Genomic DNA, 144179 nt, shown 5'->3' on the forward strand with positions numbered 1-144179 from the left:
GCCTTGGAGACAAGTCGGCTGGAGGTCGATGTATTGAATCTCGACGCAATTTGAGTGTTCCACCGTCATTAGGAGGCCCTGAACGTTTCAATTAACTATCAGTTATGCGTCGGATGCGAAAGTCTAGACTCACAGGAGAATGACCATAAGGTGCGCGAGGCAGCAATAGACCGTTGCAGAAAAGTCGGCTGGAGGCCGAAGTATTGAATCAAGACGCAATTTGAGTGTTCCATCGTCATTAGGAGGCCCTAATTGTTACAATTAACCATCTGTTTTGCGTCGGATACGAAAATCTAGACTCACAGGAGGACGACCATAAGGTGCCCGAGGCAGCAATAGACCCTTGGAGACAAGTCGGCTGAAGGTTATGAATTGAATCTCGACGCAATTTGAGTGTTCCAACGTCATTAGGAGGCCATGAACGTTACAATTAACAATCAGTTTCGCGGCGGAATCGAAAATCTAGACTCACAGGAGACGGAGCATATGGTGCCACAGGCAGGAATATCCCCTTGGAGACAAGTCGGCTGGATGCCGATGTATTGAATCTCGACGTAGATTGAGTTTTTCCATCGTCATTAGGAGGCCCTGAACGTTACAATTAACTATCAGTTTTGCGTCGGGTACTAAAATCTAGACTCACAGGAGAACGACCATAAGGTGCCCGAGTCAGCAATAGACGCTTGGAGACAAGTCGGCTGGAAGCCGATGTATTGAATCGCGACCCAATTTCAGTGTTCCATCGTTATTATGAGGCCCTGATCGTTACAATTAATAATCAGTTTTGCGTCGGATTCGAAAATCTAGACTCACAGGAGAACGACCATAAGGTGCCCGAGGCAGCAATAGACTCTTGGAGACAAGTCGGCTGATGGACGATGTATTGAATCTCGACGCAATTTGAGTGTTCCAACGTCATCAGGAGGCCCTCAACGTTGCAATTAACTATCAGTTTCCAGTCGGATTCGAAAATCTAGACTCACAGGAGAACGACCATAAGGTGCGCGAGGCAGCAATAGACCGTTGCAGACAAGTCGGCTGGAGGCCGATGTATTGAATCAAGACGCAATTTGAGTGTTCCATCGTCATTAGGAGGCCCTGAATGTTACAATTAACCATCACGTTTGCGTCGGATACGAAAATCTAGACTCACAGGAGGTGGACCATATGGTGCTCGAGGCAGCAATATCCCCTTGGAGACAGGTCGGCTGGTGGAACGGACCATATGGTGCCCGAGGCAGCGATATCCCCTTGGAGACAAGTCGGCTGGAGGACGATGTAAAGAATCGCAACGCAATTTGTGTGTTCCATCGTCGTTAGCATAGTCGTACCGTTATAATGAAATGTCAATTTTGCGTCGGATTCGAAAAACTAGACTCACAGGAGAACGACCATAAGGTGCCCGAGGCAGCAATAGACCCTTGGGGACAAGTCGGCTGAAGGCCGATGTATTGAATCTCGACGCAATTTGAGTTTTCCATCGTCATTAAGAGGCCCTGAACGTTACAATTAACAATCAGTTTTGCGTCGGATTCGAAAATCTAGACTCACAGGAGACGGACCACATGGTGCCCGAGACAGCAATATCCCCTTGTAGACAAGTCAGCTGCATTACGATTTATTGACTCTCGACGCAGTTTGAGTGTTCCATCGTCATTAGAAGGCCATGAAGGTTACAAGTAACTATCATTTCTGCGTCGGATTCGAAAATCTAGACTAGGAGACGGACCACATGGTGCCCGAGGCAGCAATATCCCCTTGCAGACAAGTCGGCTGGAGGACGATGCATTGAATCTCGACGCAATTTGAGTGTTCCAACGTCATTAGGAGGCGCTGAACGTTACAATTCACTAACATTTTTGCGTCGGATTCGAAAATCCACTCACAGGGGGACCATATGGTGCCCGAGAAAGCAATAGACAATTGGATATAAGTCACCTGGAGGACGATGTATTGAATCTCGATGCAATTTGAGTGTTCCATCGTCACTAGGACGCCCTGAACTTTCAATTAACTATCAGTTTTGCCTCTGATTTGAAAATCTAGACTCACAGGAGAACGACCATAAGGTGCCCATAGGCAGCAATAGAGCCTTGGAGACAAGTCGGCTGGAGGTCGATGTATTGAATCTCGACGCAATTTGAGTGTTCCACCGTCATTAGGAGGCCCTGAACGTTACAATTAACTATCAGTTTCGCGTCGGAATCGAAAATCTGGACTCACAGGAGAACGACCATAAGGTGCCCATAGGCAGCAATAGAGCCTTGGAGACAAGTCGGCTGGAGGTCGATGTACTGAATCTCGACGCAATTTGTGTGTTATATCGTCATTGCGAGGCCCTGAACGATACAATTAACTATCAGTTTCGCGTCGGATTCGAAAATCTAGACTCACAGGAGTCGGAGCATATGGTGCCCGAGGCAGCAATATCCCCTTGGAGACAAGTCGGCTGGTGGAACGGACCATATGGTGCCCGAGGCAGCAATATCCCCTTTGAGACAAGTCGGCTGGAGGACGATGTAAAAAATCGCAACGCAATTTGTGTGTTCCATCGTCGTTAGCATAGTCGTACCGTTATAATGAAATGTCAATTTTGCGTCGGATTCGAAAATCTAGACTCACAGGAGAACGACCATAAGGTGCCCGAGGCAGCAGTAGACCCTTGGGGACAAGTCGGCTGGAGGCCGATGTATTGAATCTCGACGCAATTTGAGTTTTCCATCGTCATTAAGAAGCCATGAACGTTACAATTAACAATCAGTTTTGCGTCGGATTCGAAAATCTAGTCTCACAGGAGACGGACCACATGGTGCCCGAGACAGCAATATCCCCTTGTAGACAAGTCGGCTGCAGGACGATGTATTGACTCTTGACGCAATTTGAGTGTTCCATCGTCATTAGGAGGCCCTGAACGTTACAATTAACAATCAGTTTTGCGTCGGATTCGAAAATCTAGACTCACAGGAAACGGACCACATGGTGCCCGAGACAGCAATATCCCCTTGTAGACAAGTCGGCTGCAGGACGATGTATTGATTCTCGACGCAATTTGAGTGTTCCATCGTCATTAGGAGGCCATGAACGTTACAATTAACTATCAGTTTCGCGTCGGAATCGAGAATCTAGTCTCACAGGAAACGGACCACATGGTGCCCGAGACAGCAATATCCCCTTGTAGACAAGTCGGCTGCAGGACGATGTATTGAATCTCGACGCAATTTGAGCGTTCCATCGTCATTAGGACGCCCTGAACGTCCAACTAACTATCAGTTTTGCCTCTGATTTGAAAATCTAGACTCACAGGAGAACGACCATAAGAAGCCCAAAGGCAGCAATAGAGCCTTGGAGACAAGTCGGCTGGAGGTCGATGTATTGAATCTCGACGCAATTTGAGTGTTCCACCGTCATTAGGAGGCCCTGAACGTTTCAATTAACTATCAGTTATGCGTCGGATGCGAAAGTCTAGACTCACAGGAGAATGACCATAAGGTGCGCGAGGCAGCAATAGACCGTTGCAGAAAAGTCGGCTGGAGGCCGAAGTATTGAATCAAGACGCAATTTGAGTGTTCCATCGTCATTAGGAGGCCCTAATTGTTACAATTAACCATCTGTTTTGCGTCGGATACGAAAATCTAGACTCACAGGAGGACGACCATAAGGTGCCCGAGGCAGCAATAGACCCTTGGAGACAAGTCGGCTGAAGGTTATGAATTGAATCTCGACGCAATTTGAGTGTTCCAACGTCATTAGGAGGCCATGAACGTTACAATTAACTATCAGTTTCGCGGCGGAATCGAAAATCTAGACTCACAGGAGACGGAGCATATGGTGCCACAGGCAGGAATATCCCCTTGGAGACAAGTCGGCTGGATGCCGATGTATTGAATCTCGACGTAGATTGAGTTTTTCCATCGTCATTAGGAGGCCCTGAACGTTACAATTAACTATCAGTTTTGCGTCGGGTACTAAAATCTAGACTCACAGGAGAACGACCATAAGGTGCCCGAGTCAGCAATAGACGCTTGGAGACAAGTCGGCTGGAAGCCGATGTATTGAATCGCGACCCAATTTCAGTGTTCCATCGTTATTATGAGGCCCTGATCGTTACAATTAATAATCAGTTTTGCGTCGGATTCGAAAATCTAGACTCACAGGAGAACGACCATAAGGTGCCCGAGGCAGCAATAGACTCTTGGAGACAAGTCGGCTGATGGACGATGTATTGAATCTCGACGCATTTTGAGTGTTCCAACGTCATCAGGAGGCCCTCAACGTTGCAATTAACTATCAGTTTCCAGTCGGATTCGAAAATCAAGACTCACAGGAGAACGACCATAAGGTGCGCGAGGCAGCAATAGACCGTTGCAGACAAGTCGGCTGGAGGCCGATGTATTGAATCAAGACGCAATTTGAGTGTTCCATCGTCATTAGGAGGCCCTGAATGTTACAATTAACCATCACGTTTGCGTCGGATACGAAAATCTAGACTCACAGGAGGTGGACCATATGGTGCTCGAGGCAGCAATATCCCCTTGGAGACAAGTCGGCTGGTGGAACGGACCATATGGTGCCCGAGGCAGCGATATCCCCTTGGAGACAAGTCGGCTGGAGGACGATGTAAAGAATCGCAACGCAATTTGTGTGTTCCATCGTCGTTAGCATAGTCGTACCGTTATAATGAAATGTTAATTTTGCGTCGGATTCGAAAAACTAGACTCACAGGAGAACGACCATAAGGTGCCCGAGGCAGCAATAGACCCTTGGGGACAAGTCGGCTGGAGGCCGATGTATTGAATCTCGACGCAATTTGAGTTTTCCATCGTCATTAAGAGGCCCTGAACGTTACAATTAACAATCAGTTTTGCGTCGGATTCGAAAATCTAGACTCACAGGAGACGGACCACATGGTGCCCGAGACAGCAATATCCCCTTGTAGACAAGTCAGCTGCATTACGATTTATTGACTCTCGACGCAGTTTGAGTGTTCCATCGTCATTAGAAGGCCATGAAGGTTACAAGTAACTATCATTTCTGCGTCGGATTCGAAAATCTAGACTAGGAGACGGACCACATGGTGCCCGAGGCAGCAATATCCCCTTGCAGACAAGTCGGCTGGAGGACGATGCATTGAATCTCGACGCAATTTGAGTGTTCCAACGTCATTAGGAGGCGCTGAACGTTACAATTCACTAACATTTTTGCGTCGGATTCGAAAATCCACTCACAGGGGGACCATATGGTGCCCGAGAAAGCAATAGACAATTGGATATAAGTCACCTGGAGGACGATGTATTGAATCTCGATGCAATTTGAGTGTTCCATCGTCACTAGGACGCCCTGAACTTTCAATTAACTATCAGTTTTGCCTCTGATTTGAAAATCTAGACTCACAGGAGAACGACCATAAGGTGCCCATAGGCAGCAATAGAGCCTTGGAGACAAGTCGGCTGGAGGTCGATGTATTGAATCTCGACGCAATTTGAGTGTTCCACCGTCATTAGGAGGCCCTGAACGTTACAATTAACTATCAGTTTCGCGTCGGAATCGAAAATCTGGACTCACAGGAGAACGACCATAAGGTGCCCATAGGCAGCAATAGAGCCTTGGAGACAAGTCGGCTGGAGGTCGATGTACTGAATCTCGACGCAATTTGTGTGTTATATCGTCATTGCGAGGCCCTGAACGATACAATTAACTATCAGTTTCGCGTCGGATTCGAAAATCTAGACTCACAGGAGTCGGAGCATATGGTGCCCGAGGCAGCAATATCCCCTTGGAGACAAGTCGGCTGGTGGAACGGACCATATGGTGCCCGAGGCAGCAATATCCCCTTTGAGACAAGTCGGCTGGAGGACGATGTAAAAAATCGCAACGCAATTTGTGTGTTCCATCGTCGTTAGCATAGTCGTACCGTTATAATGAAATGTCAATTTTGCGTCGGATTCGAAAATCTAGACTCACAGGAGAACGACCATAAGGTGCCCGAGGCAGCAGTAGACCCTTGGGGACAAGTCGGCTGGAGGCCGATGTATTGAATCTCGACGCAATTTGAGTTTTCCATCGTCATTAAGAAGCCATGAACGTTACAATTAACAATCAGTTTTGCGTCGGATTCGAAAATCTAGTCTCACAGGAGACGGACCACATGGTGCCCGAGACAGCAATATCCCCTTGTAGACAAGTCGGCTGCAGGACGATGTATTGACTCTTGACGCAATTTGAGTGTTCCATCGTCATTAGGAGGCCCTGAACGTTACAATTAACAATCAGTTTTGCGTCGGATTCGAAAATCTAGACTCACAGGAAACGGACCACATGGTGCCCGAGACAGCAATATCCCCTTGTAGACAAGTCGGCTGCAGGACGATGTATTGATTCTCGACGCAATTTGAGTGTTCCATCGTCATTAGGAGGCCATGAACGTTACAATTAACTATCAGTTTCGCGTCGGAATCGAGAATCTAGTCTCACAGGAAACGGACCACATGGTGCCCGAGACAGCAATATCCCCTTGTAGACAAGTCGGCTGCAGGACGATGTATTGAATCTCGACGCAATTTGAGCGTTCCATCGTCATTAGGACGCCCTGAACGTCCAACTAACTATCAGTTTTGCCTCTGATTTGAAAATCTAGACTCACAGGAGAACGACCATAAGAAGCCCAAAGGCAGCAATAGAGCCTTGGAGACAAGTCGGCTGGAGGTCGATGTATTGAATCTCGACGCAATTTGAGTGTTCCACCGTCATTAGGAGGCCCTGAACGTTTCAATTAACTATCAGTTATGCGTCGGATGCGAAAGTCTAGACTCACAGGAGAATGACCATAAGGTGCGCGAGGCAGCAATAGACCGTTGCAGAAAAGTCGGCTGGAGGCCGAAGTATTGAATCAAGACGCAATTTGAGTGTTCCATCGTCATTAGGAGGCCCTAATTGTTACAATTAACCATCTGTTTTGCGTCGGATACGAAAATCTAGACTCACAGGAGGACGACCATAAGGTGCCCGAGGCAGCAATAGACCCTTGGAGACAAGTCGGCTGAAGGTTATGAATTGAATCTCGACGCAATTTGAGTGTTCCAACGTCATTAGGAGGCCATGAACGTTACAATTAACTATCAGTTTCGCGGCGGAATCGAAAATCTAGACTCACAGGAGACGGAGCATATGGTGCCACAGGCAGGAATATCCCCTTGGAGACAAGTCGGCTGGATGCCGATGTATTGAATCTCGACGTAGATTGAGTTTTTCCATCGTCATTAGGAGGCCCTGAACGTTACAATTAACTATCAGTTTTGCGTCGGGTACTAAAATCTAGACTCACAGGAGAACGACCATAAGGTGCCCGAGTCAGCAATAGACGCTTGGAGACAAGTCGGCTGGAAGCCGATGTATTGAATCGCGACCCAATTTCAGTGTTCCATCGTTATTATGAGGCCCTGATCGTTACAATTAATAATCAGTTTTGCGTCGGATTCGAAAATCTAGACTCACAGGAGAACGACCATAAGGTGCCCGAGGCAGCAATAGACTCTTGGAGACAAGTCGGCTGATGGACGATGTATTGAATCTCGACGCATTTTGAGTGTTCCAACGTCATCAGGAGGCCCTCAACGTTGCAATTAACTATCAGTTTCCAGTCGGATTCGAAAATCAAGACTCACAGGAGAACGACCATAAGGTGCGCGAGGCAGCAATAGACCGTTGCAGACAAGTCGGCTGGAGGCCGATGTATTGAATCAAGACGCAATTTGAGTGTTCCATCGTCATTAGGAGGCCCTGAATGTTACAATTAACCATCACGTTTGCGTCGGATACGAAAATCTAGACTCACAGGAGGTGGACCATATGGTGCTCGAGGCAGCAATATCCCCTTGGAGACAAGTCGGCTGGTGGAACGGACCATATGGTGCCCGAGGCAGCGATATCCCCTTGGAGACAAGTCGGCTGGAGGACGATGTAAAGAATCGCAACGCAATTTGTGTGTTCCATCGTCGTTAGCATAGTCGTACCGTTATAATGAAATGTTAATTTTGCGTCGGATTCGAAAAACTAGACTCACAGGAGAACGACCATAAGGTGCCCGAGGCAGCAATAGACCCTTGGGGACAAGTCGGCTGGAGGCCGATGTATTGAATCTCGACGCAATTTGAGTTTTCCATCGTCATTAAGAGGCCCTGAACGTTACAATTAACAATCAGTTTTGCGTCGGATTCGAAAATCTAGACTCACAGGAGACGGACCACATGGTGCCCGAGACAGCAATATCCCCTTGTAGACAAGTCAGCTGCATTACGATTTATTGACTCTCGACGCAGTTTGAGTGTTCCATCGTCATTAGAAGGCCATGAAGGTTACAAGTAACTATCATTTCTGCGTCGGATTCGAAAATCTAGACTAGGAGACGGACCACATGGTGCCCGAGGCAGCAATATCCCCTTGCAGACAAGTCGGCTGGAGGACGATGCATTGAATCTCGACGCAATTTGAGTGTTCCAACGTCATTAGGAGGCGCTGAACGTTACAATTCACTAACATTTTTGCGTCGGATTCGAAAATCCACTCACAGGGGGACCATATGGTGCCCGAGAAAGCAATAGACAATTGGATATAAGTCACCTGGAGGACGATGTATTGAATCTCGATGCAATTTGAGTGTTCCATCGTCACTAGGACGCCCTGAACTTTCAATTAACTATCAGTTTTGCCTCTGATTTGAAAATCTAGACTCACAGGAGAACGACCATAAGGTGCCCATAGGCAGCAATAGAGCCTTGGAGACAAGTCGGCTGGAGGTCGATGTATTGAATCTCGACGCAATTTGAGTGTTCCACCGTCATTAGGAGGCCCTGAACGTTACAATTAACTATCAGTTTCGCGTCGGAATCGAAAATCTGGACTCACAGGAGAACGACCATAAGGTGCCCATAGGCAGCAATAGAGCCTTGGAGACAAGTCGGGTGGAGGTCGATGTACTGAATCTCGACGCAATTTGTGTGTTATATCGTCATTGCGAGGCCCTGAACGATACAATTAACTATCAGTTTCGCGTCGGATTCGAAAATCTAGACTCACAGGAGTCGGAGCATATGGTGCCCGAGGCAGCAATATCCCCTTGGAGACAAGTCGGCTGGTGGAACGGACCATATGGTGCCCGAGGCAGCAATATCCCCTTTGAGACAAGTCGGCTGGAGGACGATGTAAAAAATCGCAACGCAATTTGTGTGTTCCATCGTCGTTAGCATAGTCGTACCGTTATAATGAAATGTCAATTTTGCGTCGGATTCGAAAATCTAGACTCACAGGAGAACGACCATTAGGTGCCCGAGGCAGCAATAGACCCTTGGGGACAAGTCGGCTGGAGGCCGATGTATTGAATCTCGACGCAATTTGAGTTTTCCATCGTCATTAAGAAGCCATTAACGTTACAATTAACAATCAGTTTTGCGTCGGATTCGAAAATCTAGTCTCACAGGAGACGGACCACATGGTGCCCGAGACAGCAATATCCCCTTGTAGACAAGTCGGCTGCAGGACGATGTATTGATTCTCGACGCAATTTGAGTGTTCCATCGTCATTAGGAGGCCATGAACGTTACACTTAACTATCAGTTTCGCGTCGGAATCGAGAATCTAGTCTCACAGGAAACGGACCACATGGTGCCCGAGACAGCAATATCCCCTTGTAGACAAGTCGGCTGCAGGACGATGTATTGAATCTCGACGCAATTTGAGCGTTCCATCGTCATTAGGACGCCCTGAACGTCCAATTAACTATCAGTTTTGCCTCTGATTTGAAAATCTAGACTCACAGGAGAACGACCATAAGGTGCCCAAAGGCAGCAATAGAGCCTTGGAGACAAGTCGGCTGGAGGTCGATGTATTGAATCTCGACGCAATTTGAGTGTTCCACCGTCATTAGGAGGCCCTGAACGTTTCAATTAACTATCAGTTATGCGTCGGATGCGAAAGTCTAGACTCACAGGAGAATGACCATAAGGTGCGCGAGGCAGCAATAGACCGTTGCAGAAAAGTCGGCTGGAGGCCGAAGTATTGAATCAAGACGCAATTTGAGTGTTCCGTCGTCATTAGGAGGCCCTAATTGTTACAATTAACCATCTGTTTTGCGTCGGATACGAAAATCTAGACTCACAGGAGGACGACCATAAGGTGCCCGAGGCAGCAATAGACCCTTGGAGACAAGTCGGCTGAAGGTTATGAATTGAATCTCGACGCAATTTGAGTGTTCCAACGTCATTAGGAGGCCATGAACGTTACAATTAACTATCAGTTTCGCGGCGGAATCGAAAATCTAGACTCACAGGAGACGGAGCATATGGTGCCACAGGCAGGAATATCCCCTTGGAGACAAGTCGGCTGGATGCCGATGTATTGAATCTCGACGTAGATTGAGTTTTTCCATCGTCATTAGGAGGCCCTGAACGTTACAATTAACTATCAGTTTTGCGTCGGGTACTAAAATCTAGACTCACAGGAGAACGACCATAAGGTGCCCGAGTCAGCAATAGACGCTTGGAGACAAGTCGGCTGGAAGCCGATGTATTGAATCGCGACCCAATTTCAGTGTTCCATCGTTATTATGAGGCCCTGATCGTTACAATTAATAATCAGTTTTGCGTCGGATTCGAAAATCTAGACTCACAGGAGAACGACCATAAGGTGCCCGAGGCAGCAATAGACTCTTGGAGACAAGTCGGCTGATGGACGATGTATTGAATCTCGACGCATTTTGAGTGTTCCAACGTCATCAGGAGGCCCTCAACGTTGCAATTAACTATCAGTTTCCAGTCGGATTCGAAAATCAAGACTCACAGGAGAACGACCATAAGGTGCGCGAGGCAGCAATAGACCGTTGCAGACAAGTCGGCTGGAGGCCGATGTATTGAATCAAGACGCAATTTGAGTGTTCCATCGTCATTAGGAGGCCCTGAATGTTACAATTAACCATCACGTTTGCGTCGGATACGAAAATCTAGACTCACAGGAGGTGGACCATATGGTGCTCGAGGCAGCAATATCCCCTTGGAGACAAGTCGGCTGGTGGAACGGACCATATGGTGCCCGAGGCAGCGATATCCCCTTGGAGACAAGTCGGCTGGAGGACGATGTAAAGAATCGCAACGCAATTTGTGTGTTCCATCGTCGTTAGCATAGTCGTACCGTTATAATGAAATGTCAATTTTGCGTCGGATTCGAAAAACTAGACTCACAGGAGAACGACCATAAGGTGCCCGAGGCAGCAATAGACCCTTGGGGACAAGTCGGCTGGAGGCCGATGTATTGAATCTCGACGCAATTTGAGTTTTCCATCGTCATTAAGAGGCCCTGAACGTTACAATTAACAATCAGTTTTGCGTCGGATTCGAAAATCTAGACTCACAGGAGACGGACCACATGGTGCCCGAGACAGCAATATCCCCTTGTAGACAAGTCAGCTGCATTACGATTTATTGACTCTCGACGCAGTTTGAGTGTTCCATCGTCATTAGAAGGCCATGAAGGTTACAAGTAACTATCATTTCTGCGTCGGATTCGAAAATCTAGACTAGGAGACGGACCACATGGTGCCCGAGGCAGCAATATCCCCTTGCAGACAAGTCGGCTGGAGGACGATGCATTGAATCTCGACGCAATTTGAGTGTTCCAACGTCATTAGGAGGCGCTGAACGTTACAATTCACTAACATTTTTGCGTCGGATTCGAAAATCCACTCACAGGGGGACCATATGGTGCCCGAGAAAGCAATAGACAATTGGATATAAGTCACCTGGAGGACGATGTATTGAATCTCGATGCAATTTGAGTGTTCCATCGTCACTAGGACGCCCTGAACTTTCAATTAACTATCAGTTTTGCCTCTGATTTGAAAATCTAGACTCACAGGAGAACGACCATAAGGTGCCCATAGGCAGCAATAGAGCCTTGGAGACAAGTCGGCTGGAGGTCGATGTATTGAATCTCGACGCAATTTGAGTGTTCCACCGTCATTAGGAGGCCCTGAACGTTACAATTAACTATCAGTTTCGCGTCGGAATCGAAAATCTGGACTCACAGGAGAACGACCATAAGGTGCCCATAGGCAGCAATAGAGCCTTGGAGACAAGTCGGCTGGAGGTCGATGTACTGAATCTCGACGCAATTTGTGTGTTATATCGTCATTGCGAGGCCCTGAACGATACAATTAACTATCAGTTTCGCGTCGGATTCGAAAATCTAGACTCACAGGAGTCGGAGCATATGGTGCCCGAGGCAGCAATATCCCCTTGGAGACAAGTCGGCTGGTGGAACGGACCATATGGTGCCCGAGGCAGCAATATCCCCTTTGAGACAAGTCGGCTGGAGGACGATGTAAAAAATCGCAACGCAATTTGTGTGTTCCATCGTCGTTAGCATAGTCGTACCGTTATAATGAAATGTCAATTTTGCGTCGGATTCGAAAATCTAGACTCACAGGAGAACGACCATTAGGTGCCCGAGGCAGCAATAGACCCTTGGGGACAAGTCGGCTGGAGGCCGATGTATTGAATCTCGACGCAATTTGAGTTTTCCATCGTCATTAAGAAGCCATTAACGTTACAATTAACAATCAGTTTTGCGTCGGATTCGAAAATCTAGTCTCACAGGAGACGGACCACATGGTGCCCGAGACAGCAATATCCCCTTGTAGACAAGTCGGCTGCAGGACGATGTATTGACTCTTGACGCAATTTGAGTGTTCCATCGTCATTAGGAGGCCCTGAACGTTACAATTAACAATCAGTTTTGCGTCGGATTCGAAAATCTAGACTCACAGGAAACGGACCACATGGTGCCCGAGACAGCAATATCCCCTTGTAGACAAGTCGGCTGCAGGACGATGTATTGATTCTCGACGCAATTTGAGTGTTCCATCGTCATTAGGAGGCCATGAACGTTACAATTAACTATCAGTTTCGCGTCGGAATCGAGAATCTAGTCTCACAGGAAACGGACCACATGGTGCCCGAGACAGCAATATCCCCTTGTAGACAAGTCGGCTGCAGGACGATGTATTGAATCTCGACGCAATTTGAGCGTTCCATCGTCATTAGGACGCCCTGAACGTCCAATTAACTATCAGTTTTGCCTCTGATTTGAAAATCTAGACTCACAGGAGAACGACCATAAGGTGCCCAAAGGCAGCAATAGAGCCTTGGAGACAAGTCGGCTGGAGGTCGATGTGTTGAATCTCGACGCAATTTGAGTGTTCCACCGTCATTAGGAGGCCCTGAACGTTTCAATTAACTATCAGTTATGCGTCGGATGCGAAAGTCTAGACTCACAGGAGAATGACCATAAGGTGCGCGAGGCAGCAATAGACCGTTGCAGAAAAGTTGGCTGGAGGCCGAAGTATTGAATCAAGACGCAATTTGAGTGTTCCGTCGTCATTAGGAGGCCCTAATTGTTACAATTAACCATCTGTTTTGCGTCGGATACGAAAATCTAGACTCACAGGAGGACGACCATAAGGTGCCCGAGGCAGCAATAGACCCTTGGAGACAAGTCGGCTGAAGGTTATGAATTGAATCTCGACGCAATTTGAGTGTTCCAACGTCATTAGGAGGCCCTGAACGTTACAATTAACTATCAGTTTCGCGGCGGAATCGAAAATCTAGACTCACAGGAGACGGAGCATATGGTGCCACAGGCAGGAATATCCCCTTGGAGACAAGTCGGCTGGATGCCGATGTATTGAATCTCGACGTAGTTTGAGTTTTTCCATCGTCATTAGGAGGCCCTGAACGTTACAATTAACTATCAGTTTTGCGTCGGGTACTAAAATCTAGACTCACAGGAGAACGACCATAAGGTGCCCGAGTCAGCAATAGACGCTTGGAGACAAGTCGGCTGGAAGCCGATGTATTGAATCGCGACCCAATTTCAGTGTTCCATCGTTATTATGAGGCCCTGATCGTTACAATTAATAATCAGTTTTGCGTCGGATTCGAAAATCTAGACTCACAGGAGAACGACCATAAGGTGCCCGAGGCAGCAATAGACTCTTGGAGACAAGTCGGCTGATGGACGATGTATTGAATCTCGACGCAATTTGAGTGTTCCAACGTCATCAGGAGGCCCTCAACGTTGCAATTAACTATCAGTTTCCCGTCGGATTCGAAAATCTAGACTCACAGGAGAACGACCAGAAGGTGCGCGAGGCAGCAATAGACCGTTGCAGACAAGTCGGCTGGAGGCCGATGTATTGAATCAAGACGCAATTTGAGTGTTCCATCGTCATTAGGAGGCCCTGAATGTTACAATTAACCATCACGTTTGCGTCGGATACGAAAATCTAGACTCGCAGGAGGTGGACCATATGGTGCTCGAGGCAGCAATATCCCCTTGGAGACGAGTCGGCTGGTGGAACGGACCATATGGTGCCCGAGGCAGCGATATCCCCTTGGAGACAAGTCGGCTGGAGGACGATGTAAAGAATCGCAACGCAATTTGTGTGTTCCATCGTCGTTAGCGTAGTCGTACCGTTATAATGTAATGTCAATTTTGCGTCGGATTCGAAAAACTAGACTCACAGGAGAACGACCATAAGGTGCCCGAGGCAGCAATAGACCCTTGGGGACAAGTCGGCTGGAGGCCGATGTATTGAATCTCGACGCAATTTGAGTTTTCCATCGTCATTAAGAGGCCCTGAACGTTACAATTAACAATCAGTTTTGCGTCGGATTCGAAAATCTAGACTCACAGGAGACGGACCACATGGTGCCCGAGACAGCAATATCCCTTTGTAGACAAGTCGGCTGCAGGACGATGTATTGATTCTCGACGCAATTTGAGTGTTCCATCGTCTTTAGGAGGCCCTGAACGTTACAATTAACAATCTGTTTTGCGTCGGATTCGAAAATCTAGACTCACAGGAAACGGACCACATGGTGCCCGAGACAGCAATATCCCCTTGTAGACAAGTCGGCTGCAGGACGATGTATTGAATCTCGACGCAATTTGAGTGTTCCATCGTCATTAGGAGGCCATGAACGTTACAATTCACTATCAATTTAGCGTCGGATTCGAAAATCTACTCACAGGAGAAGGACCATATGGCGCCCGAGACAGCAATAGGCCCTTGGATACAAGTCGGCTGGAGGACGCTGTATTGGATCGCGACGCAATTTGAGTGTTCCATCGTCATCAGGACGCCCTGAATGTTACAAATAACTATCAGTTTTTCGTCGGATTCGAAAATCTAGACTCACAGGAGGACGACCATAAGGTGCCCGAGGCAACGATAGACCCTAGGAGACAAGTCCTCTGGAGGGCCATGTATTGAATCTCGACGCAATTTGAGTGTTTCAACGTCATTAGGAGGCCCTGATCGTTACAATTAACTATCAGTTTCGCGTCGGAATCGAAAAGCTAGATCCACAGGAGACGGACCACATGGTGCCCGAGGCAGCAATATCCCCTTATAGATAAGTCGGTTGGTGGTCGATGTATTGACACTCAACGCAATTTGAGTGTTCCTTCGTCATCAGGAGGCGCTGCACGTCACAATTAACTATCAGTTATGCGTCGGATTCGACAATCTAGACTCACAGGATAACGACCATAAGGTGCCCGAGACAGCAATTCGCCCTTGCATACTAGTCGGCTGGAGGACACTGAATTGGATCGCGACGCAATTTGAGTGTTCCATCGTCATCAGCACGCACTGAATGTTACAATTAACTATCAGTTTTTCGTCGGATTCGAGAATCTAGACTCACAGGTGGACGACCGTAAGGTGCCCGAGGCAGCAATAGACCCTTGGAGACAAGTCGGCTGAAGGGCCATGTATTGAATCTCGACGCAATTTGAGTGTTCCATCGTCATCAGGACGCCCTGAATGTTACAATTAACTATCAGTTTTTCGTCGGATTCGAAAATCTAGACTCACAGGAGGACGACCATAAGGTGCCACAGGCAGCTATAGACCCTTGGAGACAAGTCGGCTGGAGGACAATGTATTGAATCTCGAAGCAATTTGAGTGTTCCATCGTCATTAGGAGGCCCAGAACGTTACAATTAACAAACAGTTTTGCGTCGGATTGGAAAATGTGGACTCACAGGAAACGGACCACATGGTGCCCGAGACAGCAATTTCCCCATGTAGACAAGTCGGCTGCAGGACGATGTATTGAATCTCGGAGCAATTTGAGTGTTCCATCGTCATCAGGACGCCCTGAAAGTTACGACTAACTATCAGTTTTTCGTCGGATTCGAAAATCTAGACTCACAAGAGGACGACCATAAGGTGCCCGAGGCAACAATAGACCCTAGGAGACAAGTCGGCTGGAGGGCCATGTATTGAATCTCGAAGCAATTTGAGTGTTTCATCGTCATTAGGAGGCTCTGAACGTTACAATTAACTATCAGTTTTGCGTCGGGTACTAAAATCTAGACTCACAGGAGAACGACCATAAGGTGCCCGAGGCAGCAATAGACGCTTGGAGGCAAGTCGGCTGGAAGCCGATGTTTTGAATCGCGACCCAATTTCAGTAATCCATCGTCATTAGGAGGCCCTGAACGTTACAATTAACAATCATTTAAGCGTCGGATCGAAACTGTACTAACAGGAGGAGGACCATATGGTGCCCGAGGCAGCAGTATCCCCCTGGAGACAAGCCGGCTGGAGGACGATGTATTGAATCTCGACGCAATCTGAGTGTTCCATCGTCATTAGGACGCCCTGAACGTCCAATTAACTATCAGTTTTGCTTCTGATTTGAAAATCTAGACTCACAGGAGAACGAGTATAAGGTGCCCATAGGCAGCAATAGAGCCTTCGAGACAAGTCGGCTGGAGGTCGATGTATTGAATCTCGACGCAATTTGAGTGTTCCACCGTCATTAGGAGGCCCTGAACGTTTCATATAACTATCAGTTATGGGTCGGATTCGAAAGACTAGACTCACAGGAGAACGACCATAAGGTGCGCGAGGCAGCGATAGACCGTTGCAGACAAGTCGGCTGGAGGCCGAAGTATTGAATCATGACGCAATTTGAGTGTTCCATCGTCATTAGGAGGCCCTAAATGTTACAATTAACCATCAGTTTCGCGTCGGAATCGAAAATGTAGACTCACAGGAGAGGGAGCATATGGTGCCACAGGCAGCAATATCCCCCTAGATACAAGTCGGCTGAAGGACGATGTATTGAATCTCGACGCAATTTGAGTGTTCCAACGTCATCAGGAGGCCCTCAACGCTACAATTAACTATCAGTTTCGCGTCGGATTCGAAAATCTAGACTCACAGGAGACGGACCATATGGTGCCCAAGGCAGCAATATCCCCTTGGAGACAATTCGGCTGGAGAACGATGTATTGAATCTCGACGCAATTTGAGTGTTCCATCGTCAATACGAGGCCCTGAACGTTACAATTAACTATCAGTTTCCAGTCGGAATCGAAAATCTAGACTCACAGGAGACGGACCGTATCGTGACACAGGCAGCGATATCCCCTTGGAGACAAGTCGTCTGGATGCCGATGTGTTGATTCTTGACGTAATTTGAGTGTTCCATCGTCATTAGGAGGCATGGAACGTTGCAATTAACTATCAGTTTTCGCGTCGGAATCGAAAATCTAGGACTCACAGGAGGCGGACCATATCGTGCCACAGGCAGCGATATCCCCTTAGAGACAAGTCGGCTGAATGCCGATGTAATGAATCTCGACGTAATTTAAGTGTTCCATCGTCATTTGAAGGCTCTGATCGTTACAATTAACTATCAGTTTTGCGTCGGGTACTAAAATCTAGACTCACAGACGAACGACCATAAGGTGCCCAAGGCACCAGGAGACGCTTGGAGACAAGTCATCTGGAAGCCGATGTATTGAATCTTGACCCAATTTCAGCGTTCCATCGTCATTAGGAGGCGCTGAACGTTACATTTCACTATCATTTTAGCGTCGGATTCGAAAATCTACTCACAGTAGAAGGACCATGTGGTGCCCGAGACAGCAATAGGACCTTGGATACAAGTCGGCTGGAGGACGATGTATTGGATCGCGACGGAATTTGAGTGATCCATCGTCATCAGGACGCCCTGAATGTTACAATTAACTATCAATTTTCGTCGGATTCGATAATCTAGACTCACAGGAGGACGACCATAAGGTGCCCGAGGCAGCAATAGACCCTTGGAGACAAGTCGGCAGAAGGGCCATGTATTGAATCTCGACGAAATTTGAGTGTTCCATCGTCATTAGGAGGCCCGGAACGTTACAATTAACTATTAGTTTCGCGTCGGATTCGAAAATCTAGACTCTCTGGAGACGGACCATATCGTGCCACAGGCACCGACATCCCCTTGGAGACAAGTCGGCTGGATGCCGATGTATTGGAATCTCGACGTAATTTAAGTGTTCCATCGTCATTTGAAGGCTCTGAACGTTACAATTAACTATCAGTTTTGCGTGGGGTACTAAAATCTAGACTCACAGGCGAACGACCATAAGGTGCCCGAGGCACTAGTAGACGCTTGGAGACAAGTCATCTCGAAGCCGGTGAATTGAATCTCGACCCGATTTCAGTGTTCCATCGTCATTAGGAGGCCCTGAACGTTACAATTAACTATCCGTTTTGCGTCGGATTCTAAAATCTAGACTCACAGGAGAACGACCATTAGGTGCCCGAGGCAGCAATATCCCCTTGGAGACAAGTCGGCTGGAAGACAATGTATTGAATCTCGACCCAATTTGAGTGTTCCATCGTCAATAGGAGACCCTGAACGTTACAATTAACTATCAGTTTTGCCTCGGATTCGAAAACCTAGACTCACAGGTGAACGACAATAAGGTACCCGAAGCAGTAATAGACCGTTGGGAGACAAGTCGTCTGGAGGACGATGTACAGAAACGCAACGCAATTTGTGAGTTCTATCGTCGTTAGCATAGTCGTAAAGTTATAATTAAATGTCAGTTTTGCGTCGGATTCGAAAATCTAGACCCACAGGAGACGGACCATATGGCGCCCGAGGCAGCAATATCCCCTTGTAGATAAGTCGGCTGGTGGTCGATGTATTGACACTCGACGCAATTTGAATGTTCCATCGTCATTAGGAGGCGCTGAACGATACAATTAACTATCAGTTATGCGTCGGAATCGAAAACTAGACTCACAGGAGAGGGAGCATATGGTGCCACAGGCAGCAATATCCCCTTGGAGACAAGTCGGCTGGATGCCGATAAATTGAATCTCGACGTAATTTGAGTTTTCCATCGTCATTAGGAGGCGCTGAACGTTACATTTCACTATCATTTTAGCGTCGGATTCGAAACTCTACTCACAGTAGAAGGACCATCTGGTGCCTGAGACAGCAATAGGACCTTGGATCCAAGTCGGCTGGAGGACGATGTATTGGATCGCGACGGAATTTGAGTGATCCATCGTCATCAGGACGCCCTGAATGTTACAATTAACTATCAATTTTCGTCGGATTCGATAATCTAGACTCACAGGAGAACGACCATAAGGTGGCCCGGGGCAGCAATAGACACTTGGAGACAAGTCGGCTGAAGGGCCATGTATTGAATCTCGACGCAATTTGAGTGTTCCATCGTCATTAGGAGGCCCGGAACGTTACAATTAACTATTAGTTTCGCGTCGGAATCGAAAATCTAGTCTCTCTGGAGACGGACCATATCGTGCCACAGGCACCGATATCCCCTTGGAGACAAGTCGGCTGGATGCCGATGTATTGAATCTCGACGTAATTTAAGTGTTCCATCGTCATTTGAAGGCTCTGAACGTTACAATTAACTATCAGTTTTGCGTCGGGTACTAAAATCTAGACTCACAGGAGAACGACCATTAGGTGCCCGAGGCAGCAATATCCCCTTAGAGACAAGTCGGCTGGAAGACAATGTATTGAATATCGACCCAATTTGAGTGTTCCATCGTCAATAGGAGGCCCTGAACGTTACAATTAACTATCAGTTTTGCCTCGGGTTCGAAAACCTAGACTCACAGGTGAACAACCATAAGGTACCCGAAGCAGTAATAGACCGTTGGGAGACAAGTCGTCTGGAGGACGATGTACAGAAACGCAACGCAATTTGTGAGTTCCATCGTCGTTAGCATAGTCGTAAAGTTATAATTAAATGTCAGTTTTGCGTCGAATCGAAAATCTAGACTCACAGGAGAATGACCATAAGGTGCCCAAACAGCAATAGACTCTTGGAGACAAGTCGGGTGATGGACGATATAAAGAAACGCAACGCAATTAGTGTGTTCCATCGTCGTTAGCATAGTCGTAACGTTGTAATTAAATGTCAATTTTGCGTCGGATTTGAAAAACTATACTCACAGGAGAACGACCATAAGGTGACCGAGGCGGCAATACCTTGGAGACAAGTCGGCTTGAGGACGATGTATTGAATCTCGACGCAATTAGAGTGTCCATCGTCATTAGGAGGCTATGAACGTTACAATTAACTATCAGTTTGATTCGAAAATCTAGCCTCACAGGAGAACGACCATTAGGTGCCCGAGGCAGCAATATCCCCTTGGAGACAAGTCGGCTGGAGACCGATGTATTGAATCTCGACGCAATTTGAGTGTTCCATCGTCATTAGGAGGCCCTGAACGTTACAATTAACAATCAGTTTTGCGTCGTATTCGAAAATCTAGACTCACAGGAGACGGACCACATGGTGCCCGAGACAGCAATATCCCTTTGTAGACATGTCGGCTGCAAGACGATGTATTGACTCTCGACCCAGTTTGAGTGTTCCATCGTCATTAGAAGGCCATGAACGTTACAATTAACTATCATTTCTGCGTCGGATTCGAAAATCTAGACTCACAAGAGACGGACCACATGGTGCCCAAGGCAGCAATATCCCCTTGGAGACAAGTCGGCTGGAGGACGATGTATTGAATATCGACGCAATTTGAGTGTTCCATCGTCATTAGGAGGCCATGAACGTTACAATTAACTATTAGTGATGCGTCGTATTCGACAATCTAGACTCACAGGACAACGACCATAAGGTGCCCGAGGCAGCAATAGACCCTTGAAGACAAGTCGGCTGGAGGCCGATGTATTGAATCTCGACGCAATTTGAGTCTTCCATCGTCATTAGGAGGCCATAAAAGTTACAATTAACTATAATTTCTGCGTCGGATTCGACAATCTAGACTCACAGGACACGGACCACATGGTGCCCAAGGCAGCAATATCCCCTTGGAGACAACTCGGCTGGAGGACGATGTATTGAATATCGACGCAATTTGAGTGTTCCATCGTCAATAGGAGGCGCTGAACGTTACAATTAACTATCAGTTATTCGTCGGATTCGAAAATCTAGCCTCACAGGAGAACGACCATAAGGTGCCCGAGGCAGCAATAAACCCTTGGAGACAAGTCGGCTGAAGGGCCATGTATTGAATCTCGACGCAATTTAAGTGTTCCATCGTCATTAGGAGGCCCTGAACGTTACAATTAACTATCAGGTTCGCGTCGGATTCGAAAATCTACTCACAGGAGATGGACCATATGGTGCCTGAGGCAGCGATATCCCATTGGAGACAAGTCCGCTGGAGGACGATGTGTTGAATCTCGACGCAATTGAGTGCTCCATCGTCATTAGGAGGCCCTGAACGTTACAATTAACTATCATTTTTGCGTCGGATTCGAAAATCTAGACTCACAGGAGACGGACCATATGGTGCAAGAGGCAGCAACAACCCCTTCTAGAAAAGTCGGCTGGAGGACGATGTATTGACTCTCGGCGCAATTTGAGTGTTCCATCGTCATTAGGAGGCCCTGAACGTAACAATTAACTATCATTTTAGCGTCGGATCGAAAATCTGCTAACAGGAGAAGGACCATTTGGTGCCCGAAACAGTAATATCCCCTTGGAGACAAGTCGGCTGGAGGACGATGTATTGAATTTCGACGCAATTTGAGTGTTCCATCGTCATTAGGAGGCCCAGAACGTTACAATTAACTATCAGTTTTGCCTCTGATTTGAAAATCTAGCCTCACAGGAAAACGACTATTAGGTGCCCGAGGCAGCAATATCCCCTTGGAGACAATTCGGCTGGAGGCCGATGTATTGAATCTCGACGCAATTTGAGTGTTCCATCGTCATTAGGGGGCCCCGAACGTTACAATTAACAATCAGTTTTGCGTCGGATTCGAAAATCTAGACTCACAGGAGACGGACCACATGGTGCCCGAGACAGCAATATCCCCTTGGAGACAAGTCGGCTGGAGGACGATGTATTGAATATCGACCCAATTTGAGTGTTCCATCGTCATTAGGAGGCCATGAACGATACAATTAACTATCAGTTATTCGTCTGATTCGAAAATCTAGCCTCACAGGCGAACGACCATAAGGTGCCCGAGGCAGCAGTAGACCCTTGGAGACAAGTAGGCTGGAGGCCGATGTATTGAATCTCGATGCAATTTGAGTGTTCCATCTTCAATAGGGGGCGCTGAACGTTACAATTCACTATCATTTTAGCGTCGGATTCGAAAATCTACTCGCAGGAGAAGGACCATATGGTGCCCGAGAGAGCAATAGGCCCTTGGATACAAGTCGGCTGGAGGACGATGTATTGGATCGCGACGCGATTTGAGTGTTCCATCGTCATCATGACGCCTTGAATGTTTTTGTCGGATTCGACAACCTAGACTCACAGGTGGACGACCATAAGGTGCCCGACGCAGCAATAGTCCCTTGGAGACAAGTCGGCTGAAGGGCCATGTATTGAATCTCGACGCAATTTGAGTGTTCCATCGTCATTAGGAGGCCCTGAACGTTACATTTAGCTATCAGTTTCGCGTCGGAATCGAAAATCTAGACTCACAGGAGACGGACCATTTGGTGCCACAGGCAGCAATATCCCCTTGGAGACAAGTCGGCTGGATGCCGATGTATTTAATCTCGACGTAATTTGAGTGTTACATCGTCATTTGGAGGCTCTGAACGTTACAATTAACTATCATGTTTGCGTCGGATTCGAAAATCTAGACTCACAGGAGACGGACCATATGGTGCCCTGAGGCAGCAACAACCCCTTCTAGTAAAGTCGGCTGGAGGACGATGTATTGACTCTCGACGCAATTTGAGTGTCCCATCGTCATTAAGAGGCCCTGAACGTTACAATTATTTATCATTATAGCGTCGGATTCGAAAATCTACAAACAGGAGTAGGACCATATGGTGCCCGAGACAGCAATATCCCCTTGGAGACAATTCGGCTGGAGGACGATGTATTGAATCTCGACGCAATTTGAGTGTTCCATCGTCATTAGGAGGCCCTGAACGTTACAATTAGCTATCAGTTTTGCCTTGGATTCGAAAACCTAGACGCACAGGTGAACGACCATAAGGTACCCGAGGCATTAATAGACCGTTGGGAGACAAGTCGGCTGGAGGACGATGTATTGATTCGCGACGCAATTTGTGTGTGCCATCGTCGTTAGCAGGGTCGGAACTTTAAAATTAACGGTCCGTTTTGCGTCGGATTCGAAAATCTGGACCGCCGGGAGAAAGACCATTAGGTGACCGTTTCAGCAATATACCCATGGAGACAAGTCGTCTGGAGGACGATGTACAGAAACGCAACGCAATTTGTGAGTTCCATCGTCGTTAGCATATTCGTAAACTTATAGTTAATTGTCAGTTTTGCGTCGGAATCGAAAATCTAGACTCACAGGAGAATGACCATAAGGTGCCCAAGGCAGCTATAGACACTTGGAGACAAGTCGGCTGATGAACGATATAAAGAAACGCAACGCAATTTGTTTGTTCCATCGTCGTTAGCATAGTCGTAACGTTATAATTAAATGTCAATTTTGCGTCGGATTCGAAAAACTAGACTCACAGGAGAACGACCATAAGGTGAACGAGGCAGCAATACATTGGAGACAAGTCGGCTTGAGGACGATGTATTGACTCTCGACGCAGTTTAAGTGTTCCATCGTCATTAGAAGGCCATGAACGTTACAATTAACACTCATTTCTGCGTCGGATTCGAAATTCTAGACTCACAGGAGACGGACCACATGGTGCCCAAGGCAGCAATATCCATTTGGAGACAAGTCGGCTGGAGGACGATGTATTGAATATCGACGCAATTTGAGTGTTCCATCGTCATTAGTAGGCGCTGAACGTTACAATTAACTATCAGTTTTGCGTCGGACTCGAAAATCTAGACTCACAGGAGACGGACCATATTGTGCCCTAGGCAGCAATAGACCCTTGGAGACAAGTTGGCTGGAGGCCGATGTATTGAATCTCGATGCAATTTGAGTGTTCCATCGTCATTAGGGGGCGCTGAACGTTACAATTCACTATCATTTTAGCGTCGGATTCGAAAATTTACTCACAGGAGAAGGACCATATGGTGCCCGAGACAGCAATATCCCCTTGGAGACAAGTCGGCTGGTAGCCGATGTATTGAATCTCGACCCAATTTCAGTGTTCCATCGTCATTAGGAGGCCATGAACGTTACAATTGACTATCAGTTTTGCGTCGGATTCGAAAATGTAGACTCACCGGACACGGACCATATGGTGCCCGAGGCAGCAATATCCCATTGGAGACAAGTCGGCTGGATGCCGATGTATTTAATCTCGACGTAATTTGAGTGTTCCATCGTCATTTGGAGCCTCTGAACGTTACAATTATCTATCATTTTTGCGTCGGATTCGAAAATCTAGACTCACAGGAGACGGACCATATGGTGCCCGAGGCAGCAACAACCCCTTCTAGAAAAGTCGGCTGGAGGACGATGTACTGACTCTCGACGCAATTTGAGTGTTCCATCGTCATTAGGAGGCCCTGAACGTTACAATTATTTATCATTTTAGCGTCGGATTCGAAAATCTACTAACAGGAGAAGGACCATATGGTGCCCGAGACAGCAGTATCCCCTTAAAGTAAATTCGGCTGGAGGACGATGTATTGAATCTCGACGCAATTAGAGCGTTCCATCGTTATTAGGAGGCCCTGAACGTTACAATTAACTATCAGTTTTGCCTCTGATTTGAAAATCTAGCCTCACAGGAGAACGAAAATTAGGTGCCCGATGCAGCAATATCCCCTTGGAGACAAGTCGGCTGGAGGCCGATGTATTGAATCTCGACGCAATTTGACTGTTCCATCGTCATTAGGAGGCCCCTAACGTTACAATTAACAATCAGTTTTGCGTCGGCTTCGAAAATCTAGACTCACAGGAGACGGACCACATGGTGCCACAGGCAGCAATATCCCCTTGGAGACAAGTCGGCTGGATGCCGATGTATTTAATCTCGACGTAATTTGAGTGTTCCATCGTCATTTGGAGGCTCTGAACGTTACAATTAACTATCATTTTTGCGTCGGATTCGAAAATCTAGACTCACAGGAGACGGACCATATGGTGCCCGAGGCAGCAACAACCCCTTCTAGAAAAGTCGGCTGGAGGACGATGTATTGACTCTCGACGCAATTTGAGTGTTCCATCGTCATTAGGAGGCCCTGAACGTTACATTTAGCTATCAGTTTCGCGTCGGAATCGAAAATCTAGACTCACAGGAGACGGACCATTTGGTGCCACAGGCAGCAATATCCCCTTGGAGACAAGTCGGCTGGATGCCGATGTATTTAATCTCGACGTAATTTGAGTGTTACATCGTCATTTGGAGGCTCTGAACGTTACAATTAACTATCATGTTTGCGTCGGATTCGAAAATCTAGACTCACAGGAGACGGACCATATGGTGCCCTGAGGCAGCAACAACCCCTTCTAGTAAAGTCGGCTGGAGGACGATGTATTGACTCTCGACGCAATTTGAGTGTTCCATCGTCATTAAGAGGCCCTGAACGTTACAATTATTTATCATTATAGCGTCGGATTCGAAAATCTACAAACAGGAGTAGGACCATATGGTGCCCGAGACAGCAATATCCCCTTGGAGACAATTCGGCTGGAGGACGATGTATTGAATCTCGACGCAATTTGAGTGTTCCATCGTCATTAGGAGGCCCTGAACGTTACAATTAGCTATCAGTTTTGCCTCGGATTCGAAAACCTAGACGCACAGGTGAACGACCATAAGGTACCCGAGGCATTAATAGACCGTTGGGAGACAAGTCGGCTGGAGGACGATGTATTGATTCGCGACGCAATTTGTGTGTGCCATCGTCGTTAGCAGGGTCGGAACTTTAAAATTAACGGTCCGTTTTGCGTCGGATTCGAAAATCTGGACTGCCGGGAGAAAGACCATTAGGTGACCGTTTCAGCAATATACCCATGGAGACAAGTCGTCTGGAGGACGATGTACAGAAACGCAACGCAATTTGTGAGTTCCATCGTCGTTAGCATATTCGTAAACTTATAGTTAATTGTCAGTTTTGCGTCGGAATCGAAAATCTAGACTCACAGGAGAATGACCATAAGGTGCCCAAGGCAGCTATAGACACTTGGAGACAAGTCGGCTGATGAACGATATAAAGAAACGCAACGCAATTTGTTTGTTCCATCGTCGTTAGCATAGTCGTAACGCTATAATTAAATGTCAATTTTGCGTCGGATTCGAAAAACTAGACTCACAGGAGAACGACCATAAGGTGAACGAGGCAGCAATACATTGGAGACAAGTCGGCTTGAGGACGATGTATTGACTCTCGACGCAGTTTAAGTGTTCCATCGTCATTAGAAGGCCATGAACGTTACAATTAACACTCATTTCTGCGTCGGATTCGAAATTCTAGACTCACAGGAGACGGACCACATGGTGCCCAAGGCAGCAATATCCATTTGGAGACAAGTCGGCTGGAGGACGATGTATTGAATATCGACGCAATTTGAGTGTTCCATCGTCATTAGTAGGCGCTGAACGTTACAATTAACTATCAGTTTTGCGTCGGACTCGAAAATCTAGACTCACAGGAGACGGACCATATTGTGCCCTAGGCAGCAATAGACCCTTGGAGACAAGTTGGCTGGAGGCCGATGTATTGAATCTCGATGCAATTTGAGTGTTCCATCGTCATTAGGGGGCGCTGAACGTTACAATTCACTATCATTTTAGCGTCGGATTCGAAAATTTACTCACAGGAGAAGGACCATATGGTGCCCGAGACAGCAATATCCCCTTGGAGACAAGTCGGCTGGTAGCCGATGTATTGAATCTCGACCCAATTTCAGTGTTCCATCGTCATTAGGAGGCCATGAACGTTACAATTGACTATCAGTTTTGCGTCGGATTCGAAAATGTAGACTCACCGGACACGGACCATATGGTGCCCGAGGCAGCAATATCCCATTGGAGACAAGTCGGCTGGATGCCGATGTATTTAATCTCGACGTAATTTGAGTGTTCCATCGTCATTTGGAGCCTCTGAACGTTACAATTAACTATCATTTTTGCGTCGGATTCGAAAATCTAGACTCACAGGAGACGGACCATATGGTGCCCGAGGCAGCAACAACCCCTTCTAGAAAAGTCGGCTGGAGGACGATGTACTGACTCTCGACGCAATTTGAGTGTTCCATCGTCATTAGGAGGCCCTGAACGTTACAATTATTTATCATTTTAGCGTCGGATTCGAAAATCTACTAACAGGAGAAGGACCATATGGTGCCCGAGACAGCAGTATCCCCTTAAAGTAAATTCGGCTGGAGGACGATGTATTGAATCTCGACGCAATTAGAGCGTTCCATCGTTATTAGGAGGCCCTGAACGTTACAATTAACTATCAGTTTTGCCTCTGATTTGAAAATCTAGCCTCACAGGAGAACGAAAATTAGGTGCCCGATGCAGCAATATCCCCTTGGAGACAAGTCGGCTGGAGGCCGATGTATTGAATCTCGACGCAATTTGACTGTTCCATCGTCATTAGGAGGCCCCTAACGTTACAATTAACAATCAGTTTTGCGTCGGCTTCGAAAATCTAGACTCACAGGAGACGGACCACATGGTGCCACAGGCAGCAATATCCCCTTGGAGACAAGTCGGCTGGATGCCGATGTATTTAATCTCGACGTAATTTGAGTGTTCCATCGTCATTTGGAGGCTCTGAACGTTACAATTAACTATCATTTTTGCGTCGGATTCGAAAATCTAGACTCACAGGAGACGGACCATATGGTGCCCGAGGCAGCAACAACCCCTTCTAGAAAAGTCGGCTGGAGGACGATGTATTGACTCTCGACGCAATTTGAGTGTTCCATCGTCATTAGGAGGCCCTGAACGTTACAATTATTTATCATTTTAGCCTCGGATTCGAAAATCTACTAACAGGAGAATTACCATATGGTGCCCGAGACAGCAATATCCCCTTGGAGTTAATTCGGCTGGAGGACGATGTATTGAATCTCGACGCAATTTGAGTGTTCCATCGTCATTATGAGGCCCTGAACGTAACAATTAACTGTCAGTTTTGCCTCTGATTTGAAAATCTAGCCTCACAGGAGAACGACCATTAGGTGCCCGAGGCAGCAATATCCCCTTGGAGACAAGTCGGCTGGAGGACGTTGTATTGAATATCGACGCAATTTGAGTGTTCCATCGTCAATAGGAGGCGCTGAACGTTACATTTAACTATCAGTTATTCGTCGGATTCGAAAATCTAGCCTCACAGGAGAACGACCATAAGGTGCCCGAGGCAGCAATAGACCCTTGGAGACAAGTTGGCTGGAGGCCGATGTATTGAATCTCGATGCAATTTGAGTGTTCCATCGTCATTAGGGGGCGCTGAACGTTACAATTCACTATCATTTTAGCGTCGGATTCGAAAATTTACTCACAGGAGAAGGACCATATGGTGCCCGAGACAGCAATATCCCCTTGGAGACAAGTCGGCTGGAAGCCGATGTATTGAATCTCGACGCAATTTGAGTGTTCCATCGTCATTAGGAGGCCCCGAACGTTACAATTAACAATCAGTTTTGCGTCGGATTCGAAAATCTAGACACACAGGAGACGGACCACATGGTGCCCGAGACAGCAATATCCCCTTGGAGACAAGTCGGCTGGAGGACGATGTATTGAATATCGACGCAATTTGAGTGTTCCATCGTCAATAGGAGGCGCTGAACGTTACAACTAACTATCAGTTATTCGTCGGATTCGAAAATCTAGCCTCACAGGAGAACGACCATAAGGTGCCCGAGGCAGCAATAGACCCTTGGAGACAAGTTGGCTGGAGGCCGATGTATTGAATATCGACGCAATTTGAGTGTTCCATCGTCATTAGGCGGCCCTGAACGTTACAATTAACTATCAGTTTTGCCTCGTATTCGAAAACCTAGACTCACAGGTGAACGACCATAAGGTACTCGAGGCAGTAATAGACCGTTGGGAGACAAGTCGGCTGGAGGACGATGTATTGAATCGCGACGCAATTTGTGTGAGCCATCGCCGTTAGCAGGGTCGGAACTTTAGAATTAACAGTCCGTTTTGCGTCGGATTCGAAAATCTGGACTGCCGGGAGAAAGACCATAACATGACCGTTTTAGCAATAGACCCATGGAGACAAGTCGCCTGGAGGACGATCTACAGAAACGCAACGCAATTTGTGAGTTCCATCGTCGTTAGCATATTCGTAAAGTTATAATTAAATGTCAGTTTTGCGTCGGAATCGAAAATGTAGACTCACAGGAGAATGACCAAAAGGTGCCCAAGGTAGCAATTGACTCTGGGAGACAAGTCGGCTGATGGACGATATAAAGAAACGCAACGCAATTTGTGTGTTCCATTGTCGTTAGCATAGTCGTAACGTTATAACTAAATGTCAATTTTGCGTCGGATTCGAAAAACTAGACTCACAGGAGAACGACCATAAAGTGACCGAGGCGGCAATACCTTGGAGACAAGTCGGCTTGAGGACGATGTATTGAATCTCGACGCAATTAGAGTGTTCCATCTTCATTAGGAGGCCCTGAACATTACAATTAACAATCAGTTTTGAAAATCTAGCCTCACAGGAGAACGACCATTAGGTGCCCGAAGCAGCAATATCCCCTTGGAGACAAGTCGGCTGGAGGCCGATGTATTGAATCTCGACGCAATTTGAGTGTTCCATCGTCATTAGGAGGACCGAACGTTACAATTAACAATCGGTTTTGCGTCGGATTCGAAAATCTAGTCTCACAGGAGACGGACCACATGGTGCCCAAGTTAGCAATATCCCCTTGGAGACAAGTCGGCTGGAGGACGATGTATTAAATATCGACGCAATTTGAGTGTTCCATCCTCATTAGGAGGCCATGAACATTACAATTAACTATCAGTTATGCGTCGGATTCGACAATCTAGACTCACAGGAGAACGACCATAAGGTGCCCGAGGCAGCAACTGACCCATAGAGACAAGTCGGCTGGAGGCCGATGTATTGAATCTCGACGCAATTTGAGGGTTCCATCGTCATTAGGAGGCCATGAACGTTACAATTAACTATCATTTCTGCGTCGGATTCGAAAATCTAGACTCACAGGAGACGGACCACATGGTGCCCAAGGCAGCAATATCCCCTTGGAGACAAGTCGGCTGGAGGACGATGTATTGAATATCGACGCAATTTGAGTGTTCCATCGTCAATAGGAGGCGCTGAACGTTACAACTAACTATCAGTTATTCGTCGGATTCGAAAATCTAGCCTCACAGGAGAACGACCATAAGGTGCCCGAGGCAGCAATAGACCCTTGGAGACAAGTTGGCTGGAGGCCGATGTATTGAATCTCGATGCAATTTGAGTGTTCCATCGTCATTAGGGGGCGCTGAACGTTACAATTCACTATCATTTTAGCGTCGGATTCGAAAATCTACTCACAGGAGATGGACCATATGGTGCCCGAGAGAGTAATATGCCCTTGGATACAAGTCGGCTGGAGGACAATGTATTGGATCGCGACGCAATTTGAGTATTCCATCGTCATTAGGAGGCCCTGAACGTTACAATTAACTATCAGTTTTACCTCGGATTCGAGAACCTAGACTCACAGGTGAACGACCATAAGGTACCCGAGGCAGTAATAGACCGTTGCGAGACAAGACGGCTGGAGGACGATGTATTGAATCGCGACGCAATTTGTGTGTGCCATCGTCGTTAGCAGGGTCGGAACTTTAGAATTAACAGTCCGTTTTGCGTCGAATTCGAAAATCTGGACTGCGGGCAGAAAGGCCATAAGGCGACCGTTTCAGCAATATACCCATGGAGACAAGACGTCTGGAGGACGATGTACAGAAACGCAACGCAATTTGTGAGTTCCATCGTCGTTAGCATAGTCGTAACGTTATAATTAAATGTCAATTTTGCGTCGGATTCGAAAAACTAGACTCACAGGAGAACGACCATAAGGTGACCGAGGCAGCAATATCCCCTTGGAGACAAGTCGGCTGGAGGACGATGTATTAAATATCGACGCAATTTGAGTGTTCCATCGTCATTAGGAGGCCATGAACGTTACAATTAACTATCATTTCTGCGTCGGATTCGAAAATCTAGAGTCACAGGAGACGGACCACATGGTGCCCAAGGCAGCAATATCCCCTTGGAGACAAGTCGGCTGGAGGACGATGTATTGAATATCGACGCAATTTGAGTGTTCCATCGTCAATAGGAGGCGCTGAACGTTACAACTAACTCTCAGTTATTCGTCGGATTCGAAAATCTAGCCTTACAGGAGAACGACCATAAGGTGCCCGAGGCAGCAATAGACCCTTGCAGACAAGTTGGCTCGAGGCCGATGTATTGAATCTCTATGCAATTTGAGTGTTCCATCGTCATTAGGGGGCGCTGAACGTTACAATTCACTATCATTTTAGCGTCGGATTCGAAAATCTACTCACAGGAGATGGACCATATGGTGCCCGAGAGAGCAATAGGCCCTTCTATACAAGTCGGCTGGAGGCCGATGTATTGAATCTCGACGCAATTTGAGTGTTCCATCGTCATTAGGACGCCCTGAACGTTACAATTAACTATCAGTTTTGCCTCGGACGCGAAAACCTAGACTCACAGGTGAACGACCATAAGGTACCCGAGGCAGTAATAGACAGTTGCGAGACAAGTCGGCTGGAGGACGATGTATTGAATCGCGACGCAATTTGTGTTTGTCATCGTCGATAGCAGGGTCGGAACTTTAGAATTAACAGTCCGTTTTGCGTCGGATTCTAAAATCTGGACTGCCGGGAGAAAGACCATAAGGTGACCGAGGCAGCAATATCCCCTTGGAGACAAGTCGGCTGGAGGACGATGTATTAAATATCGACGCAATTTGAGTGTTCCATCGTCATTAGGAGGCCCTGAACATTACAATTAACTATCAGTTTTGAAAATCTAGCCTCACAGGAGAACGACCATTAGGTGCCCGAGGCAGCAATATCCCCTTGGAGACAAGTCGGCTGGAGGCCGATGTATTGAATCTCGACGCAATTTGAGTGCTCCATCGTCATTAGGAGGCCCTGAACGTTACAATTAACTATCATTTTTGCGTCGGATTCGAAAATCTAGACTCACAGGAAACGGACCATATGGTGCCCGAGGCAGCAACAACCCCTTCTAGAAAAGTCGGCTGGAGGACGATGTATTGACTCTCGACGCAATTTGATTGTTCCATCGTCATTAGGAGGCCCTGAACGTTACAATTAACTATCATTTTAGCGTCGGATTCGAAAATCTACTAACAGGAGAAGGACCATATGGTGCCCAAGGCAGCAATATCCCCTTGGAGACAAGTCGGCTGGAGGACGATGTATTGAATATCGACGCAATTTGAGTGTTCCATCGTCAATAGGAGGCGCTGAACGTTACAACTAACTATCAGTTATTCGTCGGATTCGAAAATCTAGCCTCACAGGAGAACGACCATAAGGTGCCCGAGGCAGCAATAGACCCTTGGAGACAAATTGGCTGGAGGCCGATGTATTGAATCTCAATGCAATTTGAGTTTTCCATCGTCATTAGGGGGCGCTGAACGTTACAATTCACTATCATTTTAGCGTCGGATTCGAAAATCTACTCACAGGAGATGGACCATATGGTGCCCGAGAGAGCAATAGGCCCTTGGTGACAAGTCGGCTGGAGGACGATGTATTGGAGCGCGACGCAATTTGAGTGCTCCATCGTCATTAGGAGGCCCTGAACGTATTAATTAACTATATGTTTTGCGTCGGATTCGAAAATGTAGTATCACAGGAGACGGACCATGTGGTGCCACAGGCAGCAATATCCCCTTGGAGACACGTCGGCTGGATGCCGATGTATTTAATCTCGAAGTAATTTGAGTGTTCCATTGTCATTTGGAGGCTCTGAACGTTACAATTAACTATAAGTTTGGCGTCGGATGCTAAAATCTAGACTCACAGGAGAACGACCGTAAGGTGCCCAAGGCAGAAACAGACGTTTGGAGAGAAGTCTGCTGGAAGCCGATGTATTGAATCTCGACCCAATTTCAGTGTTCCATCGTCATTAGGAGGCCCTGAACGTTACAATTAACTATCAGTTTCGCGTCGGAATCGAAAGTCTAGACTTACAGGAGACGGACCATATGGTGCCACAGGCAGCAATATCCCCTTGGAGACAAGTCGGCTGGATGCCGATGTATTTAATCTGGACGTAATTTGTGTGTTCCATTGTCATTTGGAGGCCCTGAACGTTACAATTAACTATCAGTTCTGCGTCGGATTCGAAAATCTAGACTCACAGGAGAACGACCATAAGGTGCCCGAGGCAGCAATAGACTCATGGAGACAAGTGGCTGAAGGACGATGACTTGAATCTCGACGCAATTTGACTGTTCCATCGTCATTAGGTGGCGCTGAATGTTACAATTAACTATCAGTTTCGCGTCGGATTCGATAATCTAGACTCACAGGAGACGGACCATATGGTGCCCGAGGCAGCAATATTACCTTGGAGACAAGTCGGCTGGAGGACGATGTATTGAATCGCGACGCAATTTGTGTGTGCCATCGTCGTTAGCAGGGTCGGAACGTTAGAGTTAACTGTCTGTTTTGCGTCGGATTCGAAAATCTGGACTGCCGGGAGAAAGACCATAAGGTGACCGTTTCAGCAATAGACCCATGGAGACAAGTCGTCTGGAGGACGATGTACAGAAACGCAACGCAATTTGTGAGTTCCATCGTCGTTAGCATAGTCGTAAAGTTATTATTAAATGTCAGTTTTGCGTCGGAATCGAAAATCTAGCCTCACAGGAGAATAACCATAAGGGAGCCCAAGGAAGCAATAGACCCTTAGAGACAAGTCGCTGATGGACGATATAAAGAAACGCAACGCAATTTGTGTGTTCCATCGTCGTTAGCATAGTCGTAACGTAATAATTAAATGTCAATTTTGCGTCGGATTCGAGAAACTAGACTTACAGGAGAACGAACATAAGGTGACCGAGGCGGCAATACCTTGGAGACAAGTCGGCTTGAGGACGATGTATTGAATTTCGACGCAATTAGAGTGTTCCATCGTCATTAGAAGGCCCTGAACGTTACAATTAACTATCAGTTTTGCCTCTGATTTTAAAATCTAGCCTCACAGGAGAACGACCATTAGGTGCCCGAGGCAGCAATATCCCCTTGGAGACAAGTCGGCTGGAGGCCGATGTATTGAATCTCGACGCAATTTGAGTGTTCCATCGTCATTAGGAGGCCATGAACGTTACAATTAACTATCATTTCTGCGTCGGATTCGAAAATCTAGAGTCACAGGAGACGGACCACATGGTGCCCAAGGCAGCAATATCCCCTTGGAGACAAGTCGGCTGGAGGACGATGTATTGAATATCGACGCAATTTCAGTGTTCCATCGTCAATAGGAGGCGCTGAACGTTACAACTAACTCTTAGTTATTCGTCGGATTCGAAAATCTAGCCTTACAGGAGAACGACCATAAGGTGCCCGAGGCAGCAATAGACCCTTGCAGACAAGTTGGCTCGAGGCCGATGTATTGAATCTCTATGCAATTTGAGTGTTCCATCGTCATTAGGGGGCGCTGAACGTTACAATTCACTATCATTTTAGCGTCGGATTCGAAAATCTACTCACAGGAGATGGACCATATGGTGCCCGAGAGAGCAATAGGCCCTTCTATACAAGTCGGCTGGAGGCCGATGTATTGAATCTCGACGCAATTTGAGTGTTCCATCGTCATTAGGACGCCCTGAACGTTACAATTAACTATCAGTTTTGCCTCGGACGCGAAAAGCTAGACTCACAGGTGAACGACCATAAGGTACCCGAGGCAGTAATAGACAGTTGCGAGACAAGTCGGCTGGAGGACGATGTATTGAATCGCGACGCAATTTGTGTTTGTCATCGTCGTTAGCAGGGTCGGAACTTTAGAATTAACAGTCCGTTTTGCGTCGGATTCTAAAATCTGGACTGCCGGGAGAAAGACCATAAGGTGACCGAGGCAGCAATATCCCCTTGGAGACAAGTCGGCTGGAGGACGATGTATTAAATATCGACGCAATTTGAGTGTTCCATCGTCATTAGGAGGCCCTGAACATTACAATTAACTATCAGTTTTGAAAATCTAGCCTCACAGGAGAACGACCATTAGGTGCCCGAGGCAGCAATATCCCCTTGGAGACAAGTCGGCTGGAGGCCGATGTATTGAATCTCGACGCAATTTGAGTGCTCCATCGTCATTAGGAGGCCCTGAACGTTACAATTAACTATCATTTTTGCGTCGGATTCGAAAATCTAGACTCACAGGAAACGGACCATATGGTGCCCGAGGCAGCAACAACCCCTTCTAGAAAAGTCGGCTGGAGGACGATGTATTGACTCTCGACGCAATTTGAGTGTTCCATCGTCATTAGGAGGCCCTGAACGTTACAATTAACTATCATTTTAGCGTCGGATTCGAAAATCTACTAACAGGAGAAGGACCATATGGTGCCCAAGGCAGCAATATCCCCTTGGAGACAAGTCGGCTGGAGGACGATGTATTGAATATCGACGCAATTTGAGTGTTCCATCGTCAATAGGAGACGCTGAACGTTACAACTAACTATCAGTTATTCGTCGGATTCGAAAATCTAGCCTCACAGGAGAACGACCATAAGGTGCCCGAGGCAGCAATAGACCCTTGGAGACAAATTGGCTGGAGGCCGATGTATTGAATCTCAATGCAATTTGAGTTTTCCATCGTCATTAGGGGGCGCTGAACGTTACAATTCACTATCATTTTAGCGTCGGATTCGAAAATCTACTCACAGGAGATGGACCATATGGTGCCCGAGAGAGCAATAGGCCCTTGGTGACAAGTCGGCTGGAGGACGATGTATTGGAGCGCGACGCAATTTGAGTGCTCCATCGTCATTAGGAGGCCCTGAACGTATTAATTAACTATATGTTTTGCGTCGGATTCGAAAATGTAGTATCACAGGAGACGGACCATGTGGTGCCACAGGCAGCAATATCCCCTTGGAGACAAGTCGGCTGGATGCCGATGTATTTAATCTCGAAGTAATTTGAGTGTTCCATTGTCATTTGGAGGCTCTGAACGTTACAATTAACTATAAGTTTGGCGTCGGATGCTAAAATCTAGACTCACAGGAGAACGACCATAAGGTGCCCAAGGCAGAAACAGACGTTTGGAGAGAAGTCTGCTGGAAGCCGATGTATTGAATCTCGACCCAATTTCAGTGTTCCATCGTCATTAGGAGGCCCTGAACGTTACAATTAACTATCAGTTTCGCGTCGGAATCGAAAGTCTAGACTTACAGGAGACGGACCATATGGTGCCACAGGCAGCAATATCCCCTTGGAGACAAGTCGGCTGGATGCCGATGTATTTAATCTGGACGTAATTTGTGTGTTCCATTGTCATTTGGAGGCCCTGAACGTTACAATTAACTATCAGTTCTGCGTCGGATTCGAAAATCTAGACTCACAGGAGAACGACCATAAGGTGCCCGAGGCAGCAATAGACTCATGGAGACAAGTGGCTGAAGGACGATGACTTGAATCTCGACGCAATTTGACTGTTCCATCGTCATTAGGTGGCGCTGAATGTTACAATTAACTATCAGTTTCGCGTCGGATTCGATAATCTAGACTCACAGGACACGGACCATATGGTGCCCGAGGCAGCAATATTACCTTGGAGACAAGTCGGCTGGAGGACGATGTATTGAATCGCGACGCAATTTGTGTGTGCCATCGTCGTTAGCAGGGTCGGAACGTTAGAGTTAACTGTCTGTTTTGCGTCGGATTCGAAAATCTGGACTGCCGGGAGAAAGACCATAAGGTGACCGTTTCAGCAATAGACCCATGGAGACAAGTCGTCTGGAGGACGATGTACAGAAACGCAACGCAATTTGTGAGTTCCATCGTCGTTAGCATAGTCGTAAAGTTATTATTAAATGTCAGTTTTGCGTCGGAATCGAAAATCTAGCCTCACAGGAGAATAACCATATGGGAGCCCAAGGAAGCAATAGACCCTTAGAGACAAGTCGCTGATGGACGATATAAAGAAACGCAACGCAATTTGTGTGTTCCATCGTCGTTAGCATAGTCGTAACGTAATAATTAAATGTCAATTTTGCGTCGGATTCGAAAAACTAGACTTACAGGAGAACGAACATAAGGTGACCGAGGCGGCAATACCTTGGAGACAAGTCGGCTTGAGGACGATGTATTGAATTTCGACGCAATTAGAGTGTTCCATCGTCATTAGAAGGCCCTGAACGTTACAATTAACTATCAGTTTTGCCTCTGATTTTAAAATCTAGCCTCACAGGAGAACGACCATTAGGTGCCCGAGGCAGCAATATCCCCTTGGAGACAAGTCGGCTGGAGGCCGATGTATTGAATCTCGACGCAATTTGAGTGTTCCATCGTCATTAGGAGGCCATGAACGTTACAATTAACTATCATTTCTGCGTCGGATTCGAAAATCTAGACTCACAGGAGACGGACCACATGGTGCCCAAGGCAGCAGTATCCCCTTGGAGACAAGTCGGCTGGAGGACGATCTATTGAATATCGACGCAATTTGAGTGTTCCATCGTCAATAGGAAGCGCTGAACGTTACAACTAACTATCAGTTATTAGTCGGATTCGAAAATCTAGATTCACGGGAGAACGACCATAAGGTGCCCGAGGCAGCAATAGACCCTTGGAGACAAGTTGGCTGGAGGCCGATGTATTGAATCTCGATGCAATTTGAGTGTTCCATCGTCATTAGGGGGCGCTGAACGTTACAATTCACTATCATTTTAGCGTCGGATTCGAAAATCTACTCACAGGAGATGGACCACATGGTGCCCGAGAGAGCAATAGGCCCTTGGATACAAGTCGGCTGGAGGACGATGTATTGAATCGCGACGCAATTTGTGTGTGCCATCGTCGTTAGCAGGGTCGGAACTTTAGAATTAACAGTCCGTTTTGCGTCGGATTCGAAAATCTGGACTGCCGGGAGAAAGACCATAACATGACCGTTTTAGCAATAGACCCATGGAGACAAGTCGCCTGGAGGACGATCTACAGAAACGCAACGCAATTTGTGAGTTCCATCGTCGTTAGCATATTCGTAAAGTTATGATTAAATGTCAGTTTTGCGTCGGAATCGAAAATCTAGACTCACAGGAGAATGACCAAAAGGTGCCCAAGGTAGCAATTGACTCTGGGAGACAAGTCGGCTGATGGACGATATAAAGAAACGCAACGCAATTTGTGTGTTCCATTGTCGTTAGCATAGTCGTAACGTTATAATTAAATGTCAATTTTGCGTCGGATTCGAAAAACTAGACTCACAGGAGAACGACCATAAAGTGACCGAGGCGGCAATACCTTGGAGACAAGTCGGCTTGAGGACGATGTATTGAATCTCGACGCAATTAGAGTGTTCCATCTTCATTAGGAGGCCCTGAACATTACAATTAACAATCAGTTTTGAAAATCTAGCCTCACAGGAGAACGACCATTAGGTGCCCGAGGCAGCAATATCCCCTTGGAGACAAGTCGGCTGGAGGCCGATGTATTGAATCTCGACGCAATTTGAGTGTTCCATCGTCATTAGGAGGACCGAACGTTACAATTAACAATCGGTTTTGCGTCGGATTCGAAAATCTAGTCTCACAGGAGACGGACCACATGGTGCCCAAGTTAGCAATATCCCCTTGGAGACAAGTCGGCTGGAGGACGATGTATTAAATATCGACGCAATTTGAGTGTTCCATCCTCATTAGGAGGCCATGAACGTTACAATTAACTATCAGTTATGCGTCGGATTCGACAATCTAGACTCACAGGAGAACGACCATAAGGTGCCCGAGGCAGCAACTGACCCTTAGAGACAAGTCGGCTGGAGGCCGATGTATTGAATCTCGACGCAATTTGAGGGTTCCATCGTCATTAGGAGGCCATGAACGTTACAATTAACTATCATTTCTGCGTCGGATTCGAAAATCTAGACTCACAGGAGACGGACCACATGGTGCCCAAGGCAGCAATATCCCCTTGGAGACAAGTCGGCTGGAGGACGATGTATTGAATATCGACGCAATTTGAGTGTTCCATCGTCAATAGGAGGCGCTGAACGTTACAACTAACTATCAGTTATTCGTCGGATTCGAAAATCTAGCCTCACAGGAGAACGACCATAAGGTGCCCGAGGCAGCAATAGACCCTTGAAGACAAGTTGGCTGGAGGCCGATGTATTGAATCTCGATGCAATTTGAGTGTTCCATCGTCATTAGGGGGCGCTGAACGTTACAATTCACTATCATTTTAGCGTCGGATTCGAAAATCTACTCACAGGAGATGGACCATATGGTGCCCGAGAGAGCAATAGGCCCTTCTATACAAGTCGGCTGGAGGCCGATGTATTGAATCTCGACGCAATTTGAGTGTTCCATCGTCATTAGGACGCCCTGAACGTTACAATTAACTATCAGTTTTGCCTCGGACGCGAAAACCTAGACTCACAGGTGAACGACCATAAGGTACCCGAGGCAGTAATAGACAGTTGCGAGACAAGTCGGCTGGAGGACGATGTATTGAATCGCGACGCAATATGTGTTTGTCATCGTCGTTAGCAGGGTCGGAACTTTAGAATTAACAGTCCGTTTTGCGTCGGATTCTAAAATCTGGACTGCCGGGAGAAAGACCATAAGGTGACCGAGGCAGCAATATCCCCTTGGAGACAAGTCGGCTGGAGGACGATGTATTAAATATCGACGCAATTTGAGTGTTCCATCGTCATTAGGAGGCCCTGAACATTACAATTAACTATCAGTTTTGAAAATCTAGCCTCACAGGAGAACGACCATTAGGTGCCCGAGGCAGCAATATCCCCTTGGAGAGAAGTCGGATGGAGGCCGATGTATTGAATCTCGACGCAATTTGAGTGCTCCATCGTCATTAGGAGGCCCTGAACGTTACAATTAACTATCATTTTTGCGTCGGATTCGAAAATCTAGACTCACAGGAAACGGACCATATGGTGCCCGAGGCAGCAACAACCCCTTCTAGAAAAGTCGGCTGGAGGACGATGTATTGACTCTCGACGCAATTTGAGTGTTCCATCGTCATTAGGAGGCCCTGAACGTTACAATTAACTATCATTTTAGCGTCGGATTCGAAAATCTACTAACAGGAGAAGGACCATATGGTGCCCAAGGCAGCAAAATCCCCTTGGAGACAAGTCGGCTGGAGGACGATGTATTGAATATCGACGCAATTTGAGTGTTCCATCGTCAATAGGAGGCGCTGAACGTTACAACTAACTATCAGTTATTCGTCGGATTCGAAAATCTAGCCTCACAGGAGAACGACCATAAGGTGCCCGAGGCAGCAATAGACCCTTGGAGACAAATTGGCTGGAGGCCGATGTATTGAATCTCAATGCAATTTGAGTTTTCCATCGTCATTAGGGGGCGCTGAACGTTACAATTCACTATCATTTTAGCGTCGGATTCGAAAATCAACTCACAGGAGATGGACCATATGGTGCCCGAGAGAGCAATAGGCCCTTGGATACAAGTCGGCTGGAGGACGATGTATTGGAGCGCGACGCAATTTGAGTGCCCCATCGTCATTAGGAGGCCCTGAACGTATTAATTAACTATATGTTTTGCGTCGGATTCGAAAATGTAGTATCACAGGAGACGGACCATGTGGTGCCACAGGCAGCAATATCCCCTTGGAGACAAGTCGGCTGGATGCCGATGTATTTAATCTCGAAGTAATTTGAGTGTTCCATTGTCATTTGGAGGCTCTGAACGTTACAATTAACTATAAGTTTGGCGTCGGATGCTAAAATCTAGACTCACAGGAGAACGACCATAAGGTGCCCAAGGCAGAAACAGACGTTTGGAGAGAAGTCTGCTGGAAGCCGATGTATTGAATCTCGACCCAATTTCAGTGTTCCATCGTCATTAGGAGGCCCTGAACGTTACAATTAACTATCAGTTTCGCGTCGGAATCGAAAGTCTAGACTTACAGGAGACGGACCATATGGTGCCACAGGCAGCAATATCCCCTTGGAGACAAGTCGGCTGGATGCCGATGTATTTAATCTGGACGTAATTTGAGTGTTCCATTGTCATTTGGAGGCCCTGAACGTTACAATTAACTATCAGTTTTGCGTCGGATTCGAAAATCTAGACTCATAGGAGAACGACCATAAGGTGCCCGAGGCAGCAATAGACTCATGGAGACAAGTGGCTGAAGGACGATGACTTGAATCTCGACGCAATTTGACTATTCCATCGTCATTAGGTGGCGCTGAATGTTACAATTAACTATCAGTTTTGCGTCGGATTCAGTAATCTAGACTCACAGGAGACGGACCATATGGTGCCCGAGGCAGCAATATTACCTTGGAGACAAGTCGGCTGGAGGACGATGTATTGAATCGCGACGCAATTTGTGTGTGCCATCGTCGTTAGCAGGGTCGGAACGTTAGAGTTAACTGTCCGTTTTGCGTCGGATTCGAAAATCTGGACTGCCGGGAGAAAGACCATAAGGTTACCGTTTCAGCAATAGACCCATGGAGACAAGTCGTCTGGAGGACGATGTACAGAAACGCAACGCAATTTGTGAGTTCCATCGTCGTTAGCATTGTCGTAAAGTTATTATTAAATGTCAGTTTTGCGTCGGAATCGAAAATCTAGCCTCACAGGAGAATAACCATAAGGGAGCCCAAGGAAGCAATAGACCCTTAGGGACAAGTCGCTGATGGACGATATAAAGAAACGCAACGCAATTTGTGTGTTCCATCGTCGTTAGCATAGTCGTAACGTAATAATTAAATGTCAATTTTGTGTCGGATTCGAAAAACTAGACTCACAGGAGAACGAACATAAGGTGACCGAGGCGGCAATACCTTGGAGACAAGTCGGCTTGAGGACGATGTATTGAATTTCGACGCAATTAGAGTGTTCCATCGTCATTAGAAGGCCCTGAACGTTACAATTAACTATCAGTTTTGCCTCTGATTTTAAAATCTAGCCTCACAGGAGAACGACCATTAGGTGCCCGAGGCAGCAATATCCCCTTGGAGACAAGTCGGCTGGAGGCCGATGTATTGAATCTCGACGCAATTTGAGTGTTCCATCGTCATTAGGAGGCCATGAACGTTACAATTAACTATCATTTCTGCGTCGGATTCGAAAATCTAGACTCACAGGAGACGGACCACATGGTGCCCAAGGCAGCAGTATCCCCTTGGAGACAAGTCGGCTGGAGGACGATGTATTGAATATCGACGCAATTTGAGTGTTCCATCGTCAATAGGAAGCGCTGAACGTTACAACTAACTATCAGTTATTAGTCGGATTCGAAAATCTAGATTCACAGGACAACGACCATAAGGTGCCCGAGGCAGCAATAGACCCTTGGAGACAAGTTGGCTGGAGGCCGATGTATTGAATCTCGATGCAATTTGAGTGTTCCATCGTCATTAGGGGGCGCTGAACGTTACAATTCACTATCATTTTAGCGTCGGATTCGAAAATCTACTCACAGGAGATGGACCACATGGTGCCCGAGAGAGCAATAGGCCCTTGGATACAAGTCGGCTGGAGGACGATGTATTGGGTCGAGACGCAATTTGAGTGTTCCATCGTCATCAAGACGCCCTGAATGTTACAATTAACTATCAGTTTCGCGTCGGAATCGAAAATCTAGACTCACAGGAGACGGACCATATGGTGCCACAGGCAGCAATATCCCCTTGGAGACAAGTCGGCTGGATGCCGATGTATTTAATCTCGACGTAATTTGAGTGTTCCATTGTCATTTGGAGGCTCTGAACGTTACAATTAACTATCAGTTTGGCGTCGGATACTAAAATCTAGACTCACAGGAGAACGACCATTAGGTGCCAGAGGCAGCAACAGACGCTTGGAGAAAAGTCGGCTGGAAGCCGATGTATTGAATCTCGACCCAATTTCAGTGTTCCATCGTCATTAGGAGGCCATGAACGTTACAAGTAACTATCAGTTTTGCGTGGGATTCTAAAATCTAGTCACAGGAGATGGAACATTTGGTGCCCGAGGCAGTAATATCCCATTGGAGACAAGTCGGCTGGAGGACGATGTGTTGAATCTCGACGCAGTTGAGTGCTCCATCGTCATTAGGAGGCCCTGAACGTTACAACTAACTATCATTTTTGCGTCGGATTCGAAAATCTAGACTCACAGGAGACGGATCATATGGTGCCCGAGGCAGCAACAACCAATTCCAGAAAAGTCGGCTGGAGGACGATGTATTGAATCTCGACGCAATTTGAGTGTTCCGTCGTCATTAGGAGGCGCTGAACGTTACAATTAACTATCAGTTTTGCGTCGGATTCGAAAATCTAGACTCACAGGAGACGGACCATTAGGTGCACGAGGCAGCAATATCACCTTGGAGACAAGTCGGCTGGCGGACGATGTATTGAATCTCGATGCAATTTGAGTGTTCCATCGTCATTAGGAGGCCCTGAACCTTACAATTAACTATCTGTTTTGAGTCGGGTTCCAAAGTCTAGACCAATAGGAGAACGACCATAAGGTGCCACAGGCAGCAATAGACCCTTGGAGGCAAGTCGGCTGGAGGACAATGTATTGAAACTCGACGCATTTTGAGTGTTCCATCGTCATTAGGAGGCCCTGAACGTTACAATTAACTATCATTTTAGCGCCGGATTCGAAAATCTACTAACAGGAGAAGGACCACATGGTGCCCGAGACAGCAATATCCCCTTGGAGACAAGTCAGCTGGAGGACGATGTATTGAATCTCGACGCAATTTGAGTGTTCCGTCGTCATTAGGAGGCGCTGAACGTTACAATTAACTATCAGTTTTGCCTCGTATTCGAAAACCTAGACTCACAGGTGAACGACCATAAGGTACCCGAGGCAGTAATAGACCGTTGGGAGACAAGTCGGCTGGCGGACGATGTATTGAATCTCGACGCAATTTGTGTGTGCCATCGTCGTTAGCAGGGTCCGAACTTTAGAATTAACAGTCCGTTTTGCGTCGGATTCGAAAATCTGGACTGCCGGGAGAAAGACCATAAGGTGAAGGTTTCAGCAATAGACCCATGGAGACAAGTCGACTGGAGGACGATATACAGAAACGCAACGCAATTTGTGACTTCCATCGTCGTTAGCATATTCGTAAAGTTATAATTAAATGTCAGTTTAGCGTCGGAATCGAAAATCTAGACTCACAGGAGAATGACCATAAGGTGCCCAAGGCAGCAATTGACTCTGGGAGACAAGTCGGCTGATGGACGATATAAGGATACGCAACGCAATTTTTGTGTTCCATCGTCGTTAGCATAGTCGTAACGTTATAATTAAATGTCAATTTTGCGTCGGATTCGAAAAACTAGACTCACAGGAGAACGACCATAAGGTGACCGAGGCGGCAATACCTTGGAGACAAGTCGGCTTGATTACGATGTATTGAATCTCGACGCAATTAGAGTGTTCCATCGTCATTAGGAGGCCCTGAACATACAATTAACTATCAGTTTTGCCTCTGATTTGAAAATCTAGCCTCACAGGAGAACGACCATTAGGTGCCCGAGGCAGCAATATCCCCTTGGAGACAAGTCGGCTGCAGGACGATGTATTGACTCTCGACGCAGTTTGAGTTTTCCATCGTCATTAGAAGGCCATGAACGTTACAATTAACAATCATTTCTGCGTCGGATTCGAAAATCTTGACTCACAGGAGCCGGACCACATGGTGCCCAAGGCAGCAATATCCCCTTGTAGACAAGTCGGCTGCATGACGATGTATTGATGATCGAAGCAAATTGAGTGGTCCATCGTCATTAGGAGGCCATGAACGTTACAATTAACTATCAGTTATGCGTCGGATTCGACAATCTAGACTCACAGGAGAACGACCATGAGGTGCCCGAGGCAGCAATAGACCCTGGGAGACAAGTCGGCTGGGGGCCGACGTATTGAATCTCGACGCAATTTGAGTGTTCCATCGTCATTAGGAGGCCATGAACGTTACAATTAACTATCATTTCTGCGTCGGATTCGAAAATCTAGACTCACAGGAGACGGACCACATGGTGCCCAAGGCAGCAATATCCCCTTGGAGACAAGTCGGCTGGAGGACGATGTATTGAATATCGACGCAATTTGAGTGTTCCAGCGTCAATAGGAGGCGCTGAACGTTACAACTAACTATCAGTTATTCGTCGGATTCGAAAATCTAGCCTCACAGGAGAACGACCATAGGGTGCCCGAGGCAGCAATAGACCCTTGGAGACAAGTTGGCTGGAGGCCGATGTATTGAATCTCGATGCAATTTGAGTGTTCCATCGTCATTAGGGGACGCTGAACGTTACAATTCACTATCATTTTAGCGTCGGATTCGAAAATCTACTCACAGGAGATGGACCATATGGTGCCCGAGAGAGCAATAGGCCCTAGGATACAAGTCGGCTGGAGGACGATGTATTGGATCGCGATGCAATTTGAGTGTTCCATCGTCATCAGGACGCCCTGAATGTAACAATTAACTATCAGTTTTTCGTCGGATTCGAAAATCTAGACTCACAGGAGGACGACCATAAGGTGCCCGAGGCAGCAATAGACCCTTGGAGACAAGTCGGCTGAAGGGCCATGTATTGAATCTCGACGCAATTTGAGTATTCCATCGTCATTAGGAGGCCCTGAACGTTACAATTAACCATCAGTTTCGCGTCGGAATCGAAAATCTAGACTCACAGGAGACGGACCATATGGTGCCACAGGCAGCAATATCCCCTTGGAGACAAGTCGGCTGGACGCCGATGTATTTAGTCTCGATGTAATTTGAGTGTTCGATTGTCATTTAAAGGCTCTGAACGTTACAATTAACTATCAGTTTGGCGTCGGATACTAAAGTCTAGACTCACAGGAGAACGACCATAAGGTGCCCGAGGCAGCAACATACGCTTGGAGAAAAGTCGGCTGGAAGCCGATGTATTGAATCTCGACCCAATTTCAGTGTTCCATCGACATTAGGAGGCCCTGAACGTTACAATTAGCTATCAGTTTCGCGACGGAATCGAAAATCTAGACTCACAGGAGACGGACCATATGGTGCCAATGGCAGCAATATATCCTTGGAGGCAAGTCGGCTGGATGCCGATGTATTTAATCTCGACGTAATTTGAGTCTTCCATTGTCATTTGGAGGCCCTGAACGTTACAATTAACTATCAGTTTTGCGTCGGATTCGAAAATCTAGACTCACAGGAGACGGATTATATGGTGCCCGATTCAGCAACAACCCCTTCTAGAAAAGTCGGCTGGAGGACGATGTATTGACTCTCGACGCAATTTGAGTGTTCCATCGTCATTAGGAGGCCCTGAACGTTACAATTAACTATCATTTTAGCGTCGGATTCGAAAATCTAGACTCACAGGAGACGGACCATATGGTGCCCGAGGCAGCAATATCTCCTTGGAGACAAGTCGGCTGGCGACGATGTATTGAATCTCGACGCAATTTGAGTGTTCCATCGTCATTAGGAGGCCCTGGACGTTACAATTAACTATCTGTTTTGCGTCGGGTTCCAAAGTCTAGACCCATAGGAGAACGACCATAAGGTGCCACAGGCAGCAATAGACTCTTGGAGGCAAGTCGGCTGGAGGACAATGTATTGAATCTCGACGCATTTTGAGTGTTCCATCGTCATTAGGAGGCCCTGAACGTTACAATTAACTATCAGTTTCGCGTCGGAATCGAAAATCTAGACTCACAGGAGACGGACCATATGGTGCCACAGGCAGCAATATATCCTTGGAGACAAGTCGGCTGGATGCCGATGTATTTAATCTCGACGTAATTTGAGTGTTCCATTGTCATTTGGAGGCCCTGAACGTTACAATTAACTATCAGTTTTGCGTCGGGTTCGAAAATCTAGACTCACAGGAGACGGATTATATGGTGCCCGATTCAGCAACAACCCCTTCTAGAAAAGTCGGCTGGAGGACGATGTATTGACTCTCGACGCAATTTGAGTGTTCCATCGTCATTAGAAGGCCATGAACGTTACAATTAACTATCGTTTCTGCGTCGGATTCGAAAATCTAGGCTAGAAGACGGACCACATGGTGCCCGAGGCAGCAATATCCCCTTCAAGACAAGTCGGCTGGAGGACGATGTATTGAATCTCGACGCAATTTGAGTGTTCCACCGTCATTTGCAGGCCAATTGACTATCAGTTATGCGTCGGATTCGAAAATCTAGACTCACAGGTGACGGACCACATGGTGCCCGAGGCAGCAATATCCCCTTGTAGACATGTCGTCTGGAGGCCGATGTATTGAATCTCGACGCAATTTGAGTGTTCCATCGTCATTAGGAGGCCATGAACGTTACAATTAACTATCAGTTCTGCTTCTTATTCGAAATTCTAGACTCACAGGAGACGGACCACATGGTGCCCAAGTCAGCAATATCCCCTTGGAGACAAGTCGGCTGGAGGACGATGTATTGAATATCGGCGCAATTTGAGTGTTCCATCGTCATTAGGAGGCGCTGAACGTTACATATAACTATCAGTTATTCGTCGGATTCGAAAATCTAGCCCCACAAGGAACGACCATAAGGTGCCCGAGGCAGCAATAGACCCTTGGAGACAAGTTGGCTGGAGACCGATGTATTGAATCTCGATGCAATTTGAGTGTTCCATCGTCATTAGGGGGCGCTGAACGTTACAATTCACTATCATTTTAGCGTCGGATTCGAGAATCTACTCACAGGAGAAGGACCATATGGTGCCCGAGACAGCAATAGGCCCTTGGATACAAGTCGGCTGGAGGACGATGTATTGGATCGCGACGCAATTTGAGTGTTCCATCGTCATCAGGACGCCCTGAATGTTACAATTAACTATCAGTTTTTCGTCGGATTCGAAAATCTAGACTCACAGGAGGACGACCATTAGGTGCCCGAGGCAGCAATAGACCCTTGGAGACAAGTCGGCTGAAGGGCCATGTATTGAATCTCGACGCAATTTGAGTGTTCCATCGTCATTAGAAGGCGCTGAAAGTAACAATTAACTATGAGTTTTGCGTCGGATTCGAAAATCAAGACTCACAGGAAACGGACCATATGGTGCCCGAGGCAGCAATTTCACCTTGGAGACAAGTCGGCTGGCGGACGATGTATTGAATGTCGACGCAATTTGAGTGTTCCATCGTCATTAGGAGGCCCTGAACGTTACAATTAACTATCTGTTTTGCGTCGGGTTCCAAAGTCTAGACCCATAGGAGAACGACCATAAGGTGCCACAGGCAGCAATAGACCCTTGGAGGCAAGTCGGCTGGAGTACAATGTATTGAACCTCGACGCAATTTGAGTGTTCCATCGTCATTGGGAGGCCCTGAACGTTACAATTAACAATCAGTTTTGCCTCGGATTCAAAAACCTAGACTCAAAGGTGAACGATCATTTGGTACCCGAGGCAGTAATAGACCGTTGGGAGACAAGTCGGCTGGAGGACGATGTATTTAATCGCGACTCAATTTGTGTGCCATCGTCGTTAGCAGGGTCGGAACGATAGAATTAACAGTCCGGTTTGAGTCGGATTCGAAAATCTGGACTGCCGGGAGAAAGACCACAAGGCGACCGTTTCAGCAATAGACCAATGGAGGCAAGTCGTCTGGAGGACGATGTACAGAAACGCAACGCAATTTGTGAGTTCCATCGTCGTTAACACAGTCGTAAAGTTATAATTAAATGTCAGTTTTGCGTCGGAATCGAAAATCTAGAATCACAGGAGAATGAGCATAAGGTGCCGAAGGCAGCAATAGACTCTTGGAGACAAGTCGGCTGAAGGACGATGTAAAAAATCGCAACGCAATTCCTGTTTTCCATCGTCGTTAGGATAGTCGTAACGTTATAATTAAATGTCAATTTGCGTCGGATTCGAAAAACTAGACTCACAGGAGGACGACCATAAGGTGACCGAGGCAGCAATATCCCCTTGGAGACAAGTCGGCTGGAGGACGATGCATTGAATCTCGACGCAATTTGGGTGTTCCATCGTCATTAGGAGGCGCTGAACGTTACAATTCACTATGATTTTTGCGTCGGATTCGAAAATCCACTCACAGGAGGACCATATGGTGCCCGAGATAGCAATAGACACTTGGATACAAGTCGGCTGGAGGACGATGTATTGAATCAAGACGCAATTTGAGCGTTCCATCGTCATTAGGAGGCCCTGAACGTTACAATTAACCATCAGTTTTCCGTCGGATACGAAAATCTAGACTCACAGGAGACGGAACATATGGTGCCCGAGGCAGCAATATCCCCTTTGTGACAAGTCGGCTGGAGGACGATGTATTGAATCTCGACGCAATTTCAGTGTTCCACCGTCATTAGGAGCCTCTCAACGTTACAATTAACCATCAGTTATGCGTCGAATTCGAAAATCTAGACTCACAGGAGAACGACCATAACGTGCCCGAGGCAGCAATAGACCCTTGGAGACAAGTCGGCTGGAGGCCGATGTATTGAATCTCGACGCAATTTGAGTGTTCTATCGTCATTAGGAGGCCCTGAACGTTACAATTAACAATCAGTTTTGCGTCGGATTCGAAATTCTAGACTCACAGGAGACGGACCACATGTTGCCCGAGACAGCATTATCCCCTTGTAGACAAGTCGGCTGCAGGACGATGTATTGACTCTCGACGCAATTTGAGTGTTCCATGGTCATTAGAAGGCCATGAACGTTTCAATTAACTATCATTTCTGCGTCGGATTCGAAAATCTAAACTCACAGGAGAACGACCATAAGGTGCCCGAGACAGCAATATCCCCTTGTAGACAAGTCGGCTGCAGGACGATGTATTGACTCTCGACGCAATTTGAGTGTTCTATCGTCATTAGCAGGCCCTGAACGTTTCAATTAACAATCAGTTTTGCGTCGGATTCGAGAATCTTGACACACAGGAGACAGACCACATGGTTCCTGAGACAGCAATATCCCCTTGTAGACAAGTCGGCTGCAGGACGATGTATTGACTCTCGACGCAATTTGAGTGTTCCATCGTCATTAGAAGGCCATGAACGATACAATTAACTATCATTTCTGCGTCGGATTCGAAAATCTAGACTAGGAGACGGACCACATGGTGCCCGAGGCAGCAATATCCCCTTGAAGACAAGTCGGCTGGAGGACGATGCATTGAATCCCGACGCAATGTGAGTGTTCCATCGTCATTAGGAGGCGCTGAACGTTACAATTCACTATCACTTTTGCGTTGGATTCGAAAATCCACTCACAGGAGAAGGACCATATAGTGAACGAGACAGCAATAGACACTTGGATAAAAGTCGGCTGGAGGACGATGTATTGAATCTTGACGCAATTTGAGTGTTCCATCGTCATCAGGACGCCCTGAATGTTACAATTAACTATCAGTTTTTCGTCGGATTCGAAAATCTAGACTCACAGGAGGACGACCAGAAAGTGCCCGAGGCAGGAATAGACCCTTGGAGACAAGTCGGCTGAAGGGCCATGTATTGAATCTTGACGCAATTTGAGTGTTACATCGTCATTAGGAGCCCCTGAACGTTACAATTAACTATCAGTTTCGCGTCGGATTCGAAAGTCTAGACTCACAGGAGAACGACCATAAGGTGCCCGAGGAAGCAATAGACGCTTGGAGACAAGTCGGCTGGAAGCCGATGTATTGAATCTCGACGCAATTTCAGTGTTCCATGGCCATTAGGAGACCCTGATCGTTACAATTAACCATCATTTTTGCGTCGCATTCGAAAGTCTAGACCCATAGGAGAACGACCATTAGGTGCCACAGGCAGCAATAGACCCTTCGAGGCAAGTCGGCTGAAGGACAAACTATTGAATCTCGACGCATTTTTGAGTGTTCCATCGTCATTAGGAGGCCCTGATCGACACAATTAGCTATCAGTTTCGCGTCGGATTGGAAAATCTAGACTCACAGGAGAAGGATCATATGGTGCACGAGGCAACAACATCCCCTTGGAGTCAAGTCGGCTGATGGACGATGTATTGAATCTCGACGCAATTTGAGTGTTCCATCGTCACTAGGAGGTCCTTAGGGTTACAATTGACTATCAGTTTTCGTTGTATTCGACAATTTAGACTCACAGGAGAACGACCATAAGGTGCCCGAGGCAGTAATAGACACTTGTAGACAAGTTGGTTGATGGACAATGTATTGAAACGCAACGCAATTTGTGAGTTCCATCGTCATTAGCATAGTCGTAACGTTATAATTAAATGTCAGATTTGCGTCGGATTCGAAAATCTAGACTCACAGGAGAACGACCATTAGGTGACCGAGACAGCAATAGAGCCTTGGAGACAAGTCGCCTGGAGGTCGATGTACTGAATCTCGACGCAATTTGTGTGTCCCATCGTCATTAGGAGACCCTGAACGTTACAATTAACTACCAGTTTTTCGTCGGATCCAAAAAACTAGACTCACAGGAGACGGACCATATGGTGCCCGAGGCAGCAATATCCCCTTGGAGTCAAGTCGGCTGGAGGACGATGTATTGAATCTCGACGCAATATGAGTGTTCCATCGTCATTAGGAGGCGCTGAACTTTACAATTAACTATCATTTTAGCGTCGGATTCGAAAATCTATTCACAGGAGAATGACCATATTGTGCCCGAGACAGCAATAAGCCCTCGGAGACAAGTCGGCTAGAGGCCGATGTATTGAATTTCGACGCAATTTGAGTGTTCCATCGCCTTTACGAGGCCCTTAACGTTACAATTAACTATTAGTTTTGCGTTGGATTCAAAAACTAGACTCACAGGAGCACGACCATAAGGTGACCGAGACAGCAATAGAGCCTTGGAGACAAGTCGGCTGGAGGTCGATGTATTGAATCGCGACGCAATTTGAGTGTTCTATCGTCATAAGGAGGCCCTGAAAGTAACAATTAACTATCAGTTTTGCGTCGGATTCGAAAGGCTAGACCCATAGGGGAACGACCATAAGGTGCCACAGGCAGCAATAGACCCTTGGAGACAAGTCGGCTGGAGGCCGATGTATTGAATCTCGACGCAATTTGAGTGTACCATTGTCCTTAGGAGGCTCTGAAATTTACAATTAACTATCAGTTATGCGTCGGATTCGAAAATCTAGACTCACAGGAGAACGACCATAAGGTGCCCGAGGCAGCAATAGACTCTTGGAGACAAGTCGTCTGAAGGACGATGTATTGAATATCGACGCAATTTGAGTGTTCCATCGCCATTAGGAGGCCATTAACGTTACAATTAACAATCAGTTTTGCGTTGGATTCAAAATGTAGACTCACAGGAGCACGACCATAAAGTGCCAGAGGCAGCAATATCGCCTTGGAGACAAGTTGGCTGGAGGTCGATGTATTGAATCGCGACGCAATTTGAGTGTTCCATAGTCATAAGGAGGCCCTGAAAGTTACAATTAACTATCTGTTTTGCGTCGGATACGAAAGTCTAGACTCACAGGAGAACGACCATAAGTTGCCCCGAGGCAGCAATATCGACATGGAGACAAGTCGGCTTTAGGGCGATTTATTGAATCTCGACGCAATTTGAGTGTTCCATCGTCATTAGGAGGCCCTTAACGTTTCAATTAACTATTATTTTTGCGTCGGATTCGAAAATCTATACTCGCAGGAGCACAACCATAAAGTGCCAGAGGCAGCAATATCCCCTTGGAGACAAGTCGGCGGGAGGACGATGTATTGAATCGCGACGCAATTTGAGTGTTCCATAGTCACAAGGAGGCGCTGAAAGTTACAATTAACTATCAGTTTTGCGTCGGATTCGAATGTCTAGACTCACAGGAGAGAGACCAAAAGTTGCCCCGAGGCAGCAATATCCCCATGGAGACAAGTCGGCTGGAGGACGATGTATTGAATCTCGACGCAATTTGAGTGTTCCATCGTCATTAGGAAGCCCTGCACGTTACAATTAACAATCAGTTTTGCGTCGGATTCGAAAATCTGGACTCACAGGAGAACGACCATAAGGTGCCCGAGGCAGCTATAGACCCTTGGAGACTAGTCGGCTGGAGGCCGATGTATTAAATCTCGACGCAATTTGAGTGTTCCGTCGTCATTAGGAGGCCCTGAACGTTACAATTAACAATCAGTTTTGCGTCGGATACGAAAAGCTAGACTCACAGGAGACGGACCATATGGTGCCCGAGGCAGCAATATCCCCTTGGAGACAAGTCGGCCGGAGCACGATGTATTGTATCTCGACGCAATTTGAGTGTTCCACCGTCATTAGCAGGCCCTGAACGTTACAATTCACTATCATTTTAGCGTCGGATTCGAAAATCCACTCACTGGAGACGGACCATATGGTGCCTGAGACAGCAAGAGGCCCTTGGATACAAGTCGGCTGAAGGACGATGTATTGGATCGCGACGCAATTTGAGTTTTCCATCGTCATCAGGACGCCCTGAATGTCACAATTAACTATCAGTTTTGCGTCGTATTCGAAAATCAAGACTCAAAGGAGAACGACCATAAGGTGCCCGAGGCAGCAGTAGACTCCTGGAGACAAGTCGGCCGAAGGACGATGTATTGAAGCTCGACGCAATTTGAGTGTTCCATCGTCATTAGGAGGCCATGAACGTTGCAATTAACTATCAGTTTCGCGTCGGATTCGAAAATCTAGACTCACAGGAGACGGACCATATGGTGCCCGAGGCAGCAATATCCCATTAGAGACAAGTCGGCTGGAGGACGATGTGTTGAATCTCGACGCAATTTGATTGCTCCATCGTCATTAGGAGGCTCTGAACGTTACAATTAACTATCATTTTTGCGTCGGATTCGAAAGTCTAGACCCATAGGAGAACGACCATAAGGTGCCACAGGCAGCAATAGACCCTTGGAGGCAAGTCGGCTGAAGGACAATGTATTGGATCTCGACGCAGTTTGATTGTTCCATCGGCATTAGAAGGCCCTGAACGTTACAATTAACTATCAGTTTTGCGTCGGATTCGAAAATCTAGCCTCACAGGAGAGCGACCATAAGGTGCTCGAGGCAGCAATAGACTCTTGGAGACAAGTCGGCTGAAGGACGATGTATTGAAACGCAACGCAATTTGTGAGTTCCATCGTCGTGAGCATAGTCGTAACGTTATAATTATATGTCAGTTTTGCGTCGGATTCGAAAATCTAGACTCACAGGAGGACGACCATTAGGTGACCGAGGCAGCAATAGAGACTTGGAGACAAGTCGGCTGGAGGACGATGTATTGAATCGCGACGCAATTTGAGTGTTCCATAGTCATAAGGAGGCCCTGAAAGTTACAATTAACTATCTGTTTTGCGTCGGAGTCGAAAGTCTAGACTCACACGAGAACGAACATAAGTTGCCGCAAGGCAGCAATTTCCCCATGGAGACAAGTCGGCTGGAGGACGATGTATTGAATCTCGACGCAATTTGAGTGTTCCATCGTCATTAGGAAGCCCTGAACGTTACAATTGACTATCAGTGTTGCGTCGCATTCGAAAAGCTAGACTCACAGGAGAACGATCATAAGGTGCAAAAGGCAGCAATAGACCCTTGGAGACAAGTCGGCTGGAGGACGATGTATTGAATCTCGACGCAATTTGAGTGTTCCAACGTCCTTAGGAGGCGCTGAAAGTTACAATTAACAATCAGTTTTGCGTCGGATTCGAAAATCTATTCAGAGGAGAAGCACAATATGGTGCCCGACACAGCAACATCCCCTTGGATACAAGTCGGCTGGAGGACGATGCATTGAATCTCGACGCAATTTGAGTGTTCCATCGTCATTAGGAGGCGCTGAACGTTACAATTAACTATCATTTTTGCGTCGGATTCGAAAATCTAGACTCACTGGAGACGGAACATAAGGTGCCCGAGGCAGCAATATCCCCTTGGAGACCAGTCCGCTGGAGGACGAAGTGTTGAATGGCGATGCAATTTTAGTGTTCTTTCGTCATTGGGAGGCCCTGAACGTTACAATTAACTATCAGTTTTGCGTGGATAAGAAAATGTAGAATCTCAGGAGACGGGCCATATGGTGCTCGCGGCAGCAATATCCCCATGGAGACAAGTCGGCTGGAGGACAACGTATTGAATCTCGACGCGATTTGAGTGTTCCATCTTCATTAGGAGGCCCTGAACGTTACAATTAACTATAAGTTTTGCGTCGGATTCGAAAATCTTGACTCACAGGAGAACGACCATAAGGTGCCTGAGGCAGCAATAGACCCTTGGAGACAAGTCGGCTGGAGGACGATGTATTGGATCGCAACGCAATTTGAGTGTCCCATCGACATTAGGACGCCCTGAACGTTACAATTAACTATCAGTTTTGCGTCGGATTCGAAAATCTTGACTCACAGGAGAACGACCATAAGGTGCCCGAGGCAGCAATAGACCCTTGGAGACAATTCGGCTGGAGGCCGATGTATTGAATCTCGACGCAATTTGAGTGTTCCATCGTCATTAGGAGGTCCTGAACGTTACAATTAACTATAAGTTTTGCGTCGGATTCGAAAATCTTGACTCACAGGAGAACGATCATAAGGTGCAAGAGGCATCTTTAGGAGGCCCTGAATGGTACAATTAACTATCAGTTTTTCGTCGGATTCGAAAATCTAGACTCACCGGAGACGGACCATAAGGTGCCCGAGGCAGCAATATCCCCTTGGAGACCAGTCCGCTGGAGGACGATGCATTGAACCGCGACGCAATTTGAGTGCTCCATCGTCAGTAGGAGGCCCTGAACGTATTAATTAACTATAAGTTATGCGTTGGATTCGAAAATGTAGAATCACAGGAGACGGACCATATGCTGCCCGAGGCAGCAATAGACCCTTGGAGACAAGTCGGCTGGAGGCCGATGTATTGAATCTCAATGCAATTTCAGTGATCCATCGTCATTAAGAGGTCTTGAACGTTACAATTAACTACCATTTTAGCGTCGGATTCGAGAATCTATTCACAGGGGAACGATCGTAAGGTGACCGAGGCATCAAAAGACCCTTGGAGACAAGTCGGCTGGAGGATGATGTTTGGATCGCGACGCAATTTGAGTGTCCCATCGCCATTAGGAGGCCCTGAACGTTAAAATTAACAATCAGTTTTGCGTCGGATTCGAAAATCTAGACTCACAGGAGAACGACCATAAGGTGCCCGAGGCAGCTATAGACCCTTGGAGACAAGTCGGCTGGAGGCCTATGTATTGACTCTCGACGCAATTTGAGTGTTCCATCGTCATTAATAGGCGCTGAAAGTTACAATTAACTATTAGTTATGCGACGGATTCGAAAAGCTGGACTCACTGGAGACGGACCATAAGGTGCCCGAGGCAGCAATTACCCCTTGGAGACCAGTCCGCTGGAGGACGAAGTATTGAATCGCGACGCAATTTGAGTGTTCCTTCGTCGTTAGGAGCCCCTGAACGTTACAATTAACTATCAGATTTGCGTGGATTCGAAAATGTAGAATCACAGGAGACGGACCATATGGTGCCCGTGGCAGCAATATCCCCATGGAGACAAGTCGGCTGGAGGACGACGTATTGAGTCTCGACGCAATTTGAGTGTTCCATCGTCATTAGGAGGCCCTGAACGTTACAATTAACTATCAGTTTGGCGTCGGATTCGAAAATTAGACTCACAGGAGAACGACCACAAGGTACCCGAGGAAGAAATAGACCCTTGGAGACAAGTCGGCAGAAGGACGATGTATTGAATCTTGACGCAATTTGAGTGTTCCATCGTCATTAGGAGGCCCTGAACGTTACAATTAACTATCATTTTAGCGTAGGATTCGAAAATCTATTCACAAGAGAACGATCATAAGGTGCTCGAGGCATCAATAGACCCTTGGAGACAAGTCGGCTGGAGGACGATGTATTGGATCGCGACGCAATTTGAGTGACCCATCGTCATTAGGAGGCCCTGAACGTTACAATTAACTATCAGTTTTGCGTCGGATTCGAAAATCTAGACTCACAGGAGACGGTGCATATGGTGCCCGTGGCAGCTATATCCCCTTGGAGACAAGTTGCTGGAGGACGATTCATTGAATCTCGACGCAATTTGAGTATTCCATCGTCATTAGGAGGCGCTGATCGTTACAATTAACTATCATTTTTGCGTCGGATTCGAAAATCTAGACTCACAGGAGACGGACCATATGGTGCCCGAGGCAGCAATAGACTCATGGACACATGTCGGCTTTAGGTCGATGTATTGAATCGCGATTAAATTTCAGTGTTCCATCGTCATTAGGAGGTCCTGAACGTTACAATTAACTCTCATTTTATCGTCGGATTCGAAAATCTATTCACAGGAGAGCGAACATAAGGTGCCCGAGGCATCAATAGACCCTTGGAGACAAGTCGGCTGGAGGACGATGTATTGGTTCGCGACGCAATTTGAGTGTCCCATCGTTATTAAGAGGCCCTGAACGTTAAAATTAACAATCAATTTTGCGTCAGATTCGAAAATCCAGACTCACAGGAGAACGACCATAAGGTTCCCGAGGCAGCAACAGACCCTTGGAGACAAGTCGGCTGGAGGCCACTGTATTGACTGTCGACGCAATTTGAGTGTTCCATCGTCATTAGGAGGCCCTGAACGTTACAGTTAACAATCAGTATTGCATCGGATTCGAAAATCTAGACTCAAAGGAGAACGACCATAAGGTGCCCGAGGCAGCAATAGACCCTTGGAGACAAGTCGGCTGGAGGCCGATGTATTAAATCTCGACGCAATTTCAGTGTTCCATCGTCATTAGGAGGCCCTGAACGTTACAATTAACTATCAGTTTTGCGTCGGATTCGAAAATCTAGACTCACAGGAGAACGACCATAAGGTGCCCGAGGCAGCAATAGACGCTTGGAGACAAGTCGGCTGGAGGCCGATGTATTGAATCTCGGCGCAATTTGAGTGTTCCATCGTCATTAGGAGGCGCTGAACTTTACAATTAACTATCATTTTCGCGTCGGATTCGAAAATCTATTCACAGGAGAAGGTCCATATGGTGCCCGAGACAGTAATATCCCCTTGGATACAAGTCGGCTGGAGGACGATTTATTGAATCTCGACGCAATTTGAGTGTTCCATCGTCATCAGGAGGCGCTGAACGTTACAGTTAACTATCAGTTTTGCGCTGCTCGAAAATCTAGACTCACTAGAGACGGACCATAAGGTGCCCGAGGCAGCAATATCCCCTTGGAGACCAGTCCGCTGGAGGACGATGTATTGAATATCGACGCAATTTCAGTGTTCCATCGTCATTAGGAGGCCCTGAACGTTACAATTAACAATCAGTTTCGCGTCGGATTCGAAAATCTAGACTCACAGGAGACGGTGTATATGGTGCCCGTGGCAGCTATATCCCCTTGGAGACAAGTTGCTGGAGGACGATTCATTGAATCTCGACGCAATTTGAGTATTCCATCGTCATTAGGAGGCGCTGATCGTTACAATTAACTATCATTTTTGCGTCGGATTCGAAAATTAAGACTCACAGGAGACGGACCATATGGTGCCCGAGGCAGCAATAAATCCATGGACACATTTCGGCTTTAGGCCGATGTATTGAATCTCGATGCAATTTCAGTGTTCCATCGTCATTAGGAGGCCCCGAACGTTACAATTAACTATCAGTATCGCGTCGGATTCGAAAATCTAGACCCACAGGAGACGGACCATTTGGTGCCTGAGGCAGCAATATCACCTTGGAGACAAGTCGGTTGGAGCACGATGCATTGAATCTCGACGCAATTTGAGTGTTCCATCGTCATTAGGAGGCGCTGAAATTTACAATTAACTATCAGTTTTGCGCCGGATTCGAAAGTCAAGACTCAAAGGAGAACGACCATAAGGTGCCCGAGGCAGCAGTAGACTCCTGGAGACAAGTCGGCTGAAGGACGATGTATTGAATCTCGACGCAATTTGAGTGTTCCATCGTCATTAGGAGGCCCTGAACGTTGCAATTAACTATCAGTTTCGCGTCGGATTCGAAAATCTAGACTCACAGGAGCCGGACCATATGGTGCCCTAGGCAGCAATATGCCATTAGAGACAAGTCGGCTGGAGGACGATGTGTTGAAACTCGACGCAATTTGATTGCTCCATCGTCATTAGGAGGCTCTGAACGTTACAATTAACTATCATTTTTGCGTCGGATTCGAAAGTCTAGACCCATAGGACAACGACCATAAGGTGCCACAGGCAGCAATAGACCCTTGGAGGCAAGTCGGCTGAAGGACAATGTATTGAATCTCGACGCAGTTTGAGTGTTCCATCGTCATTAGAAGGCCCTGAACGTTACAATTAACTATCAATTTTGCGTCGGATTCAAAAATCTAGACTCACAGGAGAGCGACCATAAGGTGCTCGAGGCAGCAATAGACTCTTGGAGACAAGTCGGCTGAAGGACGATGTATTGAAACTCAACGCAATTTGTGAGTTCCATCGTCGTTAGCATAGTCGTAACGTTATAATTAAATGTCAGTTTTGCGTCGGATTCGAAAATCTAGACTCACTGGAGGACGACCATTAGGTGACCGAGGCAGCAATAGAGACTTGGAGACAAGTCGGCTGGAGGACGATGCATTGAATCGCGACGCAATCTGAGTGTTCCATAGTCATAAGGAGGCCCTGAATGTTACAATTAACTATCTGTTTTGCAACGGAGTCGAAAGTCTAGACTCACACGAGAACGAACATAAGTTGCCCCAAGGCAGCAATTTCCCAATGGAGACAAGTCGGCTGGAGGACGATGTATTGAATCTCGACGCAATTTGAGTGTTCCATCGTCATTAGGAAGCCCTGAACGTTACAATTAACTATCAGTTTTGCGTCGCATTCGAAAAGCTAGACTCACAGGAGAACGATCATAAGGTGCAAAAGGCAGCAATAGACCCTTGGAGACAAGTCGGCTGGAGGACGATGTATTGAATCATGACGCAATTTTAGTGTTCCATCGTCATTAGGAGGGCCTGAACGTTACAATTAACTATCAGTTTTGCGTCGGATTCGAAAATCAAGACTCACAGGAGAACGACCATAAGGTGGCAGAGGCAGCAGTATCCCCTTGGAGGAAAATCGGCTGGAGGACGAGGTATTGAATCTCGTCGCAATTTGAGTGTTCCATCGTCAATAGGAGGCACTGAACGTTACAATTAACTATCTGTTTTGCGTCGGATTCGAAAGTCTAGACCCATAGGGGAACAACCATAAGGAGCCACAGGCAGCAATTGACCCTTGGAGACAAGTCGGCTGGAGGCCGATGTATTGAATCTCGACGCAATTTGAGTGTTCCAACGTCCTTAGGAGGCGCTGAAAGTTACAATTAACAATCAGTTTTGCGTCGGATTCGAAAATCTATTCACAGGAGAAGCACAATATGCTGCCCGAGACAGCAATATCCCCTTGGATACAAGTCGGCTGGAGGACGATGCATTGAATCTCGACGGAATTTGAGTGTTCCATCGTCATTAGAAGGCGCTGAACGTTACAATTAACTATCATTTTTGCGTCGGATTCGAAAATCTAGACTCACTGGAGACGGAACATAAGGTGCCCGAGGCAGCAATATCCCCTTGGAGACCAGTCCGCTGGGGACGAAGTGTTGAATGGCGATGCAATTTTAGTGTTCTTTCGTCATTAGGAGGCACTGAACGTTACAATTAACTATCAGTTTTGCGTGGATAAGAAAATGTAGAATCTCAGGAGAAGGGCCATATGGTGCTCGCGGCAGCAATATCCCCATGGAGACAAGTCGGCTGGAGGACAACGTATTGAATCTCGACGCAATTTGAGTGTTCCATCTTCATTAGGAGGCCCTGAACGTTACAATTATCTATCATTTTAGCGTTGGATTCGAAAATCTTTTCACAAGAGAACGATCATAAGGTCCCCGCGGCATCAATAGACCCTTGGAGACAAGTCGGCTGGAGGACAATGTATAGGATCGCGACGCAATTTGAGTGTCCCATCGACATTAGGACGCCGTGAACGTTACAATTAACTATCAGTTTTGCGTCGGATTCGAAAATCTTGACTCACAGGAGAACGACCATAAGGTGCCCGAGGCAGCAATAGACACTTGGAGACAAGTCGGCTGGAGGCCGATGTATTGAATCTCGACGCAATTTGAGTGTTCCATCGTCATTAGGAGGTCCTGAACGTTACAATTAACTATAAGTTTTGCGTCGGATTCGAAAATCTTGACTCACAGGAGAACGATCATAAGGTGCAAGAGGCATCTTTAGGAGGCCCTGAATGGTACAATTAACTATCAGTTTGTCGTCGGATTCGAAAATCTAGACTCACCGGAGACGGACCATAAGGTGCCTGAGGCAGCAATATCCCCTTGGAGACCAGTCCGCTGGAGGACGATGCATTGAATCGCGACGCAATTTGAGTGCTCCATCGTCATTAGGAGGCCCTGAACGTATTAATTAACTATAAGTTTTGCGTTGGATTCGAAAATGTAGAATCACAGGAGACGGACCATATGGTGCCCGAGGCAGCAATAGACCCTTGGAGACAAGTCGGCTGGAGGCCGATGTATTGAATCTCGATGCAATTTCAGTGATCCATCGTCATTAAGAGGTCTTGAACGTTACAATTAACTACCATTTTAGCGTCGGATTCGAAAATCTATTCACAGGGGAACGATCATAAGGTGACCGAGGCATCAAAAGACGCTTGGAGACAAGTCGACTGGAGGACGATGTATTGGTTCGCGACGCAATTTGTGTGTTCCATCGTCATTAGGAGGCCCTGAACGTTACAGTTAACAATCAGTATTGCATCGGATTCGAAAATCTAGACTCAAAGGAGAACGACCATAAGGTGCCCGAGGCAGCAACAGACCCTTGGAGACAAGTCGGCTGGAGGCCGATGTATTGACTCTCGACGCAATTTGAGTGTTCCATCGTCATTAGGAGGCGCTGAAAGTTACAATTAACTATTACTGATGCGACGGATTCGAAAATCTAGACTCACTGGAGACGGACCATAAGGTGCCCGAGGCAGCAATATTCCCTTGGAGACCAGTCCGCTGGAGGACGAAGTATTGAATCGCGATGCAATTTGAGTGTTCCTTCGTCGTTAGGAGCCCCTGAACGTTACAATTAACTATCAGATTTGCGTGGATTCGAAAATGTAGAATCACAGGAGACGGACCATATGGTGCCCGTGGCAGCAATATCCCCATGGAGACAAGTCGGCTGGAGGACGACGTATTGAGTCTCGACGCAATTTGAGTGTTCCATCGTCATTAGGAGGCCCTGAACGTTACAATTAACTATCAGTTTGGCGTTGGATTCGAAAATTAGACTCACAGGAGAACGACCATAAGGTACCCGAGGAAGAAATAGACCCTTGGAGACAAGTCGGCAGAAGGACGATGAATTGAATCTTGACGCAATTTGAGTGTTCCATCGTCATTAGGAGGCCCTGAACGTTACAATTAACTATCATTTTAGCGTAGGATTCGAAAATCTATTCACAAGAGAACGATCATAAGGTGCCCGAGGCATCAATAGACCCACGGACACATGTCGGCTTTAGGTCGATGTATTGAATCGCGATCCAATGTCAGTGTTCCATCGTCATTAGGAGGTCCTGAACGTTACAATTAACTCTCATTTTATCGTCGGATTCGAAAATCTTTTCACAGGAGAGCGAACATAAGGTGCCCGAGGCATCAATAGACCCTTGGAGACAAGTCGGCTGGAGGACGATGTATTGGTTCGCGACGCAATTTGAGTGTTCCATCGTCATTAGGAGGCCCTGAACGTTACAGTTAACAATCAGTATTGCATCGGATTCGAAAATCTAGACTCAAAGGAGAACGACCACAAGGTGCCCGAGGCAGCAACAGACCCTTGGAGACAAGTCGGCTGGAGGCCGATGTATTGAATCTCGACGCAGTTTCAGTGTTCCATCGTCATTAGGAGGCCCTGAACGTTACAATTAACTATCAGTTTTGCGTCGGATTCGAAAATCTAGACTCACAGGAAGACGACCATAAGGTGCCCGAGGCAGCAATAGACCCTTGGAGACAAGTCGGCTGGAGGCCGATGTATTGAATCTCGGCGCAATTTGAGTGTTCCATCGTCATTAGGAGGCGCTGAACTTTACAATTAACTATCATTTTCGCGTCGGATTCGAAAATCTATTCACAGGAGAATGTCCATATGGTGCCCGAGACAGTAATATCCCCTTGGATACAAGTCGGCTGGAGTACGATTTATTGAATCTCGACGCAATTTGAGTGTTCCATCGTCATCAGGAGGCCCTGAACGTTACAATTAACTATCAGTTTTGCGCTGCTCGAAAATCTAGACTCACTAGAGACGGACCATAAGGTGCCCGAGGCAGCAATATCCCCTTGGAGACCAGTCCGCTGGAGGACGATGTATTGAATATCGACGCAATTTCAGTGTTCCATCGTCATTAGGTGGCCCTGAACGTTACAATTAACAATCAGTTTCGCGTTGGATTCGAAAATCTAGACTCACAGGAGACGGTGCATATGGTGCCCGTGGCAGCTATATCCCCTTGGAGACAAGTTGCTGGAGGACGATTCATTGAATCTCGACGCAATTTGAGTATTCCATCGTCATTAGGAGGCGCTGATCGTTACAATTAACTATCATTTTTGCGTCGGATTCGAAAATTAAGACTCACAGGAGACGGACCACATGGTGCCCGAGGCAGCAATAGACCCATGGAAACATGTCGGCTTTAGGCCGATGTATTGAATCTCGATGCAATTTCAGTGTTCCATCGTCATTAGGAGGTCCTGAACGGTACAATTAATTATCATTTTATCGTCGGATTCGGAAATCTATTAACAGGAGAACGATCATAAGGTGCCCGAGGCATCAATAGACCCTTGGAGACAAGTCGGCTGGAGGACGATGTATTGGATCGCGACGCAATTTGAGTGTCCCATCGTTATTAGGAGGCCCTGAACGTGAAAATTAACAATCAGTTTTGCGTCGGATTCTAAAATCCAGACTCACAGGAGAACGACCATAAGGTGCCCGAGGCAGCAATAGACCCTTGGAGACAAGTCGGCTGGAGGCCACTGTATTGACTGTCGACGCAATTTGAGTGTTCCATCGTCATTAGGAGGCCCTGAACGTTCCAGTTAACAATCAGTCTTGCATCGGATTCGAAAATCTAGACTCACAGGAGAACGACCATAATGTGCCCGAGGCAGCAATAGACCCTTGGAGACAAGTCGGCTGGAGGCCGATTTATTGAATCTTGACGCAATTTCAGTGTTCCATCGTCATTAGGAGGCCCTGAACGCTACAATTAACTATCATTTTTGCGTCGGATTCGAAAATCTAGACTCACAGGAGACGGACTATATGGTGCCCGAGGCAGCAACAACCCCTTCTAGAAAAGTCGGCTGGAGGGCGATGTATTGACTCTCGACGCAATTTGAGTGTTCCATCGTCATTAGGAGGCCCTGAACGTTACAATTAACTATCATTTTAGCGTCGGATTCGAAAATCTACTAACAGGAGAAGGACCATATGGTGCCCGAGACAGCAATATCCCCTTGGAGACAAGTCGGCTGGAGCACGATGTATTGAATCTCGACGCAATTTGAGTGTTCCATCGTCATTAGGAGGCGCTGAAATTTACAATTAACTATCAGTTATGCGTCGGATTCGAAAATCTAGACTCACAGGAGAACGTCTATAAGGTGCCCGAGGCAGCAATAGACCCTTGGAGGCAAGTCGGCTGAAGGACGATGTATTGAATTTCGACGCAATTTGAGTGTCCCATCGTCATTAGGAGGCCCTGAACGTTACAATTAACTATCAGTTTCGCGTCGGATTCGAAAATCTAGTATCATAGGAGTCGGACCGTATGGTGCCCGAGGCAGCTATATCCCCTTGGAGAAATATCGGCTGGAGGCCACTGTATTGACTGTCAACGCAAATTGAGTGTTCCATCGTCATTAGGAGGCCCTGAACGTTACAGTTAACAATCAGTTTTGCATCGGATTCGAAAATCTAGACTCACAGGAGAACCACCATAAGGTGCCCGAGGCAGCAATAGACTCATGGAGACAAGTCGGCTGAAGGACGATGTTTTGAATCTCGACACAATTTCCGTGTTCCATCGTCATTAGGAGGCCCTAAACGTTACAATTAACTATCAGTATCGCGTCGGATTCGAAAATCTAGACTCGCAGGAGACGGACCATCTGGTGCCTGGGGCAGCAATATCACCTTGGAGACAAGTCGGTTGACGCACGATGTATTGAATCTTGACGCAATTTGAGTGTTCCATCGTCATTAGGAGGCGCTGAAATTTACAAGTAACTATCAGTTATGCGTCGGATTCGAAAATCTAGACTCACAGGAGAACGACCATAAGGTTCCCGAGGCAGCAATAGACCCTTGGAGACTACTCGGCTGGAGACCGATGTATTGAATCTCGACGCAATTTGAGTGTTGCATCGTCATTAGGAGGCGCTGAACGTTACAACTAACTATCAGTTTTGCGTCAGATTCGTAAATCTAGACTCACTAGAGACGGACCATAAGGTGCCCAAGGCAGCAATAACCCCTTGGAGACCAGTCCCTGGAGGACGAAGTATTGAATCACGATGCAATTTGAGTGTTCCTCCGTCATTAGGAGGCCCTGAACGTTACAATTAACTATCAGTTTTGCGTGGATTCGAAAATGTAGAATCACAGGAGACGGACCATATGGTGTCCGAGGCAGCAATAGACCCTTGGAGACAAGTTGCTGGAGCACGATTCATTGAATCTCGACGCAATTTGAGTGTTCCATCGTCATTAGGAGGTCCTGAACGTTTTAATTAACTTTAAGTTTTGCGTCGGATTCGAAAATGTAGACTCACAGGAGAACGACCATAACGTGCTCGAGGCAGCAATATCCCCATGGAGACAAGTTGGCTGGAGGACGATATATTGAATCTCGACGCAATTTGAGTGTACCATCGTTATTAGGAAGCCCTGAGCGTTACAATTAACAATCAGTTTTGCGTCGCATACGAAAATCTAGACTCACAGGAGAACGATCATAAGGTGCAAGAGGCAGCAATATCCGCTTGGAGACCAGTCCGCTGGAGGACGATGTATTGAATCGCGACGCAATTTGAGTATTCCATCGTCATTAGGAGGCGCTGAACGTTACAATTAACCATCATTTTTGCGTCGGATTCGAAAATCTAGACTCACAGGAGACGGACCATATGGTGCCCGAGGAAGCAATATCCCCCTGGAGACATGTCGGCTTTAGGCCGATGTATTGAATCTCGACGCAATTTGAGTGTTCCATCGTCATTAGGAAGCCGTGAGCGATACAATTAACAATCAGTTTTGCGTCGCATTCAAAAATCTAGACTCACTGGAGACGGACCATAAGGTGCCCGAGGCAGCGATTGCCCCTTGGAGACCAGTCCGCTGGAGGACGAAGTATTGAATCGCGATGCAATTTGAGTGTTCCTTCGTCGTTAGGAGGCCCTGAACGTTACAATTAACTATCAGTTTGGCGTCGGATTTGAAAATTAGACTCACAGGGGAGCGACCATACGGTACCCGAGGCAGAAATGGACTCTTGGAGACAAGTCGGCAGAAGGACGATGTATTGAATCTCGACGCAATTTGAGTGTTCCATCGTCAATAGGAGGCCCTGGACGTTACAATTAAGTATCATTTTAGCGTCGGATTCGAAAATCTAGACTCACAGGAGAACGACCATAAGGTGCCCGAGGCAGCAATAGACCCTTGGAGACAAGTCGGCTGGAGGCCGATGTATTGAACCTCGACGCAATTTCAGTGTTTCATTGTCATTAGGAGGCCCTGAACGTTACAATTAACTATCAGTTTTGCGTCGGATTCGAAAATCTAGACTCACAGTAGAACGACCATAAGGTGCCAAAGGCAGCAATAGACCCTTGGGGACAAGTCGGCTGAAGGACGATGTAATGAATCTCGACACAATTTGAGTGTTCCATCGTCATTAGGAGGCCCTGAACGTTACAATTAACTATCAGGATCGCGTCGGATTCGAAAATCTAGACTCCCAGGAGAACGACCACATGGTGCCCGAGGCAGCAATATCCCCATGGAGAAAAGTCGACTGGAGGCCGATGTATTGAATTTCGACGCAATTTCAGTGTTCCATCGTCATTAGGAGGCCCTGAACGTTACAATTAACAATCAGTTTTGCGTCGACTTCGAAAATTCACAGGAGAACGACCATAAGGCACCGAGGCAGCAATAGACTCTTGGAGACAAGTCGGCTGATGGACGATGTATTGAATCTCGACGCTATTTCAGTGCTCCATCGTCATTAGGAGGCCCTTAACGTTACAATTAACAATCAGTTTTGCGTCGGATTCGAAAATCTAGACTCCCAGGAGAACGACCATATGGTGCCCGTGGCAGCTATACCCCCTTGGAGACAAGTTGCTGGAGGACGATTCATTGAATCTCGACACAATTTCAGTGTTCCATCGTCATTAGGAGGCCCTGAACGTTACAATTAACTATCAGTATCGCGTCGGATTCGAAAATGTAGAATCACAGGAGACGGACCATATGGTGCTCGAGGCGGAAATATCCCCATGGGGACAAGTCCGCTGGAGGACGACGTATTGAATCTCGACGCAATTTGAGTGTTCCATCGTCATTAGGAGGCCCTGAACGTTACAATTAACTATCATTTTAGCGTCGGATTCGAAAATCTATTCACAGGAGAACGATCATAAGGTGCCCGAGGCATCAATAGTCCCTTGGAAACAAGTCGGCTGGAAGACGATGTATTGGATCGCGACGCAATTTGAGTGTCCCATCGTCATTAGGAGGCCCCGAATGTTACAATAAACCATCAGTTTTGCGTCGGATTCGAAAATCTACACTCACAGGAGAACGACCATAAGGTGCCTTAAGCAGTAGTAGACCCTTGGAGACAAGTCGGCTGGAGGACGATGTATTGAATCTCGACGCATATTTGACTGTCCCATCGTCATTAGGAGACCCTGAAGGGTACAATTAACTACCAGTGTTGCGTCGGATTCGAATATCTAGACTCATCGGAGAACGACCATAAGGTGCCCGAGGCGGCAATAGACCCCTGGAGATAAGTCGGCTGGAGGCCGATGTATTGAATCGCGACTCAATTTGAGTGTTCCATCGTCATTAGGAGGCCCTGAACGTTACAATTAACTATCAGTCTTGCGTCGGGTTCGAATATCTAGACTCACAGGAGACGGACCTTAAGGTGCCCGAGGCAGCAATAGGCTCTTGGAGACAAGTCGTCTGGAGGACGATGTATTGAATCGCGATGCAAAATGTGTGTTCCATCGTCGTTAGCGGGGTCGGAACGTTACAATTAACTATCAGTTTAGCGTCGGATTCTAAAATCTAGACTCACAGGAGAACGACGACAAGGTGACCGAGGCCGCTATAGACCCATGGACACAAGTCGGCTGGAGGACGATGTATGGAATCTCGACGCAATTTGAGTGTTCCATCGTCATTAGGAGGCCCTTAACGTTCCAATTAACTATCAGTTTTACGCCGGATTCGAAATACTAGACCCATAGGAGAACAACCATAAGGTGCCATAGGCAGCAATAGACCCTTGGAGACAAGTCGGTTGGAGGACGATGTATTGAATCGCGACGCAATTTGAGTGTCCCACCGTCATTAGGATGCCCTGAACGTTACAATTAAACATCACTTTTGCGTCGGATTCGAAAATCAAGACTCACAGGAGACGGAACATATGGTGCCCGATGCAGCAATATCACCATGGAGACAGGTCGGCTGGAGGTGGATATATTGAATCTCGACGCAATTTGAGTGTTCCATCGCCATTAGGAGGCCCTGAACGTTACAATTAACTAACAGTTTTGCGTCGGATTCGAAAATCTAGACTGACAGAGGAACCACCATAAGGTGCCACAGGCAGCAATAGACGCTTGGAGACATGTCGGCTGGAGGACGATGTATTGATTCGCGACGCAATTTGAGTCTTCCATCGTCATTAGGAGGCCTTGAACGTTACAATTAACCATCAGTTTCGCGTCGGACCATAAGGTGCCCGAAGCAGCAATATCCCCTTGGAGGCAAGTCGGCTGGAGGACGATGTATTGAATCTCGACGCAAGCTGAGTGTTCCATAGTCATTAGGAGGCGCTGAACGTTAGAATTAACTTTCAGTTTTTCGTCGGATTCGGAAATCTAGACTCACAAGACAACAACCATAAGTTGCCCGAGGCAGCAATAGATCCTTGGAGACAAGTCGGCTGGAAGACAATGTATTGAATCGCGACGCAATTTGAGTGTTCCATCGTCATTAGGAGGCCCTGAACGTTACAATTAATCATCAGTTTTGCGTCGGATTTGAAAATTTCGACTCACACGACACGGACCATGTGGTGCCCGAGGCTGCAATATACCCTTGGAGACAAGTCGGATGGAGGACGATGTATTGAATCTCGACGCAATTTGAGTGTTCCATCGTCATTAGGAGGCCCTGAACGTTACAATTAATAATCAGTTTTGCGTCGGATTCGAAAATCTAGACTCACAGGATTACGACCATAAGGTGCCTTAGGCAGTAGTATACCCTTGGAGACAAGTCGGCTGGAGGACGATGTATTGAATCTCGACGCAACTTGACTGTCCCATCGTCATTAGGAGGCCCTGAAGGGTACAGTTAACTAGCAGTTTTGCGTCGGATTCGAAAATCTAGACTCACGGAGCACGCGGCAGCAATTTCCCCTTGGAAACAAGTCGGCTGGAGGACGGTGTAATGGATCTCGACGCAATTTGAGTGTTCCATCGTCATTAGGAGGCCCTGAACATTGCAATTAACTATCGGTTTTGCGCTGGATTCGAAAATCTAGACTCACAGGCGTACGACCATAAGGTGCCTTAGGCAGTAGTAGACCCTTGGAAACAAGTCGGCTGGAGGACGATATATTGAATCTCGACGCAATTTGACTGTCCCATCGTCATTAGGAGGCCCTGAAGGGTACAGTTAACTAGCAGTTTTGCGTCGGATTCGAAAATCTAGACTCACAATAGAACGACAATAAGGTGACCGAAGCCGCAATAGACCCATGGGGACAAGTTGGCTGGAGGACGATGTATTGAATCTCGAAGGATTTTGAGTGTTCCATCGTCATTAGGAGGCCCTGAACGTTACAATTAACCATCAGTTTTGCGTCGGATTTGAAAATTTCCACTCACAGGACACGGACAATGAGGTGCCCGAGGCAGCAATAGCCCCTTGTAGTCAAGTCGGCTGGAGGACGATGTATCGAATCTCGACGCAATTTGAGTGTACCGTCGTCATTAGGAGGCCCTGAAAGTTACAATTAACTGACAGTTTTGCGTCGGATTCGAAAATCTAGTCTCACTGGTGACGGACCATAAGGTGCACTAAGCAGCAATAGACACTTGGATACAAGTCGCCTGGAGGACGATGTATTGAATCGTAACGCAATTTGTGTGTTCCATCGTCGTTAGCAGGTTGGGAACGTTACAATTTACAGTCCGTTTTGCGTCGGATTCGAAAATCTGCCCTCACAGGAGAACGACCATAAGGTGACCGAGGCAGCAATAGACTCATGGAGACATGTCGGCTGGAGGACGATGTATTGATTCGCGACGCAATTTGAGTCTTCCATCGTCATTAGGAGGCCTTGAACGTTACAATTAACCATCAGTTTCGCGTCGGACCATAAGGTGCCCGAAGCAGCAATATCCCCTTGGAGGCAAGTCGGCTGGAGGACGATGTATTGAATCTCGACGCAAGCTGAGTGTTCCATAGTCATTAGGAGGCGCTGAACGTTAGAATTAACTTTCAGTTTTTCGTCGGATTCGGAAATCTAGACTCACAAGACAACAACCATAAGTTGCCCGAGGCAGCAATAGATCCTTGGAGACAAGTCGGCTGGAAGACAATGTATTGAATCGCGACGCAATTTGAGTGTTCCATCGTCATTAGGAGGCCCTGAACGTTACAATTAATCATCAGTTTTGCGTCGGATTTGAAAATTTCGACTCACACGACACGGACCATGTGGTGCCCGAGGCTGCAATATACCCTTGGAGACAAGTCGGATGGAGGACGATGTATTGAATCTCGACGCAATTTGAGTGTTCCATCGTCATTAGGAGGCCCTGAAGGGTACAGTTAACTAGCAGTTTTGCGTCGGATTCGAAAATCTAGACTCACAATAGAACGACAATAAGGTGACCGAAGCCGCAATAGACCCATGGGGACAAGTTGGCTGGAGGACGATGTATTGAATCTCGAAGGATTTTGAGTGTTCCATCGTCATTAGGAGGCCCTGAATGTCACAATTAACCATCAGTTTTGCGCCGGATTCGAAAATCTAGACTCACAGGAGAACGACTATAAGGTGCCTTAGGCAGCAATAGACCCTTGGAGACAGGTCGGCTGGAGGACGATGTATTGAATCTCGACGCAATCTGAGTGTTCCATCGTCATTAGGAGGCGCTGGACGTTACAACTAACTATCAGTTTTTCGTCGGATTCGAAAATCTAGACTCACAGGAGAACGACCATAAGTTGCCCGAGGCAGCAATAGATCCTTGGAGACAAGTCGGCTGGAAGACAATGTATTGAATCGCGATGCAATTTGAATGATCCATCGACATTAGGAGGCCCTGAACGTTACAATTAACTATCAGTTTTGCGTCGGATTCGAAAATATAGACTCACAGGAGAACGACAATAAGGTGACCGAAGCCGCAATAGACCCATGGAGACAAGTCGGCTGGAGGACGATGTATTGAATCTCGAAGCAATTTGAGTGTTCCATCGTCATTAGGAGGCCCTGAACGTTACAATTAACCATCAGTTTTGCGCCGGATTTGAAAATTTCGACCCACAGGACACGGACAATGAGGTGCCCGAGGCAGCAATATCCCCTTGTAGTCAAGTAGGCTGGAGGACGATGTATTGAATCTCGACGCAATTTGAGTGATCCGTCGTCGTTAGGAGGCCCTGAACGTTACAATTAACTGACAGTTTTGCGTCGGATTCGAAAATCTAGTCTCACAGGTGACGGACCATAAGGTGCCCGATGCAGCAATAGACACTTGGAGACAAGTCGGCTGGAGGACGATGTTTTGAATCACGACGCAATTTGACTGTCCCATGGTCATTAGGAGGCCCTGAACGGTACAGTTAACTATCAGTTTTGCGTCGGATTCGAAAATCTAGACTCACAGAAGAACGACAATAAGGTGACCAAACCTCAATAGACCCATGGAGACAAGTCGGTTGGAGGACGATGTATTGAATTGTGACGCGATTTGAGTGTTCCATCGTCATTAGGAGGCCCTGAACGTTACAATTAACTATCAATTATGCGTCGGATTCGAGAATCTAGACTCACAGGAGACGGACCATAAGGTGTCCGAGGCAGCAATAGGCTCTTGGAGACAAGTCGGCTGGTGGACGATGTATTGAATCGCGACGCAATTTGTGTGTTCCATCGTCCTTAGCAGGGTCGGAACGTTACAATTAACTATCAGTTATGCGTCGGATTCAAGAATCTAGACTCACAGGAGACGGACCATAAGGTGTCCGAGGCAGCAATAGGCTTTTGGAGACAAGTCGGCTGGTGGACGATGTATTGAATCGCGGCGCAATTTGACTGTCCCATGGTCATTAGGAGGCCCTGAACGGTACAGTTAACTATCAGTTTTGCGTCGGATTCGAAAATCTAGACTCACAGGAGAACGACCATAAGGTGGCCGAGGCAGCAATAGACCCTTGGAGACAAGTCGGCTGGAGGACGATGTATTGAATCGCGATGCAATTTGAGTGTTCCATCGTCATTAGGAGGCCCTGAACGTTACAATTAACTAACAGTTTTGCGTCGGATTCGAAAATCTAGACTGACAGAGGAACCACCATAAGGTGCCACAGGCAGCAATAGACGCTTGGAGACATGTCGGCTGGAGGACGATGTATTGATTCGCGACGCAATTTGAGTGTCCCACCGTCATTAGGAGGCCCTGAACGTTACAATTAAACATCACTTTTGCGTCGGATTCGAAAATCAAGACTCACAGGAGACGGAACATATGGTGCCCGATGCAGCAATATCACCTTGGAGACAGATCGGCTGGAGGTGGATATATTGAATCTGGACGCAATTTGAGTGTTCCATCGCCATTAGGAGGCCCTGAACGTTACAATTAACTAACAGTTTTGCGTCGGATTCGAAAATCTAGACTGACAGAGGAACCACCATAAGGTGCCACAGGCAGCAATAGACGTTTGGAGACATGTCGGCTGGAGGACGATGTATTGATTCGCGACGCAATTTGAGTCTTCCATCGTCATTAGGAGGCCTTGAACGTTACAATTAACCATCAGTTTCGCGTCGGACCATAAGGTGCCCGAAGCAGCAATATCCCCTTGGAGGCAAGTCGGCTGGAGGACGATGTATTGAATCTCGACGCAAGCTGAGTGTTCCATAGTCATTAGGAGGCGCTGAACGTTAGAATTAACTTTCAGTTTTTCGTCGGATTCGGAAATCTAGACTCACAAGACAACGACCATAAGTTGCCCGAGGCAGCAATAGATCCTTGGAGACAAGTGGGCTGGAAGACAATGTATTGAATCGCGACGCAATTTGAGTGTTCCATCGTCATTAGGAGGCCCTGAACGTTACAATTAATCATCAGTTTTGCGTCGGATTTGAAAATCTCGACTCACACGACACGGACCATGAGGTGCCCGAGGCTGCAATATACCCTTGGAGACAAGTCGGATGGAGGACGATGTATTGAATCTCGACGCAATTTGAGTGTTCCATCGTCATTAGGAGGCTCTGAACGTTACAATTAATAATCAGTTTTGCGTCGGATTCGAAAATCTAGACTCACAGGAATACGACCATAAGGTGCCTTAGGCAGTAGTAGACCCTTGGAGACAAGTCGGCTGGAGGACGATGTATTGAATCTCGACGCAACTTGACTGTCCCATCGTCATTAGGACGCCCTGAACGGTACAGTTAACCATCAGTTTTGCGTCGGATTCGAAAATCTAGACTCACAATAGAACGACAATAAGGTGACCGAAGCCGCAATAGACCCATGGGGACAAGTCGGCTGGAGGACGATGTATTGAATCTCGACGCAATTTGAGTGATCCGTCGTCGTTAGGAGGCCCTGAACGTTACAATTAACTGACAGTTTTGCGTCGGATTCGAAAATCTAGTCTCACAGGTGACGGACCATAAGGTGCCCGATGCAGCAATAGACTCTTGGAGACAAGTCGGCTGGAGGACGATGTTTTGAATCACGACGCAATTTGACTGTCCCATGGTCATTAGGAGGCCCTGAACGGTACAGTTAACTATCAGTTTTGCATCGGATTCGAAAATCTAGACTCACAGAAGATCGACAATAAGGTGACCAAACCTCAATAGACCCATGGAGACAAGTCGGTTGGAGGACGATGTATTGAATTGTGACGCGATTTGAGTGTTCCATCGTCATTAGGAGGCCCTGAACGTTACAATTAACTATCAGTTATGCGTCGGATTCGAGAATCTAGACTCACAGGAGACGGACCATAAGGTGTCCGAGGCAGCAATAGGCTTATACAGACAAGTCGGCTGGTGGACGATGTATTGAATCGCGACGCAATTTGTGTGTTCCATCGTCCTTAGCAGGGTCGGAACGTTACAATTAACTATCAGTTATGCGTCGGATTCAAGAATCTAGACTCACAGGAGACGGACCATAAGGTGTCCGAGGCAGCAATAGGCTTTTGGAGACAAGTCGGCTGGTGGACGATGTATTGAATCGCGGCGCAATTTGACTGTCCCATGGTCATTAGGAGGCCCTGAACGGTACAGTTAACTATCAGTTTTGCGTCGGATTCGAAAATCTAGACTCACAGGAGAACGACCATAAGGTGGCCGAGGCAGCAGTAGACCCTTGGAGACAAGTCGGCTGGAGGACGATGTATTGAATCGCGATGCAATTTGAGTGTTCCATCGTCATTAGGAGGCCCTGAACGTTACAATTAACTAACAGTTTTGCGTCGGATTCGATAATCTAGACTGACAGAGGAACCACCATAAGGTGCCACAGGCAGCAATAGACGCTTGGAGACATGTCGGCTGGAGGACGATGTATTGATTCGCGACGCAATTTGAGTGTCCCACGGTCATTAGGAGGCCCTGAACGTTACAATTAAACATCACTTTTGCGTCGGATTCGAAAATCAAGACTCACAGGAGACGGAAAATATGGTGCCCGATGCAGCAATATCACCTTTCTAGACAGATCGGCTGGAGGTGGATATATTGAATCTCGACGCAATTTGAGTGTTCCATCGCCATTAGGAGGCCCTGAACGTTACAATTAACTAACAGTTTTGCGTCGGATTCGAAAATCTAGACTGACAGAGGAACCACCATAAGGTGCCACAGGCAGCAATAGACGCTTGGAGACATGTCGGCTGGAGGACGATGTATTGATTCGCGACCCAATTTGAGTCTTCCATCGTCATTAGGAGGCCTTGAACGTTACAATTAACCATCAGTTTCGCGTCGGACCATAAGGTGCCCGAAGCAGCAATATCCCCTTGGAGGCAAGTCGGCTGGAGGACGATGTATTGAATCTCGACGCAAGCTGAGTGTTCCATAGTCATTAGGAGGCGCTGAACGTTAGAATTAACTTTCAGTTTTTCGTCGGATTCGGAAATCTAGACTCACAAGACAACGACCATAAGTTGCCCGAGGCAGCAATAGATCCTTGGAGACAAGTCGGCTGGAAGACAATGTATTGAATCGCGACGCAATTTGAGTGTTCCATCGTCATTAGGAGGCCCTGAACGTTACAATTAATCATCAGTTTTGCGTCGGATTTGAAAATTTCGAGTCACACGACACGGACCATGAGGTGCCCGAGGCTGCAATATACCCTTGGAGACAAGTCGGATGGAGGACGATGTATTGAATCTCGACGCAACTTGACTGTCCCATCGTCATTAGGACGCCCTGAACGGTACAGTTAACCATCAGTTTTGCGTCGGAATCGAGACTCTAGACTCACAATAGAACGACAATAAGGTGACCGAAGCAGCAATAGACCCATGGGGACAAGTCGGCTGGAGGACGATGTATTGAATCTCGAAGCAATTTGAGTGTTCCATCGTCATTAGGAGGCCCTTAACGTTACAAATAACTATCAGTATTACGCCGGATTCGAAATACTAGACCCACAGGAGAACAACCATAAGGTGCCATAGGCAGCAATAGACCCTTGGAGACAAGTAGGTTGGAGGACGATGAATTGAATTGCGACGCGCTTTGAGTGTTCCATCGTCATTAGGAGGCCCTGAACGTTACAATTAACCATCAGTTTTGCGTCGGACCATAAGGTGCCCGAAGCAGCAATATCTCCTTGGAGACAAGTCGGCTGGAGGATGATGTATTGAATCTCGACGCAATCTAAGTGTTCCTTCGTCATTAGGAGGCGCTGAACGTTACAATTAACTATCAGTTGTTCGTCGTATTCGAAAATCTAGACTCACAGGAGAACGACCATTAGGTGCCCGAGGCAGCAATAAACCCTTGGAGACAAGTCGACTGGAGGACGATGTATTGAATCGCGATGCAATTTGGGTGTTCCATCGTCATTAGGAGGCACTGAACGTTACAATTAACTATCAGCTTTGCGTCGGATTCGAAAATCTAGACTCACGGAGCACGCGGCAGCAATTTCCCCTTGGAAACAAGTCGGCTGGAGGACGGTGTAATGGATCTCGACGCAATTTGAGTGTTCCATCGTCATTAGGAGGCCCTGAACATTACAATTAACTATCGGTTTTGCGCTGGATTCGAAAATCTAGACTCACAGGCGTACGACCATAAGGTGCCTTAGGCAGTAGTAGACCCTTGGAGACAAGTCGGCTGGAGGACGATGTATTGAATCTCTACGCAATTTGACAGTGCCATCGTCATTAGGTGGCCCTGAAGGGTACAGTTAACTAGCAGTTTTGCGTCGGATTCGAAAATCTAGACTCACAATAGAACGACAATAAGGTGACCGAAGCCGCAATAGACCCATGGGGACAAGTAGGTTGGAGGACGATGAATTGAATTGCGACGCGCTTTGAGTGTTCCATCGTCATTAGGAGGCCCTAAACGTTACAATTAACCATCAGTTTTGCGTCGGATTCGAAAATCTACTCTCACTGGTGACGGACCATAAGGTGCACGAAGCAGCAATAGACACTTGGATACAAGTCGGCTGGAGGACGATGTATTGAATCGTAACGCAATTTGTGTGTTCCATCGTCGTTAGCAGGTTGGGAACGTTACAATTTACAGTCCGTTTTGCGTCGGATTCGAAAATCTGCCCTCACAGGAGAACGACCATAAGGTGACCGAGGCAGCAATAGACTCATGGAGACATGTCGGCTGGAGGACGACGTATTGAATCTCTACGCAATTTGAGTGTTCCATCGTCATTAGGAGGCCCTGAATGTCACAATAAACCATCAGTTTTGCGCCGGATTCGAAAATCTAGACTCACAGGAGAACGACTATAAGGTGCCTTAGGCAGCAATAGACCCTTGGAGACAAGTCGACTGGAGGACGATGTATTGAATCTCGACGCAATCTGAGTGTTCCTTCGTCATTAGGAGGCGCTGGACGTTACAACTAACTATTAGTTTTTCGTCGGATTCGAAAATGTAGACTCACAGGAGAACGACCATAATTTGCCCGAGGCAGCAATAGATCCTTGGAGACTAGTCGGCTGGAAGACAATGTATTGAATCGCGACGCAATTTGATAGTTCCATCGTCATTAGGAGGCCCTGAACGTTACAATTAACCATCAGTTTTGCGTCGGATTTGAAAATTTCGACTCAAAGGACACGGACCATGAGGTGCCCGAGGCAGCAATATATCCTTGGAGACAAGTCGGCTGGAGGACGATGTATTGAATCTCGACGCAATTTGAGTGTTCCATCGTCATTAGGAGGCCCTGAACGTTACAATTAACTATCAGTTTTGCGTCGGATTCGAAAATATAGACTCACAGGAGAACGACCATAAGGTGCCCGAGGCAGCAATAGACCCTTGGAGACAAGTCGGCTGGAGGACGAATTATTGAATCGCGATGCAATTTGAATGTTCCATCGACATTAGGAGGCCCTGAACGTTACAATTAACTATCAGTTATGCGTCGGATTCGAGAATCTAGACCCACAGGAGAACGACAATAAGGTGACCGAGGCCGCAATAGACCCATGGACACAAGTCGGCTGGAGGACGATGTATTGAATCTCGACGCAATTTGAGTGTTCCATCGTCATTAGGAGACCCTTAACGTTACAATTAACTATCAATTTTACGCAGGATTCGAAATACTAGACCCACAGGAGAACAACCATAAGGTGCCATAGGCAGCAATAGACCCTTGAAGACAAGTCGGTTGGAGGACGATGTTTTGAATCGCGACGCAATTTGAGTGTTTCATCGTCATTAGAAGGCCCTGAACGTTACAATTAACCATCACTTTTGCGTCGGATTCGAAAATCAAGACTCACAGGAGACGGAACATATGGTGCCGGAGGCAGCAATATCCCCTTGGAGACAAGTGGGCTGGAGGACGATGTATTGAATCTCGACGCAATTTGAGTGTTCCATCGTCATTAGGAGGCCCTGAACGTTACAATGAACTGACAGTTTTGCGTCGGATTCGAAAATCTAGACTCACAGGACACGGACAATGCGGTGCCCGAAGCAGCAATATCCCCTTGGAGGTAAGTCGGCTGGAGGACGATGTATTGAATCTCGACGCAATCTGAGTGTTCCATCCTCATTAGGAGACGCTAAACATTACAATTAACCATCAGTTTTGCGTCGGATTTGAAAATTTCGACTCAAAGGACACGGACCATGAGGTGCCCGAGGCAGCAATATCTCCTTGGAGACAAGTCGGCTGGAGGACGATGTATTGAATCGCAAAACAATTTGAGTGTTCCATCGTCATTAGGAGGCCCTGAACGTTACAATTAACTATCAGTTTTGCGTCTGATTCAAAAATCTAGACTCACAGGAGAACGACCATAAGGTGACCGAGGCCGCAATAGACCCATAGACACAAGTCGGCTGGAGGACGATGTATTGAATCTCGACGCAATTGGAGTGTTCCATCGTCAATAGGAGGCCCTTAACGTTACAATTAACTAACAGTTTTACGCAGGATTCGAAATACTAGACCCACAGGAGATTAACCATAAGGTGCATTAGGCAGCAATAGACCCTTGGAGACAAGTCGGTAGGAGGACGATGTATTGAATCGCGATGCAATTTCAATGTTCCAGCGTCATTAGGAGGCCCTGAACGTTACAATTAACTATAAGTTTTGCGTCGGATTCGAAAATCTAGACTCACGGTGCCCGCGGCAGCAATTTCCCCTGTGAAACAAGTCGGCTGGAGGACGGTGTAATGGATCTCGACGCAATTTGAGTGTTCTATCGTCATTAGGAGGCCCTGAACGTTACAATTAACTATCAGTTTTGCGTCTGATTCAAAAATCTTGACTCACAGGAGAACGACCATAAGGTGGCACAGGAAACAATAGAACCTTGAAGACAAGTCTGCTGGAGGACGATGTATTGAATCGCGACGCAATTTGAGCGTTCCTTAATCATTAGGAGGCCCTGAACGTTACAATAAACTATCGGTTTTGCGTCGGATTCGAAAATTAAGACTCACGGGAGACGGACCGTAAGGTGCCCGAGGCAGCAATAGAGCCCTTGGAGGCAAGTCGGCTGGAGGACGATGTATTGAATCGCGACGCAGTTTGTGTGTTCCATCGTTGTTAGCAGGGACGGAACGTTACAATTAACTATCAGTTTTGCGTCGGATTCGATAATCATGACTCACAGGATACGGAAAATATGGTGCCCGAGGCAGCAATATCCCCTTGGAGACAAGTCGGCTGGAGGACGGTGTATTGAATCGCGACGCAATTTGAGTGTTCCATCGTCATTAGGTGGCCCTGAACGTTACAATTAACTATCAGTTTTGCGTCGGATTCGAGAATCAAGACTTACAGGAGACGGACCATGAGGTACTCGAGGCAGCAATAGACCCTTGGAGACAAGTCGGCTGGAGGACGATGTATTGAATCGCGCTCCAATTTGAGTGTTCCATTGTCATTAGAAGGCCCTGAACGTTACAATTAAGTATAAGTTTAGCGTCGGATTCGAAAATCTAGACTCACGGTGCCCACGGCAGCAATTTCCCCTGTGAAACAAGTCGGCTGGAGGACGGCGTAATGGATCTCGAGGCAATTTGAGTGTTCCATCGTCATTAGGAGGCCCTGAACGTTACAATTAACTATCAGTTTTGAGTCGGATTTGATAATCTAGACTCACACGAGAAAGACCATAAGGTGTCCGAGGCAGCAATAGACCCATGGAGACAAGTCGGCTGGAGGACGATGTATTGAATCTCAACGCAATCTGAGTGTTCCATCGTCATTAGGAGGCGCTGAACGTTACAATTAACTATCAGTTTTTCGTCGGATTCGAAAATCTAGACTCACAGGAGAACGTCCATAAGTTGCCCGAGGCAGCAATAGATCCTTGGAGACAAGTCGGCTGGAAGACGATGTATTGAATCGCGACGCAATTTGAGTGTTCCATCGTCATTAGGAGGCCCTGAACGTTACAATTAACCATCAGTTTTGCGTCGGATTCGAAAATCTAGACACACGGTGCCCGCGGCAGCAACTATTTCCTGTGAAACAAGTCGGCAGGAGGACGGTGTAATGGATCTCGACGCAATTTGAGTGTTCTATCGTCATTAGGAGGCCCTGAACGTTACAATTAACTATCAGTTTTGCGTCTGATTCAAAAATCTTCACTCACAGGAGAACGACCATAAGGTGCCACAGGAAACAATAGAACCTTGAAGACAAGTCTGCTGGAGGACGATGTATTGAATCGTGACGCAATTTGAGTGTTCCATAATCATTAGGAGGCCCTGAATGTTACAATATACTATCAGTTTTGCGTCGGATTCGAAAATAAAGACTCACAGGATACGGACCATAAGGTGCCCTAGGCAGCAATAGAGCCCTTGGAGACAAGTCGGCTGGAGGACGATGTATTGAATCGCGACGCAGTTTGTGTGTTCCATCGTTGTTAGCAGGGTCGGAACGTTACAATTAACTATCAGTTTTGCGTCGGATTCGAAAATCTAGACTCGCGGGGCCCCCGGCAGCAATTTCCCTCTGCAGACAAGTCGGCTGGAGGACGGTGTATTGAATCTCGACGCAATTTGAGAGTTCCAACGTCATTAGGATGCCTTGAACGTTACAATTAACCATCATTTTAGCGTAGGATTCGAAAATTTGAGTGGTCCATCGTCAATAGCAGGCCCTGAACGTTACAACTAACCATCAGTTTTGCGTCAGATTCGAAAATCTAGACTCACAGGAGATGGACCATAAGGTGCCCGAGGCAGCAATAGACCCTTGGAGACAAATCGGCTGGTGGACGATGTATTGAATCGCGATGCAATTTGAGTGTTCCATCGTCATTAGGAAGCGCTGAACGTTGCAATTAACTATCAGTTTTGCGTCGGATTCGATAATCTAGACTCACAGGAGACGGACCATAAGGTGCACTAGACAGCAATATCCCCTTGGAGACAAGTCGGCTGGATGACGATGTATTGAATCTCGACCCGATTTGAGTGTTCCATCGTCTTTAGGAGGCCATGAACGTTACAATTAACTATCAGTTTTGAGTCGGATTTGATAATCAAGACTCACAGGAGAACGACCATAAGGTGTCCGAGGCAGCAATAGACCCATGGAGACAAGTCGGCTGGAGGACGATGTATTGAATTGCGACGCAATTTATGTGTTCCATCGTCGTTAGCATGAACGGAACGTTAGAATTTAATATCAGTTTTGCATCGGATTTAATAAACTAGACTCACAGGAAAACGACCAAAAGTTGCCCGAGGCAGCAATAGACCTTTGGAGACAAGTCTGCTGGAGGACGATGTATTCAATCGCGACGCAATTTGAGTGTTCCCTTGTTATTAGGCGGCCCTGAACGTTACATTTAACCATCAGTTTTGCGTCGGATTCGAAAATCTAGACTCACAGGAGACGGACCATATGGTGCCCGAGGCAACAATGTCCCCTTGGAGTCGGCTGGAGGACGATGTATTGAATCTCGACGCAATCTGAGTGTTCCATCGTCAATATGAGGTGCTGAACGTTACAATTAACTATCAGTTTTGCATCGGATTCGAAAATCTAGACTCACAGGAGAACGACCATAAGGTGTCACAGGCAACAATTGAACCTTGAAGGCAAGTCGGCTGGAGGACGATGTATTAAATCGCGACGCAATTTGAGTGTTCATAGTCATTAGGAGGCCCGGAATGTTACTATTAACCCTCAGTTTTGCGTCGAATTCGAAAATCTAGACTCGCAGGAGACGGACCATAAGATGCCCGAGTCAGCAATATCCCCTTGGAGACAAGTCGGCTGCAGGACGATGTATTGAAACGCGACGCAGTTTGTGTGTTCCATCGTCGTTTGCAGGGTCGGAACGTTAGAATTAAATGTCAATTTTGCGTCGGATTCGAAAATATAGACTCTTTAATTCATATAATCTTATGCAACCGTATTTTTTCCAACGAGAGTGCAAGGGAACAGTAGAACAACCATAGACAATATTTTTGTTCATTCGTCATTATTAGAAGGGCATTCTGTTAGCAAAAAGGTGAATGGCCTTTCAGATCATGATGCACAAAATTTAAGTCTAAAAGATTTTTGTGCTGCAACACATGTTAAATATAGTTACCAACTTTTTAGGAAAGCTGATCCAGTTGCTGTACAGACTTTTGTAAACCTTATCAAGGAACAAGAGTGGCAAGATGTTTATAGTGCTGATACAGTAGACAATAAATATAATGCTTTCCTCAAGACTTTTCTCGTGCTCTTTGAAAGTTGCTTTCCGTTAGAACGTTCAAAACAGGGTACTAGCACAAACAGGCAGCCTGGGTGGCTGACTAAAGGGATAAGAATATCTTGTAGAACAAAGTGGCAATTATATCAAAACATTAGAAACAGTCAAAATCTAAATGCAGCAGCCCATTACAAACAGTATTGTAAGGTGCTTAAAAAAGTTATTAGGAAGGCAAAAAGTATGTGGTATGCAGATAGAATAGCTAAGTCTCACGATAAAATTAAAAGGAAGTAGTAAAGGAAGTGGCTGGTCTGCAGAGACAGGTCGAGAATATAGAATCAGTGCGTAGTGGAGATGTCCGTGTTACTGATAAGTCGCATATATGTACAGTACTTAATAATCACTTTCTGAATATAGCAGGCGAAATAAATAGAAACCTAGTCCCAACAGGGACAGAAAAAAGTGTTCCGAGACTGTTACCTGAAATGCTTCTCCATGATACTGACAAGAGGGAGATTGAGTTAATAATTAAATCACTAAAGACCAAGAACTCTCATGGATATGACGGGGTATCTAGCAGTATACTGAAGTATTGTTCCACGTATGTTAGCTCAGTACTTAGCCATATCTGTAACTTAACCTTTAGGAGTGGTCGGTTTCCTGACCGATTAAAGTACTCGGTAGTGAAGCCACTTTATAAAAAGGGAGACAGGGATAATGTTGACAATTATAGACCTATTTCTATACCATCGGTGTTTGCTAAAGTTATCGAGAGGGTTGTATATACAAGGTTACTGCAGCATTTAAATTCACATAATTTGCTGTCAAATGTACAGTTTGGTTTTAGAAATGGCTTAACAACTGAAAATGCTATAGTCTCTTTTCTCTGTGAGGTTTTGGACGGATTAAATAAAACGTTGCGAACGTTAGGTGTTTTCTTTGATTTAACGAAGGCTTTCGACTGTGTTGACCACAAAATATTACTGCAGAAGTTGGAACATTATGGAGTAAGGGGAGTAGCTTACAATTGGTTCGCCTCCTACTTTAAGAACAGAAAGCAGAAGGAAATCCTCCGCAATATTGAGAGTGGTAATGATGTTCAGTCCCAATGGGGGCACTGTTAAATGGGGCGTTCCCCAAGGGTCGGTGCTGGGGCCATTGCTGTTCCTTATTTATGTAAATGATATGCCTTCTAGTATTACAGGTGATTCAAAAATATTTCTGTTTGCTGATGACACCACCTTGGTAGTGAAGGATCTTGTGTGTAATATTGAAACATTATCAAATAATGTAGTTCATGATATAAGTTCTTGGCTTGTGGAAAATAATTTGGTGCTAATTCACAGTAAGACTCAGTTTTTACAGTTTCTAACCCACAATTCAACAAGAACTGACATTTTAATCAGACAGAATGGGCATGTTATAAGCGAGACGGAACAGTTCAAGTTCCTAGGCGTACGGATAGATAGTAAGCTGTTGTGGAAAGCCCAAGTTCAGGATCTTGTTCAGAAACTAAATGCCGCTTTATTTACCATTAGAACAGTATCTGAAATAAGTGACATTTCAACACGAAAAGTAGTATACTTCGCATATTTTCATACGCTTATGTCATATGGTATTATTTTTTGGGGTAATTCTTCTGATTCAAAAGGGGTATTTTTGGCTCAAAAACGGGCTGTTCGAGCTATGTGTGGTGTAAGTTCGAAAACCTCTTGTCGACCCCTATTCAATAGGCTGGGAATTTTGACATTGCCCTCACAGTATGTATTTTCTATAATGTCGTTTTATGTTAGCAATATTAGCTTATTCCCAAGAGTTAGCAGCTTTCACTCAGTTAATACTAGGCAGAAATCAAATCTGCATGTGGAATGCTCTTCCTTGACCCTTGTGCAGAGAGGAGTGCAGTATTCTGCCGCATCCATTTTCAATAAGCTACCACAAGAACTCAAAAATCTTAGCAGTAGCCCAAACACTTTTAACTCTAAACTGAAGAGTTTCCTCATGGCTCACACCCTCTATTCTGTCGAGGAGCTCCTGGAAGAGACAAAAAATTAAGCAAATTACAGAGTTACATTCTTGATTTCCTTTATTTAAACTAACGACTTACCGCCTGAATATGTTTCTTATATTTCATTCTATCTGTTTCTACAATCGTGTTATAATTTCATGTATTGACTCGTTCCATGACCATGGAGACTTCTCCTCAATGTGGTCCCACGGAACAGTAAATAAATAAATAAAAAAAAAATAAAAATAAAGGAGAACGACCATATGGTGCCCGAGGCAGCAATAGACCATTGGAGACAAGTCGGCTGGAGGACGATGTAATCAATTTCGACGCAATGTGAGTGTTCCATCTTCATTAGGAGGCCCTGAACGAAACAATTAACTATCAGTTTTGCGTCGGATTCGAAAATTAGGCTCACAGGAGAACGACCATAAGGTGCCACAGGCAGCAATAGACCCTTGGAGACAAGTCGGCTGGAGGACGATGTATTGAATCGCGACGCCATTTGTGTGTTCCATCGTCGTTAGCAGGGTCGGAACGTTACAATTAACAGTCCGTTTTGCGTCGGATTCGAAAATCTGGACTCACAGGAGAATGACCATAAGGTGATTCAGGCAGCAATAGACCCTGGGAGACAAGACGGCTGCAGGACGATGTATTGAATCGCGACGCAATTTGAGTGTTCCATCGTCATTAGGAGGCCCTGGACGTTACAATTAACTATCAGTTTTGCGTCGGAATCGATAATCTAGCCTCACAGGAGAACGACCATAAGGTGCCCGAGGCAGCAATAGACTCCTGGAGACAGGTCGGCTGGAGGACGATGTATTGAATCGCGACGCAATTTGAGTGTTCCATCGTCATTAGAAGAAACTGAACGTTATAATTAACTATCAGTTTTGAGTCGGATTCGAAAATCTAGACTTACAGGAGACGGACCATAAAGTGCCCGAGGCAACAATAGACCCTTGGAGACAAGTCGGCTGGAGGACGATGTATTGAATCTCGACGCAATTTGAGTGTTCCATCGTCATTATGAGACCCTGAAGGTTACAATTAACCATCATTTTTGCGTCGAATTCGAATATCAAGACTCACAGGAGACGGAACAAAAGGTGCCCGAGACAGAAATATCCCCTTGGAGACAAATCGGCTGGAGGACGATGTATTGAATCTCGACGCAATTTGAGTGTTCCATCGACATTACGACGCCCTGAACGTTCCAATAATCTACCCGTTTTGGGTCGGATCCGAAAATCTAGACTCACAGGAGACGGACCATATGGTGGCCGAGGCAGCAAAATCCCCTTGGTGACAAGTCGGCTGGAGGACGATGTATTGAATCTCGACGCAATGTGAGAATTCCATCGTCATTAGCAGGCCCTGAACGTTACAATTAACTATCAGTTTTGGGTCGGAATCGAAAATCTACACTCACAGAAGAACGAACATATGCAGCAATAGACCCTTGAAGACAAGTCGCCTGGAGGACGATGTAATGAATCGCGACGCGATTTGAGTGTTCCATCAACATTAGGAGGCCTTGAACGTTACAATTAAACATCAGTTTTGCGTCGGACCATAAGGTGCCCGTCGCAGAAATAGACCCTTGGAGACAAGCCGGCTGGAGGACGTTGTATTGAATCGCGACGCAATTTGAGTGTTCCATCGTCATTTGGAGGCCCTGAACGTAACAATTAACTATCACTTTTGCGTCGGATTCGAAAATATAGACTCACAGGAGACGGAACATAAGGTCCGGGAGGCTGCAATATCCCCTTGGAGACAAGTCGACTGGAGGACGATGTAATGAATTTCGACGCAATTTGAGTGTTCCATCGTCATTAGGAGGCCCTTAACGTTGCAATTAACTATCAGTTTTACGCCGGATTCGAAATACTGGACCCACAGGAGAACGACCATAAGGTGCCATAGGCAGCAATAGACCCTTGGAGACAAGTCGGTTGGAGGACGATGTATTGAATCGCGACGCAATTTGAGTGTTCTGTCGTCACTAGGAGGACCTGAACGTTACAATTAACTATCAGTTTTGCGTCGGATTCGAAAATCTGGACTCACAGGAGAATGACCATAAGGTGATTCAGGCAGCAATAGACCCTGGGAGACAAGACGGCTGCAGGACGATGTATTGAATCGCGACGCAATTTGAGTGTTCCATCGTCATTAGGAGGCCCTGGACGTTACAATTAACTATCAGTTTTGCGTCTGATTCGAAAATCTAGACTCACAGGAGACGGACCATAAGGTGCACTAGACAGCAATATCCCCTTGGAGACAAGTCGGCTGGATGACGATGTATTGAATCTCGACGCAATTTGAGTGTTCCATCGACATTACGACGCCCTGAACGTTCCAATTATCTACCCGTTTTGCGTCGGATCCGAAAATCTAGACTCACAGGAGACGGACCATATGGTGGCCGAGGCAGCAAAATCCCCTTGGTGACAAGTCGGCTGGAGGACGATGTATTGAATCTCGACGCAATTTGAGTGTTCCATCGTCATTAGCAGGCCCTGAACGTTACAATTAACTATCAGTTTTGGGTCGGAATCGAAAATCTGCACTCACAGAAGAACGAACATATGCAGCAATAGACCCTTGAAGACAAGTCGCCTGGAGGACGATGTAATGAATCGCGACGCGATTTGAGTGTTCCATCAACATTAGGAGGCCTTGAACGTTACAATTAAACATCAGTTTTGCGTCGGACCATAAGGTGCCCGTCGCAGAAATAGACCCTTGGAGACAAGCCGGCTGGAGGACGTTGTATTGAATCGCGACGCAATTTGAGTGTTCTATCGTCATTTGGAGGCCCTGAACGTAACAATTAACTATCACTTTTGCGTCGGATTCGAAAATATAGACTCACAGGAGACGGAACATAAGGTCCGGGAGGCTGCAATATCCCCTTGGAGACAAGTCGACTGGAGGACGATGTAATGAATTTCGACGCAATTTGAGTGTTTCATCGTCATTAGAAGGCCCTGAACGTTACAATTAACCATCACTTTTGCGTCGGATTCGAAAATCAAGACTCACAGGAGACGGAACATATGGTGCCGGAGGCAGCAATATCCCCTTGGAGACAAGTGGGCTGGAGGACGATGTATTGAATCTCGACGCAATTTGAGTGTTCCATCGTCATTAGGAGGCCCTGAACGTTACAATGAACTGACAGTTTTGCGTCGGATTCGAAAATCTAGACTCACAGGACACGGACAATGCGGTGCCCGAAGCAGCAATATCCCCTTGGAGGTAAGTCGGCTGGAGGACGATGTATTGAATCTCGACGCAATCTGAGTGTTCCATCCTCATTAGGAGACGCTAAACATTACAATTAACCATCAGTTTTGCGTCGGATTTGAAAATTTCGACTCAAAGGACACGGACCATGAGGTGCCCGAGGCAGCAATATCTCCTTGGAGACAAGTCGGCTGGAGGACGATGTATTGAATCGCGACACAATTTGAGTGTTCCATCGTCATTAGGAGGCCCTGAACGTTACAATTAACTATCAGTTTTGCGTCTGATTCAAAAATCTAGACTCACAGGAGAACGACCATAAGGTGACCGAGGCCGCAATAGACCCATAGACACAAGTCGGCTGGAGGACGATGTATTGAATCTCGACGCAATTGGAGTGTTCCATCGTCAATAGGAGGCCCTTAACGTTACAATTAACTAACAGTTTTACGCAGGATTCGAAATACTAGACCCACAGGAGATTAACCATAAGGTGCATTAGGCAGCAATAGACCCTTGGAGACAAGTCGGTAGGAGGACGATGTATTGAATCGCGATGCAATTTCAATGTTCCAGCGTCATTAGGAGGCCCTGAACGTTACAATTAACTATAAGTTTTGCGTCGGATTCGAAAATCTAGACTCACGGTGCCCGCGGCAGCAATTTCCCCTGTGAAACAAGTCGGCTGGAGGACGGTGTAATGGATCTCGACGCAATTTGAGTGTTCTATCGTCATTAGGAGGCCCTGAACGTTACAATTAACTATCAGTTTTGCGTCTGATTCAAAAATCTTGACTCACAGGAGAACGACCATAAGGTGGCACAGGAAACAATAGAACCTTGAAGACAAGTCTGCTGGAGGACGATGTATTGAATCGCGACGCAATTTGAGCGTTCCTTAATCATTAGGAGGCCCTGAACGTTACAATAAACTATCGGTTTTGCGTCGGATTCGAAAATTAAGACTCACGGGAGACGGACCGTAAGGTGCCCGAGGCAGCAATAGAGCCCTTGGAGGCAAGTCGGCTGGAGGACGATGTATTGAATCGCGACGCAGTTTGTGTGTTCCATCGTTGTTAGCAGGGACGGAACGTTACAATTAACTATCAGTTTTGCGTCGGATTCGATAATCATGACTCACAGGATACGGAAAATATGGTGCCCGAGGCAGCAATATCCCCTTGGAGACAAGTCGGCTGGAGGACGGTGTATTGAATCGCGACGCAATTTGAGTGTTCCATCGTCATTAGGTGGCCCTGAACGTTACAATTAACTATCAGTTTTGCGTCGGATTCGAGAATCTAGACTTACAGGAGACGGACCATGAGGTACTCGAGGCAGCAATAGACCCTTGGAGACAAGTCGGCTGGAGGACGATGTATTGAATCGCGCTCCAATTTGAGTGTTCCATTGTCATTAGAAGGCCCTGAACGTTACAATTAAGTATAAGTTTAGCGTCGGATTCGAAAATCTAGACTCACGGTGCCCACGGCAGCAATTTCCCCTGTGAAACAAGTCGGCTGGAGGACGGCGTAATGGATCTCGAGGCAATTTGAGTGTTCCATCGTCATTAGGAGGCCCTGAACGTTACAATTAACTATCAGTTTTGAGTCGGATTTGATAATCTAGACTCACACGAGAAAGACCATAAGGTGTCCGAGGCAGCAATAGACCCATGGAGACAAGTCGGCTGGAGGACGATGTATTGAATCTCGACGCAATCTGAGTGTTCCATCGTCATTAGGAGGCGCTGAACGTTACAATTAACTATCAGTTTTTCGTCGGATTCGAAAATCTAGACTCACAGGAGAACGTCCATAAGTTGCCCGAGGCAGCAATAGATCCTTGGAGACAAGTCGGCTGGAAGACGATGTATTGAATCGCGACGCAATTTGAGTGTTCCATCGTCATTAGGAGGCCCTGAACGTTACAATTAACCATCAGTTTTGCGTCGGATTCGAAAATCTAGACACACGGTGCCCGCGGCAGCAACTATTTCCTGTGAAACAAGTCGGCAGGAGGACGGTGTAATGGATCTCGACGCAATTTGAGTGTTCTATCGTCATTAGGAGGCCCTGAACGTTACAATTAACTATCAGTTTTGCGTCTGATTCAAAAATCTTCACTCACAGGAGAACGACCATAAGGTGCCACAGGAAACAATAGAACCTTGAAGACAAGTCTGCTGGAGGACGATGTATTGAATCGTGACGCAATTTGAGTGTTCCATAATCATTAGGAGGCCCTGAATGTTACAATAAACTATCAGTTTTGCGTCGGATTCGAAAATAAAGACTCACAGGATACGGACCATAAGGTGCCCTAGGTAGCAATAGAGCCCTTGGAGACAAGTCGGCTGGAGGACGATGTATTGAATCGCGACGCAGTTTGTGTGTTCCATCGTTGTTAGCAGGGTCGGAACGTTACAATTAACTATCAGTTTTGCGTCGGATTCGAAAATCTAGACTCGCGGGGCCCCCGGCAGCAATTTCCCTCTGCAGACAAGTCGGCTGGAGGACGGTGTATTGAATCTCGACGCAATTTGAGAGTTCCAACGTCATTAGGATGCCTTGAACGTTACAATTAACCATCATTTTAGCGTAGGATTCGAAAATTTGAGTGGTCCATCGTCAATAGCAGGCCCTGAACGTTACAACTAACCATCAGTTTTGCGTCAGATTCGAAAATCTAGACTCACAGGAGATGGACCATAAGGTGCCCGAGGCAGCAATAGACCCTTGGAGACAAATCGGCTGGTGGACGATGTATTGAATCGCGATGCAATTTGAGTGTTCCATCGTCATTAGGAAGCGCTGAACGTTGCAATTAACTATCAGTTTTGCGTCGGATTCGATAATCTAGACTCACAGGAGACGGACCATAAGGTGCACTAGACAGCAATATCCCCTTGGAGACAAGTCGGCTGGATGACGATGTATTGAATCTCGACCCGATTTGAGTGTTCCATCGTCTTTAGGAGGCCATGAACGTTACAATTAACTATCAGTTTTGAGTCGGATTTGATAATCAAGACTCACAGGAGAACGACCATAAGGTGTCCGAGGCAGCAATAGACCCATGGAGACAAGTCGGCTGGAGGACGATGTATTGAATTGCGACGCAATTTATGTGTTCCATCGTCGTTAGCATGAACGGAACGTTAGAATTTAATATCAGTTTTGCATCGGATTTAATAAACTAGACTCACAGGAAAACGACCAAAAGTTGCCCGAGGCAGCAATAGACCTTTGGAGACAAGTCTGCTGGAGGACGATGTATTCAATCGCGACGCAATTTGAGTGTTCCCTTGTTATTAGGCGGCCCTGAACGTTACATTTAACCATCAGTTTTGCGTCGGATTCGAAAATCTAGACTCACAGGAGACGGACCATATGGTGCCCGAGGCAACAATGTCCCCTTGGAGTCGGCTGGAGGACGATGTATTGAATCTCGACGCAATCTGAGTGTTCCATCGTCAATATGAGGTGCTGAACGTTACAATTAACTATCAGTTTTGCATCGGATTCGAAAATCTAGACTCACAGGAGAACGACCATAAGGTGTCACAGGCAACAATTGAACCTTGAAGGCAAGTCGGCTGGAGGACGATGTATTAAATCGCGACGCAATTTGAGTGTTCATAGTCATTAGGAGGCCCGGAATGTTACTATTAACCCTCAGTTTTGCGTCGAATTCGAAAATCTAGACTCGCAGGAGACGGACCATAAGATGCCCGAGTCAGCAATATCCCCTTGGAGACAAGTCGGCTGCAGGACGATGTATTGAAACGCGACGCAGTTTGTGTGTTCCATCGTCGTTTGCAGGGTCGGAACGTTAGAATTAAATGTCAATTTTGCGTCGGATTCGAAAATATAGACTCTTTAATTCATATAATCTTATGCAACCGTATTTTTTCCAACGAGAGTGCAAGGGAACAGTAGAACAACCATAGACAATATTTTTGTTCATTCGTCATTATTAGAAGGGCATTCTGTTAGCAAAAAGGTGAATGGCCTTTCAGATCATGATGCACAAAATTTAAGTCTAAAAGATTTTTGTGCTGCAACACATGTTAAATATAGTTACCAACTTTTTAGGAAAGCTGATCCAGTTGCTGTACAGACTTTTGTAAACCTTATCAAGGAACAAGAGTGGCAAGATGTTTATAGTGCTGATACAGTAGACAATAAATATAATGCTTTCCTCAAGACTTTTCTCGTGCTCTTTGAAAGTTGCTTTCCGTTAGAACGTTCAAAACAGGGTACTAGCACAAACAGGCAGCCTGGGTGGCTGACTAAAGGGATAAGAATATCTTGTAGAACAAAGTGGCAATTATATCAAAACATTAGAAACAGTCAAAATCTAAATGCAGCAGCCCATTACAAACAGTATTGTAAGGTGCTTAAAAAAGTTATTAGGAAGGCAAAAAGTATGTGGTATGCAGATAGAATAGCTAAGTCTCACGATAAAATTAAAAGGAAGTAGTAAAGGAAGTGGCTGGTCTGCAGAGACAGGTCGAGAATATAGAATCAGTGCGTAGTGGAGATGTCCGTGTTACTGATAAGTCGCATATATGTACAGTACTTAATAATCACTTTCTGAATATAGCAGGCGAAATAAATAGAAACCTAGTCCCAACAGGGACAGAAAAAAGTGTTCCGAGACTGTTACCTGAAATGCTTCTCCATGATACTGACAAGAGGGAGATTGAGTTAATAATTAAATCACTAAAGACCAAGAACTCTCATGGATATGACGGGGTATCTAGCAGTATACTGAAGTATTGTTCCACGTATGTTAGCTCAGTACTTAGCCATATCTGTAACTTAACCTTTAGGAGTGGTCGGTTTCCTGACCGATTAAAGTACTCGGTAGTGAAGCCACTTTATAAAAAGGGAGACAGGGATAATGTTGACAATTATAGACCTATTTCTATACCATCGGTGTTTGCTAAAGTTATCGAGAGGGTTGTATATACAAGGTTACTGCAGCATTTAAATTCACATAATTTGCTGTCAAATGTACAGTTTGGTTTTAGAAATGGCTTAACAACTGAAAATGCTATAGTCTCTTTTCTCTGTGAGGTTTTGGACGGATTAAATAAAACGTTGCGAACGTTAGGTGTTTTCTTTGATTTAACGAAGGCTTTCGACTGTGTTGACCACAAAATATTACTGCAGAAGTTGGAACATTATGGAGTAAGGGGAGTAGCTTACAATTGGTTCGCCTCCTACTTTAAGAACAGAAAGCAGAAGGAAATCCTCCGCAATATTGAGAGTGGTAATGATGTTCAGTCCCAATGGGGGCACTGTTAAATGGGGCGTTCCCCAAGGGTCGGTGCTGGGGCCATTGCTGTTCCTTATTTATGTAAATGATATGCCTTCTAGTATTACAGGTGATTCAAAAATATTTCTGTTTGCTGATGACACCACCTTGGTAGTGAAGGATCTTGTGTGTAATATTGAAACATTATCAAATAATGTAGTTCATGATATAAGTTCTTGGCTTGTGGAAAATAATTTGGTGCTAATTCACAGTAAGACTCAGTTTTTACAGTTTCTAACCCACAATTCAACAAGAACTGACATTTTAATCAGACAGAATGGGCATGTTATAAGCGAGACGGAACAGTTCAAGTTCCTAGGCGTACGGATAGATAGTAAGCTGTTGTGGAAAGCCCAAGTTCAGGATCTTGTTCAGAAACTAAATGCCGCTTTATTTACCATTAGAACAGTATCTGAAATAAGTGACATTTCAACACGAAAAGTAGTATACTTCGCATATTTTCATACGCTTATGTCATATGGTATTATTTTTTGGGGTAATTCTTCTGATTCAAAAGGGGTATTTTTGGCTCAAAAACGGGCTGTTCGAGCTATGTGTGGTGTAAGTTCGAAAACCTCTTGTCGACCCCTATTCAATAGGCTGGGAATTTTGACATTGCCCTCACAGTATGTATTTTCTATAATGTCGTTTTATGTTAGCAATATTAGCTTATTCCCAAGAGTTAGCAGCTTTCACTCAGTTAATACTAGGCAGAAATCAAATCTGCATGTGGAATGCTCTTCCTTGACCCTTGTGCAGAGAGGAGTGCAGTATTCTGCCGCATCCATTTTCAATAAGCTACCACAAGAACTCAAAAATCTTAGCAGTAGCCCAAACACTTTTAACTCTAAACTGAAGAGTTTCCTCATGGCTCACACCCTCTATTCTGTCGAGGAGCTCCTGGAAGAGACAAAAAATTAAGCAAATTACAGAGTTACATTCTTGATTTCCTTTATTTAAACTAACGACTTACCGCCTGAATATGTTTCTTATATTTCATTCTATCTGTTTCTACAATCGTGTTATAATTTCATGTATTGACTCGTTCCATGACCATGGAGACTTCTCCTCAATGTGGTCCCACGGAACAGTAAATAAATAAATAAAAAAAAAATAAAAATAAAGGAGAACGACCATATGGTGCCCGAGGCAGCAATAGACCATTGGAGACAAGTCGGCTGGAGGACGATGTAATCAATTTCGACGCAATGTGAGTGTTCCATCTTCATTAGGAGGCCCTGAACGAAACAATTAACTATCAGTTTTGCGTCGGATTCGAAAATTAGGCTCACAGGAGAACGACCATAAGGTGCCACAGGCAGCAATAGACCCTTGGAGACAAGTCGGCTGGAGGACGATGTATTGAATCGCGACGCCATTTGTGTGTTCCATCGTCGTTAGCAGGGTCGGAACGTTACAATTAACAGTCCGTTTTGCGTCGGATTCGAAAATCTGGACTCACAGGAGAATGACCATAAGGTGATTCAGGCAGCAATAGACCCTGGGAGACAAGACGGCTGCAGGACGATGTATTGAATCGCGACGCAATTTGAGTGTTCCATCGTCATTAGGAGGCCCTGGACGTTACAATTAACTATCAGTTTTGCGTCGGAATCGATAATCTAGCCTCACAGGAGAACGACCATAAGGTGCCCGAGGCAGCAATAGACTCCTGGAGACAGGTCGGCTGGAGGACGATGTATTGAATCGCGACGCAATTTGAGTGTTCCATCGTCATTAGAAGAAACTGAACGTTATAATTAACTATCAGTTTTGAGTCGGATTCGAAAATCTAGACTTACAGGAGACGGACCATAAAGTGCCCGAGGCAGCAATAGACCCTTGGAGACAAGTCGGCTGGAGGACGATGTATTGAATCTCGACGCAATTTGAGTGTTCCATCGTCATTATGAGACCCTGAAGGTTACAATTAACCATCATTTTTGCGTCGAATTCGAATATCAAGACTCACAGGAGACGGAACAAAAGGTGCCCGAGACAGAAATATCCCCTTGGAGACAAATCGGCTGGAGGACGATGTATTGAATCTCGACGCAATTTGAGTGTTCCATCGACATTACGACGCCCTGAACGTTCCAATAATCTACCCGTTTTGCGTCGGATCCGAAAATCTAGACTCACAGGAGACGGACCATATGGTGGCCGAGGCAGCAAAATCCCCTTGGTGACAAGTCGGCTGGAGGACGATGTATTGAATCTCGACGCAATGTGAGAATTCCATCGTCATTAGCAGGCCCTGAACGTTACAATTAACTATCAGTTTTGGGTCGGAATCGAAAATCTACACTCACAGAAGAACGAACATATGCAGCAATAGACCCTTGAAGACAAGTCGCCTGGAGGACGATGTAATGAATCGCGACGCGATTTGAGTGTTCCATCAACATTAGGAGGCCTTGAACGTTACAATTAAACATCAGTTTTGCGTCGGACCATAAGGTGCCCGTCGCAGAAATAGACCCTTGGAGACAAGCCGGCTGGAGGACGTTGTATTGAATCGCGACGCAATTTGAGTGTTCCATCGTCATTTGGAGGCCCTGAACGTAACAATTAACTATCACTTTTGCGTCGGATTCGAAAATATAGACTCACAGGAGACGGAACATAAGGTCCGGGAGGCTGCAATATCCCCTTGGAGACAAGTCGACTGGAGGACGATGTAATGAATTTCGACGCAATTTGAGTGTTCCATCGTCATTAGGAGGCCCTTAACGTTGCAATTAACTATCAGTTTTACGCCGGATTCGAAATACTGGACCCACAGGAGAACGACCATAAGGTGCCATAGGCAGCAATAGACCCTTGGAGACAAGTCGGTTGGAGGACGATGTATTGAATCGCGACGCAATTTGAGTGTTCTGTCGTCATTAGGAGGACCTGAACGTTACAATTAACTATCAGTTTTGCGTCGGATTCGATAATCTAGCCTCACAGGAGAACGACCATAAGGTGCCCGAGGCTGCAATAGACCCCTGGAGACACGTCGGCTGGAGGACGATGTATTGAATCGCGACGCAATTTGAGTGTTCCATCGTCGTTAGGAGGCCCTGAAGGTTACAATTAACCATCACATTTGCGTCGGATTCGAAAATCAAGACTCACAGGAGACGGACCATATGGTGCCCGAGGCAGCAATATCCCCTTGGCTGGAGGACGATGTATTGAATCTCGACGCAATGTGAGTGTTCCATCTTCATTAGGAGGACCTAAACGTTACAATTAACTATCAGTTTTGCGTCTGATTCGAAAATCTAGACTCACAGGAGACGGACCATAAGGTGCACTAGACAGCAATATCCCCTTGGAGACAAGTCGGCTGGATGACGATGTATTGAATCTCGACCCAATTTGAGTGTTCCATCTTCATTAGGAGGACCTGAACGTTACAATTAACTATCAGTTTTGCGTCTGATTCGAAAATCTAGACTCACAGGAGAACGCCCATAAGGTGTGACAGGCAGCAATGGACAGTTGGAGACAAGACGGCTGGAGGACGATTTATTGAATCGCTACGCAATCTGAGTCTTCCATCGTCATAAGGAGGCGCTGAAAGTTATAATTAACTGTCAGGTTTTCGTCGGATTCAAAAATCTAGACTCACAGGAGGACAACCATAAGTTGCTCGAGGCAGCAATAGATCCTTGGAGACAAGTCGGCTGGAAATTGATATATTGAATTGCGACGCAATTTGAGTGTTCCATCGTCATTAGGAGGCCCTGAACGTTACAATTAACCATCAGTTTTGCGTCGGATTCGAAAATCTCGACTTACAGGACACGGACCATGAGGTGCCCGAGGCAGCAATATCCCCTTGGAGACAAGTCGGCTGGAGGATGATGTATTGAATCTCGACGCAATTTGAGTGTTCCACAATCATTAGGAGGCACTGAACGTCACAATTAACCATAAGTTTTGCGTCGGATTCGAAAATCTAGACTCACAGGAGAACGACCATAAGGTGCCCGAGGCAGCAATAGACCCTTGGAGACAAATCGGCTGGAGGACGATGTATTGAATCGCGACGCAGTTAGTGTGTTCCCGTTGTTAGCATGGTCGGAACGTTGCAATTAACTATCAGTTTTGCGTCGGATTCGAAAATCTAGACTCACGGTGCCCGCGGCAGCAATTTCCCCCTGGAGACAAGTAGGCTGGAGGACGGTGTAATGAATCTCGACGCAATTTGAGAGTTCCATCGTAATTAGGAGGCCTTGAATGTTACAATTAACCATCAGTTTAGCGTCGGATTCGAAAATTTGAGTGTTCCATCGTCAATAGGAGGCCCTGAACGTTACAATTAACCATCAGTTTTGCGTCGGATTCGAAAATCTAAGCTCACAGGAGAACGACCATAAGGTGCCGAGGCAGCAATAGACCCTTGGAGACAAGTCTGCTGGTGGACGATGTATTGAATCACGATGCAATTTGAGTGTTCCATCGTCATTAAGAGGCCATGAACGTTACAATTAACTATCAGTTTTGCGTCGGATTCGAAAAGCTAGACTCACAGGAGACTGACCATATGGTGCCTGACGCAGCAATATCCACTTGGAGACGGCTGGAGGACGATGTATTGAATCTCGACGCAATGTGAGTGTTCCATCTTCATTAGGAGGACCTGAACGCTACAATTAACATCAGTTCTGCGTTGGATTTGAAAATCTAGACTCACAGGAGACGGACCATATGGTGCCCGAGGCAGCAATATCCCCTTGGAGACAAGTCGGCTGGAGGACGATGTGTTGAATCTCGACGCTATTTGAGTGTTCCATCGTCATTAGGAGGCCCTTAACGTTACAATTAAATATCAGTTTTGCGTCGTATAAGAAAATTTAGACTCAAAGAAGGAAGACCATTAGGTGCCAAAGGCAGCAATTGACCCTTGGAGACAAATCGGCTGGAGGACGATGTATTGAATCGCGATGCAATTTGAGTGTTCCATCGTCATTAGGAGGTCCTGAACGTTACAATGAACTATCAGTTTTGGGTCGGATTCGAAATTCTAGACTCATAGGAGAAGGACTATATGGTGCCCGAGGCAGCAATATCCCCTTGGAGACAAGTCGGCTGGAGGACGATGTATTGAATCTCGACGCAATTTTGAGTCTTCGATCATCATTAGGAAGCTCTGAACGTTACAATTAGCAGTCCTTTTGCGTCGGATTCGAATATCTGGCCTCACAGGAGAACGACGATAAGGTGACCGAGGTAGCAGTAGACCCACGGAGACAAGTAGGCTGGTGGACGATGTATTGAATCTCGATCAATTTGAGTGTTCCATCGTCCTTAGGAGGCCCTGAACGTTACAATTAACTATCAGTTATGTGTCGGAATCGAAAATGTAGACCCACAGGAGAACGACCATAAGGTGCCCGAGGCAACAATGGACACCTGCAGACAAGTCGGCTGAAGGACGATGTATTGAATCTCGACGCTATTTCAGTGTTCCATCTTCATTAGGAGGCCCTGAACGTTACAATTAGCTATCAGTTATGCGTCGGATTCGAAAACCTAGACTCACAGGAGAACGACCCAGGCAGCAATAGACCCTTGGAGACAAGTCGGCTGGAGGACGATGTGTTGAATCTCGACGCAATTTGAGTGTTCCATCGTCATTAGGAGTCCTTGGACGTTACAATTAACTATCAGTTATGCGTCGGATTCGAAAATCTAGACTCACAGGAGAATGACCATAAGGTGTCCGAGGCAGCAAGTCAGCTGGAGGCCGATGTATTAAATCTCGACGCAATTTGAGTGTTCCATCGTCATTAGCAGGCGATGACGTTACAATTAACTATCAGTTATTCGTCGGATTCGATAATCTAGACTCCCAGGAGAACGACCATAACGTGCCCGAGGCAGCAATGGACCCTTGGAGACAAGTCGGCTCGTGGACGATGTATTGAATCTCGACGCCATTTGAGTGTTCCTTCGTCATTAGGAGGCCCTGAACGTTACAATTAACTATCAGTTTTGCGTCGGATTCTAAAATCATGTCTCACAGGAGAACGACCATAAGGTGACCGAGGCAGCAATAGTCGCTTGGAGACAAATCGACTGATTGACGATGTATTGAAACTCGACGCTATTTCTGTGTTCCATCGTCAATTGGAAGCCCTGAACGTTACAATTAACAATCAGTTACGCGTCGGATTCGAAAATCTACACTCACAGGAGAACGACCATAAGGTGCCCGAGGCAGCAATATCCACATGGAGAGAAGTCGGCTGGAGGACGATATATTGAATCTCGACGCCGTTTGAGTATTCCATCGTCATTAGGAGGCCCTGAACGTTAAAATTGCGTCGGGTTCGAAAATCTAGACTCACAGGAGAACGAGCATAAGGCGCCCGAGGCAGCAATATCCCCTTGGAGTCAAGTCAGCTGGAGGACGATGTATTCAATCTCGACGCAATTTGAGTGTTCCTTCGTCATTAGGAGGCCCTGAACGTTACAATTAACTATCATTTTTGCGTCGGATTTGAAAATCTAGACTCAGAGGAGACGGACCACATGGTGCCCGAGGCGGCAATATCTCGTTGGAGACAAGTCGGTGGGAGGACGATGTATTGGATCTCGACGCAAATTGAGTGTTCCATCGTCAATAGGAGGCCCTGAACGTTACAATTAGTTACAAGTTTTGCGTCGGATTCGAAAATCTAGACTCAAAGGAGACGGACCATATGGTGCCCGAGGCAGCAATATTCCCTTGGAGACAAGTCGGCTGGAGGACGATGTAATGAATCTCGACGCCTATTGAGTGTTCCATCGTCATTTGGAGGCGCTGAGCGTTACAATTAACTATCAGTTATGCGTCTGATTCGAAAATCTAGACTCACAGGAGTACGACCATGAAGTGCCCGAGGCAGCAATACACCCTTGAAGAAAAGTCGGCTGGAGGACGATGTATTGAATCTCGACGCAATTTGAGTGTTCCATCGTCATTAGGAGGCCCTGAACTTTACAATCAACTATCAGTTATGCGTCGTATTCGAAAATCTAGACTCACAGGAGAGCGAAAACAAGGTGCCCGAGGCAGCAATAGACATTTGGAGACAAGTCGGCTGGAGGCCGATGTATTCAATCTCGACGCAATTTGAGTGTTCCATCGTCATTAGGAGGCGCTGAACGTTGCAATTAACTATCAGTTATGCGTCGGATTCGGAAACCTAGACTCACTGGAGACGGACCATGAGGTGACCGAGGCAGCAATATCCCCTTGGAGACCAGTCCGCTGGAGGACGATGTATTGAATCGCGAAGCAATTTGAGTGCCCTATCGTCATTAGGAGGCCCTGAACGTCACAATTAACTATCAGTTTTGCGTCGGATTCGAAAATGTAGAATCACCGGATTTGGACCATGTGGTGCCCAAGGCAGCGATATCCCCTTGGCGATAAGTCGGCTGGAGGACGATGTATTGAATCTCGACACAATTTGAGTGTTCCATCGTCATTAGGAGGCCCTGAACGTTACAATTAACTATCAGTTTCACGTCGGATTCGAAAATCTAGTCTCACAGGAGACGGACCACATGGTGCTCGAGGCAGCAATATCCCCTTGGAGACAAGTCGGCTGGAGGACGATGTATTTAATCTCGACGCAATTTGAGTATTCCATCGTCATTAGTTATGCGTCGGATTCGAAAATCTTGACTCACAGGACAACGTCCATAAAGTGCCCGAGGCAGAAATAGACCCTTGGAGACAAGTCGGCTGGAGGACGATATATTGAATCTCGACGCAATTTGAGTGTTCCATCGTCATTAGGAGGCCCTGAACTTTACAATTAACTATGAGTTATGCGTCGGAATCGAAAATCTAGACTCACAGGAGAACGACCACAAGGTGCCCGACGCAGCAATAGACATTTGGAGACAAGTCGGCTGGAAGCCGACGTATTGAATCTCGACGCAATTTGAGTGTTACATGGCCAATAGGAGGCGCTGAACGTTGCAATTAACTATCAGTTATGCGTCGGATTCGAAAATCTAGACTGACAGGAGAACGACCATAAGGTGCCCGAGGCAGCAATAGAACCATGGAGACAAGTCGGCAGAAGGACGATGTATTGAATCTCGACGCAATTTGAGTGTTCCATCGTCATTAAGAGGCACTGAGTGTTACAATTGACTATCAGTATCGCATCGGATTCAAAAATCTAGACTCACAGGAGACGGACCATATGTTGCCCGAGGCAGCAATGTCCCCTTGGAGACAAGTCGGCTCGAGGCCGATATATTGAATCTCGACGCAATTTGAGTGTTCCATCGTCATTAGGAGGCCCTGAACTTTAGAATTAACTATGAGTTATGCGTCGGATTCGAAAATCTAGACTCACAGGAGACGGACCACATGGACCCCGAGGCAGCAATACTCCTTGGAGACAAGTCGATTGGAGGACGATGTATTGAACCTCGACGCTATTTGAGTGTTCCATCGTCATTAGGAGGCCCTTAACGTTACAATTAAATATCAGTTTTGCGTCGTATAAGAAAATTTAGACTCAAAGAAGGAAGACCATTAGGTGCCAAAGGCAGCAATTGACCCTTGGAGACAAATCGGCTGGAGGACGATATATTGAATCGCGATGCAATTTGAGTGTTCCATCGTCATTAGGAGGTCCTGAACGTTACAATGAACTATCAGTTTTGGGTCGGATTCGAAATTCTAGACTCATAGGAGAAGGACTATATGGTGCCCGAGACAGCAATATCCCCTTGGAGACAAGTCGGCTGGAGGACGATGTATTGAATCTCGACGCAATTTTGAGTCTTCGATCATCATTAGGAAGCTCTGAACGTTACAATTAGCAGTCCTTTTGCGTCGGATTCGAATATCTGGCCTCACAGGAGAACGACGATAAGGTGACCGAGGTAGCAGTAGACCCACGGAGACAAGTAGGCTGGTGGACGATGTATTGAATCTCGATCAATTTGAGTGTTCCATCGTCCTTAGGAGGCCCTGAACGTTACAATTAACTATCAGTTATGTGTCGGAATCGAAAATGTAGACCCACAGGAGAACGACCATAAGGTGCCCGAGGCAACAATGGACACCTGCAGACAAGTCGGCTGAAGGACGATGTATTGAATCTCGACGCTATTTCAGTGTTCCATCTTCATTAGGAGGCCCTGAACGTTACAATTAGCTATCAGTTATGCGTCGGATTCGAAAACCTAGACTCACAGGAGAACGACCCAGGCAGCAATAGACCCTTGGAGACAAGTCGGCTGGAGGACGATGTGTTGAATCTCGACGCAATTTGAGTGTTCCATCGTCATTAGGAGTCCTTGGACGTTACAATTAACTATCAGTTATGCGTCGGATTCGAAAATCTAGACTCACAGGAGAATGACCATAAGGTGTCCGAGGCAGCAAGTCAGCTGGAGGCCGATGTATTAAATCTCGACGCAATTTGAGTGTTCCATCGTCATTAGCAGGCGATGACGTTACAATTAACTATCAGTTATTCGTCGGATTCGATAATCTAGACTCCCAGGAGAACGACCATAACGTGCCCGAGGCAGCAATGGACCCTTGGAGACAAGTCGGCTCGTGGACGATGTATTGAATCTCGACGCCATTTGAGTGTTCCTTCGTCATTAGGAGGCCCTGAACGTTACAATTAACTATCAGTTTTGCGTCGGATTCTAAAATCATGTCTCACAGGAGAACGACCATAAGGTGACCGAGGCAGCAATAGTCGCTTGGAGACAAATCGGCTGATTGACGATGTATTGAAACTCGACGCTATTTCTGTGTTCCATCGTCAATTGGAAGCCCTGAACGTTACAATTAACAATCAGTTACGCGTCGGATTCGAAAATCTACACTCACAGGAGAACGACCATAAGGTGCCCGAGGCAGCAATATCCACATGGAGAGAAGTCGGCTGGAGGACGATATATTGAATCTCGACGCCGTTTGAGTATTCCATCGTCATTAGGAGGCCCTGAACGTTAAAATTGCGTCGGGTTCGAAAATCTAGACTCACTGGAGAACGAGCATAAGGCGCCCGAGGCAGCAATATCCCCTTGGAGTCAAGTCAGCTGGAGGACGATGTATTCAATCTCGACGCAATTTGAGTGTTCCTTCGTCATTAGGAGGCCCTGAACGTTACAATTAACTATCATTTTTGCGTCGGATTTGAAAATCTAGACTCAGAGGAGACGGACCACATGGTGCCCGAGGCGGCAATATCTCGTTGGAGACAAGTCGGTGGGAGGACGATGTATTGGATCTCGACGCAAATTGAGTGTACCATCGTCAATAGGAGGCCCTGAACGTTACAATTAGTTACAAGTTTTGCGTCGGATTCGAAAATCTAGACTCAAAGGAGACGGACCATATGGTGCCCGAGGCAGCAATATTCCCTTGGAGACAAGTCGGCTGGAGGACGATGTAATGAATCTCGACGCCTATTGAGTGTTCCATCGTCATTTGGAGGCGCTGAGCGTTACAATTAACTATCAGTTATGCGTCTGATTCGAAAATCTAGACTCACAGGAGTACGACCATGAAGTGCCCGAGGCAGCAATACACCCTTGAAGAAAAGTCGGCTGGAGGACGATGTATTGAATCTCGACGCAATTTGAGTGTTCCATCGTCATTAGGAGGCCCTGAACTTTACAATCAACTATCAGTTATGCGTCGTATTCGAAAATCTAGACTCACAGGAGAGCGAAAACAAGGTGCCCGAGGCAGCAATAGACATTTGGAGACAAGTCGGCTGGAGGCCGATGTATTCAATCTCGACGCATTTTGAGTGTTCCATCGTCATTAGGAGGCCCTGAACGTTACAATTAACTATCAGTTTTGCGTCGGATTCTAAAATGTAGAATCACCGGAGATGAACCATGTGGTGCCCAAGGCAGCAATATCCCCTTGGAGACAAGTCGGCTGGAGGACGATGTATTTATTCTCGACGCAATTTGAGTGTTCCATTGTCATTAGGAGGCGCTGAGCTTTACAATTAACTGTCAGTAAGGCGTCGGATACGAAAATCTAGACTCACAGGAGAACGACCGTAAGGTGCCAGAGGCAGCAATAGACATTTGGAGACAAGTCGGCTGCAGGCCGATGTATTGAATCTCGACGCAATTTGAGTGTTCCATCGTCATTAGGACGCGCTGAACGTTGCAATTAACTATCAGTTATGCGTCGGATTAGAAAATCTAGACTCACAGGAGAACGACCATAAGGTGCCCGAGGCAGCAATAGAACCATGGAGACAAGTCGGCAGAAGGACGATGTATTGAATCTCGACGCAATTTGAGTGTTCCATCGTCATTAAGAGGCACTGAGTGTTACAATTAACTATCAGTATCGCATCGGATTCAAAAATCTAGACTCACAGGAGACGGACCATATGTTGCCCGAGGCAGCAATGTCCCCTTGGAGACAAGTCGGCTCGAGGCCGATATATTGAATCTCGACGCAATTTGAGTGTTCCATCGTCATTAGGAGGCCCTGAACTTTAGAATTAACTATGAGTTATGCGTCGGATTCGAAAATCTAGACTCACAGGAGACGGACCACATGGACCCCGAGGCAGCAATACTCCTTGGAGACAAGTCGATTGGAGGACGATGTATTGAACCTCGACGCAATTTGAGTGTTCATCGTCATTACGCGGCCCTGATAATTGCAGATAACTATGAGTTTCGCGTCGGATTCGAAAATCTAGACTCACAGGAGAACGACCATAAGGTCCCCGAGGCAGCAATAGAACCTTGAAGACAAGTCGGCAGAAGGACGATGTATTGAAACTCAACGCAATTTGAGTGTTCCATCGTCATTAGGAGGCCCTGAACGTTACAATTAACTATCAGTTTGGCGTCGGATTCTAAAATGTATAATCACCGGAGATGAACCATGTGGTGCCCAAGGCAGCAATAGACCCTTGGAGACAAGTCGGCTGGAGGACGATGTATTGAATCTCGACACAATTTCAGTGTTCCATCGTCATTAGGAGGCCCTGAACGTTACAATTAACTATCAGTTTCGCATCGGAATCGAAAATCTAGACTCACAGGATACGGACCATAAGTTGCCCGAGCCAGCAATGTCCCCTTGGAGACAAGTCGGCTCGAGGCCGATGTATTGATTCTCGACGCAATTTGAGTGTTCCATCGTCATTAGGAGCCGCTGAACGTTACAATTAACTATCAGATTTGCGTCGGGTTCGAAAGTCTAGACTCACAGGAGCAGGACCACATGGAGCCGGAGGCAGTTATATCCCCTTGTTGTCAAGTCGGCTGGAGGACGATGTTAAGACTCTCGACGCAATTTGAGTGTTCCATCGTCATTAGGAGGCGCTGAACGTTACAATTAACTATCATTTTTGCGTTGGATTCGGAAATCTAGACTCACAGGAGTCGGACCATATGGTGTCTGAGGCAGCAATACCCCTTGGAGACAAGTCGGCTGAAGGACGATGTATTGAATCTCAACGCATTTTGAGTGTTCCATCGTCATTAGGAGGCCCTGTACGTTACAATTAACTATCAGTTTCGCATCGGAATCGAAAATCTAGACTCACAGGAGAAGAATCATATGGTGCCCGAGGCAGTAATGCCCCTTGGAGACAAGTCGGCTGCAATACGATGTATTGAATCTCGACGCAATTTAAGTGTTCCATCGTCATTAGGAGGCGCTGAGAGTTACAATTAACTATCAGTTATGCGTCGGATACGAAAATCTAGACTCACAGGAGAACGAACATAAGGTGCCCGAGGCAGCAATAGACCCTTGGAGACAAGTCGGCCGGAGGACGATGTATTGAGTCTCGACGCAATTTCAGTGTTCTATCGTCATTAGGAGGCCCTGAACTTTACAATTAACTATCAGTGATGCGTCGTATTCGAAAATCTAGACTCACAGGAGAACGACCACAAGGTGGCCTCGGCAGCAATAGACATTTGGAGGCAAGACGGCTGGAGTCCCATGTATTGAATCTCGACGCAATTTGAGTGTTCCATCGTCATTAGGAGGCGCTGAACGTTGCAATTAACAATCAGTTATGCGTCGGATTCGAAAATCTAGACTCACAGGAGAACGACCATAAGGTGCCCGAGGCAGGAATAGACCCTTGGAGACAAATTGGCTGGAGGCCAATGTATTGAATCTCGACGCATTTTGAGTGTTCCATCGTCATTAGGAGGCCCTGAACGTTACAATTAACTATCAGTTTTGCGTCGGATTCTAAAATGTAGAATCACCGGAGATGAAACATGTGGTGCCCAAGGCAGCAATATCCCCTTGGAGACAAGTCGGCTGGAGGACGATGTATTTATTCTCGACGCAATTTGAGTGTTCCATTGTCATTAGGAGGCGCTGAGCTTTACAATTAACTGTCAGTAAGGCGTCGGATACGAAAATCTAGACTCACAGGAGAACGACCATAAGGTGCCAGAGGCAGCAATAGACATTTGGAGACAAGTCGGCTGCAGGCCGATGTATTGAATCTCGACGCAATTTGAGTGTTCCATCGTCATTAGGACGCGCTGAACGTTGCAATTAACTATCAGTTATGCGTCGGATTAGAAAATCTAGACTCACAGGAGAACGACCATAAGGTGCCCGAGGCAGCAATAGAACCTTGGAGACAAGTCGGCAGAAGGACGATTTATTGAATCTCGAAGCTATTTGAGTGCTCCATCGTCATTAGGAGGCCCTGAACGTTACAATTAACTATCAGTTTCGCATCGGAATCGAAAATCTAGACACACAGGAGACGGACGATAAGTTGCCCGAGCCAGCAATGTCCCCTTGGAGACAAGTCGGCTCGAGGCCGATGTATTGATTCTCGACGCAATTTGAGTGTTCCATCGTCATTAGGAGGCGCTGAACGTTACAATTAACTATCAGTTTTGCGTCGGGTTCGAAAGTCTAGACTCACAGGAGAACGATCAGAAGGTGCCCGAGGCAGCAATAGACCCTTGGAGACAAGTCGAATGGAAGACGATGTATTGGATCGCGACGCAATTTGAAGGTTCCATCGTCATTAGGAGGCCCTGAACGTTACAATTAACTATCAGTTTCGCGTCGGATTCGAAAATCTAGACTCACAGGAGACGGACAATATGGTGCCCGAGGGAGCAATACCCCTTGGAGACAAGTCGGCTGGAGGACGATGTATTGAACCTCGACGCAATTTGAGTGTTCCATCGTCATTAGGAGGCCTTGAACGTTGCAATTAACTAACAGTTTTGCGTCGGTGTCGAAAATTGAGACTCACAGGAGAACGACAATAAGGTGCCTGAGGCAGCAATAGAACCTTGGAGACAAGTCGGCTGAAGGACGATGTATTGAATCTCAACGCAATTTGAGTGTTCCATCGTCATTAGGAGGCCCTGTACGTTACAATTAACTATCCGTTTCGCATCGGAATCGAAAATATAGACTCACAGGAGAAGAACCATATGGTGCCCGAGGCAGTAATGTCCCCTTGGAGACAAGTCGGCTGCAGGACGATGTATTGAATCTCGACGCAATTTGAGTGTTCCATCGTCAATAGGAGGCCCTGAACGTTACAATTAACGATCAGTTTTGTGTCGGATTCTAAAATCTAGACTCACAGGAGAACGACCATATGGTGCCCGAGGCAGCAATAGACTCTTGGAGACAAGTCGGCTGAATGACGATGTATTGAATCTCGACGCAATTTGAGTGTTCCATCGTCATTAGGAGGCCCTGAAAGTTACAATTATCTTCAGTTTCGCGTCGGATTCGAAAATCTAGACTCACAGGAGAATGACAACATGGACCCCGAGGCAGCAATACTCCTTGGAGACAAGTCGGCTGGAGGACGATGTACTGAACCTCGACGCAATTTGAGTGTTCCATCGTCGTTAGGAGGCGCTGAACGTTGCAATTAACTATCAGTTATGCGTCGGATTCGAAAATCTAGACTCACAGGAGAACGACCATAGAGTGCCCGAGGCAGGAATAGACCCTTGGAGACAAGTCGGCTGGAGGCCGATGTATTGAATCTCGACGCAATTTGAGTGTTCCACCGTCATTAGGAGGCCCTGAACTTTACAATTAACTATCAGTTATGCGTCGGATTCGGAATCTAGACTCACAGGAGAACGACCACAAGGTGCCCGAGGGAGCAATAGACATTTGGAGACAAGTCGGCTGGAGGCCGATGTATTGAATCTCGACGCAATTTGAGTGTTCCATCGTCATTAGGAGGCGCTGAACGTTGCAATTAACTATCAGTTATGCGTCGGATTCGAAAATCTAGACTCACAGATCGACAATAGGGTGCCCGAGGCAGGAATAGACCCTTGGAGACAAGTCGGCTGGAGGCCAATGTATTGAATCTCGTATCAATTTTAGTGTTACATCGTCATTAGGAGGCCCTGAACGTTACAATTAACTATCAGTTTTGCGTCGGACTCGAAAATGAAGAATCACCGGAGATGGACCATGTGGTGCCCATGGCAGCAATATACCCTTGGAGACAAGTCGGCTGGAGGACGATGTATTGAATCTCGACGCAATTTGAGTGTTCCATCGTCATTAGGAGGCGCTGAGCGTTACAATTAACTATCAGTTATGCGTCGGATACGAAAATCTAGACTCACAGGAGAACGACCATAAGGTGCCCGAGGCAGCAATAGACCCTTGGAGACAAGTCGGCTGGTGGACGATGTATTGAATCTCGACGCAATTTGGGTGTTCCATCGTCATTAGGAGGCCCTGAACTTTACAATTAACTATCAGTTATGCGTCGTATTCATAAATCTAGTCTCACAGGAGAACGACCACAAGGTGCCCGAGGCAGCAATAGACATTTGGAGACAAGTCGGCTGCAGGCCGATGTATTGATTCTCGACGCAATTTGAGTGTTCCATCGTCATTAGGAGCCGCTGAACGTTACAATTAACTATCAGATTTGCGTCGGGTTCGAAAGTCTAGACTCACAGGAGATCGATCATAAGGTGCCCGAGGCAGCAATAGACCCTTGGAGACAAGTCGAATGGAAGACGATGTATTGGATCGCGACACAATTTGAGGGTTCCATCGTTATTAGGAAGCCCTGAACGTTACAATTAACTATCAGTTATGCGTCGGATTCGAAAATCTAGACTCACAGGAGCAGGACCACATGGAGCCGGAGGCAGTTATATCCCCTTGTTGTCAAGTCGGCTGGAGGACGATGTTAAGACTCTCGACGCAATTTGAGTGTTCCATCGTCATTAGGAGGCGCTGAACGTTACAATTAACTATCAGTTTCGCATCGGAATCGAAAATCTAGACTCACAGGAGAAGAATCATATGGTGCCCGGGCAGTAATGCCCCTTGGAGACAAGTCGGCTACAATACGATGTATTGAATCTCGACGCAATTTAAGTGTTCCATCGTCATTATGAGGCCCTGAACGTTAAAATTAACTATCAGTTTTGCGTCGGATTATAAAATCTAGACTCACAGGAGAACGACCATAAGGTGCCCGAGGCAGCAATAGACATTTGGAGACAAGTCGGCTGGAGGAAGATGTATTGAATCTCGACGCAATTTAGTGTTCCATCGTCATTAGGAGGCGCTGAGAGTTACAATTAACTATCAGTTATGCGTCGGATACGAAAATCTAGACTCACAGGAGAACGAACATAAGGTGCCCGAGGCAGCAACAGACCCTTGGAGACAAGTCGGCCGGAGGACGATGTATTGAGTCTCGACGCAATTTCAGTGTTCTATCGTCATTAGGAGGCCCTGAACTTTACAATTAACTATCAGTGATGCGTCGTATTCGAAAATCTAGACTCACAGGAGAACGACCACAAGGTGGCCTCGGCAGCAATAGACATTTGGAGGCAAGACGGCTGGAGTCCCATGTATTGAATCTCGACGCAATTTGAGTGTTCCATCGTCATTAGGAGGCGCTGAACGTTGCAATTAACAATCAGTTATGCGTCGGATTCGAAAATCTAGACTCACAGGAGAACGACCATAAGGTGCCCGAGGCAGGAATAGACCCTTGGAGACAAATTGGCTGGAGGCCAATGTATTGAATCTCGACGCATTTTGAGTGTTCCATCGTCATTAGGAGGCCCTGAACGTTACAATTAACTATCAGTTTTGCGTCGGATTCTAAAATGTAGAATCACCGGAGATGAACCACGTGGTGCCCAAGGCAGCAATATCCCCTTGGAGACAAGTCGGCTGGAGGACGATGTATTTATTCTCGACGCAATTTGAGTGTTCCATTGTCATTAGGAGGCGCTGAGCTTTACAATTAACTGTCAGTTATGCGTCGGATACGAAAATCTGGACTCACAGGAGAACGACCATAAGGTGCCAGAGGCAACAATAGACATTTGGAGACAAGTCGGCTGCAGGCCGATGTATTGAATCTCGACGCAATTTGAGTGTTCCATCGTCATTAGGACGCGCTGAACGTTGCAATTAACTATCAGTTATGCGTCGGATTAGAAAATCTAGACTCACAGGAGAACGACCATAAGGTGCCCGAGGCAGCAATAGAACCTTGGAGACAAGTCGGCAGAAGGACGATTTATTGAATCTCGAAGCTATTTGAGTGCTCCATCGTCATTAGGAGGCCCTGAACGTTACAATTAACTATCAGTTTCGCATCGGAATCGAAAATCTAGACACACAGGAGACGGACGATAAGTTGCCCGAGCCAGCAATGTCCCCTTGGAGACAAGTCGGCTCGAGGCCGATGTATTGATTCTCGACGCAATTTGAGTGTTCCATCGTCATTAGGAGGCGCTGAACGTTACAATTAACTATCAGTTTTGCGTCGGGTTCGAAAGTCTAGACTCACAGGAGAACGATCAGAAGGTGCCCGAGGCAGCAATAGACCCTTGGAGACAAGTCGAATGGAAGACGATGTATTGGATCGCGTTGCAATTTGAAGGTTCCATCGTCATTAGGAGGCCCTGAACGTTACAATTAACTATCAGTTTCGCGTCGGATTCGAAAATCTAGACTCGAAGGAGACGGACCATATGGTGCCCGAGGGAGCAATACCCCTTGGAGACAAGTCGGCTGGAGGACGATGTATTGAACCTCGACGCAATTTGAGTGTTCCATCGTCATTAGGAGGCCTTGAACGTTGCAATTAACTAACAGTTTTGCGTCGGTGTCGAAAATTGAGACTCACAGGAGAACGACAATAAGGTCCCTGAGGCAGCAATAGAACCTTGGAGACAAGTCGGCTGAAGGACGATGTATTGAATCTCAACGCAATTTGAGTGTTCCATCGTCATTAGGAGGCCCTGTACGTTACAATTAACTATCCGTTTCGCATCGGAATCGAAAATATAGACTCACAGGAGAAGAACCATATGGTGCCCGAGGCAGTAATGTCCCCTTGGAGACAAGTCGGCTGCAGGACGATGTATTGAATCTCGACGCAATTTGAGTGTTCCATCGTCATTAGGAGGCCCTGAACGATACATTTAACGATCAGTTTTGTGTCGGATTCTAAAATCGAGACTCACAGGAGAACGACCATAAGGTGCCCGAGGCAGCAATAGACTCTTGGAGACAAGTCGGCTGAATCACGATGTATTGAATCTCGACGCAATTTGAGTGTTCCATCGTCATTAGGAGGCCCTGAAAGTTACAATTATCTTCAGTTTCGCGTCGGATTCGAAAATCTAGACTCACAGGAGAATGACAACATGGACCCCGAGGCAGCAATACTCCTTGGAGACAAGTCGGCTGGAGGACGATGTACTGAACCTCGACGCAATTTGAGTGTTCCATCGTCATTAGGAGGCGCTGAACGTTGCAATTAACTATCAGTTATGCGTCGGATTCGAAAATCTAGACTCACAGGAGAACGACCATAGAGTGCCCGAGGCAGGAATAGACCCTTGGAGACAAGTCGGCTGGAGGCCGATGTATTGAATCTCGACGCAATTTGAGTGTTCCACCGTCATTAGGAGGCCCTGAACTTTACAATTAACTATCAGTTATGCGTCGGATTCGGAATCTAGACTCACAGGAGAACGACCACAAGGTGCCCGAGGGAGCAATAGACATTTGGAGACAAGTCGGCTGGAGGCCGATGTATTGAATCTCGACGCAATTTGAGTGTTCCATCGTCATTAGGAGGCGCTGAACGTTGCAATTAACTATCAGTTATGCGTCGGATTCGAAAATCTAGACTCACAGATCGACAATAGGGTGCCCGAGGCAGGAATAGACCCTTGGAGACAAGTCGGCTGGAGGCCAATGTATTGAATCTCGTCCCAATTTTAGTGTTACATCGTCATTAGGAGGCCCTGAACGTTACAATTAACTATCAGTTTTGCGTCGGACTCGAAAATGAAGAATCACCGGAGATGGACCATGTGGTGCCCATGGCAGCAATATACCCTTGGAGACAAGTCGGCTGGAGGACGATGTATTGAATCTCGACGCAATTTGAGTGTTCCATCGTCATTAGGAGGCGCTGAGCGTTGCAATTAACTATCAGTTATGCGTCGGATACGAAAATCTAGACTCACAGGAGAACGACCATAAGGTGCCCGAGGCAGCAATAGACCCTTGGAGACAAGTCGGCTGGTGGACGATGTATTGAATCTCGACGCAATTTGGGTGTTCCATCGTCATTAGGAGGACCTGAACTTTACAATTAACTATCAGTTATGCGTCGTATTCGGAAATCTAGTCTCACAGGAGAACGACCACAAGGTGCCCGAGGCAGCAATAGACATTTGGAGACAAGTCGGCTGCAGGCCGATGTATTGAATCGCGACGCAATTTGAGTGTTCCATCGTCATTAGGACGCGCTGAACGTTGCAATTAACTATCAGTTATGCGTCCGATTCGAAAATCTAGACTCACAGGCGATGGACCACGTGGTGCCCAAGGCAGCGATAACCCCTTGGAAACAAGTCGGATGGAGGTCGTTGTATTGAATCTCGACGCAATTTGAGTGATCCATCGTCATTAGGAGGCCCTGAACGTTACAATTAACTATAAGTTTCGAGTCGAATTCGAAACTCTAGACTCACAGGAGAACGACCATAAGGTGCCCGAGGCAGCAATAGAACCTTGGTGACAAGTCGGCAGAATGACGATGTATTGAATCTCGAATCAATTTGAGTGTTCCATCGTCATTAGGAGGCCCTGAACGATACAATTAACTATCAGTTTCGCATCGGAATCGAAAATCAAGACTCACTGGAGACGGATCATATGTTGCCCGTGGCAGCAATGTGCCGTTGGAGACAAATCGGCTCGAGGTCGATGTATTGAATCTCGACGAAATTTGAGGGTTCCAACGACATTAGGAGGCCGTGAACGTTACAATTAACCATCAGTCTTGCGTCGGGTTCGAAAGTCTAGACTCACAGGAGAACGATCATAAGGTGCCAGAAGCAGCAATAGACCCTTGGAGATAAGTCGGCTGGAGGACGATGTATTAGATCGCGACGCAATTTAAGTGTTCCATAGTCATTAGGAGGCCATGAATGTTACAATTAACTGTCAGTTTTGCGTCTGATTCGAAATTTAGAATCGCCGGAGACGGATCATGTGGTGCCCGAGGCAGCTATAACCCCTTGGGGACAAGTCGGCTGGAGGACGAAGTATTGAATCTTGACGCAATTTGAGTGTTCCATCGTCAATAGGAGGCCCTGAACGTTATAATTAACTATCAGTTTCGCCTCGGATTCGAAAATCTAGACTCACAGAAGACGGACCACATGGAGCCCGAGGCAGATCTATCCCCTTGTAGACAAGTCAGCTGGAGATCGACGTAAAGACTCTAGACGCAATTTGAGTGTTCCATCCTCAATAGGAGGCCCTGAACGTTACATTTAACAATCAGTTTCGCGTCGGATTCGAAAATCTAGACTCACCGGCGATGGACCACGTGGTGCCCAAGCCAGCGATAACCCCTTGGAGACAAGTCTGCTGGAGGACCATGTATTGAATCTCACGCAATTTGAGTTTTCCATCGTCATTAGGAGGACCTGAACTTTACAATTAACTATCAGTTATGCGTTGGATTCGAAAATCTAGACTCACAGCAGAACGACCACAAGGTGCCCGATGCAGCAATAGACATTTGGAGACAAGTCGGCTGGAGGCCGATGTATTGAATCTCGACGCAATATGATGTTCCATCGTCATTAGGAGGCCCTGAACATTACAATTAACTATCCGTTTCGCGTCGGAATCAAAAATCTAGCTCACAGGAGACGGACAATATGGTGCCCGAGGCAGCAATGTCCCCTTGGAGACAAGACGGCTGGAGGCCGATGTATTGAATCTCGACGCAATTTGTGTGTTTCATCGTCATTAGGAGGCCCTGAACATTACAATTAACTATCAGTTTTGTGTCGGATTGTAAAATCTAGACTCACGGGGGAACGACCAGAAGGAGCCAGAGGCAACAATAGACCCTTGTAGACAAATCGGCTGAATGACGATGTATTGAATATCGATGCAATTTGAGTGTTCCATCGTCATTAGGAGGCCCTGAACGTAACAATTAACTATCAGTTTTGCGTCGGGTCGAAAATGTAGAATCACCGGAGACAGACCATGTGGTGCCCGAGGCAACGATATCCCCTTGGAGACAAGTCGGCTGGAGGACGATGTATTGACTCTCGACGCAATTTGAGTGTTCCATCGTCATTATGAGGCGCTGAAAGTAGCAATTAACTAACAGTTATGCGTAGGATTCGAAAATCTACACTCACAGGAGAACGACCATAAGGTGCCCGAGGCAGCAATAGACCCTTGGAGACAAGTCGGCTGGAGGCCGATGTATTGATTCTCACGCAATTTGAGTGTTCCATCGTCATTCAGAGGACCTGAACTTTACAATTAACTATCAGTTATGCGTTGGATTCGAAAATCTAGACTCACAGCAGAACAACCACAAGGTGCCCGATGCAGCAATAGACATTTGGAGACAAGTCGGCTGGAGGACGATGTATTGAATCTCGACGCAATTTGAGTGTTCCATTGTCATTAGGAGGCGCTGAGCTTTACAATTAGCTGTCAGTTATGCGTCGGATACGAAAATCTAGATTCACAGGAGAACGACCATAAGGTGCCAGAGGCAGCAATAGACCCTTGGAGACAAGTCGGCTGGAGGACGATGAATTGAATCTCGACACAATTTCAGTGTTCCATCGTTATTAGGAGGCCCTGAACGTTACAATTAACTATCAGTTTCGCATCGGAATCGAAAATCTAGACTCACAGGAGAAGGACAACATGGAGCCGGAGGCAGTTATATCCCCTTGTTGTCAAGTCGGCTGGAGGACGATGTTAAGACTCTCGACGCAATTTGAGTGTTCCATCGTCATTAGGAGGCGCTGAACGTTACAATTAACTATCATTTTTGCGTCGGATTCGGAAATCTAGACTCACAGGAGTCGGACCATATGGTGCCCGAGGCAGCAATACCCCTTGGAGACAAGTCGGCTGGAGGACGATGTATTGAACCTCGACGCAATTTGAGTGTTCCATCGTCATTAGGAGGCCTTGAACGTTGCAATTAACTATCTGTTTTGCGTCGGTTTCGAAAATTGAGACTCACAGGAGAACGACCATAAGGTGACTGAGGCAGCAATAGATCCTTGGAGACAAGTCGGCTGAAGGACGATGTATTGAATCTCAACGCAATTTGAGTGTTCCATCGTCATTAGGAGGCCCTGTACGTTACAATTAACTATCAGTTTCGCATCGGAATCGAAAATCTAGACTCACAGGAGAAGAATCATATGGTGCCCGAGGCAGTAATGTCCCCTTGGAGACAAGTCGGCTGCAATACGATGTATTGAATCTCGACGCAATTTAAGTGTTCCATCGTCATTAGGAGGCCCTGAACGTTACAATTAACTATCAGTTTTGCGTCGGATTATAAAATCTAGACTCACAGGAGAACGACCATAAGGTGCCCGAGGCAGCAATAGACATTTGGAGACAAGTCGGCTGGAGGACGATGTAATGAATCTCGACGCAATTTAGTGTTCCATCGTCACTAGGAGGCTCTGAGAGTTACAATTAACTATCAGTTATGCGTCGGATACGAAAATCTAGACTCACAGGAGAACTAACATAAGGTGCCCGAGGCAGCAATAGACCCTTGGGGACAAGTCGGCCGGAGGACGATGTATTGAGTCTCGACGCAATTTCAGTGTTCTATCGTCATTAGGAGACCCTGAACTTTACAATTAACTATCAGTTATGCGTCGTATTCGAAAATGTAGACTCACATCAGAACGACCACAAGGTGGCCGAGGCAGCAATAGACATTTGGAGACAAGTCGGCTGCAGGCCGATGTATTGAATCTCGACGCATTTTGAGTGTTCCATCGTCATTAGGAGGCACTGAACTTTACAATTAACTATCAGTTATGCGTCGGAATCGAAAATCTAGACTCACAGGAGAACGATCACAAGGTGCCCGAGGCAGCAATAGACATTTGGAGACAAGTCGGCTGGAGGCCGATGTATTGAATCTCGACGCATTTTTGAGTGTTCCATCGTCATTAGTAGGCCCTGAACGTTACAATTATCTTCAGTTTCGCGTCGGATTCGAAAATCTAGACTCACAGGAGACGGACCACATGGACCCCGAGGCAGCAATACTCTTTGGAGACAAGTCGGCTGGAGGACAATGTATTGAACCTCGACGCAATTTGAGTGTTCATCGTCATTACGCGGCCCTGAGAATTGCAAGTAACTATGGGTTTCGCGTCGGATTCGAAAATCTAGACTCACAGGAGAACGACCATAAGGTCCCAGAGGCAGCAATAGAACCTTGAAGACAAGTCTGCAGAAGGACGATGTATTGAATCTCAACGCAATTTGAGTGTTCCATCGTCATTAGGAGGCCCTGAACGTTACAATTAACTATCAGTTCTGTTTCGGAATCGAAAATTTAGACTCACAGGAGAACGACCACAAGGTTCCCGAGGGAGCAATGGACGCTTGGAGACAAGTCGGCTGAAGGACGATGTATTGACTCTCGACGCAATTTGAGTGCTCCATCATCATTAGGAGGTCCTGAACGTTACAATTAACAATCAGTTTTGCGTCGGATTCGAAATTCTAGACTCACAGGAGAAGGACTATATATGCCCGAGGCAGCAATATCCCCTTGGAGACAATTTGGCTCGAGGACGATGTATTGAATCTCGACGCAATTTGAGTGTTCCATCATCATTAGGAGGCTCTGAACGTTACAAGTAGCAGTCCGTTTTGCGTCGGATTCAAATATCTGGACTCACAGGAGAACGACAATAAGGTGCCCGATGGAGGAATAGACCTTTGGAGACAAATTGGCTGGAGGCCAATGTATTGAATCTCGACGCATTTTGAGTGTTCCATCGTCATTAGGAGGCCCTGAACTTTACAATTAACTATCAGTTTGGCGTCGGATTCTAAAATGTATAATCACCGGAGATGAACAATGTGGTGCCCAAGGCAGCAATATCCCCTTGGAGACAAGTCGGCTGGAGGACGATGTATTGAATCTCGACGCAATTTGAGTGTTCCATTGTCATTAGGAGGCGCTGAGCTTTACAATTAGCTGTCAGTTATGCGTCGGATACGAAAATCTAGACACACAGGAGAACGACCTTAAGGTGCCAGAGGCAGCAATAGACCCTTGGAGACAAGTCGGCTGGAGGACGATGTATTGAATCTCGACACAATTTCAGTGTTCCATCGTCATTAGGAGGCCCTGAACGTTACAATTAACTATCAGTTTCGCATCGGAATCGAAAATCTAGACTCACAGGAGACGGACCATAAGTTGCCCGAGCCAGCAATGTCCCCTTGGAGACAAGTCGGCTCGAGGCCGATGTATTGATTCTCGACGCAATTTGAGTGTTCCATTGTCATTAGGAGGCGCTGAGCTTTACAATTAGCTGTCAGTTATGCGTCGGATACGAAAATCTAGACTCACAGTAGAACGACCATAAGGTGTCCGAGGCAGCAATAGACCCTTGGAGACAAGTCGAATGGAAGACGATGTATTGGATCGCGACGCAATTTGAGGGTTCCATCGTCATTAGGAGGCCCTGAACGTTACAATTAACTATCAGTTTCGCGTCGGATTCGAAAATCTAGACTCACAGGAGAAGGACCACATGGAGCCGGAGGCAGTTATTTCCCCTTGTTATCAAGTCGGCTGGAGGACGATGTTAAGACTCTCGACGCAATTTGAGTGTTCCATCGCCATTAGGAGGCGCTGAACGTTACAATTAACTATCATTTTTGCGTCGGATTCGGAAATCTAGACTCACAGGAGTCGGACCATATGGTGCACGAGGCAGCAATACCCCTTGGAGACAAGTCGGCTCTAAAACGATGTATTGAACCTCGACGCAATTTTGAGTGTTCCATCGTCATTAGGAGGCCTTGAACGTTGCAATTAACTATCGGTTTTGCGTCGGTTTCGAAAATTGAGACTCACAGGAGAACGACCATAAGGTGCCTGAGGCAGCAATAGATCCTTGGAGACAAGTCGGCTGAAGGACGATGTATTGAATCTCGACGCAATTTAAGTGTTCCATCGTCATTAGGAGGCCCTGAACGTTACAATTAACTATCAGTTTTGCGTCGCATTATAAAATCTAGACTCACAGGAGAACGACCATAAGGTGCCCGAGGCAACAATAGACATTTGGAGACAAGTCGGCTGGAGGACGATGTATTGAATCTCGACGCAATTTAGTGTTCCATCGTCATTAGGAGGCACTGAGAGTTACAATTAACTATCAGTTATGCGTCGGATACGAAAATCTAGACTCACAGGAGAACGAACATAAGGTGACCGAGGCAGCAATAGACCCTTGGAGACAAGTCGGCCGGAGGACGATGTATTGAGTCTCGACGCAATTTCAGTGTTCTATCGTCATTAGGAGGCCCTGAACTTTACAATTAACTATCAGTTATGCGTCGTATTCGAAAATCTAGACTCACAGGAGATCGACCAGAAGGTGGCCAATGCAGCAATAGACATTTGGAGACAAGTCGGCTGCAGGCCGATGTATTGAATCTCGACGCAATTTGAGTGTTCCATCGTCATTAGGAGGCACTGAACTTTACAATTAACTATCAGTTATGCGTCGGATTCGAAAATCTAGACTCACAGGAGAACGACCATAAGGTGCCCGAGGCAGGAATAGACCCTTGGAGACAAATTGGCTGGAGGCCAATATATTGAATCTCGACGCATTTTGTGTGTTCCATCGTCATTAGGAGGCCCTGAACGTTACAATTAACTATCCGTTTCGCTTCGGAATCGAAAATCTAGACTCACAGGATAAGAACCATATGGTGCCCGAGGCAGTAATGTCCCCTTGGAGACAAGTCGGCTGCAGGACGATGTATTGAATCTCGACGCAATTTAAGTGTTCCATCGTCTTTAGGAGGCCCTGAACGTTACAAATAACTATCAGTTTTGCGTCGGATTCTAAAATCTAGACTCACAGGAGAACGACCATAAGGTGCCCGAGGCAGCAATAGACATTTGGAGACAAGTCGGCTGGTGGACGATGTATTGAATCTCGACGCAATTTAGTGTTCCATCGTCATTAGGAGGCGCTGAGGGTTACAATTAACTATCAGTTATGCGTCGGATACGAAAATCTAGACTCACAGGAGAACGAACATAGGGTGCCCGAGGCAGCAATAGACCCTTGGAGACAAGTCGGCCGGAGGACGATGTATTGAGTCTCGACGCAATTTCATTGTTCTATCGTCATTAGGACGCACTGAACGTTGCAATTAACTATCAGTTTTGCGTCGGATTCGAAAATCTAGACTCACAGGAAAATGACCACAAGGTGCCCGAGGCAGCAATAGACATTTGGAGACAAGTCGGCTGGAGGCCGATGCAATGAATCTCGACGCAATTTGAGTGTTCCATCGTCATTAGGAAGCCTTGAACTTTACAATTAACTATCAGTTATGCGTCGGATTCTAAAATCTAGACTCACAGGGGAACGACCATAAGGTGCCCGAGGCAACAATAGACCTTTGGAGACAAATCGGCTGAATGACGATGTATAGAATCGCGACGCGATTTGAGTGTTCCATCGTCATTAGTAAGCCCTGAACGTTACAATTAACAATCAGTTTCGCGTCGGATTCGAAAATCTAGACTCACAGGAGAACGACCATAAGATGCCCGAGGCAACAATATCCCCATGGAGAGAAATCGACTGGAGCACGATGTATTGAATCTCAACGCAATTTGAATATTCCATCGTCATTAGGAGGCCCTGAACGTAACAATTAACTATCTGTTTTGCGTCGGGTTCGAAAATGTAGAATCACCGGAGACAGACCATGTGGTGCCCGAGGCAGCGATATCCCCTTGGAGACAAGTCGGCTGGAGGACGATGTATTGACTCTCGACGCAATTTGAGGGTTTCATCGTCATTAGGAGGCGCTGAACGTTACAATTAACTATCAGTTTCGCAACGGAACCGAAAATCAAGACTCACTGGAGACGGACCATATGTTGCCCGAGGCAGCAATGTCCCCTTGGAGACAAATCGGCTCGAGGTCGATGTATTGAATCTCGACGCAATTTGAGGGTTCCATCGTCATTAGGAGAACGTGAACGTTACAATTAACCATCAGTTTTGCGTCGGGTTCGAAAGTCTAGCCTCACAGGAGAACGATCATAAGGTGCCAGAGGCAGCAATAGACCCTTGGAGATAAGTCGGCTGGAGGACGATGTATTAGATCGCGACGCAATTTGCGTGTTCCATAGTCATTAGGAGGCCATGAATGTTACAATTACCTATCAGTTTAGCGTCTGATTCGAAATGTAGAATCGCCGGAGCCGGATCATGTGGTGCCCGAGGCAGCTATAACCCCTTGGAGACAAGTCGGCTGGAGGACGATGTATTGAATCTCGACGCAATTTGAGTGTTCCATTGTCATTAGGAAGCCCTGAACTTTACAATTAATTATCAGTTATGCGTCGAATTCGAGAATCTAGACTCACAGGAGAACGACCACAAGGTGCCCGAGGCAGCAATAGACATTTGGAGACAAGTCGGCTGGAGGCCGATGTATTGAATCTCGACGCAATTTGATTGTTCCATCGTAAATAGGAGGCCCTGAACGTTACAATTAACTATCAGTTTCGCCTCGGATTCGAAAATCTAGATTCACAAAAGACGGACCACATGGAGGCCGAGGCAGATCTATCCCCTTGTAGACAAGTCAGCTTATAAAGGCACATTTGCATGCCGAGCGTGAGTTTCCTCGGAAACGCGAGATATTAATTAAATAAATAATCAGTGACAAATAAATAAAGCCTATGGCACAGAACTGCAGCGCTGTGTCGCTGATAAAACAAAAAGAGAATTACGATACTCTTATGTTTGATTAAGGAGAGAGAGGTCTTGGATAAGTGGTGCGGGAAGCACGTATTTTAGTTTATTGTCTGGCACACCGCCATATTTCATGTTATAGAAAATTACTGCGAGTTGCAACCATACTAGGCACTCGAATCTGTAAAGAATTTATATTTATGAAAGTGAGTAGAATTATTTAACTGTAGGCTTATTCGTTGAATATATCTGATTTAACTAACTGTGTAAACTTTTTATGTTTAGTAGACAGTCACCTCTGTACGACGTTTTGGCATGGCTGGCAAATTATTGTAATATTGAGATTTAGATTTGAGTCCGCACCTACCGCAGCAGTCTTTGGAAACGATTTAAATACGAAGTCCGATTATTTGAGTCTTATTTCACGGTCAACTACGAATAACATTACATTTACGAAAAAGCCATTGTCAAGCGTCTGACACCGAATAATTAAACGTCACGCAAATATTAATTACAACCAATCACTATCATACAATAATACATAATTAATATTTTATTTTATTTTATTTTATTTATTTTATATTGGCGACTGCGTGTCGGACTTGTTATTTTGTCATTTGTTACATTGTTCTCTTTGTTTCATGTGAAAAATCAACTTTCTGGTTCTGGACGTGAATGTATGAGAAATAACAAAGATCTGAAGATATTTTCCAATTCTAAAATTTTGCGGGAAGACGCAATGAAGCTTCCAGCAAAATAAGGTAAGACGCAGCATCTTTGCGTTGGCAGGCTTGACCAGACGCATAATTCAGTGTATTAGCTCTTCAGTAGATTCTGTAGTATTTCTTTCGCGCGTAGCAGTTTTCAGTGATAAATTTCATTCTCAGTACTTTTCCTTAAACAATAACTTCTGCAACAATACCAATACACGAGTGTACAATATGGCCGACTTCTGTACGATACGTTGTAACATGGACAGCAGCCATTAACAATAATCCCATATTCAGTTTACATTTTTAAATTAACAAACAGCCATTGTTGCTACGAGCGATTCATGCTCAACTGCATTTTATTTTAAAACCAGTGTCAAACATTAATTTCTTGAAATATATATCACGTGTGGCATGGTCATAACTAGAAAACAATACGCAAAGATGGAACAGCAAAGACATACTATTCAGACGCAATCCGACTCGGACGAGAGACAAGTGTTAGAAAATGACTTTACGACAGCAACCGGTAGTGACGATTCATCAAATATTGACGCAAGTGTTAACGGAAGTTTTGACAATAGGCCTTCCACCACAAAAATTTCAAAGTCTCAGTCAGAGCCCATGTTAATACATGACGTCACGTCTAATGACGCGGCGGGGGCAGAGACCTTGCAAACAGTAAACATTGCCAACATGTTACAAGTGCTAATGAAACAGAACGCGGAAAACATGGCAACCTTAAAGACACAAAATGACGAAATTAAATCTGACCTCATAGCAATCAAGGCATGTAATGACACTTTGTGTAAACGTGTGGAACTTATAGACGCCACACTGACCAAACAGATGACTGAACTCAGTACGAAATTTTCCAAGCTTAATACGAGACAAGAAAAGACTACAAATGACGTAGCACTTTTACAGACACAATTAAAAAACCTTAATGTCACGTGTGAAGCTCTTACTGAACAAATTCAAACATATCCTTCAGTACACGACAACCTCGAAAAACGAATTACTGACGTGCAGAATAAATTTGACGATGTTGAACAACACCTGACTGACATCTTACAATCTGATGCCACAGCTCATTTTCAAAATATTAATAAAGAATTTCATGATTGGGTAGAGAACAAAGACAAACATTTTGATAGATGCATACGTGAAAATTTACCAACAATTGTGCACGACTCCGTAGCGGAATACATCACTAATAACAAACAGCTGATTAGTGACGCAGTACAATCCGTCACTGCACCCATGAGACAATTCACCGATCAACCACAGTCTGAATGTAACGAAAATATCAGTCAAAATGTACAGTTCAGAAATCAATATACATTCGAGTATGACGCACACATACCGCACACGACAAACACACAAGAACAAAACACACCACGACAACAACACATACCACAACGTGCAAACACAAACACAAGCTATTATCATGGTAAACCACAGCAACATTATCGTAATTACTCGCCAGCTGAGCATTGCAGTAATTACAGTGGAACAAATGCATATCATAATGCAAAGGAAGAAGAAAGCTTAATAAAACACAGGCAATTTCAGGCTTTTATCCCAGAAAAACGAACCATTCATCCGGTGATTTTTCTTAAATCTTTTAGTAACGCATTTCCACGCACTTGGAGTGACCGGAAAAAGATTTCATATATTGTCGGTTACATCCAAGGCGATGCAGCTGTCTGGGCATACAGTCAAGCTGACGTATGTACCACGTACAGTGAGTTTGAGCGTGCTTTTCTGAACAAATTCTGGTCGCAATCCGTCCAGGAGCGACTCAGAAGACAAATTTTAGAACCTGAAACTTTTAACAGTAAAAATGGTAACTTACGCAGATATTTTGAAAAATACTTGAACATGGGACATTTTTTAGACGAACCAGTCGCAACGCGTGATATACTCCGAGCGTTGAAGGCCAAATTGCCTTTCAACATTAAGGAAAAACTTCTACATATCCCGGATGACGATTCAGATTATTTTTTAACAGCTTTAGATTCGGTTGACATGTTACTTGAAGATCAGCGCTTCGCGCGGCAAAACAGCAGCCACAATGTTTACACTAGTGGTATGCAAAACATGCAGGCTTGCCAACACAATTCTGGCGCGCCCACAGTTGGATACGCGGTACAGCAAAAACAGCAAACTCACATGCCGTCTCAATACGGAAATCAAAATCAACACGCGTATTCCAATACAAACAACAATTACAACAGTAATAACACTTCATGCGGCAATCCATACAAAAGGCACCGCGGTAATAACAACAACAGTAACAACGGATACAAAGGTAATAACAAAAACACAAACAGAAATATAAATAATAGTAACTACGAGCCAAGACAGCATCAAGGTTGGACTCGTAACGATCAGTACTTTCATTCAAACTCTGCTTTACCACAGCAGCCACCAGGCCAAAATTGGAGCATACCTTACGACCGACAGGTAAGTTATAATGCGCAACAGCAACAACAACCGCAAAAGTTTGGAGATCATAATAGGCAATATCCGAATGTGAATATAATAGAAATGACACCTGATGCACAACCCCAATCTGTGTCAGTACCTAGTACAAATGATAATCCAACAAACTAGAAACAGTCACTACTTTGCCCCAGGTCGTGGCTGAAGAATTCTTGGGGGGCGACTTCAATGTTAATCAGTTATTTGACACCACACTTGAACAACAGAATAATGATATGCCGAGTAATTCTAAACAAAAACTACCTGTTTTATTTATAAGATACAACCACAATAACAATATATCAGATGAACTTTTACAAGACAGTACACAATGTCGTTTAAGCACAAATGAAATTGTTTTAGCATCCACTACTGGTGTAGTAGGTGGGATTCCAACTACTATTATCTTAGATACAGGTGCAGCTGTGAGCGTTTTGTCTTTTAATTTCTATAAAAAGATGTGTGAATTGGAGCCTGTGCCTGAGTTTCCTGCCCAAAACTGTAAAATAACTACCGCTCTAGGTAATAAGTCATGTAGGGTTACAAAGCAAGTTTTTGTAAACGTTAAAATAGGTAATGGAACCGTACAATGGCCATTCCTGGTTGTACAAAACCTTGTGACAAATTGCATATTAGGAATAGATATTATGAGCGAGAAGGACTGCATTATAGACTTCTCCAAAGGTAAATGTATTTTAAATGATAAAGGCAGTGTAATTATTATTGATTTGGACAGGAGAACTCTAAAGCATGACAAACACTGTGCAGGGTACAAGGTTCAGTTAGTACTTGACAAAGACATTCAAGACATGCAACCACACTCATCTGACACAGAGCTAATGGACTTGAAAACATTGCTTGATCATAAGATAAATGAAGCTACAGCTCTCAGTGTACATGAACGTATAAAACTACAGGAAGTGTTATCCAAATATTTACAAGTTTTTACCAAACGATTAGGTGTTATCAACACGTATGTGTACAAGATTGAAGTTAAGCCTCACAAGATCTTCTACCACAAGACATATAACGTACCGTTATCTCAACGACCTGCTGTGTGGCAAGAACTAAAACAAATTACAACATAGATTATAAGTAGTATAGAAATTTTCATTTCAGCGGTTCCAGTGACGCAGTTGAAGACAGAAGAACTTTTCTTTCAACGCCGCGGCACCACCGAGAAGACTGAATATTAAAGTAAAATTTATGATTACGTAGCAGTGAATGATATATAAATTTTTCACGGAACATTTGTGACTGTAGGTACCACTGACTTGGTATGACACCTGACGAACCGACAGACGTCATCTGTGAAGCGATCTTTTACTTCGAGAAATAGATTAGACGCACATCTCTCACCAAGAAAAGCATCTACCAGTAGCCAAGGCCACACAGACACTATACACACACGCACAAAACGCGAGGAATCTAACAGCTTTCCGTCTCTTATTATTTTGAATATTTATTGAGTAGTGAAAACGCCTGGTCTTGCCTACTGATGTAATGAATGTTGTGTCTAACCTATCTTAATTTCAGATGACATCACAAAAAACATCGATAATATCCCAGCAAAACCGCTAAAGAGGACGTAAATATCTGCAATTCATGTAATCAAATGTGACACAATGTAATAACCTATAGCGATGTAATGATGATGTAAACATGTTTATGTGCAACTGTATTATGTTTATGCTAAGAAAATATGTGACGTGTGTATGTATTATTACTTATTTTTTTAACTGATGTATCATGTAAAAATTTGAACAAAACGAGTGCCAAAAAGACATTGCATAGTGAACCTCTGTTCACGGACATTAACGAACATTTAGGTGAGCTATATTCAGCAAAAAACTGAAAATGTGAAGTGAATAATTCGTGCATCGTCTAGTGACATTACTACAGTACCCAACTTCAAGATGTTAACTGGATTAAATGGACACAAAGTGCCTGTCCAGAAAACAACACGACGGGTGGAAGAATTTTGGTTGGAACTTCAGGGAATGAAATGTTCTCGAAATGTGACGGACACGCTTACCTGGACTGTCCAAGGATCGACGCCAGCTATGTGCCGTCCGAGGTTCTGCAACCAAGCTTCCACGGAATGTAAAAAAAAAAAACGAACTGCACGTGGACCAATTACTCGACGGGTCACGTCTGATCTGTAATAAACAATGCTTTTTGTCACAACGAACTGCATCACAACGACTATAATGGAAATAGGAAATGGACATGCTTATGTATCAATCACGTTGTTATACAGCGATGTTACTGTGATCAAAAAACTTTACCACGACGACACTAACCTGTGAAACAGTACTGTGCAGTAGATGAATATAAACTGTAATAACGACACGATGTGTATAGGTCAACGCACCTGAAACAACAGAACATTTTTCTTTGAAGTATTTCAAAACAATACTATGTAACTAAGAACATTCAACAATCTAAAGTTGTATTGTATTATAACAAATATTGTAATTTTAAAACTAAGTTACCTGTCATAGAATGTAGTCTTCATATGTAATCTTGGTGGAATATTTTCTTTGTGCAACGACTAAGAAATGCGCGCGCACACGAACAATATGAACTGCAATACTGTGCCGCGTGATCTAAATTTACGAAATAACGGCAGTGCCGTAGTTACACAGACGCTTCTGCGCATGCGCGCACTCTGTTTTGCCAACATAAGAACTTTTTCGGCGCACGCGCGTCATTCAAATTTTGTATATAATATACAGTATAATGTAAGTCATGTAAATAGTTGTAGATAACTTAGATTTTCTTGTGCCTTTAGGTGAATTGCTCGCCTGCAGGTGTGTCCTTTCGCCTCGCAATTCTGGGGGCAATATAAAGGCACATTTGCATGCCGAGCGTGAGTTTCCTCGGAAACGCGAGATATTAATTAAATAAATAATCAGTGACAAATAAATAAAGCCTATGGCACAGAACTGCAGCGCTGTGTCGCTGATAAAACAAAAAGGGAATTACGATACTCTTATGTTTGATTAAGGAGAGAGAGGTCTTGGATAAGTGGTGCGGGAAGCACGTATTTTAGTTTATTGTCTGGCACACCGCCATATTTCATGTTATAGAAAATTACTGCGAGTTGCAACCATACTAGGCACTCGAATCTGTAAAGAATTTATATTTATGAAAGTGAGTAGAATTATTTAACTGTAGGCTTATTCGTTGAATATATCTGATTTAACTAACTGTGTAAACTTTTTATGTTTAGTAGACAGTCACCTCTGTACGACGTTTTGGCATGGCTGGCAAATTATTGTAATATTGAGATTTAGATTTGAGTCCGCACCTACCGCAGCAGTCTTTGGAAACGATTTAAATACGAAGTCCGATTATTTGAGTCTTATTTCACGGTCAACTACGAATAACATTACATTTACGAAAAAGCCATTGTCAAGCGTCTGACACCGAATAATTAAACGTCACGCAAATATTAATTACAACCAATCACTATCATACAATAATACGTAATTAATATTTTATTTTATTTTATTTTATTTATTTTATAAGCTGGAGGTCGACGTTAACACTCTAGACGCAATTTGAGTGTTCCATCGTCATTAGGACTCCCTGAACGTTTCATTTAACAATCAGTTTCGCGTCGGATTCGAAAATCTACACTCACAGGCGATGGACCACGTGGTGCCCAAGGCAGCGATAACCCCTTGGAAACAAGTCGGATGGAGATCGTTGTATTGAATCTCGACGCAATTTGAACGTTCCATCGTCATTAGGAGGCCCTGAACGTTCAATTAACTATAAGTTTCGAGTCGGATTCGAAAATCTAGACTCACAGGAGACGGACCAAATGGAGACCGAGGCTGCAAAATCCCCGTGTAGACAAGTCGGCTGGAGGACGACGTATTGAATCTCGACGCAATTTGAGTGTTCCATCGTCATTAGGAGGCCCTTAACGTTACAATTAACTATCTGTTTTGCGTCGGATTGTAAAATCTAGACTCACGGGGGAACGACCATAAGTAGCCCGAGGCAACAATAGATCCTTGTAGACAAATCGGCTGAATGACGATTTTTTTTAATCTCGATGCAATTTGAGTGTTCCATCGTCATTAGGACGCCCTGAGCGTTACAATTAACTATCAGTTTCGAGTCGGAATCGAAAATCTAGACACACAGGAGAGCGACCATAAGATGCCCGAGGCAGCAATATTCCCATGGAAAGAAGTCGACTGGAGGACGATGTATTGCATCTCGACGCAATTTGGGTGTTCCATCGTCATTAAGAGGCCAAGATCTTTACAATTAACTATCAGTTATGCGTCGTATTCGGAAATCTAGTCTCACAGGAGAACGACAACAAGGTGCCCGAGGCAGCAATAGACATTTGGAGACAAGTCGGCTGGAGGCCGATGTATTGAATCTCGACGCAATTTGAGTGTTCCATCGTCATTAGGACGCGCTGAACGTTGCAATTAACTATCAGTTACGCGTCGGATTCGAAAATCCAGACTCACAGGAGAACGACCATAAGGTGCCCGAGGCAGCAATAGGACCTTGGTGACAAGTCGGCAGAATGACGATGTATTGAATCTCGAAGCAATTTGAGTGTTCCATCGTCATTAGGAGGCCCTGAACGTTACAATTAACTATCAGTTTTGCTTCGGATTCGAAAATGTAGAATCGCCGGAGAGGGATCATGTGGTTCCCGATTCAGCGATATCCCCTTGGAGACAGGTCGGCTGGAGGACTTTGTATTGAATCTTGACGCAATTTGAGTGTTCCATCGTCATTTGGAAGCCCTGAACTGTACAATTAACAATCAGTTATGCGTCGGATTCTAAAATCTAGACTCACAGGGGAGCGACCATAAGGTGCCCGAGGCAACAATAGCCCTTTGGAGACAAATCGGCTGAATGACGATGTATTGAATCTCGACGCGATTTGAGTGTTCCATCGTCATTAGGAAGCCCTGAACGTTACAATTAACAATCAGTTTCGCGTCGGATTCGAAAATCTAGACTCACAGGAGAACGACCATAAGATGCCCGAGGCAGCAATATCCCCATGGAGAGAAATCGACTGGAGGACGATGTATTGAATCTCGACGCAATTTGAATATTCCATCATTAGGAGGCCCTGAACGTAACAATTAACTATCAGTTTTGCGTCGGGTTCGAAAATGTAGAATCACCGGAGACAGACCATGTGGTGCCCGAGGCAGCGATATCCCCTTGGAGACAAGTCGGCTGGAGGACGATGTATTGACTCTCGACGCAATTTGAGTGTTCCATCGTCATTAGGAGGCGCTGAACGTTACAATTAACTATCAGTTATGCGTCGGATTCGAAAATCTAGACTCACAGGAGGACGACCATAAGGTGCCCGAGGCAGCATTAGACATTTGGAGACAAGTCGGCAGAAGGACGATGTATTGAATCTGAAAGCAATTTGAGTGTTCCGTCGTCACTAGGAGGCCCTGAACGTTACAATTAACTATCAGTTTCGCATCGGAATCGAAAAGCAAGACTCACTGGAGACGGACCATATGTTGCCCGAGGCAGCAATGTCCCGTTGGAGACAAATCGGCTCGAGGTCGATGTATTGAATCTCGACGCAATTTGAGGGTTCCAACGTCATTAGGAGGCCGTGAACGTTACAATTGACCATCAGTCTTGCGTCGGGTTCGAAAGTCTAGACTCACAGGAGAACGATCATAAGGTGCCAGAGGCAGCAATAGACCCTTCGAGATAAGTCGGCTGGAGGACGATGTATTAGATCGCGACGCAATTTGAGTGTTCCATAGTCATTAGGAGGCCATGAATGTTACAATTAACTGTCAGTTTTGCGTCTGATTCGAAATTTAGAATCGCCGGAGACGGATCATGTGGTGCCCGAGGCAGCCATAACCGCTTGGAGACAAGTCGGCTGGAGGACGAAGTATTGAATCTCGAAGCAATTTGAGTGTTCCATCGTCAATAGGAGGCCCTGAACGGTACAATTAACTATCAGTTTCGCCTCCTATTCAAAAATCTAGACTCACAGAAGACGGACCACATGGAGCCCGAGGCAGATCTATCCCCTTGTAGACAAGTCAGCTGGAGATCGACGTTAGGACTCTAGACGCAATTTGAGTGTTCCATCCTCATTAGGAGGCCCTGAACGTTACAATTAACTATCAGTTATGCGTCTAATTCAAAAATCAAGACTCACAGTAGAACAACCATAAGGTGCTCCAGGCAGCAGTAGACCCTTGGAGACAAGTCGGCTGGAGGCCGATGTATTGAATCTCGACGCAATTTGAGTGTTCCATCGCCATTAGGAGGCCCTGAACGGTACAATTAACTATCAGTTTCGCCTCGGATTCAAAAATCTAGACTCACAGAAGACGGACCACATGGAGCCCGAGGCAGATCTATCCCCTTGTAGACAAGTCAGCTGGAGATCGACGTTAGGACTCTAGACGCAATTTGAGTGTTCCATCCTCATTAGGAGGCCCTGAACGTTACATTTAACAATCAGTTTCGCATCCTATTCGAAAATCTAGACTCACAGGCGATGGACCACGTGGTGCCCATGGCAGCGATAACCCCTTGGAGACAAGTCGGCTGGAGGACGATGTATTGAATCTCACGCAATTTGAGTTTTCCATCGTCGTTAGGAGGACCTGAACTTTACAATTAACTATCAGTTATGCGTTGGATTCGAAAATCTACACTCACAGCAGAACGACCACAAGGTGCCCGATGCAGCAATAGACATTTGGAGACAAGTCGGCTGGAGGCCGATGCAATGAATCTCGACGCAATTTGAGTGTTCCATCGTCATTAGGAGGCGCTGAACGTTGCAATTATCTAACAGTTATGCGTCGGATTCGAAAATCTAGACTCACAGGAGAAGGACCATATGGTGCCCGAGGCAGCAATGGCCCCTTGGAGACAAGTCGGCTGGAGGACGAGGTATTGCATCTCGACGCAATTTGAGTGTTTCATCGTCATTAGGAGGCCCTGAACGTTACTATTAACTATCAGTTTTGCGTCGGATTCTAAAATCTAGACTCACAGGAGAACGACCATAAGGTGCCCGAGGCACCAATAGACATTTGGAGACAAGTCGGCTGGAGGACGATGTATTGAATCTCGACGCAATTTAGTGTACCATCGTCATTAGGAGGGCCTGAGGGTTACAATTAACTATCAGTTATGCATCGGATTCGAAAATCTAGACTCACAGGAGTAGGACCATATGGTGCCCGAGGCAGCAATGGCCCCTTGGAGACAAGTCGGCTGGAGGACGATGTATTGAATCTCGACGCAATTTGAGTGTTTCATCGTCATTAGGAGGCCCTGAACGTTACTATTAACTATCAGTTTTGCGTCGGATTCTAAAATCTAGACTCACAGGAGAACGACCATAAGGTGCCCGAGGCAGCAATAGACTCTTGGAGACAAGTCGGCTGAATGACGATGTATTGAATCTCGACGCAATTTGAGTGTTCCATCGTCCTTTAGGAGGCCCTGAACGTTACAATTATCTTCAGTTTCGCGTCGGATTCGAAAATCTAGACTCACAGGAGAATGACAACATGGACCCCTAGGCAGCAATACCCCTTGGAGACAAGTCGGCTGGAGGACGATATATTGAACCTCGACGCAATTTGAGTGTTCCATCGTCATTAGGAGGCGCTGAACGTTACAATTTACTATCAGTTATGCGTCGGATTCGAAATTCTAGACTCACAGGAGAACGACCATAGAGTGCCCGAGGCAGGAATAGACCCTTGGAGACAAGTCGGCTGGAGGCCGATGTATTGAATCTCGACGCAATTTGAGTGTCCCATCGTCATTAGGAGGCCCTGAACTTTACAATTAACTATCAGTTATGCGTCGGATTCGGAATCTAGACTCACAGGAGAACGACCACAAGGTGCCCGAGGGAGCAATACGCATTTGGAGACAAGTCGGCTGGAGGCCGATGTATTGAATCGCGACGCAATTTGAGTGTTCCATCGTCATTAGGACGCGCTGAACGTTGCAATTAACTATCAGTTATGCGTCGGATTCGAAAATCTAGACTCACAGGAGAACGACCATAAGGTGCCCGAGGCAGCAATAGAACCTTGGAGACAAGTGAGCGGGAGGATGATGTATTGACTCTCGACGCAATTTGAGGATTCCATCGTCTTTAGGAGGCGCTGAACGTTGCAATTAACTATCAGTTTTGCGTCGGATTCGAAAATGTAGAATCGCCGGAGACGGATCATGTGGTGCCCGAGGCAGCGATATCCCCTTGGAGACAAGTCGGCTGGAGGACGATGTATTGAATCTTGACGCAATTTGAGTGTTCCATCGTCATTAGGAAGCCTTGAACTTTACAATTAACTATCAGTTATGCGTCGGATTCTAAAATCTAGACTCACAGGGGAACGACCATAAGGTGCCCGAGGCAACAATAGACCTTTGGAGACAAATCGGCTAAATGACGATGTGTAGAATCGCGACGCGATTTGAGTGTTCCATCGTCATTAGTAATCCCTGAACGTTACAATTAACAATCAGTTTCGCGTCGGATTCGAAAATCTAGACTCACAGGAGAACGACCATAAGATGCCCGAGGCAACAATATCCCCATGGAGAGAAATCGACTGGAGCACGATGTATTGAATCTCAACGCAATTTGAATATTCCATCGTCATTAGGAGGCCCTGAACGTAACAATTAACTATCTGTTTTGCGTCGGGTTCGAAAATGTAGAATCACCGGAGACAGACCATGTGGTGCCCGAGGCAGCGATATCCCCTTGGAGACAAGTCGGCTGGAGGACGATGTATTGACTCTCGACGCAATTTGAGGGTTTCATCGTCATTAGGAGGCGCTGAACGTTACAATTAACTATCAGTTTCGCAACGGAACCGAAAATCAAGACTCACTGGAGACGGACCATATGTTGCCCGAGGCAGCAATGTCCCCTTGGAGACAAATCGGCTCGAGGTCGATGTATTGAATCTCGACGCAATTTGAGGGTTCCATCGTCATTAGGAGAACGTGAACGTTACAATTAACCATCAGTTTTGCGTCGGGTTCGAAAGTCTAGCCTCACAGGAGAACGATCATAAGGTGCCAGAGGCAGCAATAGACCCTTGGAGATAAGTCGGCTGGAGGACGATGTATTAGATCGCGACGCAATTTGCGTGTTCCATAGTCATTAGGAGGCCATGAATGTTACAATTACCTATCAGTTTTGCGTCTGATTCGAAATGTAGAATCGCCGGAGCCGGATCATGTGGTGCCCGAGGCAGCTATAACCCCTTGGAGACAAGTCGGCTGGAGGACGATGTATTGAATCTCGACGCAATTTGAGTGTTCCATTGTCATTAGGAAGCCCTGAACTTTACAATTAATTATCAGTTATGCGTCGAATTCGAGAATCTAGACTCACAAGAGAACGACCACAAGGTGCCCGAGGCAGCAATAGACATTTGGAGACAAGTCGGCTGAAGGCCAATGTTTTGAATCTCGACGCAATTTGAGTGTTCCACCGTCATTAGGAGGCGCTTAACGTTGCAAATAACTAACAGTTATGCGTAGGATTCGAAAATCTACACTCACAGGAGAACGAACATAAGGTGCCCGAGGCAGCAATAGACCCTTGGAGACAAGTCGGCTGGAGGCCGATGTATTGAATCTCGACGCAATTTGATTGTTCCATTGTAAATAGGAGGCCCTCAACGTTACAATTAACTATCAGTTTCGCCTCGGATTCGAAAATCTAGATTCACAAAAGACGGACCACATGGAGGCCGAGGCAGATCTATCCCCTTGTAGACAAGTCAGCTGGAGGTCGACGTTAAGACTCTAGACGCAATTTGAGTGTTCCATCGTCATTAGGACTCCCTGCACGTTTCATTTAACAATCAGTTTCGCGTCGGATTCGAAAATCTAGACTCACAGGCGATGGACCACGTGGTGCCCAAGGCAGCGATAACCCCTTGGAAACAAGTCGGATGGAGGTCGTTGTATTGAATCTCGACGCAATTTGAGTGTTCCATCGTCATTAGGCGGCCCTGAACGTTACAATTAACTATAAGTTTCGAGTCGGATTCGAAACTCTAGACTCACAGGAGACGGACCAAATGGAGACCGAGGCTGCAAAATCCCCGTGTAGACAAGTCGGCTGGAGGACGACGTATTGAATCTCGACGCAATTTGAGTGTTCCATCGTCATTAGGAGGCCCTTAACGTTACAATTAACTATCAGCTTTGCGTCGGATTGTAAAATCTAGACTCACGGGGGAACGACCATAAGGTGCCCGAGGCAGCAATATCCCCATGGAGAGAAGTCGACTGGAGGACGATGTATTGCATCTCGACGCAATTTGGGTGTTCCATCGTCATTAGGAGGCCAAGATCTTTACAATTAACTATCAGTTATGCGTCGTATTCGGACATCTAGTCTCACAGGAGAACGACCACAAGGTGCCCGAGGCAGCAATAGACATTTGGAGACAAGTCGGCAGAATGACGATGTATTGAATCTCGAAGCAATTTGAGTGTTCCATCGTCATTAGGAGGCCCTGAACGTTACAATTAACTATCAGTTTTGCTTCGGATTCGAAAATGTAGAATCGCCGGAGAGGGATCATGTGGTGCCCGAGGCAGCGATATCCCCTTGGAGACAGGTCGGCTGGAGGACGATGTATTGAATCTTGACGCAATTTGAGTGTTCCATCGTCATTAGGAAGCCTTGAACTTTACAATTAACAATCAGTTATGCGTCGGATTCTAAAATCTAGACTCACAGGGGAGCGACCATAAGGTGCCCGAGGCAACAATAGCCCTTTGGAGACAAATCGGCTGAATGACGATGTATTGAATCTCGACGCGATTTGAGTGTTCCATCATCATTAGGAAGCCCTGAACGTTACAATTAACAATCAGTTTCGCGTCGGATTCGAAAATCTAGACTCATAGGAGAACGACCATAAGATGCCCGAGGCAGCAATATCCCCATGGAGAGAAATCGACTGGAGGACGATGTATTGAATCTCGACGCAATTTGAATTTTCCATCATTAGGAGGCCCTCAACGTAACAATTAACTATCAGTTTTGCGTCGGGTTCGAAAATGTAGAATCACCGGAGACAGACCATGTGGTGCCCGAGGCAGCGATATCAGCTTGGAGACAAGTCGGCTGGAGGACGATGTATTGACTCTCGACGCAATTTGAGTGTTTCATCGTCATTAGGAGGCGCTGAACGTTACAATTAACTATCAGTTATGCGTCGGATTCGAAAATCTAGACTCACAGGAGAACGACCATAAGGTGCCCGAGGCAGCATTAGACATTTGGAGACAAGTCGGCTGGAGGCCGATGTATTGAATCTCGAAGCAATTTGAGTGTTCCATCGTAATTAGGACTCGCTGAACGTTGCAATTAACTATCAGTTATGCGTCGGATTCGAAAATCTAGACTCACAAGAGAACGACTATAAGGTGCCCGAGGCAACAATACCCCTTGGAGACAAGTCGGCAGAAGGACGATGTATTGAATCTGGAAGCAATTTGAGTGTTCCATCGTCACTAGGAGGCCCTGAACGTTACAATTAACTATCAGTTTCGCATCGGAATCGAAAATCAAGACTCACTGGAGACGGACCATATGTTGCCGGAGGCAGCAATGTCCCGTTGGAGACAAATCGGCTCGAGGTCGATGTATTGAATCTCGACGCAATTTGAGGGTTCCAACGTCATTAGGAGGCCGTGAACGTTACAATTGACCATCAGTCTTGCGTCGGGTTCGAAAGTCTAGACTCACAGGAGAACGATCATAAGGTGAAAGAGGCAGCAATAGACCCTTCGAGATAAGTCGGCTGGAGGACGATGTATTAGATCGCGACGCAATTTGAGTGTTCCATAGTCATTAGGAGGCCATGAATGTTACAATTAACTGTCAGTTTTGCGTCTGATTCGAAAATTAGAATCGCCGGAGACGGATCATGAGGTGCCCGAGGCAACCATAACCCCTTGGAGACAAGTCGGCTGGAGGACGAAGTATTGAATCTCGACGCAATTTGTGTGTTTCATCGTCATTAGGAGGCCCTGAACATTACAATTAACTATCAGTTTTGCGTCAGATTGTAAAATCTAGACTCACGGGGGAACGACCATAAGGAGCCAGAGGCAACAATAGACCCTTGTAGACAAATCGGCTGAATGACGATGTATTGAATATCGATTCAATTTGAGTGTTCCATCGTCATTAGGAGGCCCTGAACGTAACAATTAACTATCAGTTTTGCGTCGGGTCGAAAATGTAGAATCACCGGAGACAGACCATGTGGTCCCCAAATCAGCGATATCCCCTTGGAGACAAGTCGGCTGGAGGACGATATATTGACTCTCGACGCAATTTGAGTGTTCCATCGTCATTATGAGGCGCTGAAAGTTGCAATTAACTAACAGTTATGCGTAGGATTCGAAAATCTACACTCACAGGAGAACGACCATAAGGTGCCCGAGGCAGCAATAGACCCTTGGAGACAAGTCGGCTGGAGGCCGATGAATTGAATCTCACGCAATTTGAGTGTTCCATCGCCATTAGGAGGACCTGAACTTTACAATTAACTATCAGTTATGCGTTGGATTCGAAAATCTAGACTCACAGCAGAACAACCACAAGGTGCCCGATGCAGCAATAGACATTTGGAGACAAGTCGGCTGGAGGCCGATGTATTGAATCTCGACGCAATTTGAATATTCCATCGTCATTAGAAGGCCCTGAACGTAACAATTAACTATCAGTTTTGTGTCGGGTCGCAAATGTAGAATCACCGGAGACAGACCATGTGGTGCCCGAGGCAGCGATATCCACTTGGAGACAAGTCGGCTGGAGGACGATGTATTGACTCTCTACGCAATTTGAGTGTTCCATCGTCATTAGGAGGCCCTGGACGTTGCAATTTACTATCAGTTTCGCATCGGAATTGAAAATCTAGACTCACAGGAGACGCCCCACATGTGCCCGAGGCAGCAATGTCCCCTTTCAGACAAGACGGCCCGAGGCCGATGTATTGAATCTCGACGCAAGTTGTGTGTTCCATCGTCATTTTGAGGCCCTGAACGTTTCAATTATCAGTTTCGCGTCGGATTCGAGAATCTAGACTCACAGGAGACGGACCATATGGAGACCGAAGCAGAAATATCCCCTTGCACACAATTCGGCTGGAGGACGATGTATTGACTCTCGACGCAATTTGAGTGTTCCATCGTCATTAGGAGGCGCTGAACGTTACAATTAACCATCTTTTTGCGTCGCATTCGAAAATCTAGACTCACAGGAGACGGACCACAGGGAGTCCGAGGCAGCAATACCCCATTGAGACTCGTCGGCTGGAGGACGACGTATTGAACCTCGACGCAATTTGAGTGTTCCATCGCCGTTAGGAGGCCCTGAACGTTACAATGAACTATCAGTTTATCGTCGGGTTCGAAAATCTAGACTCACAGCTGAACGATCATAAGGTGCCCGAGGCAGCAATAGACCCTTGGAGACAAGTCGGCTGGAGGACGATGTATTGGATCGCGACGCAATATGAGTATTCCATCGTCATTAGGAGAACCTGATTGATACAATTAACTATCAGTCTTTCGTCGGAATCGAAAATCTAGACTCACAGGAGAGGGACCATATGGTGCCCGAGGCAGCAATGTCCCCTTGGAGACAAGTCGGCTGGAGGCCGATGTATTGAATCTCTACGCAATTTGAGTGTTCCATCGTCGTTAGGAGGCCCTGAACATTACAATTAACTATCAGTTATGGGTCGGATTCTCAAATCTAGACTCACAGGGGAACGACCATAAGGTGGCCGAGGCAACAATAGACCCTTGGAGACAAATCGGCTGAATGACGATGTATTGAATCTCGACGCAATTTCAGTGTTCCATCGTCATTAAGAAGCCCTGAACGTTACAATTAACAATCAGTTTCGCGTCGGATTCAAAAATCTAGACACAGGAGAACGACCATAAAGTGCCCGAGGCAGCAATATCCCCATGGAGAGAAGTCGGCTGGAGGACGATGTATTGGATCGCGACGCAATATGGGTGTTTCATCGTCATTAGGAGGCCCTGAACGTTACAATTAACTATCAGTTTCGCGTCGGATTCGAAAATAAAGACTCACAGGAGACGCAACATATGGCGCCCGAGGCACTAATACCCCTTGGAGACAAGTCGTCTGTAGGACGATGTATTAACTCTCGACGCAATTTGAGTGTTCCATCGTCATTAGGAGGCCCTGAACGTTGCAATTAACTATCAGTTTTGCGTCGGATTCTAAAATATAGACTCACAGGAGAACGACCATGAGGTGCCCGAGGCAGAAATATCCCCATGGAGAGAAGTCGGCTGGTGGACGATATATTGATTCTTGTCGCAATTTGAGTATTTCATCGTCATTAGGAGGCCCTGAAAGTTACAATTAACTATCAGCTTTGCGTCGGGTTCAAAAATCTAAACTCACAGCTGAATGATCATAAGGTGCCCGAGGCAGCTATATCCCCTTGTAGACAAGTCATCTGGAGGACGATGTATTGACTCTCGTCGTAATTTGAGTGTTCCATCGTCATTAGGAGAATCTGAATGTTACAATTAACTATCAGTTTTTCGTCGCAATCGAAAATCTAGACTTACTGGAGACGGACCACAAGGTGCCCGAGGCAGCAATATCCCCTTGGAGACCAGTCCGCTGGAGGACGATATAGTGAATCGCGACGCAATTTCAGTGCCCCATTTTAATTAGGTGGCCCTGAAAGTTACAAATAACTATCAGTTTGGCGTCGGATTCGAAAATCTAGACTCACAGGACACGGACCACATGGAGCCAGAGGCAGCAATATCCCCTTGTAGACAAGTCGGCTGGAGGACGATGTATTGAATCTCGACGTAATTTGAGTGTTCCATCGACATTAGGAGTCGCTGAACGTTACAATTAACTATCATTTTTGCGTCGGATTCGAAAATCTAGACTCACAGGAGACGGACCATATGGTGCCCGAGGCAGCAATACACCTTGGAGACAAGTCGGCTGGAGGACGATGTATTAAACCTCGACGCAATTTGAGTGTACCATCATCATTAGGAGGCCCTGAACGTTGCAATTAACTATCAATTTTGCGTCGGATTCGAAAACCTAGACTCACGAGAGACGGACCATATGGTGCCCGAGGCAGCAATGTCCCCTTGGAGACAAGTCGGCTGGAGGCCGATGTATTGAATCTCCACGCAATTTGAGTGTTCCATCGTCATTAGGAGGCCCTGAACGTTACAATTAACTATCAGTTTTGCGTCGGATTCTAAACTCTAGACTCACAGGAGAACGACCATAAGGTGCCCGAGCCAGCAATAGACCTTTGGAGACAAGACGTCTGAAGGACGATGTATTGAATCTCGACGCAATTTGAGTGTTCCATCGTCATTAGGAGGCCCTGAACGTTACAATTAACTATCAGTTATGCGTCTAATTCAAAAATCAAGACTCACAGTAGAACGACCATAAGGTGCTCCAGGCAGCAGTAGACCCTTGGAGACAAGTCGGCTGGAGGCCGATGTATTGAATCTCGACGCAATTTGAGTGTTCCATCGCCATTAGGAGGCCCTGAACGGTACAATTAACTATCAGTTTCGCCTCGGATTCAAAAATCTAGACTCACAGAAGACGGACCACATGGAGCCCGAGGCAGATCTATCCCCTTGTAGACAAGTCAGCTGGAGATCGACGTTAGGACTCTAGACGCAATTTGAGTGTTCCATCCTCATTAGGAGGCCCTGAACGTTACATTTAACAATCAGTTTCGCATCCTATTCGAAAATCTAGCCTCACAGGCGATGGACCACGTGGTGCCCATGGCAGCGATAACCCCTTGGAGACAAGTCGGCTGGAGGACGATGTATTGAATCTCACGCAATTTGAGTTTTCCATCGTCATTAGGAGGACCTGAACTTTACAATTAACTATCAGTTATGCGTTGGATTCGAAAATCTACACTCACAGCAGAACGACCACAAGGTGCCCGATGCAGCAATAGACATTTGGAGACAAGTCGGCTGGAGGCCGATGCAATGAATCTCGACGCAATTTGAGTGTTCCATCGTCATTAGGAGGCGCTGAACGTTGCAATTATCTAACAGTTATGCGTCGGATTCGAAAATCTAGACTCACAGGAGAAGGACCATATGGTGCCCGAGGCAGCAATGGCCCCTTGGAGACAAGTCGGCTGGAGGACGAGGTATTGCATCTCGACGCAATTTGAGTGTTTCATCGTCATTAGGAGGCCCTGAACGTTACTATTAACTATCAGTTTTGCGTCGGATTCTAAAATCTAGACTCACAGGAGAACGACCATAAGGTGCCCGAGGCACCAATAGACATTTGGAGACAAGTCGGCTGGAGGACGATGTATTGAATCTCGACGCAATTTAGTGTACCATCGTCATTAGGAGGGGCTGAGGGTTACAATTAACTATCAGTTATGCGTCGGATTCGAAAATCTAGACTCACAGGAGTAGGACCATATGGTGCCCGAGGCAGCAATGGCCCCTTGGAGACAAGTCGGCTGGAGGACGATGTATTGAATCTCGACGCAATTTGAGTGTTTCATCGTCATTAGGAGGCCCTGAACGTTACTATTAACTATCAGTTTTGCGTCGGATTCTAAAATCTAGACTCACAGGAGAACGACCATAAGGTGCCCGAGGCAGCAATAGACTCTTGGAGACAAGTCGGCTGAATGACGATGTATTGAATCTCGACGCAATTTGAGTGTTCCATCGTCATTAGGAGGCCCTGAACGTTACAATTATCTTCAGTTTCGCGTCGGATTCGAAAATCTAGACTCACAGGAGAATGACAACATGGAGCCCGAGGCAGCAATACCCCTTGGAGACAAGTCGGCTGGAGGACGATATATTGAACCTCGACGCAATTTGAGTGTTCCATCGTCATTAGGAGGCGCTGAACGTTACAATTTACTATCAGTTATGCGTCGGATTCGAAATTCTAGACTCACAGGAGAACGACCATAGAGTGCCCGAGGCAGGAATAGACCCTTGAAGACAAGTCGGCTGGTGGCCGATGTATTGAATCTCGACGCAATTTGAGTGTTCCATCGTCATTAGGAGGCCCTGAACTTTACAATTAACTATCAGTTATGCGTCGGATTCGGAATCTAGACTCACAGGAGAACGACCACAAGGTGCCCGAGGGAGCAATACGCATTTGGAGGCAAGTCGGCTGGAGGCCGATGTATTGAATCGCGATGCAATTTGAGTGTTCCATCGTCATTAGGACGCGCTGAACGTTGCAATTAACTATCAGTTATGCGTCGGATTCGAAAATCTAGACTCACAGGAGAACGACCATAAGGTGCCCGAGGCAGCAATAGAACCTTGGAGACAAGTCAGCGGGAGGATGATGTATTGACTCTCGACGCAATTTGAGGGTTCCATCGTCTTTAGGAGGCGCTGAACGTTGCAATTAACTATCAGTTTTGCGTCGGATTCGAAAATGTAGAATCGCCGGAGACGGATCATGTGGTGCCCGAGGCAGCGATATCCCCTTGGAGACAAGTCGGCTGGAGGACGATGTATTGAATCTTGACGCAATTTGAGTGTTCCATCGTCATTAGGAAGCCTTGAACTTTACAATTAACTATCAGTTATGCGTCGGATTCTAAAATCTAGACTCACAGGGGAACGACCATAAGGTGCCCGAGTCAACAATAGACCTTTGGAGACAAATCGGCTAAATGACGATGTATAGAATCGCGACGCGATTTGAGTGTTCCATCGTCATTAGTAATCCCTGAACGTTACAATTAACAATCAGTTTCGCGTCGGATTCGAAAATCTAGACTCACAGGAGAACGACCATAAGATGCCCGAGGCAACAATATCCCCATGGAGAGAAATCGACTGGAGCACGATGTATTGAATCTCAACGCAATTTGAATATTCCATCGTCATTAGGAGGCCCTGAACGTAACAATTAACTATCTGTTTTGCGTCGGGTTCGAAAATGTAGAATCACCGGAGACAGACCATGTGGTGCCCGAGGCAGCGATATCCCCTTGGAGACAAGTCGGCTGGAGGACGATGTATTGACTCTCGACGCAATTTGAGGGTTTCATCGTCATTAGGAGGCGCTGAACGTTACAATTAACTATCAGTTTCGCAACGGAACCGAAAATCAAGACTCACTGGAGACGGACCATATGTTGCCCGAGGCAGCAATGTCCCCTTGGAGACAAATCGGCTCGAGGTCGATGTATTGAATCTCGACGCAATTTGAGGGTTCCATCGTCATTAGGAGAACGTGAACGTTACAATTAACCATCAGTTTTGCGTCGGGTTCGAAAGTCTAGCCTCACAGGAGAACGATCATAAGGTGCCAGAGGCAGCAATAGACCCTTGCAGATAAGTCGGCTGGAGGACGATGTATTAGATCGCGACGCAATTTGCGTGTTCCATAGTCATTAGGAGGCCATGAATGTTACAATTACCTATCAGTTTTGCGTCTGATTCG

The sequence above is a fragment of the Schistocerca americana genome, chromosome 5 (genome assembly GCF_021461395.2).
Source record: "Schistocerca americana isolate TAMUIC-IGC-003095 chromosome 5, iqSchAmer2.1, whole genome shotgun sequence".
In the NCBI taxonomy this organism is placed as follows: Eukaryota; Metazoa; Arthropoda; class Insecta; order Orthoptera; family Acrididae; genus Schistocerca; species Schistocerca americana.